Consider the following 144,179-nt stretch of genomic DNA (forward strand, 5'->3'; position numbering starts at 1 on the left):
TGTCACACTCTAGGCTTGAAAATAAAAGTTGAAACAAAAAAAAAGTTGTCGTCAGCATCCTTAACGTGCTTATCAGAGTTTTATAGACTCATGTCTGGTGAGATTTACTCCTACCATGTTATCTCTACATCTTAATGCCGTGTCACATTTTAATATCATTTGCCCTACAAACTTTGATATTGTTGTACTTCCAATGTTTACTAGAATGTCCTGTAATAATATTCATTGAAAAGTACTTGTATGCTATTTAGATTTTCATATATTGAGAGGTCCGATTCTTGATCACAGTCTGCGTCCAACGATAGCATTATACATCATGACTGTTTCTCCGCCAAGCTTCAAGCATGGCAAGTGAAATGCCTTCAGACGTGACCTTAAAATCGAAGGTCAAATTCTAGGATGAATGTCGGCGCGATAAAGACCTTTACTCTCGTAAGCTTGGTGCAAGGTCAAAATTTGTGGCACTTCATCTAATGCTGGTAACGTCTGTTGATGAGTGAAACATTCTCAAATTGGAGGTAGAAAAAATATGCCAAGAAATAAAACAAACCTTTTGTTATATTTCAGCATGATGATGGAGTACCACAAAACACTGTGGAACCACAGACCAGGAAACTGTCACAAAAATATGCCAAGAAATAAAACAAACCTTTTGTTATATTTCAGCATGATGATGGAGTACCACAAAACACTGTGGAACCACAGACCAGGAAACTGTCACATCGTGGAAGGAATAGGTAACAAGGCAGCTGATTGCCTTCCTGGATATTGTAAAGGCCCTTATTAGCACATTAATTACTGAAAGTGTTTTCCTAGCATACGTTGAAATATCGGAATGCTTATGTATGTGATTAGTATAGGTTATATTGCAGTATCAGGCATCACAATTATAGCTTTGTAATGATTTGTTGTACTTTTCTCATTTGTAGTATATTATGGCGGGTTTTTATTTCTTGCAGAATTTGGATCTGAAGACATGCAGACCACTACGTCTGGTTTGACCTTTATCACATCTGTAAGTTATACCAGCATTAAACCGGAAAACGTATAAAAATTATAGATATTACATGTAGTTGATGATAAAATTAAAACTTTTAACCCTCGAGAAACCATTGTCAACCGAAGCGTAGCGGAGGTTGACAATGGGTGTTACCCTCAACTACTGTCCATACAATATTTGTTTCATCATACTGAGTGTTATATAAACAACAATCTACGGCGAACTGCACGCGCAAAATTTGACGCATATTATATATTTTTTTTTAAATTATCACCCGTTGTTTGCTAATGTTACCCGTTGCTACATACTATTACCCTGAAGCGCGTGATTTCTATTCACAGAGGGAAATATTACGTTTTTTCAATTGTCTTTCAACCATCAGTTTTTACATGAAAGTATGAAAAAAGTTGATGTTACAGGGCTTTCACCATATCGTTTAAAGTCAGCATTTCGCAACTTCTACTAGTGGCGGATTTAAGGGGGCGCAGCCGGCACCCCCCCCCCCCCCCCCGGTAAATTTTTCAAATTTAAGATAAATCGTGGTATCTTGTTTAGAAAAATGTACTAAACGATAAAAGAAGCAATACTTTCTTCCACTACCGAAGAAATAAATAACAAATCTTTTGATTTCTTGAATTACTTCATTAGAACTTAATTTCTTTCAAAAACCCTTAAAATTTGCAGCATAATGATACAGTACGGCCAACGCGGATTCCGTATTTTCCGCGCTCCCCCCGCGGGATAGAGCTACCGCGGTATATCTCAGGTAACCCTGCATATCCCGCGCTCCCCCGCGGTCCCGCTGTCCTCGTCGCGGTCTCACCTGTAGATGATTAATGCCATCAACAAACGCGAGTTATCTCCCGTTAACGTAAAAAAATTATATACTGATCATAAACTGAAAACAGATCGTTTGTTCAGCAATACTATAAATAAATCATTAAATTGCCATATACATGTGCATGCATCGCTTGTAAAACACATTTTACAAAAACTTCTCATGTTACCTTTATTGAACCACACATTCAATATAAGGGTAGATTACCATATACCAATGTCGGAAGATGACCATATGCAAGTGCATATATATACGCTTTATCCGTAAAACGGCAAAAGTAACTTCACGAAAACTGATTATCCCTGTCAGTATCAATCACTTACTAATTGTTTTTCAGGAATTTAATTCTATACAATGCATTTGTACAAATATTTAAAAACAAAACATGGATAACATAAATTTATATTAAAGTAGGGAAAGGAAAACCTTGCATCAGCAAATTCTAACCTTTATAAAATTTGAGAGAGAGAGAGAGAGAGAGAGAGAGAGAGAGAGAGAGAGAGAGAGAGAGTACTATTTAACATAGCTGACTGGACTGTGAAGAAACGGTCATGGGTATGTGTATATCTGTTACATAACACGCCCTGTCTGCTCCGAATACCGTCTGCTCCAACACCCCAGACATCGATCGGCACACGCTTTACCCGTGAAACAGCAAAAGTAACTTCACGAAAACTGATTTTCCCTGTTAGTATCAATCACAGATTGGTGGTTTCATAACTTATTTTTCAGGAATATAAGACTATACATGTATTTGTACAAATATATATTGCGAAAAACATGTATCACGCAAATATTAAAGTAGGAAAACATCAAACTCTATATAAAATTTGAGAGGGGGGATAAAACGTGTAAAGTGAGGACAATTTTTAACCATTTGACAAAAATCTGCCCAAGTTACATCTCCATAAACGTGACCCGCAGCATACGAAAGATGTAGATACAAACTGTTAGATTAGAGGGGACAAGTGGTGTGAGGATATGTTCTAATTAATATTCTCTCCAAACCATTTTTCCCCAATTCGAAAGAGAGTATTATATAGGTGTCCCTATAGCTATACCTAACACAGTACATTTTGTGAAGACGTCCTAACTTAACAGGTTTCATTGTGTATAGAACGTCTAGGGTATGTGTATATCTGTTACATAACACTTCCTGTCTGCTTCTATTACGCCCCAGACCTCGATCAGCGCACGCTCTACCCGTGAAACTGCTAAGACAACATTAGACTAGCCACACAAACACCGCCTGGTAATCAATACAAATAAAGCATCAATCTAATCAAAATAAAATATTAATTGGATCCAAATTCTCAAATTTTAATTACATTTCTGGGGCTTTGAACATCTGAGAGAGAGGAGAAAAAAACGCAATGCATATTTTAAAGGAGGTAATATAATACCTAAAAGTAGATAACAAGTAAAACACAGTTTTGGGGTATACGCCACCCCTGTCGTATATGTGTGACCTTCCTCTACAGCGTATATTAAATTTTGATTTAACATGCAATTAGAGAGTAATTTTGATGATACTGACATTCATATGTACCGTAATAAAAGGAATTAGTAAGTTGTAAGCGAGGAAACCAGCACTTGACGAAGGAATTAAAAACAAACACCCTAGTTTAATTACTGGTAAAATTTGTTGGGTATACATGTAGGTAATTGTAAGCTGATAAGCTGATCGCATGCCCTGGAGTAGAGACATTACAATTTTGACATCCTGTATTCGACGCGTTGAACGTATACACACAGGGTCTTCTCCCCCGTGTGTTGTTTTAAGAACACGTGCAGCAGGGACCCAACAGGTGTACATTTAGTTCGATTGAAATGAGAAAACAAAAATCTTTCTTTTAGCATAATATAAAATTTACATTTTGTTATTCTTAAAACATACAAAATAATATTTTGTTACTAATAAATGATTGAACCAATTCTCGAAATCTACACAAACACCATTAAAACAGACAGAACATATTAATCTTGCACTCGTATACGGTCATTTGTAGATCTATTTGTATTATTTTTTCACTGTAAAAAATATTAGGACACAGCTCCTAATCCTTATCATTAATTGTAGCATAAAAATACTTTTAAAAAACAAAATTAAATGCCGGTTTTTTTTTTTTTTTTTTTTTTTTTTTTTTTAGAATAAAACAATTGGAGGTGTATTAAATATGCTAAATCCTAAGTATATCTGGTTTTAGTAGGTCCCTGATTTTATTTTTCATTTTTCTAAAATGATTTATTTAATATACCGGTATGTAATGCGAGATAGCTGTCCATAAGCAAGCCGTACTCATTTTTTTGCAGACGAATGAAATAGATCTATGAAATTGTCCTAACAGGTAAATAACGGTACTTCACACCGCGGCGGTGTAAATCTGCCCCGCGGAGGGATAGCGCGGGAAGGATTAACATACCGCGGGGGGAGCGCGGTCTAATACGGGATCCGCGATGGCCGTACTGTACCTTATGAAAAATAAAAGAAAATAGTACAAATCACTAAATAAGAGACATATTTCAAGTCCTATAAAATCTGTGAAATACAGGAGCTTCCGGGGGCTTCGCCCCCTGGACACCTACTAAGGCTTTGTCCTGGACCCACGGGGGTCTCACGGCGGCCCCCAGACCCACTGCCTCATAAAGTGGCGCCCCCTGTAACCGCAATTCCTGGATCCGCCCCTGTTTACGATCGTTATAATGATGTAATTTTTAAATACAACCTCCCGTTAGGTCTAATGCTGTCTGACATGTTCCATACCAATTGCTAGGCCTCTCTTTACATACGGATTTTGTCTGAACGATTATTCCTATTACCTGGAGTCAACAACAGATGGGCACTCCTCCTAGACACCTGGTCCCACCTCTGGCATGTCGACAGGTTTCTTTCAAAAGGTAGCGAGCCACCCGAATTAAATTATTACTTTATAACTTTTACAATTTGTAGAATAGATCTGGTCATTTTCACTTTATAGGGAATAAATGGAGTGTTTTTCGGACCAAGCTTTCAAGAGCAATACAATAAACAGAAGGCCAAAGGGCGGATCATGCTGTTTAACATGGAGAAACCAAAAGATGGAGTCAAAGAACTGAAGATTGTTGGAAACAATTTCAAATACAAAGATTTCTTTCCTCATGGTATCAGTGTTCTGGAGGACAAAGGTAGCTCTATAAAAGAATATTACATTTGTTTATACATATGCTATGATAGAATATTAAAACTGTTTTAGTTAGTTTCACTGGAAGGTCCCAGGTTTCATTCGTAAACCCAGAGCCACGCTTAACATAGGTGGTGACTGTTCCGTTGCCAATCGCCTGGCGTTAGAAGTGAAAGATCACGGGTCTTTCTGATAGAACGTACAACATGGGTTCGGTATCAATGTGAGCATGTGCAGGGCATATAACAATCGCTGCTTCATGTACAGCCTTGCGCACCTCCCATCGGTTATTTGTGATATGTTACTTATAAATGGTAACTATTTTTGTCAATAAAAACTTTTACGATAGGACTTGAATCAACATAAACAAACAAGGTATTTATTTATTATTTGTCATTGTACAAAACGTTACTCTAAGTCCCACAACGATTAGAAATAAAACGTATAGAAGAATTACGTAGTCGTTGAATGTCTAGAGCATGCATTATAATTGGTTAATATCGATATCATGCACGTCAATGTGATTTAAGCATCTCATGGAGGGCGCTGCTCTTTAACAACTAAACTGAGATTAAATCAGCCAACTGTGTAACATGTGATAGGCGGTTCGAAATTGATGCCTAGAGAAAAGAAATAAGACAAATATTAAAGTGGATTTTCTTTTTCATCAATGTGATACCTTTGTTGAATAGGTAAGGTGCTCTTGTTTGTTGTGGTACATCGAGCAGAAGAAGACACAGTGGAAAAGTTTGAGTTTCTGGAGAAGACCTTAGAATTAAAACATCTCAAAACCTATACAGGAAAACTAGCCCACATGTAATGTATTCACAGAAAGAATGGTTTCAATGTTAGGTTTCCTTCACTGCTTTTGATATCAATTCATAATTTGTTATCCGTTTAACCGGTACCTTGTTTCAGACTGAACGATGTCGCGGCCACAGGACCAGATACGTTTTACACAACTGATTTCGGCTATTATCGCAGTTTCTTAGGACATTTCATGGAAAACTTACTGGGACTTCACTTCGGGCATGTTTTATACTTCAATGGCTCGGATTTTATCATAGTGTCAGAGCCAACCATCATGGCTAACGGCATCGCTCTTGCAAAAAATGGAAAGTAAGTATTGATAAATTGAATAAATGAATTTTCCATCATGTTTATTCCTCAAATTGGAGATCAAACTTTATGCGATGTATTCGTAGATGCATTACAAAAGGCTGAAATTATATACCGCTTGGTTCAGTTGAAAAGCTATGTGGAATAGGATCTCGTTAAGAGTATGACTTTAAGATCACTTTGGAACTGAGCATAGTTGTCACAATGTTCAGAAAAAAATTATCGATAGCTGCATCTTTTGAGGTTTAAAAGACACGGTTGTGATATTTTACGCGTGCGTAGAAGTATAATTGACATATTAACCTTGATATTGAAACGTTGATGTTTTATTTGCGTATTATATTTATGATTGATTGATTGTATATTGTTTAACGTCCCTTTGAGAATCTTTCACTCATTTGGAGACGTCGCCATTACAATATCACATTTAACAACGCTCATCAATTGGATTGAGGTGTCCATGCCTTTAACTTTGGAAATGCAACTCCTATAACATTCATATCTGATATAAGTACTTAAAATCCTTGTGGAAATGTCTTCATTGGTACACATATTTATGAACTTGACCTTTAACCACCACTCACCATAAAAATTGATCATGCTTATGAAACTATATACATGCGCCATTTGTGTAAATTTTTGTATCAGATCAAATATACCAATATATGAGTTGATGGTCTCGAGATTAGGTGTTTGTTAATTAGTAGAGACGCATAGGAAATCCTCTCTATTTACAGATTAGTGTATGTGAACTCCAGCAGTAAGAGAAAGATGATGGTGTACAAAAGAGAGACAGATCACAGGCTTACCAAAGTAAATGTAAGTGAAGGTATTTAGATTGCTTACAGTAATCGGTTTCAGTTTTGTGTTTAATTGTATTTTCCTGATTCACAAAACAAGTGCAAGCATTGTAGCAACTACAACACATTGATCCTCTCTCAGTGGTGTTATAGAACTTGGATGTTGAAAGCGCCATAAACCTCATATTGTGCAGACTGTTTTCCCTCAGGTTGTAGATGTTTAGTTGTTTTTGTGGATAGGATTAGAGATTAATGTGTAAGGAGAGGCAGCATCACAGTAAATTTGAAATTATTTGTTAATGGTTTTACCTCATGTTAAGTGAAATCGTAGTATAGGGGACTCTAAATTTAAAATAGGTATATAAAAATCGTGTGAGGTCCTCCGTGACCGAGTGGTTAGAGCATCCCGCTTAAAATCACACTGCCTCTCACCTATGGTCGGCGCCGGTTCGAATCCTGCTCACACCTGTAAGTGAGAAAGTTTCCCAGTTTACTTTCGGAAGGTCGGTGGTCTCTTCCCAGGTAAATTGCATCTGGGTTCTCTCTTTCACCAATAAAAACTGGGCGCCACCAGATAACTGAAAAATTGTTGAGTGTGGCGGAAAACAGCAAAACAAACAAACAAATAAAAATAATGTGTGGTTCTTATTATTATAAGAAGTGATAGGTATCCAAGAGTTACCTCCACTTAAAGACGACGGATACAATTAGAAATTTCGCGCTTCTCCGCACAAAGAGATGCATATGCCATGAATCAAACTGTTTTACATCTGTAGAACGAAATACAATTTATATCAGGAGTAATTGTGATTATTGCTATTAATCATTTAGGAAATAATGATCGCATTTTCGTGTATGTTGTAGAATAACCTCCGAGGTCAAGAAATGTTGTTTTTAAATATAAAAACCGATGCGTTAGCTGAGGCTTTTATATTTCAAACAGTATTTTGAGATGGTTTTCAGATTTTGTGTATTAGACAAAAATATAGGCAATAATGTATGAAAAGAGACTACGTAAAACACCGATTTTGTTACTGACATTTTTGTTTGATTTCCTGAAAACATCTCAATTATTTTTTCTAAAACACATTCAATAGAATATTTTTATGGTCCCATGGGATGATGAATTACTGAAGCTGACTTCAATGTTGAATTAAGGAGAAGTTGAACTTTGTTCACTCTCATTACTATATCTGGCTTAAATTATCATATGTTGAGCATCACTGAAGATACCTTATTTGTCGAAATGCGCATCTGGTGCATCAAAATTGTACCGTATAAGTTTTACATATAGTACGTGATATCTTCAACGCATATCAATATTTAGATATTTCAAAGAAGTAAACAAATAATTTCATGAATATTTCATAACATTCAAAGGGCAATCGGTGGAGAAATTCGAGGAAATTGAAAAATTCCTAAAATCACACCTCGGTCATTTTCGAATTCGGTCGTTCGACACAACAATAAACTCAACACTTCAAAGACACAGCCAAAGTACTACAAGACATGATATAGTTGGATTGATTGATTGATTGAATATTGTTTAACGTCCCTCTCAAGAATATTTCACTATAACATAGTTATAAGGCTGTAATGTAATACGTAATATGTAATAGGAAGCGAGGAAACCAATGTCACTGATATGATATATTGCAATCACGTGATCAGTGTTCTGCTTATTGAAGTGTGGACAAATTTTTTATGCACTCAGATATTTACAAAATGTTTGTGTGTAAATGGAGAGCGTTCCAGATAGAACTCATGTTTTGTTAAATTGAAATATATTTGCTAAACACTTGTCTATCAATGCATAGGAAACGGTACACGATACTGTACATAGATTAGGATTGCTGCATGCTGCATTTTGTCACTAATACTCATGTTGATGGGTAGCAAAAATATCACTTTATTGAATACGAAGTGTAAATAAGCCTTACTCTGACTTCCAGAACATTCAGAAGACATCGATTCACAATGCACAACCTATGACTTTGTTTGATTGTTTGTTCGTTTTACATCTCATCGGCGATGTGTCACTCATATTGAGACGTTAACAGCTGTAGGCGAAGAACCCCAAATGTAGACGTATGCTTATCGACAATCACTATCTATATTTACGACTAAGGTTTGATGTGGCCATGGTACGAGCGGAGTTAGAACTCAAGACCTCCCGGTTACGATGCGAATGCTCTAACACAATCTTTACACAACAGGTACACGACGAAATGTACTTTTCTGTGGATAGATGATGTCTCACTTTATATTATTACTTCTGTATGTTCAGGAAATTGAGTTTGATACCATCCCAGACAACCCCGTGGTTGATCCCCAAACAGGAGATGTCTTGCAGGGCTGCCATCCAATAGGTTTCAAACTCATGCAACATCTAAATAACCCAATTGATCCAGGTGCATCACAGGTAATGTTTAGAAATAGTGAAATATAGTAACAGAAGAATTTACATGAATAACTGGGGATTTTAGTACTACTTCATGTCCATGTGCAATACTATATATACTAGCGGAAAAACGAAACTATGCATTATAAAATTTAGTATAATATTTCTATATTTATTGTTTATATCTATAAAATCTAAACAATCGATAAAGGAGATGTTTGTTTTTTTTAACAATATGGGATAGTACCCGACTCAGATGCACGGACTTTTTCATGGTTAGTGAACACATGTTGTTTATCGAAGGGCTCGTACGCACGAGTTTTACTGGCCAATACTGTTTGGAGTAAGAAGTGTAAAAGGTTTGTTTGGACACTATTCTTAAGGAAAGCATTTAGTTTTGACAAAATTTACCCTTCTGTCATGCCACGACTCAGCGAAAACCAATGTAATCATGCTGTTTGGATGCAAGGTGAAGATAACGAACAGTGATCAATCTCATGACTCCTATAAGCAATATAAAATAGATAGTTGGGCAAACACGGACCCCTGGACACACCAGAGGTGGGATCAGGTGCCTAGGAGGAGTAACATCCCCTGTCGACCGGTCACACCCGCCGTGAGCCCCATATCCTGATCAGGTAAAAGGAATTATCCGCAGTCAAAATCAGTGTGCCAAGAACGGCTTAACAATCGGTATGAAACACGTCAGACAGCATTTGACCCAATGCGAGGTTGTATTGACGAACTAGATCGTTATAACGACCATAAAATTTGCGAAATGCTGACTTCAATCGAGACTGTTGAAATCCCTGTACCATCAACTTGTTTGTCAGTAGCTTACCTCGATTTAAAAACTGACTATATCCAGAACAAGCTCTTGCATATCGAATCAGTTGAGATATATAAACACCATATGCAGGTGATAATGGAATATTGCTACACAAATATGGGAAGTTGACGATGGAGAAGCTGAAATCATGCCGTTTGTCACACAGTTGAGTTGTCAGTTTGCCGTTAATGTCTACTTTCAATGAAATATCTAAGTATGAAGCAGAAGTGGACGACTCTGTGGTGTCTTTTATTTCGAGCTCACAGGGATATATCAAATCGATATATGAATGAAAGCTATCATTGTTAATAGACAAAACGTCATCGATATATCTAAAAGTCGAATTGAAGGTCACAGCGAGATATTTTTTCTTCTCACGTAGAAGTGGATGCTTCAAGCTGGAATGGCACAAAACATCGTAGCAATACACTTTGGAGTTCATCGGAACACCATCCAGTCATCATGGAGACGTTTCCAACAATCTGGTAACACTCGGGATCGACCACGTTCTGGGCATCCTCGTGTGACGTCACATCGACAGGACAACCACATTAAACTTGTGCACCTGAGAAATCGTTTCCAGACAGCAAGTTTGACTGCTCGTAGCATTCCTGGACTTCGATTAATCAGTCCAAGAACTGTGCGTAATCGTCTGCACGAGCACAACATCAGACCAAGACGTCCAGCGGTGCGCTCAATACTACTTCAACGTCATCGTATCGCTAGACTAGCGTGGTGCAGACGACATATGCGATTCAGAATACAGGACTGGACCAATATTCTGCTCACTGATGAATCCAGATTTCATTTGGATTGCAGTGACGACCGTTGTAGAGTGTATCGTCGCGTTGGGTAGCGGTACCAGGACGCTTGTATTGTGCAACGTCGACAATTCGGTGGAGGTAGCGTTATGGTGTGGGGTGGAATAACAACAAGTGGAAGGACCCCTCTACAAATTGTCAATGGAAATCTCACCGACGTATGCTATCTAGACAAAATTAGTCAGCGCCATGTGATACCCTTCATACAGAGACAGCAAAATCACATCAATCTGCAGCAAGACAACGCAAGGCCACGTGTTGCATGTTCAAAAGAATGTCGATGTCTTGCCTTGGTCAGCTGTTTCCTCCGATTTATCGCCGATCGAGCACGTCTGGGATGAAATGGAACGACGTCTACGCCGATTACCAAATCAGCCAGTGACATTGGCTGATTTAGGCCAGGCTTTAACCAACATCTGGAACAACATCCCTCAAGCATTTCTGAACACTTTAGTGGCATCAATGAGGTGTCTTTGTCAAGCATGCGTGAATGCAAATGGTGGTTACACGCGTTATTAACTTTGTTAATTCAAGTTCGAATACCAGTGTCTTTCGAGTGTGTTGAAAGTGACTTATTCGACGTTAACATTAATCGATTATGAAATGCTGTAACGAATACATTTGTTAACAGTATTACAAAAAAGAAATCATTGTTATTTTATATTATTTTTTCATATATCAAATAATGCAGTTTCTTTTTTCCGCTAGTATACATGCTTGTCTCATGGAATGGTGTTTTTCTTTTTATGCTTATCAGATTCGAGATTTCGAAATGCTGATATATGTTAGTTACCGCATATTTGCGGCTTATGAAGCGTAAACTGTTCCAAATATACAATAAATTATACATTAATTTTGTAAAACCCATTCGATGTAGTTTGACTAATATGACACTATGCATCTTATACTATTCGTAACAATGAAATAGAAACAGAGACACGTAACATATTGTGACGCCCTTTCCTAGACGTCGTATGTTGCGACTTGACGTCAGTCAAGTTTAACAGAAGCTGACGGAAATAAAATGAACCAATCAAATAGCGTTTTACAAATGAAATCAAATCAAAGCGGCATCAAAATGTATCATGGGGAAAGAAATATCCAAGTGGTTGGTGACTTATTATGATTACGCTTGGCAATGTTTTGTCAAAAATAAAGATAGAGAAAGAGATAGAGAGAGACATTTTTAAAAAAAAAATTCTTAAAGAATTCCAATTCGATATAAAAATTTCCGAGGTCGAAATCTGAACATCGTTTTCGAACAAGTACGTATACCTGTACTAGTAATGCTTGGCTTCAAATGAAATCCCCAATGTGCTCGAGCAGGTTGGTCTATCAGAGATATTTGATAGTCTGCTTCAAAACTTAGCTCGTCAATTTATGTAGAAAGTATCAACTCCTTCAAAATTCAGTTTAGACAATACCATTAGACAAACTGAGTTTTGCCTGTTTGTGGTACGGTGGAAGTATTTGAATTCGTGGGATGATTTTCGTAGATTATCGATACAGTACAGTTCCTCTGGGATGCAATTTCGTGGAAATGATTTCTGTACATTGAAATATTGTATGTGTTGTGTATTTCATTCATGGGTTTTGACATTGAAGTGGTACCCAGTAATTCAGGGAAATTATTTCATCATGAAATTTATTTATTGCAATGTACATGTATTTGTCGTCACCTTTTGACACTCGCGGACTACGTCCCTCTTGACAAATTGTTACGCCATATATCGCAGACATGGCCCTATGTCATCTTACAACGACTGAGAGATCCAATCAAACGTATAAAAGGAGTCTGATTTATTTTCCATTTTAACATGATACAAACCACAAAAATACTTTGATATCTATTGTATTTGTAAAATGCGTATTATAAACATCTGCCTAAGTCTTACTTTCAGTTATCCAATTATTGTCAACCTGTTGTTCATGTAGGTCCTGATGGTACACATGGAAAAGAGTGGTGCTAATGTGACAGGCATCACAGAGCTGTTCTCAGATGACCTTGAACTCTATGGTTCCAGCGTAGCAACATTATACAAAAATCGAATGTTGATTGGTACAGTGTGTCACAAAATGATGTATTGTGAAGTTAAGGTGTTGTGATGCATATACTGTAATTATTTTTTTGCTTAGAAGATGGTAAATCTGTTCCCCTCTAAATTGCTTAGCGCTGTTTAGATGTATCTATTCTGTAATTGCTTTCATGTTTTATATCGATATTTTTTCATCTGTACAATCAAACGTTAATCGATATATGAGCCTATTATTCACATTTTACAAGTTTCATACAATTAATCATCCAAAGAAAAACATAGACGCTCTTTCTAAATGGATGTGACAAATGAATGCAAAACTGTATGTACATGTACACTTTTTATGACCCTTCAGTAGACCAGCTACAGAAGCAGTAAATCTATGGAGAAATAAACCATCGTCCTTAACTATTATTTATGTCAATTATGTCTACCATTCCCAGAAGGGGGACGTATTGTTTTAGTGTGATTTTTTCTTCGTCTTCCGTTTCTCATAAAAATTTGACATTGACGTTTTATATAAAGGTCAATTAAAGACCCCAAAATAATACCGTACGGTTTCTTCACGGACCACTGGATGTGGGCGGAGCTCATCTATGGTCATTGTTATTTACCTGGAATTTACCTGGCCAAAAGATCAGGGTGTTATGTATACTTTTGATATACACAGGACATGCCTCAGGACCGTCTGCAGAGTTTCAGTGATGATAGTGTTTGTATAATGGTTGTATCTCTAACAGTAGCAGACACACACACTACACCCCCCACCCACCCACCCCCCCCCCTCTCTCTCTCTCTCTCTCTCTCTCTCTCTCTCTCTTACTCTCATTCATTGGCTGAATGAATAATTTCTTTTATAAATATAGAGTTATCATAAATTGATAATATAAATTATTTCAGTAAGTTACAAGTGTTAGAAATTAACGTGCAAAGTATTGTTTGTTTTCTGATTGTGTAATTTATAATACATGTATATAGAGAAGAAATGAATACAATTATATTAAAATTACATTGTTAATAAATGCGAGAAAATAGCAGTTGTGGACAGTTCCATGCTATCAAAACTCTGGTATACTGGGCTTCCTCAAGATCTAAAGAATGTCTGTACTAATTGACTGTTATTGTTATCAAAACACCTCTCTGGGGTCCCTCCAGACCACAGTCTCTGCAGATGTCAATCCACCTGAGATATATTGTTAAATGTTTGAATGACAGGAGGCTTACCATTAGGGGATTTTAACTTAAAATTGGGTCTTTAATAGAATTTTCCGGACATTTTTTTGTCCGAACCATATTTGTTTTGTCGTTTGACATAGGCGTTTCTGGTTGTTGTTGTTGTACTGTAATTCAAAAGTGTTTGTTTAATCTGTGGAAAGGGAGATTTCAGTTGCAGTATACAAAAAGAATTCTTCTTAGCTTGTATTTAAATCATCCTCCCAATAGAACTGATCCTGAGGCTACCATTTGTGTTATATATATATATATATATATATATATATATATATATATATATATATATATTACTTTGTTAAACGCAACTCTGATTTCAGGCACAAGTACTCTAAAGTTGAATAAAACATATGTTGTAGGTCCTCATTGACAATATCTTCGTAGGCTTTGGTGATCAGGTCTTCCAACAGTCTGTTGGAATTCACAGGGGCACAAATTGTGCTGCTCCTTTGTTAGCTGACGTGTTGTTATATTCCTAGGAAGCAGAATTTACTCAAAAACTTCTACGTGAGAAGAAAAAATCTTCTACTGTGGCATTCAATTTGACATTTAGATAAATCGATGATGTATTATCTATTAACAATGATAATTTTCTTTCATATGTCGATTCAATATATCCTAATGAAATCGAAATAAAAGACAACACAGAGTCGTCCACTTCTGCTTCATACTTAGATATTTTATTGAAAGTAGAAATTAACGGCAAACTAACAACTCAACTGTATGACAAACGGGATGATTTCAACTTCTCTATCGTCAACTTCCCATATTTATATAGCAATATTCCATTATCTCCTGCATGTGGTGTTTACATCTCTCAACTGCTTCGATACGTAAGAGCCTGTTCTGTGTATGGTCAGTTTTTAAATCGTAGCAGGTTACCGACAAACAAGTTGATGGTGAAGGGGTTCCAACAATCTCGTCTAAAATCAGTTTTTCGCAAATTCTATGGTCGTTATAACGATCTAGTTTGCCAATACAACCTATCATTGGGTCAAATGCTGTCTGACATATTTCATATCGATTGTTAGGCTGTTCTTGGCACACTGATTTTGACTACCGATAATTCCGTTTACCTGATTGGGATATAGGGTTCACGGCGATTGTGACCGGTCGACAGGGGATGCTTACTCCTCCTAGGCACCTGATCCCACATCTGCTGTGTCCAGGGATCCGTGTTTGCCCAACTATCTATTTTGTATTGCTTATAGGATTTATGGGATTGATTGCTGTTCGTTGTCTTCACCTTTCATAACGCTCACGGCGTATGTGACCGGTCGACAGGGGATGCTTACTCCTCCGAAGCACCTTATCCCACCTCTGTTATATCCAGTGGTCCGTGTTTGTCCAACTCTCTATTTTGAGTTATGAGATTGATCACTGTTCGTTATCTCCACCTTTCACAATTCTCAGAGTTGGAAATATCAATACGGGTACCCTCAACATCTAACGCTTCTAATTTGAATTATTCATTTTGTGATTCTCAGGTGACTGTTATAATCAGCAAATTTAAGATAAGTAAAGAAGTTTTTATAGACTTAAACGTCTTTTGATTCGTTGTGCGAGGAACGTACCGCGATTTACACAGAACTGATACTGCCATGTACACTACCTTCTATACAACGATGTCACCTCAATTAGTATTATCTCATCCCTTGTAAGTGAGGACACCATTTCAGTGATGCTAGACTGAAATGTATTGATAGAATGATATTAACCAATGAATGAAAATTAGTTAAGAATATCCAAAAGTCTTTTTTATTTCCACAAATATGTATGTAACTGCAGCTTATATAACGTGATCCTGTATCTTGATAGCATAGTGATAATATCTGTTCCGAAGCAGCGAAAGCTAGTGATCTTTGATTTGCTCTGATGGCGTTCCCGACACAGAATGGTTTATTTAAAACATCAGATTGATGGGTATACAAGAGATTCCATGAATTAGTGAATAGTTTAGTAGGGAGGTTAACGGGTGCAGTCGTGGACATCATTCATACAAAAAACCAAATATATCATACATATGATACATTTGATTCACTTATACCTTGTGAAATCCAAACAGTTGCAACTATGTTTTCGTTGAAAACTTCACTCTCATCCTTTGAAAGTTTAAAAAACCAACACATGTCCATACTCAGATCTTTCAACACCAGAATGAAGATAATGGATGTTGTGCATCACAGGCTCTTTTAAGTACCGCAGGTTACTTATGATAATCCTTGCGAATTACACTGCGAGTTTCTAAAACTTGAATTTCTTAACAAAGGGATAAATACTGTCAACATAAGCAACAATCTTGATCATGAAAAACATCAATATTGTATTCATATTTCAAGTTCAAGTCTATATAATCCATCTCATACAAAATCCTCCTACATGTTCTTTTTTCATCACTGGTTATGTTGAAAAGGACGATCTGAAATCACTTATTTCAAAGGGTCCAAGGTTCAGAGAGCTTCGAATTTCTTAACACACTGATTTTGAGTACGGATAACTTCGCTTACCTGCTCAGGATAATAGGGCTCACGGCGGGTGTGACCGGTCGACAGGGAATGTTTACTCCTCCTAGGCAACTGATCTCATCTCTGGTGTGTCCAGAGGTCCGTGTTTGCCTAACTATCTATTTTGTATTGCTTATAGGATTTATAATATTGATCACTGGTCGTTATCTTCACCTTTCATTTTTCAATTGGCGACAGAAGTTCATCTTTGTTACGATTTCTGTCAACGATTATTCCAAATGGTGGGCTAAATATGAAAAGAATGAAGTCGACACTTTGTCAAAATATGTAATGTATATACGATGAATATCAAAATATCGTATTAGACACGTTAAGAAATGGATACATATTCCAATCTATCATTTTGTGGTTAGTATACTGGGGTGACGAAAGCATTCTATGGGTTGCAGGAAGTAAATGCATTGGTCTCATTTGACAAAACTTGTAGGAGCATTGTATTCAGTTATACGAAAGCCCAGAAGGCTCATTCGAGATTCGAAATTCAAAATACGACATTAGAAATTCAAAATACGAGATTCGAAATTCAAAATACGAGATTCAGTTTTCGAAATTAAAAATCAAATTAACCAATCAAAATGTAGGCCACAATAGATTAAAGGTTAGAGGGTACATGCATATAAACTTAAAACATTACAGAAAGCTTATTCTTCTCATATTTTTGCCAAACAACGAAATGTTTCTTTTAAAACTATAAATGTTATGATGTATGCTTCGCAGACAGGCCCGTAGAATGTGGGAAGGGAGGGGACAGAAAACTGGTTCCAGCTCCTACATATTTAACTCTGTATTGTATGTGATAACCAGGTCAAATAATGACGAATACACCTCATAACATACCTCAAATTGAAATCGGATATGAAACCTATTAACCGATGATACCCATCCAACAATTGATTCTAGTTTGATTTTTCTTTCGGTTAAGTGCTAATCAATAAGTTAAGTACTAGTACACATGTACTTCACCCGCTAGAGTTTCAAAGAGGACACTTTCATTATGTTTTCATATGGGTTTTTTCTTTTAATTTTATTACGTTTTATTTTCATCTTAATCCATTTTATTTTGTTTATCTATTTTCATTATGAGATCTACAAGGAATGTAGGGACGTTAACCGAGGCTGTGGGTGTATGGGTCAAGACAATTGTACTTATCTATATATAAACAATGGAGGAAATTCGAGCCATGAATAAATATTTCTCTCCTATCTATGTTGTATCTTTCTACATTTTTTTTAGGTTCCAGGAAGCTTAACTACATGTGTCATTACAACAGAATACTACTCTATCCACGTTTTAAAAACTATCTTATCTCACTGATTCATGAATATTATACCACAGGTACCGGTAATTTTGTCTGTAATATAATAATAATAGAGTTAAATATGTGGGAGCTGGAACAAGTTTTCTGCTCACTCCCTTCCCGCTTTCTACGGGCCTGTCTGCATGCTGAGCATACATCATAATATTTATAGTTTTAAAAGCAATGTTTCGTTGTTTGATAAACATATAAGCAGAGCATGCTTTCTGACATATTTTAAGTTTATATGCATGTACCCTCTAACCTTTAATCTATTGTGACCTACAGTTTGATTGGTTGATTTTGGTTTTGAATTTCAAAATTCGAATCTTGTGTTTTGAATGTCGAATCTTCTGGGCTTTCGTACAGTTGTAAGGTTTTTTATTACAATTGTATTTGAAACGAACTTGGTTTTAATTACACATTTGCTAATCCAACTTATACTTCAAGTTACCCTTCAAAAGATTAAATTCTTCAAAATCACATTTCAATTCTAAACGCATTTGATATCACAGTCAATGATACGTATGAATATAGTTTCCAATGGTGCATTACAAAACGTGACCAGAACTCTTACAAAGAAGATAAATTACTTTGCAGGATGTAGTAAATGTTCTACCAAGCCCTTATCTTTACTTCTAACAAAAATATGAATAATTTTGGAGTAAAAAAAAAAATCAAAAACACTGTTCCACAATATATAAAATATGGATATCAAAATATTCTAAAGCATTTTTAACACATTTTAAATCGCATAACTTTAACAGCATAAAACGTACAACTTTTTCCACATTCAACTTAAATTAATGAGTCGGTTTTTGATATCATAAGCACCTGCTTCATGAAAAGATGAAGATAACTAACAGCGATCAATCTCATAAATCCTAAAGAAATACAAATTGAAAGAGTAGGACAAAACACGGACCCCTGGGCATACCAGAGGTGGGATCAGGTGCCTAGGAAGAGTAAGCATCCCCTGTCGACCGATCACAACCGCTGTGTGCCCTATGTCGTCATCAGGTAAACGGAGTAATTCGTAGTCAAAATCAGTGGGTAACGTATGGCCTTACACTTGGTACGAAACACGTCGGAGAGCATTTTATACAATGAAAGGTTGTATTAGTAAATTAGATCGCTATAACGACCAAAAAGTTTGCAAAATGCTGTCTTTCAACGAGGCTGTTGAAACCCCTGCACCATCAACTTTTTTGTCAGTAGCCTGCCTCGATTTAAAAACTGACCAAACACAGAACAAGCTCTTGTGTATAGATTCAGTCGAGAGACCTAAACACCATATGCAGGTGATCATGGATAATGACTGGATAATGAATTTCAAACTATATCATGGGCAGCGAAACACGCATGTACAAAACATCGGCTTGAAAAAGAATACCAGTCTACGTTAGAAATTTCTCTCCGAAAATCAAGTAACCAGTCTTCTAATCTTAATAGCATAGCTATGTAGGTAACTCTTAAAGAGTGATGACGTGTGTCTTACATGATAAACAATAGACATTATTTGTCGAAATGCGCATCTGGTGCATCAAAATTGGTACCGTATAAGTTTTACATTATTACCCCTGGGGCGAGGCCTCTGTTGGTGGATTGTTAGTCCCCCAGGGTCTCTACAGCCCAGTAGCTAAGTACTTCGTTACTAGCTTGAAAATACGGATGTATATTTAATTGCTGTTATAAAATTTAGAAATTCATTTCAAAATTAAGGATTATCTCCCTCACGCATAGCTCTTATCCTTAGACGAATTTGACTCCACTTTTTGGCACACTGTTTTTCCCTATAATAGCTCTAAAACTTCATTGTTATATCGGATTTCAAACATTACGGTTGAGCATCACTGAAGAGACATTATTTATCGAAATGTGCATCTGGTGCATAAAAATTGGTACCGTAAGGTGAAGATAACGAACAGTGATCAATCTCATAACTCATACAAGCAATACAAAATAGATAGTTGGGCAAACACGAACCCCTGGACACACCAGAGGTGGGAGCAGGTGCCTAGGAGGAGTAAGCATCCCCTGTTGACCGGTCACACCCGCCGTGAGTGCCATATCCTGATCAGGTAAACGGGGTTATCTGCAGTCAAAATCAGTGTGCCAAGAACGGCTTAACAATCGGTATGAAACACGTCAGACAGCATTTTACCCAATGCGAGGTTGTATTGACGAACTAGATCGTTATAACGACCATAGAATTTGCGAAATGCTGACTTCAATCGATACTGTTGAAATCCCTGTACCATCAACTTGTTTGTCAGTAGCTTACCTCGATTTAAAAACTGACTATACCCAGAACAAGCTCTTGCATATCGAATCAGTTGAGATATATAAACACCATATGCAGGTGATAATGGAATATTGCTACATAAATGTGGGAAGTTGACGATGGAGAAGCTGAAATCATCCCGTTTGTCATACAGTTGAGTTGTTAGTTTGCCGTTAATGTCTACTTTCAATAAAATATCTAAGTATGAAGAAGAAGTGGACGACTCTTTGGTGTCCTTTATTTCGAGCTCACAGGGATATATCAAATCGACATATGAATGAAAGCTATCATTGTTAATAGACAAAACGTCATCGATATATCTAAAAGTCGAATTGAAGGTCACAGCGAGAGATTTTTTCTTCTCACGGAGAAGTTTTTGAATAAATTCTGCTTCATATGAACATAAAAACAGGTCAGCTAACAAAGGAGCACAATTTGTGCCCATGGGAATTCCAACAGACTGTTGGAAGACCTGATCACCAAAGACCACGAAGATATTGTCAATGAGGAACTCTAGCATATTTTTTATTTCAACTTCAGAGTACTTGTGCGTGGAATCAGAGTGGTGTTTAACAAAGTAAGTTTTTGAATGACTGATCACTAGATATGAATATTTCCGTTTTCCGTTTTTGTTGAAGAAGCAACTGTCTATGATGTCAAAAAGTCTAGTCTTTAATTTATCGTGAGGAATGTTCGTGTATAGTGTTGAAAAGTCATAGGTTTTAATGCTATTGATTTGGGAAAAATTCTGTGATTTCAAGTTTATTAAAAGTTCTTTAGAATTTTTTAGAATCCACATTTGATTAACACCACTTCTGGCATATGTAGTCGCACAGTAAGTTTGAAGTTTCTCCTTCACAGCTGTTAACATTTTTGTGAAGAGCAAAGATAGGGGCTTGGTAGAGCACTTACTGGATCCAGCAATGTATCTTTGTTTGTAAGGGTTTTTATGTAATTTAGGAATCCAGTATAGGTACGGTAACTCATATTTATTCGACCCATTGACTGGAATATTAAATGTGTCTAAAACTGAAGCATGGTTTTGAAGAATTTCGTCTTTTGAAAGGGCAGTTGGAGTATAAGTATGATTACCAAAAGTGGAATTAATGCCAAGTTCGTTTAAAATACAGTTGTAATAATGAGCCTTACAAACAAAGACAATGTTGTTACTAGCTTTGTCAGCTGGAACCAAAACATATTCCTCATGTAACCTATCTAATTCTTTTATCACTTCTGGTTTACTAAACACAGAAGGATAGATGGTACGTACTTTGGTTTTCATGTGTCTAATGCGGGATTTTAATATCCCTCTTATGTTTTTAACCCATTCTGACAATGTATCAAGTTCTTCTTTTTCATATTTAGCCCATCGTCTGGCATAATCTTCAACAGAACTCATAATAGAGATGAAGTTCTGTCGCCAATTAAAAGACCGAGGTTCTCTGTATTTAGGACCTTTATGAATAAGTGATTTGAGGTCCTCATTTTCAACTATATCAACATCACCAGTAATGACATGTCCAGCTGGACTGTAGTTGAAAGAAGATGAAGAACAAGAACATATTGGTGGATTACGTATAAGATGGTCTATATCTAAGCACTGCAAAGTTTGTTTATAATTAAAAAGTTTGGATGCAATAGTAGAAGTATAGCTGTAGGAAATACAGGGTGTAGAATTGAACTTGAAATAAGTTGGAATACATGACTGAACCCTTTTATGACGAAGAATGTTGCTTATGTTGACGGCATCTATTCCTTTGTTTGTAAATTTGAGCTTAAGGAACTGACGGCATGATTTGAAAGGAATATCATCCATGGTCCGTGCTGGTTTATAAAGCCTGTTGTAGGCAACATCCATAATCATAGAGTTAAGTCTATATTCAGGTGTTCAAAAATCCAAGTATAGACTAGCCATAGCTTCTTCAAATAACGTATGTAAAACCCTCAATGGAATAGAGTAAAGTTTTGTACGAATATGATGTGGACCCAATTGTCTGTTGACGTGAGGCAAAAGTGAATCAAACGTGACATCATTTATACTTGGTCTTTTATATGAACGATGTCCGTGACTGCGTTTTCGTCCTTCGGTATTGGGAAAGTATAAGTTTTACTTATATAGCAAAGGCAAACATAATCGCAATTTGAAAGAAATTGAAATAAAACTTTTATCTCATATTATATTTCAAACTCTGTAAATTAATGACTAAGGTGAAGTAAAGGAATTTATTTTCAATTAATGAATTTCCTGAAACTAAATATTAAAAAAAAAACACGTCTAAAATGAACACAGCTGTTAAACTTATTCTTTAAACAATCTGAACAAAGTACTGCAAACACTATTCATTTGAGATTTTGTTCGGGTACTTAACAGGAGACATTCACAAACATTATTCAAATCAAGTGATATCTTTTATTCAAGATAAGTAATAAGATATTTAAGTAACCACTTTTAGGGTAATGAATACACCAAAACGGCGCCTCATAAAAACAGTGTCTCGATCCCGACCTGATTAAACTCGATCCAACTCAGGATACATTCAGCTCTTCTTGGTCATAAAAAGGAATCATGATTTGGAAAACGCTCTTTGGGCTTTTAATGGCATTGTCATTCACATTTATTTTCAAAATGGTGTAAGTATAGCTTAATATAACTCCAAACTATGAGGTGTTTTCAGTCTATGTAAAAGTGACACAGTTTACAGTGACCTCAAAGTATTTAGACAGCATTTTCTGTTATGTCAATACATCCGTTTTGTCACAAAGAATGAGAATGTAAATGCACCAACCAACACTAGTGACTTAGATATGATGCAGGAATGTTTACGAAAAACAATGACAATTTTCAAAATGCATAGAGTAAAATATTGTTCGAGCGTGATATTGCCTACTTTCATTTTCTGTTACTTATTTCGCTTCATTTAACACTGACATACCCTCCGTTAATGTTTTAATGCCGTATAATAAGTACCTCTAGTGTAGAATGCATAACGAAAAATGGTTTCATCAAGAAATTGGAGCATTGTTTTGATGTTATTTTTATTTGTTAGAAGATAGCATTCAGATTAGCAGATCAACAGTTCAAATCTTTATTTGTACAAGCTTATGTGTTAAAAAAGATTAGAATGTTAGCGCCGCATCTTACTATGTAAGTAGAGATTGTGAGAAATGTTTAAAGCAACACAAGCTGTAACTAACGATATTTTACAACTATCCAAGTTTACACCAATTAACACACATCGGTAAAACTAATATAATCTCCTCAATACCATTTAAACATCAGCAAAATAAACAAGGGGGTATTGCTTGAGAGCAAACCAACAATGAACGTGTCGTATAATCGTCATAGCCTCGGATACAATCGTCATGGGAACGATGATTACCGAACTTCATCGAGTTGCTGAGACCGAGGTCATAGAAAAATGGAAACTGACGTTTCCTTTGTTTTAAGATATTACATCGTGTCATGGTTGACTTTAAAGTATTTTAAGTGTAACAAAGTAATAATTACGCAAGTGTGCCCCTAGAATAAATTTTGATACTGAATTTGTTATAAAATTGGCAAATTTAATTGTTTACAAATCTGACAATTGCGCAATGCTCCTCTTCCACATTTTTCCGAACTGGTGTCCTCCGCGGTCAAAGCACGACGGAGATTACAAAAGGAAATTACTGACAGGAAGACAAGACTTCACAAATCACATTTTCTGCTAATTTCACGAGTTTATTGCTTCAGATAGTGAGATCATAAATGATATTCGATTTCTTTTTTTATTTTCAAGTTATTTACTGTCATTTACTTCTTGTATTGATTTAATCAATTATAAAATTTCTATCATAGTGCTTTAAAAGTCATAGGAGAGGATTTTCGAAAAAAAAAATAATTTACATGAAAATATGTTCTACTTTAATGACTTAATTATATAAGAAATTTTAAAGTAACAGACGCTACGGATCGTCAAATGTGAAGTATCAAAATAGTATGATGAATTATCTCCCTTGCTTGATGACGTCAAACGAAAACAAAAACTGTAGGTTTTAGCCATCAAAATGGTTCAATGTGCTTGAATTCAATTTTTATGTCTCAATGTACTTTCTTCAAAGGATCCAACGTTCAGAAATAGTTGGGTGCGAAATCTATATTGGGATCATTTCAAAGTTACACAGAACTCGAAGTTATGTGACAATGGATTTATATGGGTTTCAAATAGACCGACATTGTCAAAATATATGGGTATGAAAACTTAAATCTTCGATCAGACGTTCTTACAACTATTTTCAACTACGGACCTAATGCATGTGTGACGAAGACGGAAAAAATCCTCCAAAATGTCAACTGCGTTATTCAAACGCGTAATGGCCGTAGTACATTATTGTTTAGTATTTACATGATTTACACTGTATGAAACAGTCACATAAAGCTCTTCTGATCAGAACATATTTGTCTAGATATATAACTAGACAAATTGAAGATGAATATATCTAGCGTTGCACATGTATTTTGAACGTTGCATGATCAGATCCCACGCACCCCATCCATCTTGTATGAGAGATAATGTTCCCTCAAAATGACGGAGCGATATTGATATTACAAGTTAGTATAAAATGTGAAATAAACCACGTTTTTATGTTCATGCATGAGTTGGTTGTACATTTTCTTATCATTAAACAAATTTGCACATCGGTTTTAATGAGAACATTTTTAAGACAAAAAAGAGATAGCATTTTATGGAGTAAAGTGATAGAAAATCATCCATCATATAGGCCATAATGTAGCAAATTTTCTTGTAAGGGAATGTTAAGTAGACACTTAAATAATTATATCCACCTGTTATACTAAAATAGCTGCACATGATATATGTAAAAGTCCAAAGAAAATGAATTCAAAATACAGCGCCTGCGATGTGTGCACAGGATTTCTCATCTGGCTAAATAATGTTTCGGAGTTGGAGTGGGATTTAGGCACGTAGAACCGGGGATAAGTGGGGATTGCCTCCTTTTTTGACACCGACAACTATCTTAAATTTTCATATGCAAATAAAAATATATTAGGTACCTGACACCTCCAGTTTTGGTAGTAGTCGAGAATGAGAAGAATGTAAGCTTGAAAGATGTGAATTGAACCCAAATAACAAATGATGAGTGCTTGCCCCTCCATGGAATGTTTCAGAAATTAAAGGATGAGGGGAAAATGAGACAGAGGCAATTTTAGGTTGAATCAGAAGCATTTAGAAATTATAGATCGATATTGAAAACGTTATGTTGTTGTATTGCCAAGCTTTATTCTAAAATATACATGCAAGACTTATTGATAGCGTAATTGATACAGAGTTTTGCCTCCTTTGTGGATCGAACCTTGGACATCTAGTGCTACATCGTTCTAATAGCTAGCAGAAATATTAAATATGAAAGAAAGCATCTATATGGGTCCACTTGTAAGTCAATCTATGGGGGTCAACCTTACGATTTCTAAACTGTACATCATGTTATTCGATATGTAAGCATGCGTTTCGGTAAAAAAAAAAAAAAAAAAAGCTGGGTTGTTTTAAACCCGTGTTCTGGAATTCTTATTGCTGCTCTGCTGGATAATGTAGAAGGGATCATGGGTTGTGAAAAGCTCGGTAATAATTATCAATTAAAATGTTCCATTTATACGTACTGACTACCCTTACAAGCAATAATTTTTAATATGTATGTATAGATCTAGCCTAGTGCTTACTACGTCTGCGAATGTTAGTCAGTTAATCTTCGATTAGTTTGTTATATCAAATTAGTATCAATATGTATTGAACTACTGTATGTACTTGTCCATTATTTTCCGTATATTTTCCAGCATTTTCTTTGACTATCACAAAACCCTGTGGAATCACAGACCAGGAAAATGTCACATCGTGAAAGGAATAGGTAATACGTCAGATGATTCGCTTCTCGTCTTTTTTCAGGGTACTATGGACATGGAACATCAAGGATAAACACCATTATTCACACGTTTTAATTTACACTCTCTATGTTCAATAAACTCCATTATTCACACGTTTTAATTTACATTCTCTATGTTCGATAAACTCCACTATTCACACGTTTTAATTTACACTCTCTATGTTCGATAAACTCCATTATTCACACGTTTTAATTTACGATCTCTATGTTCGTATATCAGATGTTCTTAATGATGTCTTTTGTCTGAGTCGGTAGAGAATTCAAATACACATTGTTAGATATCCAAATATGTCTTCCACTTACTCATTTGCAGAGCATGGATCTGAGGACATGCAGACCACCCAGTCTGGTTTAACTTTCATCACTTCTGTAAGTCTTGCAGGATATTTTTCTACCAATATATTATACTCAGAATTTACCTACAAAAATAAAAACGATGAATAAATTGAAGCACATAATCTCAGTAACGGCCACAACCGCCATAAGCCCTATATCGTGATCATGTAAACGGAGTTATCCGAAGTGAAATTAGTATGCCAAGAACAATCGGTATGAAACCAGTCAAACAGCATTTGAGCCAATGATAGGTTATATTGGCAAACTACAACGTTATAGCGACCATATAATTTGCCACAATGCTGACTTTAAACGAGACTGTTGAAACACCTGCACCATCAACTTGTTTGTCAGTAGCCTGTCTCGATTTAAAAACTGGTCATACGCAGAACAAGCTCTTGCGTATTGAATGTAATTACCATATATATCATTGAGTCAAATGCTGTCTGACGTGTTTAATACGTATTGCTAGGCCGTTCTTGATACACTGATTTTGACTATGGATTACTCCATTTACCTGATCAATACAGGGCTCACGACGGGTGCTACTGGTCGACAGAGGATATTTATTCCCCCTAGGCACCTAATCCCAACTCTGGTATTTCCTGGGATCCAGGTTTGCCCAACTTTTTATTTTGTGTCCTTGTAGAAGTTATGAGATGGATCACTGTTCGTTATCTCCACCTTTCATCGAAATGCTGAAATAATTGCTTCTGATTTTATTTCGTTGAATTATTTGACTATTTGAAATTACATTTGATTACTTTTGTATACCTATTTATGGTCATTATTCTGATACTTTTATCGATGAAGGGATTTAATGCCGTCTTCAGTGGACCAGGATTTCAAGAGTATTACAAGAAAAATAATGCCAAAGGGCGGATCATGCTGTTTAACATGGAGAAACCAGAATATGGGGTCAAAGAACTAAGGATTATTGGAGAGAATTTTAATCACAGAGATTTCTTTCCGCATGGTATCAGTGTTTTGGAAGACAAAGGTAATTGTACAACAGAATGTATACATGTACCTTGAATAACAGTAGTGCGTTGTCTATTCAGTCTCCCTTCAGACTCTAAATAGTATTTCAGCTGAGGTATATCTGGTTTGAAACTAGTTTTCCACTCTTGTAGTTTTATCCAAATCATTTTGATCTTCGAGCACCAAATAATCTGGTAATAAATGAACAATGATATCGTGTACCATTTACCTATTAATGACAGTACAGGTGGACGCTATGCTCTCATGATGTTGCTTTGAAAGCAATAGTGCCTGAGTGACATCGAGGTCAATATTTATTACACAGTGGGGTTAAGGTGTCCCGAGTAAAGTTAAAATAAGAATTATAGATGTACTAAAAGTGCAGTTCAAATTGTATGATGTCACAATATAAAAGTACGTCATGACTTACAAGTCTCTATTTTCATTATATACCCATCAATGTATTGTTCTTTGATACTGTGGATTTCACAGCGTGTGATCCGGCTTTCCGGATCACACACTGTTGTTTTCTGATTCCGTATCAGTATTCTTTGAAACTGATGTCGTCACAGTGACGTCACAATGCATCAACGCAACGTTTCTTGTGGAAAATATTGACCGCGTCACAAACAAAACTGCGTACACAAAACATAATTTCACTGTATGTCTGTATTTGTGATAATTTGGATTGCATATAGTATCTTATAAATGTGGATTTAAAATGCAAAAGGGGGTATATAATGAATTTATCATTACTACAGTAACTTGATCCGAAGAGTTGGATCACGTCTCGTTGACAGGCGCGGATCATCAGATCAAACTCGACGCTTCGCATCTCATGTGATCTGATGATCCGCGCTTGTCAACTCGACGTGATCCGACTCTTCGGATCAAGTTACTATAATAATAATATATATGTATCGCAGGAAAAATGTCATATTTTCTCGTTATTTACTACACCGTTATCCAGCTTTCAAGCTGTATAAATCTGTTTGTGAGATGATTTTTTCCCAGTTTTCTTCAATGATATATAAGTCATGTTTTTATACATAAATAATTTAGTTTATTATATGATTGAATAATTCCTAGCTCTCTAATTGGCTGAGATCCAACAATGTAGAAATCATACTACGTTATGTTTACCAGCACATGACCTTCCAGGTGAACATAAGGAATTATTTTTTCCACATAGGACCAAAAATAGACCTTCCAGGTGAACATAAGGAATTATTTTTTCCACATAGGACCAAAAATAGACCTTCCAGGTGAACATAAGGAACTAATTTTTCCACATAGGACCAAAAATAGGTCGTTGAAACTTACAATTAAAGCAAAGAAAATCTTGAAGGGTTTTTTAATCATTTAATCATATAATAAAAAAATTATTGCTGTTTTTGAGGTCAATACGATGATTTAGCCACCTTCGAAGTATAATATTCACCGAGCCCGAAGGGCTCGGTGAATATTGTACTCCTCAGGTGTCTAAATCATCGTATTGACCTCAAAAACAGCAATAATTATATAGTGCATGACAGTAATCTCAATATTACATTGTGACCTTGAAATCACCCCGATATGTATAGCCATTTAGAATAAAGAAAGCAAATCATGTGTACATGTACATATCGACTTGGCACAGGTGAAAGATGACGAAAGTTTATTTCAATCAAGGCATATTCCAAAAGATAACTACTTGCAGATTTAGGATTTTGATACAGAAGGTATGATTTTTTTGCCTCGTTTAGATAAAATTTGACAGTGAATGTTAGAAATGCCCAACATTTGAATCAAGATTATAGAAATTCCTAGATAAAAGAGGATATTTTACCTGTCCTGATCAATATTTAAATTTATCATATCATTGTCGACATATCATGCCCAAACTGCAAATCATGTAAGCACATCTTTCACCTGTGCTGTGGTGATATGCAGCTGAAAATCTAGCCGATCAAAAAGCTCTACGTCCTTTGTATGATGACGTATTACTTAAGCGAGGGATTTCCCCACGTGATACAATATTTGTTTATGTATTGGCAAATGAAATTTCGTATAGTTATTTGACGCTTGAAAGAATTTTACGTTAAGTTGAACATGAAAGGTGAAGATAACGAACAGAGATCAATCTCATAACTCCTACAAGCAATACAAAATAGATAGTTGGGCAAACACTGTTTGCTGTGATAAAATTTAAAAATTCATTTCAAAATTAAGGATTATCTCCCTCATGCATAGCTCTTATCCGTACAGGAATTTGACACCAGTCTTTGGCACTCTGTTTTCCTTTTAGTTCTTACAAGTTTATTGTTAGTTCGGATTTCAATAATTTCGGCTTGATCATCACTAAAGAGACATTATTTGTCGAAATGCGCATCTGGTGCATCAAAATTGGACCGTATAAGTTTTTCATATGATAGGAGTTATGAGATTGGTCACTGTTCGTTATCTTCACCTTTCATGATAAATCCAGTCACTATCAATTCTATATAATAGAACTTGTTTCCATGATTTTGTTTTCCTTAGGCATTAAATCTAGCCATAACAACAAGAACTCACTGTTTCATAAACACGAACATGATGTATACTAATAGTTTATTTGTTGTAAATATTAGCAACAGAGCTATTAAAGTTAAAGTTTGGTTTACCTGTGCTACTTCATTCGATACAATTAAAATTGACATTATTCATACAATAAGTAGGTGTATTTTGATTACATGTACTTACTTGATTTTGATTCATATTTTCTAAAAATTCTTAATGCCAATTTTGTTGCTTCTAACGTTATTTTATTTTCCTTAAACTCTTCTGGTAAATGAGAGTGAAGATAACGAACAGTGATCAATTTCATAACTCTGAAAAGCAATGCAGTTCGGTTAGGCTATTGGTGAATGTATAGATGTACCTCTGTGTCCTTCGCACCATATGGTGTTACAATGAAAAGGTACCTCACAACGTACTCTCCAAATGAAAAGTTTATAGTTCTGACACTCGGCATAATAATGACCAGTCACTAATATTATTTCATAGAATAGACGACGTCATCCAATGAAATTCCTAGGATTTATAATGTGATGCATTAATTCTAAAAAGAAAACAATGCCTACAATAATCAATATGAATTTTACATGATTGTCAAAACAAAACCCTATACTATTTTTTTTTAAATATAAAACATTGGATTTCCTTTAAGACTATCTACGAAGTAGGTATGTGTGATTTTCTAAAAACATTTTTGTTCACCACTGTAGGTACGGTGCTTCTTTTCGTTGTGGTACATCGAGCAGAAGAAGACACTGTGGAAAAGTTTGAGTTTCTGGAAAAGACCTTAGAATTAAAACATTTCAAAACTTATACAGGAACACTGGTTCACATGTAATGTTCTAATTTTGAAAATCAACCAATATTATTCATTGTTCATAGAAACGATTTCCATTGGAAGACGATACGTAACGTTAGGCTAATATCACAAATTGTATCAGGCGGAATACTATAGCGGCTAACACCACTCTCTGTTTCAGACTGAATGATGTAGTGGCAACAGGACCAGATACGTTTTATACAACAGACTACGCTTATTATCGCAATTCTTTAGGACATCTTTTGGAAGGCATGATAGGATTTCACTTCGGTCATATTCTATACTATGATGGCAAAGAATTCGAAATAGTTTCAGAAGCAACGTATTTTCCTAATGGGATTGCTGGCTCAAATGATGGAAAGTAAGTGTGATGTAGTAATTATTTTAATGGAAATGATCGCCATGGTAGCTCGGTAGAACTGTTTAGTATCTTATGGCTCAGATGCTGGAAATGATAGCCATCTTAAAAATATGTCTTTACATTTTTCAGCATATAAAACGATAATACAAGAAAAACAACCAATCATAAACCTCAGATTACTAATTCTCTTATCAAAACAAACCACGAAGTATATACACAAGCATTACAGTTATTTACTGCTTTCGATAAAATTTGCACTGTAAATCCAAACATTGACTTATCCCTTCTTTCTGATTATGCACTCGTCATTAATGTTTGAATGTTATTGGTCGATTGGACTGGACACAATAGAGACACAACCCTGTCTTAACCTGGGTCTGGACACAATAGAGAACCAAACCTGTCTTATACTGGGTCTGGACACAATAGAGATCCAACCTATCTAAGCCTGGGTCTGGACACAATAGAGAACCAAACCTGTCTTAGCCTGGGTCTGGACACAATAGAGAACCAACCCTGTCTTAGCCTGGGTCTGGACAAAATAGAGAACCAACCCTGTCTTAGCCTGGGTCTGGACACAATAGAGAACCAATCCTGTCTAAGCCTGGGTCTGGACACAATAGGAAATCAACCCTGTCTTAGTCTGAGTCTGGACACAATAGAGAACCAAACCTGTCTTAGTCTGGGTCTGGACACAATAGAGAACCAATCCTGTCTTAACCTGGATCTGGACACAATAGAGAACCAAACCTGTGTTAGCCTGGGTATGGACACAATAGACAACTAACCTTGTCTTAGATAGAGAACCAACCCTGTCTAAGCCTGGGACTGGACACAATAGAGAACCAACCAAGTTTTATACTGGGTCTGGACACAATAGAAAAACAACCCTGTCTTAGCCAGAGAACCAACCCTGCCTAAGCCTATGACTGGACACAATAGAGAAATAACCAAGTCTTATACTGGGTCTGGACACAATAGAGAATCAACAATGTTTAAGCCTGAGACTGGACACAATAGAGAACCAACCCAGTCTTATACTAGGTCGGAACACAATAGAGAACAAACTCTGTGTTAGTCTGAGTCTGTACACAACAGAGAACCAAACCTGTCTTAACCTGAGTCTGTACACAATAAAGAACTAACCCTATCTTAGCCTGGGTCTGGGCACAATAGAGAACAAACCCTCTGTTAGCCTGGGTCTGGACACAATAGAGAACCAAGCCTGTCTTAACCTGGGTCTGTACACAATAGAGAACTAACCCTGTCTTAGCCTGGGTCTGGACAAAATAGAGAACCAAACCTGTTTAAGCTTGGGTCTTGACACAATAGAGAACCAATCCTGTCTTAGCCTGGATCTGGGTACAATAGATAAGTAACCCTCTATTAGCCTGGGGCTGGACACAATAGAGAGCCAACCCTGTCTTAGTCTGGGTCTGGACACAATAGAGAACCAAACATGTCTCAACCTGGGTCTGGACACAATAGAGAACTAACCCTGTCTTAGCCTGGATCTGGACAAAATAGGGAACCAACCCTGTCTTAGCCTGGGTCCAGACACAATAGAGAACCAACCCTGTCTACGCCTGGGTCTTGACACAATAGAGAACCAACCCTGTCTTAGTCTGGGTCGAGACACAATAGAGAACCAACCCTGTCTTAGCCTGGGTCTGGACACAATAGAGAACCAACCCTGTCTTAGTCTTGGGCTGGACACAATAGAGAACCAAACCTGTGTTAGCATGAGTCTGGACAGAATAGAGAACTAACCTTGGCTTAGCTAGAGAACTAAACCTGTCTAAGCCTATGACTGGACACAATAAAAAACCAACCCAGTCTTATACTGGGTCTGGACACAATAGAGAATCAGCAATGTCTAAGCCTGGGACTGGGCACAATAGAGAATCAACCCTGACTTAACCTGAGACTGGACAAAATAGAGAACCAACCCAGTATTTGACTGGGTCTGGACACAATGGAGAACCAACCCAGTCTTATACTGGGTCTAGACACAATAGAAAACAAACCCTGTCTTAGCCAGGGTCTGGGCACAATAGAGAACCAAGCCCGTCATAACCTGGGTCTGGACACAATAGAGAACCAACCCTTAGACTATCTTAAAACACGACTTAACAGGGTAGTGGAGTTTAAAAATGTAGCTGACGTGTGAGGGAATGAATTTTGCGATAAGATTTCATTAAAATTATCAATTGTTTATGTCTAGAAAATATGATGTGTTTTCAAAGTCCGTCAGTACATAACGGTATTCTTTTAGACCAGTGACTCACTATTACTATGCCAGTGGCACACTATTACTATGCCAGTGACTCACTATTACTATGCCAATGACTCACTATTACTATGCCAGTGAAACTCATGTGATTATGTGTCTTTACAGACTTGTGTATGTAGTATCCAGTTTGGGTAAAATGTTGCTGGTGTACAAGAGAGAGGAAAACAACAGACTTACTAAAGTAAATGTAAGTGGGCTGTCCAACACTATCATAACAATATCGTGTCATGTATATGTTGGCAAACGTTTACACTTTAAGTGCCTGTTATTAAACATCTTTGACTAGAGGGTTTTTAAGTTTTACTTTTTATTACACATTCCTCCTTCTCTTTCAATGATAGACGTTTAGGCCTTTTTAAATAGGGGTGTATCCATTAGGTAAATATTGACACTACATTCACGTTTGTAAAAGATGATTGGGTTTAACATTAACCAATATGAAAAAACCTAGAAAGGATACACAATCAAGAATAGGGCAAACACGAATGCCTGATGTTAGGATCAGTCGTCTAGGAGGAATAAACATCCTCTGTTGACCAGTCTCATCTGCCATGAGCCCTCTATCTTGATCGGGCAAACGCAGCAATCCTCAGTCAAAATTAGGACAAAACGAACGACCTAAGGATGTATGTGGAACACATCAGACAATATTCAAACTATCAACAGGTGAATTTGCAAAATAAGATCATTATAACAACCATACAAGGTTTCCAAAAGCTGATTTTAAGCGAGACTGTTTTAAAGCCCATCACATCAATGTATTTATCAGTCGCCTACCCCAGTTTAAAAATTCAACATACATTTTGTACCCAGAATATGTCCTATCGTATCGAATCATTTAGGAGACATAAACATCATCTGCAGATAAAGCAGGAATATTGCTACATAAATATGGAAAGTTGACGATGGAGAAGCTGAGGTCGTTCCTTTATCACAAGGCTGAGGTCGTTCCTTTATCACAAAGGTGAGGTGTTAGTGTGCCACTTGCTATTCAGTAAAACATCCAAACATCAATAACGTTCTACGGATTTGGGATCGTGACGAAATAGCAGTGCAAAGTTTCCTTGAAATATTATTTTATTATACCTCTATAAGATCTAGGAAATCAGTAGAGACTGAGTTGGCTCTTCTGACATATTTATGGTGGATTTCAAATCCACAAATTTCTATAGCTGGGGAAAATGAAGGATGAACTTTTTAAAAATAAGAATAGACATTGAAATGAAGAGAGGCGAAAATTATTTTATTTAAAACATACCTTTATTCAAAACGTATAGCAAAGTGTTGGATATTTTAGAATTCGTTCGTCTCGAAGTGGACGCCATGTGAAAGTCCATTAAATTATCTCCATTTAAATCTACATTTCATTCTTACTCTTTTTCACTCATATATAGAAGTCACCTGGTTTAGGTGAAATAGCACGCATTTCGTCAGGGAGAAATATCTGTTGTCCCACAACATGGGACCTCCTTATCGGAAGAGCCGTGTCGTTCATTTTTAATATCAGGTAACTGACAAAAAAGGTTATTACCCATGATAAACGTCTTTAACCTAGCGCAGGGATCGAAACTTGAACCTGGTCTGCCGATTGCGAAGCAAGCGTCATAACCAAGTGGCGACCACGATGGTTTCTTCCGTCTTTTATAGGCATGCAAGGTGTTAATGCACATGTCCTTTATAGCATATACAAATGGTGAAATAAAACCGTAAAGCATCCCTTAATATATATACTTTTTATTTTATACTTGAGCAGAATATTGAGATTGATACCTTCCCAGACAATCCGATGGTCGATCCTACAACAGGAGATGTGCTCCTTGGATGTCAGCCCATAGGACATAAAGGCTTACAGCATGTCTCTAATCCAGTTAACCCAGGTGTGTCGCAGGTAATGCATGACTTTCATTAAATGCAGAGATGTTAATCTGACAGAAACGTCAATATCGAATATGAAATAATACTTTCATGAAATTTATTTGTTATCCCCCGTTTCAGTTTTTAAACAATTTGCTTAATATGTAGGTGTTGGTGGTACACATGGACAAGACTGGTGTTAATATGACAGGGGTCACGGAGCTGTTCTCAGATGACCTTGAACTTTATGGTTCCAGTTCAGCAACATTATATAAGAACCGTATGTTGATTGGTACAGTGTGTCACAAAACGATGTACTGTGAAGTTAACACATTGTGAGACGTACAATTGATATTCACCCATGTACGACATATAGAATGGTTATGAGTTCGACCCCTTTACAATGTTCTATATTGAGCTATCTCTGTTAGCTGTAACATGTGTAAATAAAATGCAGACAATCACATTGGTTAATATTTTACTTTTCACACAATTTTCTTCAACAATCCCCTCTATCTCATAAGATACTGGAAAAATACACTTACTATGGTATTGCGATTTTTCAAACTTTAGGATGACAACTTGATTACAAGCCGGGTCTATGAATGAAGTAGTGTTCTGTGCAATACGATTGTTGTGACTCGGTCAGAAGATGTGATAGAATATGTACACATATATTCTATTATTTCTCTTATAGACAAATACCGTACTTCCCATTAGAAATTCAAAATGCATCTAAGGAAAACATTGGGATGATTCGACTTGGCAATTGGCCAAATTTACCCTAAATATGGCATTTCTCAAACACTTTCAGGCATAAATTTTCTGACAACAAAAAAATTCTGCTCATATAATTTCTGATTTTATTTCATTTTTACAATAAGTCACGTAATAACTAAAATATTGAATAGTAAAAAATATACCAAATGAGGTTAAATCTGAAACTATGTCAAATTTTCTAACCCTACCCCGTCCCTTTGAGAAAAGAATTTTAAGAGTTACTGTCAGCAGAGATAAACTACTGACCGTACCATAACTTAACTGATTAAGCATTCCAAAGTTACCCCTTTGAGCATTCAACATCACAATACTAGAAGTTTCTATGGGCCATTTAAGAATGATCTATTGTGTGTGCTCTTGCAGTTGACCTTTTTGCACTCACAATGATTGCCTAATATTTAGTTATTTTTCATACAATTTCTTGTAATAACTGAACCCAATATATTACCTATATACATTTGTTTTATAGAAATTGATATCACTATACAGTATAATACACCAAATATGGTTAAATAAAATTTGCATGACTCAATAAATAATTAATATCAATGGAAAGAGAGCCATGGACTGTCCATGGATCACTAAGTCCATCTGAGCCATCTTTCCCTACACATAGGTATGTCTTTCATAAGTTTAAGAGCCCTAATTGCCAAAAACTCACTATTGGATAGCTGAGAATGCATGTATATTGCATTAACTAACTGTGATTTTCCCCAAGTGAAGGTCTGTGTTCACTGAATGTATAAGGGAGAGGGGCTGGGTAAATTAGTTCAGTTATGAAACTTTTCTATGAATTTGCTATACATTAATGTATCAATGATGTATGTTTCAATTAATTTTTGATTTACAAAGAAAATTCAAACACATTGATTGAAGTTATAAAATTGGTATTCTATCATGTACACATTTTTTACTAATACATGTATATCAAAGAGAGAATAATCAGCAGTGAAATTTCCCTTACATTTACCATTATGCAATATTATTGTCTTTCAAAAGGCATGTACATGTAATACACGAGTACATGTACTTGTTTCCCCTTAAATTCACAATTTAGTCTAAAGTATGTTGCACAACATCCACTGCTCTGAGCTCATAAGTGAATTAATGTTTTTCATCCAAGTCCCAAATTTTGCAGTACTTCTTTGATCTCCGGAACTTGATCAAATATTTTTAAATTTGTGGAATTGTGGGGGTCCAGGGGATATGTCATCACCAATGTAAATGGAGTACCTGTTCAAAATATAGATATACATTTAAATATTGCAAAAAAAAATGAATATCTGATATACTCAGTATTGTCTTTACAAATGTTGTCTGGTGTTAAAATCTAAAAAAAAAAAAAAAAAAAAAAAAAAAAAAATAATCTTTAAAAATGTGGTACCTTTTTTTCTGTTGAACTTGTTGACTCGAAACCCAATTCAACCTGCACTGGTCCTATCCAACCTCCATTGGTCCTCGGGCTGATGCCTAGAAAAAAAAGATCATCATAATGGATATTTGCACAGTTAGGTGTCGTCAACTTCCCACATTTATGTAGCAATATTCCATTATCACCTGCATATGGTGTTTATATATCTCAACTGATTCGATATGGAAGAGTTTGTTCTGGGTATAGTCAGTTTTTAAATCGAGGTAAGCTACTGACAAACAAGTTGATGGTACAGGGATTTCAACAGTCTCGATTGAAGTCAGCATTTCGGAAATTCTATGGTCGTTATAACGATCTAATTCGTCAATACAACCTCGCATTGGGTAAAATGCTGTCTGACGTGTTTCATACCGATTGTTAAGCCGTTCTTGGCACACTGATTTTGACTGCGGATAACTCCGTTTACCTGATCAGGATATGGGGCTAACGGCGGGTGTGAACGGTCAACAGGGGATGCTTACTCCTCCTAGGCACCTGATCCCACCTCTGGTGTGTCCAGGGGTCCGTGTTTGCCCAACTATCTATTTTGTATTGCTTGTAGGGGTTATGAGATTGATCACTGTTCGTTATCTTCGCCTTGCATCATACCATTGAGTAATTAGAGTGTGTCAGACAATGTGAATTTTGAAATTGTGTCTCAACACACATTCAGTGAAAATTTAAATACTGATGTTTTAAAATTATATATTGCAATATGAGATGACATATATGTTTTCATAAAAGCCATAGACTCATATATGTTTCATTATAGAATTAAACAATCTTTTTGAAAAATTTATCGATGTGTAAACTCCGGACATTTTACTCACAAACTGAATAAAAGTGCGAAACACGAAACCCCAGGTTTGATATATTTCTTAAATCTCTTAAATTTCATGTATACTATAGCCTAGAGAATTATAATTCAACACATGTCCCTCCCCCGTCCCCTTCCACTTTCTATCCGGTTCCCCCATACCCCTACATAGTAGATCTATACAGATATTTGTTTTTAATTACTTTGATGCATGTAGTTCAAGGTATGTTATTTTCATGACGGTTATTTTCATAACGATTTTTTCATAATAAAAGAGACAAACTTGTGAGAGCCCATGTTTACAAATGTAGTATACATATACAATTACGTGACCAGGTGGGAGTTATATTTTAAGCACACATGGAATACATAAATACATACAAATTAATACATCTACTGTATGTTGTATGTTTAAACTTACAAATGTTATTATAAATCGCGTTGTGAAATAGCAGAGGAAATGTGAGTTGAACTTTTGAATACAAATTTATGGCATTTTTTTTCACTCACCAAACGAAACTATAATTTCGTTGACCAAGTTGAATGAATCCATCAAATTCCTCTTCTTGGGAGAAACTTTGTTTAGCCTCTCAATGACTGCATAAACAATATTTAATCTCGCAGCATGCAGCACTCGGACATTACGATGCATCAATCAACAACTTTGTGTACGTTGCGCATCTATACATGGATTGGTGGTTTAACATTTCGTTTGGCAAAAAGTACCACACAGACGAAACATTTGATCTAGATGATCTACCATTATTACAGACATTGACGTAAACTTATGTGGTGTGTGCTGATTTTCTCTAGGCGAGTCAGTCACAGCAACAAAACACCTACGGAACACCTTTTTCTTTTTCAACTATTCTATATGACGGACTAAGGAATTCCGGAAAATAGATTCACGTGAAAATACACAATTTTTACTGATCACGTGGTTGCAATCCGTCGCTACCTTAACATCTCTCTCGAGAATATTTCACTCATATTGAGACATCACCAAGACCGCTGAAGGCCTTCAAAGAGCAAGGTACATTAAGGCCCAAATTTCGCCACAAAATTAGGATAAATTTAAAATGTGGTTTCACTTGGTTTAATCATTATGATTATGCACTAGGGCATTGGCCCTGATGATACATGTGGAAATTAGTGACGTAATATGTTCTGTGACGTCATTTTCCTTATCTCCGATTGACATGATTTACCGAAATCGCCGAAATTAGCCGTTTTTTATGCCTTTGAAACCATTTTAAAAATAGAGCACATGCAACAACCGCAAAGATGTTTTGTGTACAAATTAATCATGTTGAAAGTCAATAATGAGCAAAATTTCGACTTGGTTGTTAAATGAGCAGACTATTAAATTTAACGTTTAACCATTTCCCGCGTTCATCTGTAATACAAATTTTAACGTTGATGGTGTTCATATATACAAGCTTAATGAATAAATAATATGCATATGTACAACATATTAAATTTTATAAGATTCTACGTAGTTTGCATTGAAGAAGATAGTGTGTGATCAGAGAATTGGAATCTTCGACACTGATATTTCCGATTCCAATTTTATGTTTGATATAGATACGTAATGATATCAACGCAATTAATGTAACCCTGCTGAAAGAGTGAATGTTGGTAGTTGATAGATAAACGATGTAGTATCTAGATATCTAAATTAAAACTCATTTGTAAGCTACAAGATAAAGTATACGCATGTATTGTGTGTTCCAAGAGGACAAAACCCGGTGAACCCCGATCATTACATGTAAAAAAAAATAGATAAAAAACATTTCTTAAGAAAACATTTTTAGTAGAAAAGAACGACTTGACTGCATTTGCAATCAATGTCAACAGATCTACAACTCTAATCGTTTCATACTTATATTTTCGTAAGCATTCAGTATTACCATAAAGGGGGGTGGGATAAATCAAAATTCGCATGTAAAATTTATGGAAAAACTACATTCTCAAAACAAAAGAACGTGTGCCAAATTCCCCTGTTGCTACGTCGCTGTATTGATTATTTGTTTATAAAATCGCCTTACATTTATCGATAACTGACGCACGTGTTCTGTGATATAGTCTTATTTAAAAATACATGATAGCCAGTCATTGGTTACTATTTTCATCATTAAATCGTGGAACTGGTGTTGAAGTATTATAACGCGATTTTCACACATAAGGAGAACTTTCTTTTCCTTCATTTACACTCTAGCAATCCCACTCACCGTCGGTCACTTAGCATTTAGTGGCATGTGCACAAAACACCGCTTAATGACTATATCCGAATCATGCGCGGATCTAGAGCGGAGGTCCGGACACCCCCCTCCCCTCTGGAATTAGAGTTGCATGTAATTTGTGCACAAAGTAATGAGGACTAAAGCAGAGCACAATATTATCATTTGTATAAAACTGGAACGATTGTTTGATATCCTTTTCCCAATATATACTGTACATAATTACCGGTGATTATTGTAAACATTCTAACCAAGCAGTATTCTTGGCTTTTTTCAATTTAAATTTCACTAGAAATCTTCGTGGAAATAATGTAAGTTCTCAACAAAGCACAGGAATTTGAATACAGCGCGGTAATAATATATTAATTTTAGCAAATCATGATATTTTGTAGCATTAAAGCTTGAACACTCGGTTAGCCGACGTTTTAGAAATAAAATAAAAGTATTGAACAATTGTTCAATGTGTTGTAATCGTACACTACCATTATTTGGAGACGGTAGCGAAATGAAGAAATCAAACATAACTCTCCGAAATTTCGCTGCATTTAGATAAATGAAGTACGTCAGTCGCGTGTCATTTACTACAGAAGAAAATCACATATTCCCAGATCCATGGAAATCGTACAGCATGCAGAAAGTACCCTGAATATGTGTCTGACACAATCAAGTGAAGAAGTCCTTGTACACAACGATGGCTTCGAAAAACATGTGCCGGTCATGGTCACGGTCTGATGATATCGTGGCACTTTTGCACGATGATGAATATCTAATATGAATGTAAGATCGAATAAAACTTAATTGGCTGTTTTATAATAATTTAATTATATACATATTTTTAAGTATAATATTTTCTATAATTTTACGTTCTGTAGTCATTTTCTTGAGATCGATTAGGTGAACAACGTGAACAAGCATACGATATGAGCGCCGAGTTTATCTGAAACAAAAATATTTGGTAAACAATGCGCACCCCCTTTTTTTTTTACACCAAAAATCCTTGAAAAAAGTGCATATCATATTCGACAAAATATGGTTCTATGTTACACATCGACGTATTCTTCATGATATTCAAGCATACATGTGATGGTTTGATGAGAGACTCAGGAAAAAGAGGCTAGATTTGGTCATAAAATTTTCATTTATTTGTCTCAAATGAACAATTTGCATCTAGATTTTTCCCCCGGACTCCCATCCTCTTTAAGAGGGGACAACCCCTCTCAAACTCTTCCCCTCGTCGCATCGCGACTCGGCCGTCTACTTTCAGCAGCCGGACTAGTCACAAATCAGCAGGACTAGTAAATTATAGATTCTAGTAGTCCTTTTCACTAGTATAGTGAAAAAACTTAGTGTCAAAAACTGATTAGATCTTACACTTTTCATTATTTTGACAATTGCTGGAAAATATAAATATCTTTGACTGACGGCATTATATATGCTGATGCACTGTCATAGTGATTGACTTTGGTACTGTTAATAGACAGTCTCTGCTTCATTCACCATTAGAAACTGGCCGAAAGGGAATTGTTGAATGATTTATTAGATAGGGAAACCAAAGTTGTTTTCATATCTCCGACTAAATCGGCATGTATCAAAAGGTAGAAGGGGAGGGGGGGTCAAAAATATACGATCCTCTCCCATGCGGACTTCGGACGGGGTTTGAGACAATATGATTTATGATTCAAACTTTTTTCCTTTGCGTAAATACTAATGCATTGAAAGATTTGTTATATAAAGATAATTGTCAGGAGCCTGTATATATTTTTGTTCAAATAAAGAGTGTAATTAATAGATGCAAGTGTATATGCTAAACCATTGAATATAATACCGACAAGATTATTTTTTGTTAGGTTTATCATGGTGTCAGTGTCAACTCCTGTGTAGAACTTATCACATTGTTTGTAAATCTTATCACATCCTATAACGTTTATATTCGGTCGCATTGCCATGTGTTGAATTTAAAAAAAGTTCGTTTTATAATATTTCTTTTCACATATATTCTGAATGAATTTCATGTTCTTTTTACTACATATACAATCCAATGTAGCATTGGTTAGTGCGTGTTCCTTCGCTAAAAAACATTTAGTGCGATCGAAAAAAAAAAAAAAGAACAAAGTGTACATATACACACAAGAATAACTTAAGGTAACCACGCGCTACGTACATATATGATATTCATTTAATTTAGAATAAAACAATGCAAATTGGATCCAAATGTAAATACAATGTTAAAATTGAATGAATATATATGGGTTGCTCTACAATTCTTAGATACAGTTACACTAATCGTCCTTCAAATCACAGCATCCGCGGCATCGAATCATCTACAATTGATTAAAACTTTAGGAAAAAATCAATGAAACTTTTCAAATAAAAATCATAGTGCACATTTGTTTAATAAAACTTTGAGCATATGGCGACATAAATTGGATTATTTTCATATTGAGTTCATGACATAGCTTTCTTGTTCAAGACGTCGCATAAAGTAACGTCAAAATGGCACAACGTTATCGTAAACTATACTGCATTTACATATGTATTATACATAAGTAAAGCTTTTTACGAAGACACCATAACCATTTTATGGAAGTATACACCATATGAAAGAATTTTGGGGAATATCATTTAATTTGGACGCGGGGCCAAATTTGGCCCCAAACGTACCATGTCTTTAGACCTTTACTCGGCGCTTACAGCCATTGAGTAGTGATGATTCTTTAGCGTCCACACCTACTGTGACACGGGGCATCCGTTTTTTTTAAAGGTCATATCCGAGGACCCGTGACATTCACACGTGATGCCGAGCATTTGGCGATGGAACAGTCAATACCTGTTTTAACGACTTAGAAATATGGTTTAAGTCTTATCAATGTATAAAGTGATTACAGCACGTTTGCAAATTAATGAGCATTTATGTTTTTGGCTAAAACAAATTACATGTATTCGATTTGAATGCATTCAAGATTAGTAATTAATCGTGCTTCGCTATAGCGGACCCTGACACATATTGACAGCGGTTGCTTCTTTGGACGATGTTTGGCATTAGAAGTGGATGCCTTTTAAAATTAAATCCGCGATCCTGTGTCACGGTAAAGATGTAGCATTATTTTCGTTATTTTGTCTTCTTTTGGGGGGAATCTTTGAGTCATTTACCTTTCCAAATACTTTGATGTACAATTGTATTAGCTGATTTCCCCCGGACTCTTTTTTTGAAGATATCTTTCGTCATTTGGTAAGTAATAAATGACAATTTCCAATCTCAGTCAATTTTATGTTTTTGTTCAGATATTAGACGACAGCACAAACGAGCTACGGGGAGCAGAGAGTTGGGAAATAGAAGCTTATCAACATAAAACTGTGAGCTCGAAATAAAAGACACCACAGAGTCGTCCACTTCTGCTTCTTACTTAGATATTTTATTGAAAGAAGACATTAAAGGCCAACTGACAACCTAACAGTATATGACCAACGGGATGATTTCTGCTTCTCCATCGTCAACTTCCCATATTTATGTAGCAAAATTCCATTATCACCTGCATATGGTGTTTACATCTCTCTACTGATTCGATACGTAAGAGCTTGTTCTGCATATGGTCAGATTTAAAATCGAAAGAAGCTTCTCACAAAAAAAGGTGATGGTAAAGGGGTTTCAACAGTTTCGATTAAAGTCAGGATTTTGCAAATTGTATGGTTGTTAAAACGATCTAGTTTGCGAATACCACCTATCCTTGGGTCAAATGCTGTCTGACATGTTTCATACCGATTGTTAATCCGTTCTTGCCACACTGATTTTGACTACGGATAACTCCGTTTACCTGATCAAGATATAGGGCTCACGGCGGGTGTGACGAGTCAACAGGGGACGCTTACTCCTCCTAGGCACCTGATCCCACCTCTGGTGTTTCCAGGGATCCGTGTTTATCCACCTTTCTATTTTGTATTTCTTGTAGGATTTATGAGATTGATGACTGTTCGTTATCTTCAACTTTCATTGATTGAAATAAAACTTTATTCACATTGTATTTCAGACTTAAATTAATAAATGAAATGAAGTAAAGCAATTTATTTTCAATTGATGAAATTCTTGAAACAATATAATAAACAAGAGGCTCATGGGCCATATCGCTCACCTGAATCACCTTCGCTCATATTTAAAGATTTTCCTAAATATTCGCATGCAAAACTTTGATACCTATTGTAGACCCATCCTACCCCGGGGGCCATGATTTTAACAAACTTCAATCTGCACTATGTCAGGCAGCTTTTATGTAAATCTCAGCTTTTCTGGCTAAGTGGTTCTTGAGAAGAAGATTTTAAAAGATCTTTCCTATATATTTGTATATAAAACTTTGCTCCCCTATTGTGGCCCCATCCTGTCCCCGGGGCCATGATTTTAACAAACTTGAATCTGCACTACATCAGGAAGCTTTCATGTAAATTGCAACTTTCCTGGCCCAAATGTTTTTGAGAAGATTTTTAAAGATGTTCCCTATATATCTATATGTAAACTTTGATCCCCTATTCTGGCCCCATCCTAACCTCTGGGGCCATGATTTTAACAAACTTCAATCTGCACTATGTTAGGAAGCTGTCGTGTAAATTTCCACTTTCTTGGTCCAGTTGTTTTTGAGAACAAGATTTTAAAAGATTTTCCCGATATATTTCTATGTAAAACTTTGATCCCAACTTATGGCCCCATCCTTCCCCGGGGGACCATGATGTTCACAAACTTAAATCTGCACTATATCAGGAAGCTTTCATGTAAATTTCAAATTTCCTGGCTAAGTAGTTTTTGAGAAGAAGATTTTTAAATGTTTTCCCTATATATTTGTGTGCAAAACTTTGATCCCCCCTTGTGGCCCCATCCTACCCCTGGGAGCCATGATTTTAACAAACTTATATCTGCACTTTGTTAGGAAGCTTTCATATAAATTTCAGCTTTTCTGGCTCAATGGTTCTTGAGAAGAAGATTTTTAAAGATTTTTCCTATATCTTTGTATGTAAAACTTTGATCCCCTATCATGGTCCCATCCAACCCCCGGGAGCCATGATTTGAGCAAACTGGAATCTGCATTGTGTCAGAAAGCTGGTATATAAATTTCAGCTTTTCTGGCCCAGTTGTTCTTGAGAAGAAGATTTTTAAATGTCCCACCCTATTTTTGCATTTTTGTGATTATTTCCCCTTTGAAAGGTACATGGCCCTTTATTAGAACAAACCTGAACGTCCTTAAAAGTTTACCCTAGGATGCTTTTGGCCAAGTTTGGCTGAAATTGGTCCAGTGGTTCTGGAGAAGAGGTCGAAAATATAAAAACTTTACTGACGGACAGACCGACGACGGACAAAATTTGATGAGAAAACATTTAAAATGAACTCATCTGTTACTAATCTGAACAAAGTCTTGCAAACACCGTTAGGTATTGTTTGAGCACTCAATGATATACATTAACACATTTTCTTCAAATCACGTGATATTACATTTTTGAAATAAGTAATAAGATATTAGAGTAACCAATAAATGGTAATAAATATACCCAAACGGCGCCTCATAGAAAACAGGTCTCTATCCCGATCTGATTAAAGCCGATTCAATTCAGATTTGATTCATCTCGTCTTAGTGATAACAGGGAATTATGATATGGAAAACTCTCTTTGGGCTTATGGTTGCATTGTCCTTCACGTCTATTTTTAGAATGATGTAAGTATAGCATAATGCAACTCCTGAATATGAGGTGTTTTAGCGGTCTATGTAAAACTGACACACTTTTTAAAACCTACTTTGACCTCAAAGCATGTTGTCAGTATACTCTATTATTTCAGCGTATCCGTCTTGTCACAAAGAATGAGAATGTAAATGTACCAACCAAGTGACTTAAATCTGATGCTGAAGTATTTAGGCAAATGAATGACAAAGTTCAAAAGGCATAGAGTAAATTATTGTTCGAGCGTGATATTTTCTACTTTTATTTCCAGTTATTTGTGTCATATCATCCAACACTGACATGTCATCCGTTAATGTTTAAATACCGTCTAAAAATACTTCTTGTGTAGTAATGCATAAAGGAAAATGTTTTCATCTAGAAATTGGAGCATTATTTTGATGTTATTTTATTTAAAGTCAACATTTAGCAAATTGTTGTGGTCGTTATAAGAATCTAGTTTGCCATTACAACCTATCATTGGGTAAAATACTGTTTGACTTGTTTGATAGCGATTGTTAGGCCTTTCTTAGCACACTGATTTTGACTACGAATAAATATGTTTACCTGATCAAGATATAGGGCTCACGACTATGTTCATACAATGTTCACAAATCAAATATGAATAAATGCAATATATTTATGCCCCCTTCAAAGAAGAGGGGCATAATGCTTTGCACCTGTCGGTCGGTCGGTATGTCGGTCGGTCAGTCAGTAAACCACATGTTGTCCGCTCAATATCTTGAAAACCGTTCACTTGATCATAGTGATATTTCATATGTTGGCTGGTTATGAGTAGAAGAGGACCCCTATTGTTTTTCAGGTCAAAAGGTCAAGGGTCAATTTACTCTGGACATAGGAATATACTGCCAGCTTAATATGTTAAGAACCCCTTGCTTGACAGACATCAAACATGGTACATCCTAAGGAGTAGATGACCCCTATAGATTTTGAGGTCACCTGGTCGAAAGTCAAGGGTCAAACTGGACATAGGAATGTACTGACCACTCATTGTCTAGAGAACCCTTTGTTTTACAGACATCAAACTTGGTACACTGGTATATCTTTAGAAGAAGATGACCTCTATTGATATTGAGGTCACATGATCAAAGTTCAAGGATTAAAGTTGAGATTGGAATATACTGTCCGCTCAATATCTTGAGAACCCTTTGCTTGACAAATATCAAACTTGGTACACTAGTACATCTTCAGGAGATGACCCCTATTGATTTTGAGGTCACACGGTCAAAAGTCAAACTGGACATAGAAATATACTGTCCACTCAAGATCTTGAGATCCCCTTGCTTGACAGACATCAAACTTGGTACACTGGTAAATCTTCAGGAGACAATTACCCCTATTGATTTTGAGGTCACATGGTCAAAAGTCAAGGGTCAAACTGGACATAGTAATATACTGTCCGCTCAATATTTTGAGAACCTCTTGTTTGAAAAACATCAAACTAAGTACCCTGGTACACCTTCAGGAGAAGATGAACCCTATTGATTTTGAGGCCACATGGTCAAAGGTCAATGGTTGAACTGGACAGAGTAATATATTGTCTCATATATTTTAACAAATATTTGTTTGATTGACACCAAACTTGGTACACTGGTACAGCATAAGGAGTAGATGGCCCCTACTGATTTTAGGTCACAAGGTCAATCCACTCTTGACATAGAAAGATATTGTCTGCTAAATATTTTGAATTGGTGAAACTACTATCAATTAAATGATGCGTGTGTATAACCCTTTACCATTTTGCACCATGGGAGATATCTGTTTTACAAACATCTCTTGTTTACATCATATTATTTAGTTTAGAATTGTATGAGTCTTCGTTGCAAAGTAAGAATGTAAGTAGTAGGCATGTTACATGCATATTGGGGGGGGGGGGGGGTTGAAAGTCGCACGCATCCTTTTCTCTGACAAAGACCATATCCTCATTATATGGTATGAGAAATAAACATATCAGCTTGAAACCTCTCCCCATTTTTACTCATTAAAGCTCTAGGTAAGACTAAATGCTAACATTTACAGAGTATTGAGGAGAACTTGATGGTGCATAAACTAAACTTTATGAAATATATGCTGAAATTCTAATCCAGATTGTTTTTTAAATGTGCATTTCAATACTCTATAAACAAATTTTAACATTATTAAAACTCTTTGACAATTACACTTTGTATGAATAATCAAAATCAATTTTTGATGAAATAATTTAATTTTTCACAACTGATCAGAAACAAATTATCGTTCTAGTAGCCCGATAGAAACATATTTATACATGTATATAGTCAACAAAATTATCTTATCTTTTGTTTTAACTAATTCAGTTGTACACGAACGGCGCACCATAATTTTATAAATGGGAGAAACTTCTTTACCTTTTGAATTCTTTTTAATCAATTAAATTCGCTGTTTACGTCGGTGATTTTTAAAAACAATAATATAGATTACACTTTTTAATCAATATGATTCTTCGATAATAATACAATGAACATTAGGAGCGATATTCACTGATGGTGACCGAGTAGGCGATCAATTTGGGTACAGATCTATGCCTACTTAGTTTCTAGATTTTATTTTCATAAAAAAATGTCTTGCATATTGAAAAACTTACAAATTCATTCAATCCAGTAGCTAAGTACTTCGTTACTAGGTTGAAAATACGGATATGCAAGGTGAAGATAACGAACAGTGATCAATCTCATAACTCCTATAAGCAATACAAAATAGATATATATTTAATTGCTGTGATAAAATTTAGAAATTCATTTCAAAATTAAGGATGATCTTCCTCACGCATACATTTTTTTGTGTGTAGCTCTGATCCTTAGACGAATTTTGACTCCAGTCTTTGGCACTCTGTTTGTTTTACAAGGTTATTGCTACTTCAGATTTCCAATATTTCGGCTTGAGCATCACTGAAGAAACATTATTTGTCGAAATGCGCATTTGGTGCATCAAAATTGGTACCGTATTAGTTTTACATACTATATCGACAACCTCTGATTCAGGTACTATATGGTTAACACTCTTCCATTCTCCCCTCTCGTCGATCGTCTGACACTATGTACAGTGCTATGTGTGCTGTTCTGTATCTTTTCTTTGCCTGTCACTCACTTGTGAGAATATCGGATGCAGCTTGTTCTATAACTGCCCTTTTACATCATGAATGTCGTAAAGTGAGAGAAAATATAAGAAAAATTATGTTTTAATTAATTTTTGTTAGTTTATTTACATTAATAACAAATAAAAACACGTATTAATGTTCAACTTTGGGCAATCAAAATAAAACACGCATTTTCCCATACTTACGACTTTAAAAAGTATGGAGACTCACTCGCGGTAAAATTAACACGAGAGTACATCCTTAAGAAAATCGTTCTTGGCAAAGTAAACGTCTTGTACTTTAACACCCCATCCCATCTGATGTGAAATCAGTAATCTGCTATATTTTTAAACACATTTGTTTTTGTCACATTTCGATACAGATGTATTTGAGAAGCTTTTTAACCTTTAAACATGTACATGTGAAATGTGTGGTAGGAAATAAACACTTACTTTTAGGATGTTTATAACATACAGGGAATGTACACAAGAAAGCAAATAAACTCAACAAAGAAAGAAAACTATATCTATATCATCCATGAAAATTTAACTTATATAGTGGTATATAGCTTTGTACAAATTAAATTCATGTGTGAATAAACATGCTGTCGGTTTTGTCGCCACCACATTGCTGTGGTCATGTCTTGAGTAATCCATTTGAGCCTGGTGAGCCTGGCGACGCCTTGGTGTCAGCGGATTTTCAATAAATGTACGTTGTGAACGAACTCCAATTTTTTCGCAGTTTGTTGCACATAGTTTGGGAACTTATGTGTTTATTCCCTAATATCGGTTGAGATTCGGCTCGGCTGAATATTTGGACTGACGCCTTCACCGAATCTCGGGGCAGTTCTTCATCATTCATGTCTGGAAATTTACTTTCAGCTTCGACCGGTTCTAACAATTAATATGCACTTAGGTGACACTGCTGTTTGCTTCAAATCAGTTAGTTGACTATCAAACCAAATCTGTATCACTATCAATGTTGTATTACTTATCGTCTAAGTATGTAAATTCGATAAAATAAACCATCACTAATTTTTCCGTTCAAATGATGACTTCCTTGGCGCAATATTTTATCTCCCAAAATTTAAGAGTTCCTATAGTTTGCATTTTAGATTAGCGAAATGCAAATAGGTATGTAGAGATACAATGTATCAGTAGCTACATGAAGCAGACTATAGGAACTCTTCAATTCCAAGAGATAAAATATTGTGCTATGGAAGTTTTATTTGAACAGAAATTTTGGTGCCTATTTTCATTTTGGGATTTTTATACCTAGACGGTAAGCAATACAAAATTAATTAGTGATAGAGAGTTAGTTTGATAGTCAAATCACTTATTTGAAGCGAACAGCAATGTCACCTAAGTGCATATTAATTGCTAGAACTGGCCGAAGCTGAAAGTAAATTTCCAGATATGAATTATGAATGACTACTCCGAGATTCGGTGAAGGCTTCAGTCCAAATATTCAGCCAAGCCGAATATCAGCCGATATTGGTTTATTCCCCTTTCTGCAATTGTAGCAGCTGTTTTTACAGTAGTTTCGAAGCGGTTGCGCTGGTGCTTTAGACAAACTTGTCTGGAAGTGGTGACTCGGAGATGCCCAGTTCTTGGTCTGTCATCTGTGTTCCAGTCTGATGAACACGTGTTTTGAGTTGATTGGTGTATTCAACTGCAGTTGCAACTTTCTGTCGAGTAGTCCCTATTAGTAACATTGTTACAGCACAACCGCAATCATCATCGTTTAAGAGTGGCATTGCAGCGTCTTACATGACACTTTATATGTTGGTTTGGTTAGAGGGTTCTTTGTGTGTCTTTTCTTTACCTGAAACAAATTTTCAATGACAGCAGACCATTAGTTTATAAGAAATCATTCCAACCACTGTTTTCATGAACTTGATTAATCAAGCGTGATAGATTGATACTTGATTTTAAAATGCCTTTACTACTTTGTATGTAGTCATAGGTATTCAAAGAAAAAAGTTCGAATGATTGAATGAACTGTTTCTAGCTCTATTTGAAAAAAGAAAAATGCGGATTTTTTTTGTTTGTTTGCTGAGTACATATGTACTCTTAGATAAACACTACATTTTTAGTTTGAATTATTTCTTCTGTTAGGGTAGTCATTATTATTTAAGAGTTCATTACAATCTTTGTGCTTTATAGAATATTTCACATGCAGTGTGTATCTTATATGATCCTCTTAAATTTACGGCAAATAACTGTATTCCATTTCCATTCTTTAAAAAAATATACTGACTAGCCTTGGTTAGAGCATCAACGATTGTCCAAAAATACAACAACAGCTTCAAGCAATTGTTCTAACCTAGTGCTTACTACAAAAGCGAATGTTAATCAATCAAATCCTCAAATTAGTTTTGCTTTATTATATTATTCTCAAAATATAATATGTATTGAACTACCTGTTGAATATTTTTATTATATTTTTCAGCATGTTCCTGGGCTACCACAAAACCCTGTGGAACCACAGACCAGGAAAATGTCACATCTTGGAAGGAATAGGTAATACGTCAGATGATTTGTTTCTCTTGTCTTATCAGGTCACTCTGGCCATGGATAAGCTTCTCATTATGCACATGTCAAGATATATATGTAGGGCTCACAGTGGGTGTGATCGGTAGACAGTGGATGCGTACTCCTCCTAGGCTCCTGGTCCAATCTCTGGTATATCCAATGATTCATCTTTTCCCTAATTCATAACTTTGTATTCCTTGCAGGAGTTATGAGATAGATCACTGCTCGCTATCTTCACTTTTTTGCTTTAGTTTACACTCTCAATGCTCGTATATCAGATGTAATTTAATGATGTCTTTTGTTCGAGTCTCTAGAAAATCGAAATACACATTGTTATATATTCAAATATGTCTACCCTTACTCATTTGTAGAGCACGGATCTGAGGACATGCAGACCACCCAGTCTGGTTTAACATTCATCTCTTCTGTAAGTCTTGCAACATATTTTTTTCTGTCGACATATTGTAGTATGTACTCATAATTAACACATGAAAATGTAAAATATCAATGTCATAAAATAGATCGTCTCAGTAATGAACAATTCGAAAATATTCTACATCCATGGCTATTCTTTATTCATTTTGAAAATTAAAATCCAATTGAATGATATCAAATCACTTATTTTCTTGGGGACAAATTTAAGTGAACAAATTGAATATTTTGGGTCTGAAAAATTGTTCTTTATCCGTAGTTGTGTTCACTTCCGCTCGTTTGTAAACAATTCGAAATTGTACATCTTGGATATCCCACGCAATGATATATAAATACCACATGGAAATGCTGAAATTATCTCTAATTTTATTCTGTTGAATTATTGGACATTTTAAAATTTTCTACTATTACTTTCGTATACCTATTAACGGTCTTTATTCTGAGACTTCTTTACCAATGAAGGGACTAAATGCCGTGTTCGTTGGATCAGAATATCAAGAGTATTACAAGAAAAACAATGTCAGAGGGCGGATCATGCTGTTTAACATGGAGAAACCAGAATATGGAGTCAAAGAACTACCGATTATTGGAAACAATTTTCTTTCCAAAGATTTCTTTCCGCATGGTATCAGTGTTTTAGAGGACAAAGGTAAATGTACAGCAAAATGCATAACTTCAATACCCGTATTACATTGACTATTCAGTTTCCCTTCAGACTCTATTTCAGCTGAGCTATATCGATACTTTCCCTTCAGACTCTATTTCAGCTGAGCTATATCGATAGTTTCCCTTCAGACTCTATTTCAGCCGAGCTATATCGATAGTTTCCCTTCAATCTATTTCAGCTGAGCTATATCGATAGTTTCCCTTCAGAGTCTATTTCAGCTGAGCTATATCGATAGTTTCCCTTCAGACTCTATTTCAGCTGAGCTATATCTGATTTTCACTCTTGTAGTATGTCCTTTTTTACACACCGAGCATGAAATACTGTGGCAAAAATGAACACTGATAACGTACATCATTTCCAAAGAGAAAACAATAGCTTGAATACTTTTAGTATAGTTCTTGCACGATTGTCAAAACAAAACCGTATGTTATTTCTTTTAATATAAAACATGGGCTTTCCTTTATGAATATCTACTTAGTCCATGCACATCTATAAATGCCCAACTCTATATTTCGTATTGATTGTAGGAGTTATGAGATTGATCACTGTTCGTTATCTTCACTTTTCATCTAATACATTTTTTTTCAACACTGTAGGTAAAGTGCTCCTGTTTGTTGTGGTACATCGAGCAGAGGAAGACACAGTGGAAAAGTTTGAGTTTCTGGAGGAGACCTTAGAATTAAAACATCTCAAGACATATACAGGAGCACTAGTTCACATGTAATATTCTTACGTCAACTGTTATGGTCCATTTTGAAATTCATTACGAACGATTTCCATTGGAAGCCGATATGTGACGTTAGGCTAAAATCACATATTGTATCAGACAGAATGATATATTTACATTTACTATTTAATGCTTTGATAAAAAGCTTTAAAGAATTTTGAATGACATTTGCTTAAAACTGCAAAGACCGTATCACTATAAATCTGTTAGACATATGAACACTGTCGAACATGTCGTTGGCATCTTGGGCCACAGGAACGGTTCAGCCGGTGATTTTGTAATAATAATAGTAGGGGTCTTATACCATGCAACTTACTAATAGAATTATTATTATCCCTTATTAGGATGGTATGGTATAAGACCCTTATTATTATTATTAGACAAAATTACCATGCAGTGTGCCGAATGAAAACAAAGCCTTGTCGTCCATCTTCGTTTCATTCGATGCCAAATAAGTTGATCTTACCTCTAATATGTGGTTAATATCACCGAACAAACACAAGAAATTAATCCAAGTGCAAGATTTTTCAACAAGTCTTCTTTCAGTAATCACATTTTGCTTTAGAATGTAAATATAAGCAATGAATTATTATTGTTTTTTAAAGATGTAGTCTCATAACTGCAACGGTGTGTAAGCAAACTTTCATAACGGGCTAACGCGCGTTATTCAATTTGTATGCACACACCGTTTCAGTTAAGAGACTGCATTTTTCAAGAGATAATAATGTATTGCTTAAATAATGGCTAACATCACACTCTGTTTCAGACTGAATGATGTAGTGGCAACAGGACCAGATACATTTTATACAACAGATTGTGCTTATTATCGCAACCCTTTCGGACAATTTTTGGAAGGCATACTGGGATTGCACTTTGGTCATATTCTATACTGTGATGGCAAAGATTTTCGAATAGTTTCAGAACCAACATATTTTGCTAATGGGATTGCTCTCTCAAATGATGGAAAGTAAGTGTAATGTAGTTCAATGTAATCATTTCAAAGTAAATAATCGTAGTGGTAGCTTGGTATTACTCCTCGGTATCTTGAAACTCAATTCTGGAAATGAAAGTCATATCCCAACAAGAAAAACAACCATTTCAAAACCTCAGATTACTAATTTTCTTATCAAAACAATTCATGGTATGCATACACAAGCATTAAGATTTACTGCTTTTGCCAAACTCGAACTGTAATAATGACTTTTCCCTTTGTGCACATGCGCTCATCATTAAGGTTAAAAGTCATTGATCGATCGGAATGGACACAATAGAGAAACCAGTCCTGTCTTAGTCTAGGTCCACAATATGGGTCAAATGGCGTCTAAAAAGTGAAATATTCACGCCTTGTCGTTAGAATATCAATGCTGGAAAATTACGTAAGAAATACAACGAATTGAAAATCCTCGACAAATTTAATCTCGTAAACCTATTTGCAAGTGGCGTTGCCGTACAAACACCTCTTGATGCCTGTTGTCACAAATGCTCGATCAGGTCTTCAGCAATCATTGATGGACCCTGTATGGCGGTGACGTCGTATCAATTGGCTTATCGTACAAGGGTGCATGTTAAAACGTCTTACCACTTTAGCTGACTGACGCCTGTTTGCATCGTCCCGAGTGCTTGATTTCGCAAATCATTGCTTAAACGTGGTATTCTTTAATATTTTCCCTTTTTTTTCACTTGTAAATGCATTTGCCATTGACAACAGAAATGTCTCACGATGACAAAACTGGTTTTTACTTTTTGAATAGCGTCTGAGAAAATTCGTGCAATGCTACTTGCACCTTTTTAAAAATTAGCATGAATAACGCGGGCAGTGGAATTTAAACATCTGGTTAATGGACTGTGGAAGAAATTCTAAAATCATCAATTGCTTATATTTAGAAAAAAAAATCAGTGTTGCGTTTTCAAAATCCGTCAATATATAACAGTATATTTTGACACCTGTGACACACTATTTCTATACCAGTGAGAAACGCACGTAATTATGTCTCTTTACAGACTTGTGTATGCAGTATCCAGTATGGGTAAAAAGTTGATGGTGTATAAGAGAGAAGAAAACAACAGACTTATTAAAGTAAATGTAAGTTAACGGTCCAACACTATCATAACGATAACGTGTCATGTTATAAGTGCCAGACTTACTGGCCAGCTTTAAATACAGCCATACCATTGCGACCGATGCAGCATCTTTTCCCAGAAAAGCTCATTGACCAATCATTTATTTTCGTTCACTTATCTTTGCATCTGTGCGCAAAGTTTTAAACGTTCTCCAACTATAACTGGATGACATCAAACTACACCTGTCATTAACATCCTTGACTATAGGGATTTTAAGTTTTATTTTTCTACCAAAGGTCATCGTCCCTTTCATAGATACACTCTGAGGGATTTTTAAAACAGGGGTGTGTCTATTGACTAAAAGTGACACTACATTTAGATTTGTATGGAAAAGGGTAAAAGACAGGAATATTGACCAATACCTTAAATCCTATAAAGGCTACACAATCAAGAATATGCCACGCATGGATCTCTGATGTTGAGATCAGTTTCACAGAAGGAACAAGAATCCTCTGTTGACCAGTCACATCCAAGGGAAAAATAACTAACAGTGATCAATCTAACAACTCTCATGGTGAATACAAAATAGAGAGTTGGGCAAACACGGACCCCTGGGTATCTCGACGTGATTCTCTATCTTCATCAAACAATCAGAGCAATCCTCAGCCAAAGCAAGTTAAAAAAAAAAAAAGAACGACCTAACGATTCGTGTGGAACATATCAGACAATATTTAAACTATCAGAAGGTGAATCATATCAGACAATATTTAACCTATCAACAGGTGGAACATATCAGACAATATTTAAACTATCAGAAGGTGAATCATATCAGACAATATTTAAACTATCAGAAGGTGAAACATATCAGACAATATTTAAACTATCAGAAGGTGAATCATATCAGACAATATTTAAACTATCAGAAGGTGAAACATATCAGACAATATTTAAACTATCAGAAGGTGAATCATATCAGACAATATTTAAACTATCAGAAGGTGAAACATATCAGACAATATTTAAACTATCAGAAGGTGAATCATATCAGACAATATTTAAACTATCAGAAGGTGAATTTGCAAATGAGATCATTATAACAACCATACAAGGTTTCCAAAAGCTGATTTTAAGCGAGACTGTTTAAGCCCCGTCAGTAGCCTACCTCAGGTTAGAAATTCACCATACGCAGAATATGTTCTATCGTATCGAATCATTTAGGATACATAAACATCTTATGCAGGTAAATCAGGAATATTGGTACATAAAGATGGGAAGTTGATGGAGAAGCTAAGGTCGTTCCTTTGTCACAAAGTTGAATTGTTAGTTTGCCAGCAACGTCTATATTCACTAAAACATCCAAATATCAATACGGTCTACGGGTTTGGGATGGTTACGCAATAGCAGTACAACGTTGCCTTGAAATATTTTAAGCTATTATTATAGGATTAAACATTCTTTTTGAAGAATTTATCGATGTGTAAACTCCGGACATTTTACTCACAAACTGAATAAAAGTGCGAAGCACTTTTATGTTAAGTTTGTGAGTAAAATGTCCGGAGTTTACACATCGATAAATTCTTCAAAAAGAATGTTTGATTCTTATAATTCCAATTCGTTCACTTTATTAACAATTGCAAAAATTTGAATAGTTTCCCTGCACTATGTTATTTGTTTTCAGGCGTGTATGAATACATCGCGTTTTCGGATTTATTGATGTGTAAACTCTTGTTCAGCTTTATTTTTGTCCAATCAAAACAATTGTAATAAATGATATTGGAATTATACCTCTATAAGATCTAGAAGAGCCAGGTGAGTGTAAGTTGGCTCCTCTGACATATTTATGAGGGAGTTCAAATCCACAAATTTGTATAGCGTGGGGAAAACAAGTTAAGGATGTAAAAAAGTGTAAATAAGTAAGAATATATACATTGATTGAAATGAAGAGAGGCGAGAATGATATTTACTCAATTTTTCTTATAAATAATGAATTAAAACATACCTTTATTCAAAAGTTTATATATATATATATATATATATATATATATAGAGAGAGAGAGAGAGAGAGAGAGAGAGAGAGAGAGAGAGAGAGAGAGAGAGAAGAAAGGGTTTGATATTCTACATTTCGTTCCTTGTAATCTTCCATGTCTAACCATATGCTCTCTAAATTACCTCTCAGCTACAAATATAACGTTCAGGGTTTTATCGTATTTTATTTGTTTGCGTGTATTTCCGTTGGTTTATGTCCTATTAGAGAATTTTTCACTGATGTATAGAAGTCACCTGGTTTAGGTAAAGTGATCCAAATTTTGACAGAAAGGAATCAATTGTTCCATAGATTTCCACGACATGTCCCTGGAACCACCCTTATTGTTATTCATTTTTGATACTTGGTAATTAACAAAGGAATAGTCAATGCCTATGATAAACGCCTTTACCGTGGCACCGGGATCGAAACTTGAACCTGGGTCTGTCGATTGTGAAGCTAGCGATATAATCAAGTGGCGACCATGACGGTTTCTTTTCCGTCTTCTACAGACATGAATTGCTAATGCAAGTGTACTGTATAACATACTTCTCATTTCATGTTTGAGCAGGACATTGAACTTGATACCATCCCAGACAATCCGATAGTTGATCCTACAACCGGAGATGTGCTCCTTGGATGTCAACCCATAGGACATAAAGGCTTAGAGCAACTCTCTAATCCAGTTAAACCAAGCACATCGCAGGTAATGTATGACCCTCATTGAATACAGGGATGATAATCTGACAAAAACTTAACTTGAAATATGAAATAAATCATTCATGAATTTTATTTGCTAGCCACGTTTCCGTTTGTAATCAATCTACTGAATTTGTAGGTGTTGGTGGTACACATGGACAAGAGTGGTTTTAATATGACAGGGGTCACGGAGCTGTTCTCAGATGACCTTGAACTTTATGGTTCCAGTTCAGCAACATTATATAAGAACCGTATGTTGATTGGTACAGTGTGTCACAAAACGATGTACTGTGAAGTTAACACATTGTGAGACGTACAAATAATATTCACCCATGTACGATATTTTAGAGTGGTTATGAGTTCAATATCTTTACAATTTTGTATATTGAGCTTCTTCTATTAGCTATAACACACAAACACACACACACACACACACACACACACACACACACACACACACACATATATATATATATATATATATATATATATATATATATATATGTATATATATATATAATATTGTACTGCATAAAGTGTAGATAAACCACATCGGTTAAAATTTAATTTTTCATACAATCTTCTTAAACATTTGGCTTTCTACTTAGAAGATACTGGAAAAGTATATTTCTCGTAGTATTGTGTTTTTGGAAAACGTAGTTTTACAACTTGATTACAAGCTGGGTCTATGAATGAAGTAGTTTTTCTGTGCAATACGATTTTTTTGTTACTCTGTCAGAAGATATTATTGTATATGTACACATATATTCTATTATTTCTCTTATAGACAAATGCTGTATTTCCGATAGTAAGTGCCTTGAGTTCTTTGAACTTCCTAAAAGTAAACATTTTGAAATTGAGGAGTCACCATACTCTGTAAATGTTTTGAAAGAATTATTTTATATCATCTTCATTTCGGAGAAATATTGATGCGTATAATCGTTTTAGATGAGTACAAAATACTTTTCTCATTAAATACATGCACTACTGCATAAAAAAGTACTGAGTGTGTCAATATGTGCTGGTATTTGCTGATAATTATTAATATTGGGCTGTAGGTACTGCTAAGTTATTCTGACATTTTAGCTCACCTGAGTCGAAGGCTTAAATGAGCTTTTCTGATCAAAAGTTCTCCGTTGTCTGTCGTCGGTGTCGGCGTCGGTATAAACTTTTCACATTTTCATCTTCTCCAGAACCACTAGGCCAATTCCAGCCAAATTTATCACAAAGCATCCTTTGGTAAAGGGCTTTCAAGTTTGTAAGAATGAGGGGCCATGCCCACTTCAAAGGGGAGATAATCACAAAAATGCAAAAATAGGGTGTGGTCATTAAAAATCTTCTCAAGAATCACTGGATCAGAGGAGCTGAAATTTAGATGAAAGCTTCCTGACATAGTGCAATTCAAGTTTGTTAAAATCATAGCCCCTGGGGTTAAGTTGGGACCACAACAGAGGATCAATTTTTTACCTGCAAATATAAAGGGAAAATCTTTAAAATTCTTCCTCTCAAGAACCACTAGGCCAGGAAAGTAGAAATTTACGCGGAAGCGTCCTGACATTGTGCAGATTCACGATTATTAAATTCATGGCCCCCCGGGGATAGGATGGGGGCCATAATAGGGGATCAAAGTTTTACATACAAATATATAGATAATTAATCTTTAAAAATCAAGAACCACTGGACCTGGAAAGTACAAATTTATATGAAAGTTTCCTGTGCAGATTTAAGTTTCTTCAAATCATGGCCCCCAAGAGTAGAATCGGGCCACAATAGGGTATCAAAATTTTACATACAAATATATAGGGAAAATCATTGAAATCTTCTGAAGAATCACTGGGCCAGAAAAGTTTACATTTACATGAAAGCTTCCTGACATAGCGCAGATTCAAGTTTATTAAAAGGATGGCCCCCAAGGGCATGATGTGGCCACAATAGGTGATCAAAGATTACATACTAATATATAGAGAAAATCTTTAAAAATATTCTACTCAAGAACTATTGGGCCAAAGAAGTTTACATTTACATGCATATGGTGTTTATATATCTCAACTGATTCGATATGCAAGAGCTTGTTCTGGGTATAGTCAGTTTTTAAATCGAGGTAAGCTACTGACAAACAAGTTGATGGTACAGGGATTTCAACAGTCTCGATTGAAGTCAGCATTTCGCAAATTCTATGGTCGTTATAACGATCTAGTTCGTCAATACAACCTCGCATTGGGTCAAATGCTGTCTGACGTGTTTCATACCGATTGTCAAGCCGTTCTTGGCACACTGATTTTGACTGTGGATAAGTCCGTTTACCTGATCATGATATGGGGCTCACGGCGGGTGTGACCGGTCAACAGGGGATGCTTACTCCTCCTGGGCACCTGATCCCACCTCTGGTGTGTCCAGGGGTCCGTGTTTGCCCAACTATCTATTTTGTATTGCTTGTAGGAGTTATGAGATTGGTCACTGTTCGTTATCTTCACCTTGCATGAAAGCTTCCTAACCTTGTGCAGATTTAAGTTTCTTAAAATCGAGAGCAAAGTTTTACATGCAAATATATAGGAAAAATCTTTAGATATAAACCAAGGTAACTCAGGTGAGCCATGTCGCCCATGGACCTCTTGTTACCGTTGGTACTGATTACTTCTGTTGGTACTGAGAAAAATCAAGTAAAATTATCAATATCAACCGCATAATAGCAGTCATTATCAGTATTTATCAGCCAACAATTAAACTCATAGTACTGTATCCCTCCAGTAGTGATACCGATACTTCTCAATAATGTAGTACTCGCTGTGATAAACCATTTGTATGTAAAGTATAAAAGAGTAAGTGATTCGATAGATATCATTTTCAGAATAAAAATGTCTGGGGTGTAGGTACAACCTATATAGAAAATGTTGTTCTGATAAAGATCTGTGGATAATATACCAATTTCCTATCTCTAACTTATTGTCAGGATGTATGACCTCGTGGCTGTGAACTTACATAATATTTGTGCTCTTTACATAATCTATTATTAGTATTATTATTATCATTATTATTATCATTATTACTGTTATTATCATTCACTAGGTAGCGATATAAGTTAGCGGATCTCAGGATATGGTTTTAATCAGATTTATTATCATTATTACACATTTAGATAGCGCGTTACCTAATTACTACAATTACCCTAAGGCTCTTTACATGTAACGCAATAAAAATAAAGTAAAACAAAGAACAATGAATACATAGAAAAAGGCATAAAATAATACTTAAACTGGGTTGTTTTTTTTAAGTAGCTGTATCTATAAGTACCCAATTACAGATTAAATGCAAGTTCAAAAAGGTATGTTTTAAGTTTGTTTTTAAAAACAGCTAATGAACCCTTGACACGAAGATCCAACGGGAGGCAGTTCCATAGAGTTGATGAAGAAACAGCAAACCGTCTTTCGCCATACAGTTTAGTACGAGCGCGTGGCTTTAGAATGTATAATAAATTCGCAGAACGAAGTGTCCGTTTTGGTTGATAGCCTTGAACTAGTTCCTGGATGTATGCTGGAGCTAAATGAGATTTTGTCAGGCTTTTCTGCATTTTCTTATGCAACTATTATATTTCTTTTTTCTTTTTTTTTTAAAAAACAGAAATGCACTTAAACTTACATTAATGTATATAAAGTGAATAATGTTTTTGGCTAAAAAGAAATCATAAGATTGATTTGAATGTATCCAATATTAGGTAATCAACCGTGCTTAGAAGATGTTTTGCCTTAATTAAATCCGCGATCCTCTGTCACGGTAAGGGTTGACACTATAAACACTTATAACCGCTTAATGTCATACAATAAGTCTCAAGAGAACTAACACTCGAATCGATTGGCATTTCACCTAAACCTGGTGATGTCTAAATGATTGAAATATTTTCAAAGAGAACTAATATTTGAATCGGTCAATCAAACTTTTTCGTACCTGCCACATCGAGGGATGGTTTGATGTACACATACATCTAAGAGTGTGTATCGATGATTTCAACCATTTATTACAGGGTAATGGATTTCACAAGTTTGATACACCCTCCCTTGCTTATTTTTAACTTCTTTAAACGCGTTGAATCTGCTTGAGAATATATTCAATGATTGCACTATTTTTGGAGCTGTTCGTCCAACGACTAAAGTGCAAAGCCTTCATATTCACAATTCTATACCAAAAACTGATATGAAGAAGTATAAGAGGAATATCATTTTCTCTTACTAGACACGTTAAATTAACAATAAATGTTTCAGAAACATGCATGCCCCACGTGCTTCAAAATTTTAAAAAAAAAGTTATACATATGTATCATTTAATTAATCGTATTGCCAAAATAGTTTAACATATTTATCTTCCAAAGTCCTCAGTGAATTGACCTTTGAAAATGTGACCTCCAAAACAATATAGATCATTTACTCCTTAAGATGTTCCAGTGTACCAAGTTTTATTTCTGTCAATCGAAGGGTTCTCAAGATATTGAGCAGACAGTATCTTCCTGTGTCCATTTTTACCCTTGACACTTGACCATATGACCTTAAAATCAATAGGGCTCATCTACCCTTTACGGTGTACCAGTGTACTAAGTTTGATGTCTCTCAAAGGTTTGTCAAGATATTGAGCAGACAAGACTTGGTTTACAGACCGACCAACCGAAAGGTGCAAAAGCGTATGCCCCCTCTTTTTCAAAGAAGGACTTTAAAATGCGTATCGTGTATCCTTCTGTAGTTAGCAAGCTAGAAGTGCTGTAAGAATTAGATAGGTTATAGGAGGAATATATACTGGTTCCAGCTGACAAATCTTGTGACAACATTGTCTGTTATCCCACAGTTATACAAAGTGAAGATAACTAACGGTCTTTGGAAAAAGCACGTCGGTTTCGATCCTATTAGGCCCATAGAGTAAAGATGAACATTCTGAAACTACAGGACACCACCAATCATCTCCGAAAAGATGATTTGGCTACTGCATGAAATGTAGGAGGAGAATATGCCAAATGATGGGCTAAATATGAAGAACGAACCTGATTGATTGATTGTTTTAAGTCCCATCGAGAATTTTTCACTCAAATTCAGACCTATGCTTAGCGCTCGGGGTTGTAGCAGTGGATATTCTTTAATGTGCCAACATCTGTCGCGACACGAGACCTCCGTTTTCAAAGTCATATCAGAAAGGCCCGTGATTCTCACTTCTAAATGCCGAGCGTTTGTCGAAGGAGCAATCACTGCCTATCATAACGTCTTAGGTATATCGCGCCTATGGCACGAACAGGGCTCGAAATCATGACCTCCCCGTTTCGAAGCGAGTGATCCACCACTAAGCTAACTTGACCGGTGAACGAACTTGACACTTTGTCAAAATGGATAACAAGTATAACAGGAATATCAAGATATTGTACTAGACACGTTAAGAAATACGTACCATTTATCCTTCTGTGATTAGTAAATTAGATTGACGAAACAATTACACAGGTTACATGAATAAAATGCATTGATTTCAGCTGAAAAAGATCCCACCAACATTGACTTCATTTGTGAGACTCATTATTACAACAGTATTTTAAACGAACTTGGTTTTAATTCCACATTTGGTCATCCAACGTATTCTTCAAGTTCCCTTTCAAAAGATTAAATTCTTAAAAATCACGTTTCAGTTTTGAAAACATTTAATATCCCTGTCAATGGTACTAATGAATAGAGTTTCTCTATCTATGTTGAATCCAAAAATTTCACAAAAACTCGTACAACAAACATACATTGCAGGATCCAGTAAATCTTCTATCAAGCCCCTATTTTACTTGTCATAACAATATTGATAGTTGTGGAGTAACAACGTCAGAAGTAATGTACTACAATATATGCAACAAGTGATGTTAATCAAATGTGGATATTCAAAAATTCCACAGAACTTTTAGCATATTTGAAATCACACAAAATGTAGGACTTTTCGCCACTTTACTTTGCAATTCTACACGATACATTTTTGATGCCATAAACGCCTAAATTCATGAATAGGTGAAGACAAGGAACAGTGATAAATCTTATAACTCTTATAAAGAATGCAAAATTAAAGAGTAGGGCAAACATGGACACCGGGACATACCTGAAATGGGATCAAGTGCCTAGGAGAGTAAACATCCGTTTTCCACCGGTCACACACGTCACGTGTCCTATATCTTGATCAAGTAAACGGGAGTAATCCGTAGTCAAAATCAATGTACAGCCTAACCATTGGTATGAAACACGTCAGACAGCATTTGACCCACTGTAGATTGTATTGGTAAATTAGACAATTATAATAGCCATAAAATTTGCATAATGCTGACTTTAAAGGAGGCTGTTGAAACCCTTGTAAGATCACCGTTGTCGGTAGCCTTCCTCGATTAAAAAAACCAGAACAAGCTCTTGCGCATCGAATAAGTCGAGAGATATAAACACCATTTGCAGGTGATAATGGATAATGGCTAAATATTAAATTTCAAAATTTATCATGTGCATCATCACACGCATGTACAAAATATTAATAACATAGCTATGTAGGTAACTCCTAACGAGTGATCACTTGTAGCTTACGTGATAAACAATAAGCTTAAATAACAAAGGCATACACAATCGTAGTTTGAAATGGATTGAAAGAAATTGTATCTTCATATGTTGAAGTAAAGCGATTTATTTTCAATTAATGAAATCCCTGAAACCAAAATATAAAGATCCCATTTAAAATGAACTCAGCTGTTACGGTTATTCTTTAAAGAATCTAAACAAAGTATTGCAAACACCGGATGAAGGCATTGTTCGAGCACTCAATATTAAACATTCACTCATATTATTCAAATCAGGTGACATCACTTTTTAAAAATAAGTTATAAAATATTAAAGTAGCCAGGTAATGGTAATAAATATACCAGAACGGCGTTTCATATAAAACAGTATCTCGATCCCGATCTGATTAAAGCCGGTTAAACTCAGATTCCATTCCGCTCTTCTTGGTGATAGCAGGGAATTATGATATGGAAAATTCTCTTTGGACTTATGGTGGCATTGTCCTTCACGTCTATTTTTAAAATGATGTAAGTATAGCTTTATGCAACTCCTGAATTTAAGCTGTTATGGCGGTCTACGTAAAACTGACACCGTTTTTAAAACCTACTTTGACCTCAAAACATTTAGACAATATCCTCTGAACTGTCTACATCTCCGTCTTGTCACAAAGAATGTAAATGCAGTAACCAAATGGCTTAAATCTGATGCTGGAATATTTAGCAAAACACAATAGCAAGGTTCAAAAGGAATGAAATAATTTATTGTTCGAGCTTGATATTTCCTACTTTCATTTGAAGTTATTTGTGTCACTTTATCCAACATAGCTGCGCAACTGTAGCTCTCTGACAAAATATCGAGACAGATCAGAGACCCACAAATTCACCCCTTATAAAAACCTTTGATTTACAACGCAGAAAAAATGCGTAAGGTTAAGGACTTATATTGTTGTATTCTTGTATCGCCATCTCATGAATTTCATATAAAAAAATATTCTAAGCATATTTCCCTATTATATTTGTGTCCAAACATACCTTCAAATATTCATTAAAGTCCCATGCAAACCAAAATCTATCTAGGAGCTAAATTGCTATACATAATGAAATACACGGAAAGTACAAAACACATATTGAAAATCTATCAACTGAATTCATCGTTTAGAAATAAGAATAACAATGTCTCAGATCATGTATGTAAATAGTTTAATTTGATTTGAAATTGTTGTCAGTTTTATTAATATGACCAACATTTGATGACGTAAGTCAACATTTCTTGCCGGTTTTTTTATTTCGTTTATCGGACCACCAGAAATGTTGTTCTCAGCGACAACACACAACTGAAAGAGGCAATCTGGGCGTTCTGTAGATTACTGTTGAAAAGGAATTACATGTAGAACGGTGTGTACGAAAGCTGGTGCTGCTACTACGTGAACATTTTACTTTTCTAAATCCCAAATTCCAACCATCTTAAACTAATCAATAAAACTTGAATCGCAGCTAATTTGTTGGGTGATTTTTGACATATTTTTTTTCGAGATACGATCTGACTGTGACATATTTATTTCTAATGTTGGAATCTTTGTCTAGTTCACGTAATTATTGTTTAATAAGTAAAACAAATACTGCGACTTTATTTGCGGTAGATGAAAGGGGTGAATGAGCCTGTAAGTAATTGCTAAAAACACATCCGACCTCAGATGCCCAGTTGACACGCTTGGTTGAATCCGTCCGTCAGGGCCTAATCTTTTGTCTCATGTGATTTACAGGTTGTATGCTTTTCTATCTTCTCCAAATCAATTTGAATGGAGTTTGTTCAAAATTGGGTCTTTAATTGCTTAATACATGAGAGGTGAAGATAACAAACAGTGATCAATCTCATAACTCCCACTTGGAATACAAAATGAAGAGTAGGTCAAATACTGATCCCTGGACATACCAGAGGTGGTATCAAGTACCTAAAAGGAGTAAGCAACCCCTGTCCACCGGTATATGTAAATAATTTATTCATAAAAACTGCAAGGTAACAGACGCTACAATTCGTCAATGTTGTTCTGGTTTGAAGTATCAAAATAGTATGATGAATTATCTCCCTTGCTTGATGACTTCAAAAGAAACCAACAACTGTGAATTTTAGCCATCAATATGGTTCAATATTTATATTTTTCAGCATGTTCCTTGACTATCACAAAACCCAGTGGAACCACAGACCAGGAAAATGTCACATCGTGGAAGGAATAGGTAATACATGCAAGGGTTCGTTTCTCTTGTCTTATCAGGGTACTCTGGACACGGAATATCAAAGATAAGCTTCTCCATTACTCACAAGTTACCTTCTCAATGTTCGTATATCAGATGTTATTTACTGATGTTTTCTGTCTGAATCAGTAGATAATCTAAATACACATTGTTAAATATTCAAATATGTCCTCCCCTTACTCATTTGTAGAGCATGGATCTGAGGACATGCAAACCACCCAGTCTGGTTTAACTTTCATCACTTCTGTAAGTCTGGTAGCATGAATTTTTTCTATCAACATTTTCTATTTAGAATTTACACACACACACAATGTAAGAGATTCTAAATCAATTGTAATTGTTTCTTTTCTTGAAAAATAAAAACATAAAATGAAACAATTTTTTTTAAAAAACACTGGAATTTTTTCTTTGGTCATAAGAGAAGAATACATTTCTTATATACAGAAGATGATATTTTGGATCTTCAAAAATTGTTCTCTATACATTGTTGTGTTCACGCCCACTTGTTTCTGAACAGTAGGGCGACCCATTTTTATAGTATGTAATTACCATATGGAAATAGATCGGTAAAGTTGGCTACTAGTAACCAGCTACTAGTAACTGGCTACTTAAAACGAGAAAAGTTGGCTACTAGTAGCCAGCTACTTGAACCTGGAAAAGTTAGCTACTAGTAGCCAGCTACTAAAAGTAAGAAAAATTAGCTACTCGTAGCCAGCTACTACAAAATATAAAAAGTTATAATTACTGATAGCTAGATAAAGGTTAATGAGTTTGAAAAATATTATCTATCAGATTTATTTCTAAAGAGGACGAAGAGTCGTATGAAATTTCATGCTCAATTATCTCCAATTACATAACGTTGTAATGCAAAATATGAATAAACTTTTTCAACTGAGTGTTTACTGTGAAAATGATACGGATTGAATTCAGACCTTCATTCATTTGATATACCATACATTTTGAGATATTTGCTACTTTTACAATTTGATTCGAGTTACTCTGAAGTTTCAACATTGGTGTGAATACCGTAAGGAACTTTGTGTTTGTATTAGATATCTGACGAATTTACGGCTAAACATATGGCAAGAAGTGATAGAGGGTGTTTTGATACGCCACGAATTTTCAGATATCGCTCTTTAGGAAATCAGCTACTTATACATTTTGATTATCGGTACAATGAAATTTCAAGATCGGTGTGAATACCTTAAGGAACTCTATGTTTATATTATATATCTAACTAACTTACAACGATACGTATGTCGAGTAGTGATATTGGGGGTATCGTGATATGTCATGATTTTTCAGATATCACGCTTAAGGAAGTCAGCTACTTATACCTTTTGATGGCAGGTAACCTGAAATTTCAAGTTTTTCGCAAATATCGTTTAAGGCAATATATGTTTGTATTAGATATCTCATTAATTTACCAATATACATGTGAAGAGGAGTGGTATTAGATATCTTCATAAGCCATCAATTTTCAGATATCACCATTACGGAAGTCAGTTACTTATACCTTTTGATTCCTGGTAACCTGAAATTTCAAGATTTTCATAGATATCTTAAGGAAATTTGTGTTCATATTAGATATCTGACTTGTAAAAGTAAATGTAGCAGATATCATAAAATGTATGGTATATCAAATGAATGAAGGTTTGAATTCAATCCGTAGTTTAAAAAGTGTATTCGTATTTTGCATTACAACGTTATGTAATTGGGGATAATGAGCATGAAATTTCATACGACTCCTCGTCCTCTTTAGAAATAAATCTGATAGATAATAATTTTCAAACTCATTAACCTTTATCTGGTAGCTGGCTATCAGTAATTATAACTTTTATACTTTGTAGTAGCTGGCTACGAGTAGCTAACTTTTCTTACTTTTAGTAGCTGGCTACTAGTAACTGGTTACTAGTAGCTAACTTTTCCAGGTTCAAGTAGCTGGCAACTAGTAGCCAACTTTTCTTGTTTTAAGTAGACAGTTACTAGTAGCTGGTTACTAGTAGCCAACCTTACCGATCTTATGGAAATGCTGAAGTTATTTCGTCTGATTTTATTTCGTTGAATTAAAGGGGTTTTGAAATTTTCTTTGATTACTTTTGTATAACTATTTATTCTGATAGATTTTTTTTATTAATGATGGGAGTAAATGCCGTGTTCTTTGGATCAGTCTATCAGGAATATTACAAGAAAAACAATGTCAGAGGGTGGATCATGCTGTTTAACATGGAGAAACCAGAAGATGGGGTGAAGGAACTGAGGATCGTTGGAAACGATTTTAATCACCAAGATTTCGTTGTGCATGGTATCAGTGTTTTTGAGGAAAAAGGTAACAATACAACAGAATACATAGCTTCAATGTCCGTATTAAAAAACAATAAAACAGGAAAACAATAGATATAAAGTATTTTGGTGGGGTTTTTTTTAACGAAAGGTGAAGATAATGAACAGTGATCAGTCTCACAATTCCTATAAGCAATACAAAATATATAGTTGGGCAAACACGGACCCCTGGACACACCGGGGGGGGGGGGTTAGCTTCAGTATAGTTTTTATATGACTGCCAAAACAAATTTGTACGTTATTGCTTTTAAAACATGAAAGGTTGACTTGCATTTATAAATATACTGTACAGCAGAATGCATAGTTTCAATACTTCAATACCTATATTACATCGTCTACTGAGTTTCCTACAGATTATAAATAATATTTCAGCTGAGCTATGTCTCTTAAAACAAATTTTTCGCCCTTGTAGTACGAAACTATCTATCAAAACATAAAACAAGGGCTTTTCTTTATGACTATCTACGCAGTACATCTGTACATCTAAAGACATTTTTCTTCACCACTGTAGGTAAGGTGCTTCTTTTTGTTGTGGTACATCGAGCAAAGGAAGACACTGTGGAAAAATTTGAGTTTCTGGAAAAGACCTTAGAATTAAAACATCTCAAAACTTATACAGGAGCACTTGTTCACATGTAATGTTCTTATTTTAAAAATAAAGCAATATCATTCATTGTTTGTAGCTATAGAAATGAGCGATACGCGACATTAGACTAGCATCACAAATTGTATCAGGCGGAATACTATAGCTGCTAACATCACTCTCTGTTTCAGACTGAATGATGTAGTGGCAACAGGACCAGATACATTTTATACAACAGATTGTGCTTATTATCGCAATTCTTTAGGACATGTTTTGGAAGGCATGCTGGGATTGCACTTCGGTCATATTCTCTACTGTGATGGCAAAGAATTCGAAATAGTTTCAGAAGCAACGTATTTTCCTAATGGGATTGCTGGCTCAAATGATGGAAAGTAAGTGTGATGTAGTAATTATTTTAATGGAAATGATCGCCATGGTAGCTCGGTAGAACTGTTTGGTATGTTATGCCTTAGATGCTGGAAATGATAGTCATCTTAAAAATATACCTTTACATTTTTCAACATATAAAACGATAATACAAGAAAAACAACTAATCATAAACCTCAGATTACTAATTTTCTTATCAAAACAAACTACGAAGTATAAACACAAGTATTACAGTTAGTTACTGCCTTCGATAAAATTTGCACTATAAATCCAAACATTGACTTATCCCTTCTTTCTGATTATGCACTCGTCATTAAAGTTTGAATGTTATTGGTCGATTGGACTAGACACAATAGAGACACAACCCTGTCTTAGCCTGGGTCTGCACACAATAGAGAACCAACCCTGTCTTATACTGGGTCTGGACACAATAGAGAATCAACAATGTCTAAGCCTTGGACTGGCCACAATAGAGAATCAACCCTGTCTAAGCCTGGGACTGGACACAATAGAGAACCAACCCAGTATTTTATTGGGTCTGGACACAATAGAGAATAAACCCTGTGTTAGCCTGGGTCTGTACACAATAGAGAACCAAGCCTGTCATAACCTGGGTCTGTACACAATAGAGAACTAACCCTGTCTTAGCCTGGGTCTGGACACAATAGAGAACACACCCTGTCTTAGTCTGGGTCTGGACACAATAGAGAACACACCCTGTCTTAGTCTGGGTCTGGACACAATAGAGAACCAACCCTGTCTTAGCCTGGGTCTGGACACAATAGAGAACCAACCCTGTCTTAGCCTGGGTCTGGACACAATAGAGAACTAACCTTGTCTTAGCTAGAGAACTAAACCTCTCTAAGCCTGGGTCTGGTAACAATAGAGAACCAACCCTGTCTTAGCCAGAGAAACGACCCTGTATAAGCCTATGACTGGACACAATAGAGAACACACCCTGTCTTAGCCTGGGTCTGGACACAATAGAGAACCAACCCAGTCTTAGCCTGGGTCTGGACACAATAGAGAACCAAACCTCCTTAGCCTGGGTCTGGACACAATAGAGAACCAACCCTGTCTACGCCTGGGTCTGGACACAATAGAGAACCAACCCTGTCTTAGCCTGGATCTGGACACAATAGAGAACAAACTTGTCTTATCGTGGGTCCATAACGTGGCTCTAAATGACGTCTAAATACAAGTGAAATATTCATCCCATGTCGTTAGAAAATCAATGCTGGGTAATTACGTATGAAATGAATCGGTTTATCGTGCAAGTGTGAACTGTAAGACGTCTAGCTACTTTTCGCTTACTAACGCCTGTTTGCATCTTACTGAGTTTAAATTTCGCAAATCATTGCATAAACGAGGCATTGTGTAACTTCTTTATATTACACTTGTTAGTGTATTTCCCATCGACCAAAAAGTTCAATAACAATGCAAAAAATGGTTTTAGCTTTTGAATAACGTCTAGAATATTGTATTCACTACTACTTACGCCGCTTGGACTATCTTAAAACACGACTAAACAGGGTAGTGGAGTTTAAAAATGTAGCTGATGTGTTGTGAGGGAATGAATTTTGCGATAAGATTTCATTAAAATTATCAATTGTTTATGTCTAGAAAATATGATGTGTTTTCAAAGTCCGTCAGTACATAACGGCATTCTTTTAGACCAGTGACTCACTATTACTATGCCAGTGACTCACTATTACAATGCCAGTGAAACTCATGTGATTATGTTTCTTTACAGACTTGTGTATGTAGTATCCAGTTTGGGTAAAATGTTGCTGGTGTACAAGAGAGAGGAAAACAACAGACTTACTAAAGTAAATGTAAGTGGGCTGTCAAACACTATCATAACAATATCGTGTCATGTATATGTCGGCAAACGTTTACACTTTAAGTGCCTTTTATTAAACATATTTGACTAAAGGGTTTTTAAGTTTTACTTTTGAAACAAATTCCTCCTTCTCTTTCAATGATAGACGTTTAGGCCTTTTTAAATAGGGGTGTATCCATTAGGTAAAAATTGACACTACATTCACGTTTGTAAAAGATGATTGGCTTTAACATTAACCAGTATGAAAAAACCTAGAAAGGATACACAATCAAGAATAGGGCAAACACGAATACCTGATGTTAAGATCAGTCGTCTAGGAGGAATAAACATCCTCTGTTGACCAGTTTCACTTCCATGAGCCCTCTATCTTGATCGGGCAAACACAGCAATCCTCAGTCAAAATTAGGACAAAACGAACGACCTAACGATGTATGTGGAACACATCATACAATATTCAAATTATCAACAGGTGAATTTGCAAAATAAGATCATTATAACAACCATACAAGGTTTCCAAAAGCTGATTTTAAGCGAGACTGTTGAAAGCCCATCCCATCAATGTATTTATCAGTCGCCTACGTCAGTTTAAAAATTCAACATACATTTTGTACGCAGAATATGTCCTATCGTATCGAATCATTTAGGAGACATAAACATCATATGCAGATAAAGCAGGAATATTGCTACATAAATATGGAAAGTTGACGATGGAGAAGCTGAGGGCGTTCCTTTATCACAAGGCTGAGGTCGTTCCTTTATCACAAAGGTGAGGTGTTAGTGTGCCACTTGCTATTCAGTAAAACATCCAAACATCAATAACGTTCTACGGGTTTGGCATCGTGACAAATTAGCAGTGCAACGTTTCCTTGAAATATTTTAAGTTATTATACCTCTATAAGATCTAAAAAAAAAAATCATGTGAGAGTGAGTTGGCTCTTCTGACATATTTATGGTGGATTTCAAATCCACAAATTTCTATAACGGGGGAAAATGAAGGATGAACTTTTTAAAAATAAGAATAGACATTGAAATGAAGAGAGGCGAAAATTATTTTATTTAAAACATACCTTTATTCAAAACGTATAGCAAAGTGTTGGATATTTTAGAATTCATTCGTCTCGAAGTGGACGCCATGTAAAAGTCCATTAAATTATTTCCATTTAAATCTACATTTCATTTTTACTCTTTTTCACTCATATATAGAAGTCATCTGGTTTAGGTGAAATGGCACGCTTTTCGTCAGGGAGAAATATCTGTTGTCCCACAACATGGGACCTCCTTATCGGAAGAGCCGTGTCGTTCATTTTTAATATCAGGTAACTGACAAAAAAGGTTATTACCCATGATAAACGTCTTTAACCTAGTGCAGGGATCGAACCTTGAACCTGGTCTGCCGATTGCGAAGCAAGCGTCATAACCAAGTGGCGACCATGATGGTTTCTTCCGTCTTTTATAGGCATGCAAGGTGTTAATATACATGTTCTTTATAGCATATACAAATGGTGAAATAAAACCGTAGAACATCCCTTAATATATATACTTTTCATTTTATACTTGAGCAGAACATTGTGCTTGATACCTTCCCAGACAATCCGATGGTTGATCCTACAACAGGTGACGTGCTCCTTGGATGTCAGCCCATAGGACATAAAGGCTTACAGCATGTCTCTAATCCAGTTAACCCAGGTGTGTCGCAGGTAATGCATGACCTTCATTAAATGCAGAGATCTTAATCTGACAAAAACGTCAATATCGAATATGAAATAATACTTTCATGAAATTTATTTCCTATCCCCCGTTTCAGTTTTTAAACAATTTGCTTAATTTGTAGGTGTTGGTGGTACACATGGACAAGAGTGGTGTTAATATGACAGGGGTCACGGAGCTGTTCTCAGATGACCTTGAACTTTATGGTTCCAGTTCAGCAACATTATATAAGAACCGTATGTTGATTGGTACAGTGTGTCACAAAATGATGTACTGTGAAGTTAACACATTGTGAGAAGAACAATTGATATTCACCCATATACGACATATAGAATGGTTATGAGTTTGACCCCTTTACAATTTGCTATATTGAGCTCTCTCTGTTAGCTGTAACATGTGTAAATAAAATGCAGACAATCACATTGGTTAAGGTTTTACTTTTCACACCATCTTCTTCAACAATCCCCTTTATCTCATAAGATACTGGAAAAATACACTTACTATGGTATTGCGATTTTTCAAACCTTAGGATGACAACCTGATTACAAACCGGGTATATGAATAAGGTAGTGTTTTGTGCAATACGATTATTGTGACTCGGTCAGAAGATGTGATAGTACAGTGATCCCCTGTTATAACGCCAACATTTGTACCTCGGCAATTTTGGCATTATCACGGGGGTGGCATTATATCGGGGAAGGGTGTGTGTGTATGTGTACAGCTGTCATAAGAAATCAAACAAATCTTATCTACTACATCAATGTGCTATTAGATTTCGGTGTGTCCACCATACTCAGATTTGGAAAAAAAAATACTGCATATTTGAACTCAGATGCATATGATTATCGTTTACGTAACTTATTATCTGTACCAAACTTTGATACCTGGAGAACTAACGGCGGATAATTGGTTAAGCCTGCTCACTGAAATTTTCCTGCCGTTGATTGGCGATAATGAGCGGGGGTGATTATAACGGTAATTGACCAAATCGTACCTGTAAATAGGTTGACGGATGGCGGTATGCGGGGGATGGCGTTATAACAGGGTTTTACATAGCGAGGAAAACGGGACTTTGAACTTTTTTGGCGATATGCGAGGGTGGCATTATAACGGGGGGCAATATAGCGGGGGGATCACTGTATATGTACACATATATTCTATTATTTCTCTTATAGACAAATACCGTACTTCTCATAGTAGGTGCCTTGAGTTTATTTGGACTTCCTAAAACTAAACGTTTTGAAATGGAAGATTGAGCATACTCTGTAAACGTTTTGAATTGACGTTTACAAAGCTAAGACACAACTGTATACTTCATTACGGTCTTTATAAACGAAATATTACAAATTCATCGGTTTTTGTTTTTACATGTCAACATATCAACAAAGATGTATACACGTATATCATCTCTTTTTCGCTTGTAGAATTACCCTAGAGCTAGAAATAATCCTTTTCATCCTTGACTTGGCCAATATTGATATAAATTTGTTATTATGCGGTGATGTCAGTTTGCCTCTGGAAACTAATATGAATATGTTTTCAATATGTTTTCAGCTATTCATAAATTTATAGAAGAAACTTTTGGACTCGTTTAATCATTGTACATTGCACCTGTTAATTATTACCTTGCATGACATATTGTAATATTTTAGGAGAGGGACGTGTACGTTGTTAGAACTTGTTCCAAATCCTTTTGATTCGATCAATAAAATATGTTCAAAACAAAACGCTTCAAAGGATTCAGTGATAATACATTTATCTTCATTTCGGATAATTAATTATGCACGTAGCCGTTTTAGATAGGTACAAAATACTTTTCTTATCAAATCCATACACTTCTGGACGGAAAAAGTACTGTCAGTTTCAAGATTGGTACTGAGGGGAAAACAGTACAATTATTAGCATCTATTGGAAAGTTTTAGAACTAACAGAACAATAGCAGTGATTATCAGCATTTATCAGCCAAACATTACACTCACTATTTCAATAGTAATACAGATGAAAGGCGAAGATAACGAACAGTAACCAATCTCATAATTCCCATAAGCAATACAAAATAGATAGTCGGGCAAACACGGACCCCTGGACAAACCAGAGGTGGGACCATGTGCCAAGGAGGAACAAGCATCCCCTGTCGACCGGCCACACCAACCGTGAGTGCTATATCCTGATCAGATACACGGAGTTATCCGTAGTCAAAATCAGCGTACCAAGAACGGTCTAACAATCGGTATAAAACACGTTATCATTCCAATTTTCTTCCTCCAGTTTATTTCTAGGATATACATGTATGACCTCATGATCTTCTATTATATGACTGTGAACTTGCACAATATTAGTGTTCTTTACATAATCTGTTACCAAATGAGATTTTTCAGCCTTTCCTTTATTTTCGAATACATACGATATATATACGATTAAATTGATTGATTGTATCTTTTTAAGGTAGCTACTGATACCTAGCCCCTAAAAACCACGCATTGAATTTTTCTCAATTTTATTTATTATAATATATTGAGTTTATCCTAAAACATACAAAAAATCAACATAAGTAATCAGGTTAATTTTCGAGGAAAGCGAGATTGAAATCCCCTCTTTTGCAGCCCCCAAAGGCAAAATTTTATTGACACCAGTTTATCATATATCGTTATGTAAATTAAACACAAACAGATAAATAATCAACATTAATTAGAAATTTAAAATGCATCTAAGGAAAACATTGGGATGATTCGACTTGGCAATTGGCCAAATTTACCCTAAATATGGCATTTCTGAAACACTATCAGGCATACATTTTCTGACAACAAAACAATTCTGCTCATAAAATTTCTGATTTTATTTCATTTTTACAATAAGTCAAGTAATAGCTAAAATATTGAATAGAAAAAATATACCAAATGAGGTTAAATCTGAAACTATGTAAAATTTTCTAACCCTACCCCCTCCCTTTGAGAAATGAATTTTAAGAGATACTGTCAGCAGAGATAAACTACTGACCGTACCCTAACTTAACTGATTAAGCATTCCAAAGTTACCCCTTTGAGCATTCAACATCACAATACTAGAAGTTTCTATGAGCCATTTAAGAATGATCTATTGTATGTGCTTTTGCAGTTGACCTTTTTGCACTCACAATGATTGCCTAATATTTAGTCATTTTTCATACAATTTCTTGTAATAACTGAACCCAATATATTACCTATACATATTTGTTTTATAGAAATTGATATCACTATACAGTATAATACACCAAATATGATTAAATAAAATTTTCATGACTCAATAAATAATTAATATCAATGGAAAGAGAGCCATGGACTGTCCATGGATCACTAAGTCCATCTGAGCCATCTTTCCCTACACATAGGTATGTCTTTCATAAGTTTAAGAGCCCTAATTGTAGTTTCACAATGAACCAAAAACTCACTATTGGATAGCTGAGAATGCATGTATATTGCATTAACTAACTGTGATTTTCCCCAAGTGAAGGTCTGTGTTCACTGTATGTATAAGGGAGAGGGGCTGGGTGAATTAGTTCAATTATGAAACTTTTCTATGAATTTGCTATACATTAATGTATCAATGATGTATGTTTCAATTAATTTTTGATTTACAAAGAAAATTCAAACACATTAATTGAAGTTATAAAATTGGTATTCTATCATGTGCACATTTTTTACTAATACATGTATATCAAAGAGAGAATAATCAACAGGTGAAATTTCCCTTACATTTATCATTATGCAATATTATTGTCTTTCAAAAGGCATGTACATGTAATGTACGAGTACATGTACTTGTTTCCCCTTAAATTCACAATTTAGTCTAAAGTATGTTGCACAACATCCACTGCTTTGAGCTCATAAGTGAATTAATGTTTTTCATCCAAGTCCCAAATTTTGCAGTACTTCTTTAATCTCCGGAACTTGATCAAATATTTTTAAATTTGTGGAATTGTGGGGGTCCAGGGGATATGTCATCACCAATGTAAATGGAGTACCTGTTCAAAATATAGATATACATTTAAATATTGAAAAAAAATGAATATCTGATATACTCAGTATTGTCTTTACAAATGTTGTCTGGTGTTAAAATGTAAAAAAAAAAAATTATCTTTAAAATGTGGTACCTTTCTTTCTGTTGAACTTGTTAACTCGAAACCCACTTCAACCTGCACTGGTCCTATCCAACCTCCATTGGTCCTCAGGCTGATGCCTAGAAAAAAAGATCATCATAATGGATATTTGCACAGTTAGGCATCGTCAACTTCCCACATTTATGTAGCAATATTCCATTATCACCTGCATATGGTGTTTATATATCTCAACTGATTCGATATGCAAGAGTTTGTTCTGGGTATAGTCAGTTTTTAAATCGAGGTAAGCTACTGACAAACAAGTTGATGGTACAGGGATTTCAACAGTCTCGATTGAAGTCAGCATTTCGCAAATTCTATGGTCGTCATAACGATCTAGTTCGTCAATACAACCTCGCATTGGGTCAAATGCTGTCTGACGTGTTTCATACCGATTGTTAAGCCGTTCTTGGCACACTGATTTTGACTGCGGATAACTCCGTTTACCTGATCAGGATATGGGGCTCACGGCGGGTGTGAACGGTCAACAGGGGATGCTTACTCCTCCTAGGCACCTGATCCCACCTCTGGTGTGTCCAGGGGTCCGTGTTTGCCCAACTATCTATTTTGTATTGCTTGTAGGGGTTATGAGATTGATCACTGTTCGTTATCTTCGCCTTGCATCATACCATTGAGTAATTAGAGTGTGTCAGACAATGTGAATTTTAAAATTGTGTCTCAACACACATTCAGTGAAAATTTAAATACTGATGTTTTAAAATTATATATTGCAATATGAGATGACATATATGTTTTCATAAAAGCCAGAGACTCATATATGTTTCATTATAGAATTAAACAATCTTTTTGAAGAATTTATCGATGTGTAAACTCCGGACATTTTACTCACAAACTGAATAAAAGTGCGAAACACGAAACCCCAGGTTTGATATATTTCTTAAATCTCTTAAATTTCATGTATACTATAGCCTAGAGAATTATAATTCAACACATGCTCCCCCCCGTCTCCTTCCACTTTCTATCCGGTTCCCCCATACCCCTAAATAGTAGATATATACAGATATTTGTTTTTAATTACTTTGATGCATGTAGTTCAAGGTATGTTATTTTCATAACGGTTATTTTCATAACGATTTTTTCATAATAGAAGAGACATACTTGTGAGAGCCCATGTTTACAAATGTGGTATACATATACAATTACGTGACCAGGTGGGCTTTATATTTTAAGCACACATGGAATACATAAATACATACAAATTAATACAGTTTTGTGTTTAAACTTGCAGATGTTATTATAAATCGCGTTGTGAAATAGCAGAGGAAATGTGAATTGAACTTTTGAATACAAATTTATGGCATTTTTTTTCACTCACCAAACGAAACTATAATTTCGTTGCCCAAATTGAATGAATCCATCAAATTCCTCTTCTTGGAAGAAACTTTGTTTAGCTTCTCAATGACTGCATAAACAATATTTAATCTCGCAGCATGCAGCACTCGGACATTACGATGCATCAATCAACAACTTTGTTTACGTTGCGCATCTATACATGGATTGGTGGTTTAACATTTCGTTTGGCAAAAAGTACCACACAGACGGAACATTTGATCTAGATGATCTACCATTATTACAGACATTGACGTATACTTATGTGGTGTGTGCTGATTTTCTCTAGGCGAGTCAGTCACAGCAACAAAACACCTACGGAACACCTTTTTGTTTTTCAACTATTCTATATGACGGACTAAGGAATTCCGGAAAATAAATTCACGTGAAAATACACAATTTTTACTGATCATGTGGTTGCAATCCGTCGCTACCTTAACATCTCTCTCGAGAATATTTCACTCATATTAAGACATCACCAAGACCGCTGAAGGCCTTCAAAGAGCAAGGTACATTAAGGCCCAAATTTCGCCACAAAATTAGAATAAATTTGAAATGTGGTTTCACTTGGTTTAATCATTATGATGATGCACTAGGGCATTGGCCCTGATGATATATGTGGAAATTAATGACGTAATATGTTCTGCGACGTCATTTTCCTTATCTTCGATTGACATGATTTACCGAAATCGCCGAAATTAGCCGTTTTTTATGCCTTTGAAACCATTTTAAAAATAGAGCACATGCAACAACCACAAAGATGTTTTGTGTACAAATTAATCATGTTGAAAGTCAATAATGAGCAAAATTTCGACTTGGTTGTTAAATGAGCAGACTATTAAATTTAACGTGTAACCATTTCCCGCGTTCATCAGTAATACAAATTTCAACGTTGATGGTGTTCATATATACAAGCTTAATGAATAAATAATATGCATATGTACAACATATTAAATTTTATAAGACTCTACGTAGTTTGCATTGAAGAAGATAGTGTGTGATCAGAGAATTGGAATCTTCGACACTGATATTTCCGATTCCAATTTTATGTTTGATATAGATACGTAATGATATCAATGCAATTAATGTAGCCCTGCTGTAAGAGTGAATGTTGGTAGTTGATAGATAAACGATGTAGTATCTAGATATCTAAATTAAAACTCATTTGTAAGCTACAAGATAAAGTATACGCATGTATTGTGTGTTCCAAGAGGACAAAACCCGGTGAACCCCGATCATTACATGTAAAAAAAAATAGATAAAAAACATTTCTTAAGAAAACATTTTTAGTAGAAAAGAACGACTTGACTGCATTTGCAATCAATGTCAACAGATCTACAACTCTAATCGTTTCATATTTATATTTTCGCAAGCATTCAGTATTACCATAAAGGAGGGGGGTGGGATAAATCAAAATTCGCATGTAAAATTTATGGAAAAACTACATTCTCAAAACAAAAGAACGTGGGCCAAATTCCCCTGTTGCTACGTCGCTGTAATGATTATTTGTTTATAAAATCGCCTTACATTTATCGATAACTGACGCACGTGTTCTGTGATATAGTCTTATTTAAAAATACATGATAGCTAGTCATTGGTTACTATTTTCATCATTAAATCGTGGAACTGGTGTTGAAGTATTAGAACGCGATTTTCACACATAAGGAGAACTTTCTTTTCCTTCATTTACACTCTAGCAATCCCACTCACCGTCGGTCACTTACCATTTAGTGGCATGTGCACAAAACACCGCTTAATGACTATATCCGAATCATGCGCGGATCTAGAGCGGAGGTCCGGACACCCCCCTCCCCTCTGGAATTAGAGTTGCATGTAATTTGTGCACAAAGTAATGAGGACTAAAGCAGAGCACAATATTATCATTTGTATAAAACTGGAACGATTGTTTGATATCCTTTTCCCAATATACACTGTACATAATTACCGGTGATTATTGTAAACATTCTAACCAAGCAGTATTCTTGGCTTTTTTCAATTTAAATTTCACTAGAAATCTTTGTGGAAATAATGTAAGTTCTCAACAAAGCACAGGAATTTGAATACAGCGCGGTAATAATATATTAATTTTAGCAAAGCATGATATTTTGTAGCATTAAAGTTTGAACACTCGGTATTTTCTTTGTTTAAACTTCAAATAATTCAAATAGCCGACGTTTTAGAAATAAAATAAAAGTATTGAACAATTGTTCAATGTGTTGTAATCGTACACTACCATTATTTGGAGACGGTAGTGAAATGAAGAAATCAAACATAACTCTCCGAAATTTCGATGCATTTAGATAGATGAAGTACGTCAGTCGCGTGTCATTTACTACAGAAGAAAATCACATATTCCCAGATCCATGGAAATCGTGCAGCATGCAGAAAGTACCCTGAATATGTGTCTGACAAAATCAAGTGACGAAGTCCTTGTACACAACGATGGCTTCGAAAAACATGTGCCGGTCATGGTCACGGTCTGATGATATCGTGGCACTTTTGCACAATGATGAATATCTAATATGAATGTAAGATCGAAAAAAAACTTAATTGACTGTTTTATAATAATTTAATTATTTACACATTTTTAAGTATAATATTTTCTACAATTTTATGTTCTGTAGTAATTTTCTTGAGATCGATTAGGTGAACAACGTGAACAAGCATACGATATGACCGCCGAGTTTATCTGAAAAAAAAAAATATTTGGTAAACAATGCGCACCCCTTTTTTTTACACCAAAAATCCTTGAAAAAAGTGCATATCATATTCGACAAAATACGGTTCTATGTTACACATCGACGTATTCTTCATGATATTCAAGCATACATGTGATGGTTTGATGAGAGACTCAGGAAAAAGAGGCTAGATTTGGTCATAAAATTTTCATTTATTTGTCTCAAATGAACAATTTGCATCTAGATTTTTTTCCCAGACTCCCATCCTCTTTAAGAGGGGACAAACCCCTCTCAAACTCTTCCCCTCGTCGCATCGCGACTCGGCCGTCTACTTTCAGCAGCCGGACTAGTCACAAATCAGCAGGACTAGTAAATTATAGATTCTAGTAGTCCTTTTCACTAGTATAGTGAAAAAAGTTAATGTCAAAAACTGATTAGATCTTACACTTTTCATTATTTTGACAATTGCTGGAAAATATAAATATCTTTGACGACATTATATATGCTGATGCACTGTCATAGTGATTGACTTTGGTACTGTTAATAGACAGTCTCTGCTTCATTCACCATTAGAAACTGGCCGAAAAGGAATTGTTGAATGATTTATTAGATAGGGAAACCAAAGTTGTTTTCATATCTCCGACTAAATCGGCATGTATCAAAAGGTAGAATGGGAGGGGGGTCAAAAATATACGATCCTCTCCCATGCGGACTTCGGACGGGGTTTGAGACAATATGATTTATGATTCAAACTTTTTTCCTTTGCGTAAATACTAATGCATTGAAAGATTTGTTATATAAAGATAATTGTCAGGAGCCTGTATATATTTTTGTTCAAATAAAGAGTGTAATTAATAGATGCAAGTGTATATGCTAAACCATTGAATATAATACCGACAAGATTATGTTTTGTTAGGTTTATCACGGTGTCAGTGTCAACTCCTGTGTAGAACTTATCACATTGTTTGTAAATCTTATCACATCCTATAACGTTCATATTCGGTCGCATTGCCATGTGTTGAATTTAAAACAAGTTCGTTTTATAATATTTCTTTTCACATATATTCTGAATGAATTTCATGTTCTTTTTACTACATATACAATCCAATGTAGCATTGGTTAGTGCGTGTTCCTTCGCTGAAAACATTTAGTGCGCTCGAAAAAAAAAGAACAAAGTGTACATATACACACAAGAATAACTTAAGGTAACCACGCGCTACGTACATATATGATATTCATTTAATTTAGATTAAAACAATGCAAATTGGATCCAAATGTAAATACAATGTTAAAATTGAATGAATATATATGGGTTGCTCTACAATTCTTAGATACAATTACACTAATCGTCCTTCAAATCACAGTATCCGCGGCATCGAATCATTAAAACTTTCGGAAAAAATCAATTAAACTTTTCAAATAAAAATCATAGTGCACATTTGTTTAATAAAACTTTGAGCATATGGCGACATAAATTGGATTATTTTCATATTGAGTTCATGACATAGCTTTCTTGTTCAATACGTCGCATAAAGTAACGTCAAAATGGCACAACGTTATCGTAAACTATACTGCATTTACATATGTATTATACATAAGTAAAGCTTTTTACGAAGACATCATAACCATTTTATGGAAGTATACACCATATGAAAGAATTTTGGGGAATATCATTTAATTTGGACGCGGGGCCAAATTTGGCCCCAAACGTACCTTGTCTTTAGACCTTTACTCGGCGCTTACAGCCATTAAGCAGTGATGATTCTTTAGCGTCCACACCTACAGTGACACGGGGCATCCGGTTTTTTTAAGGTCATCTCCGAGGACCCGTGACATTCACACCTGATGCCGAGCATTTGGCGATGGAACAGTCAATACCTGTTTTAACGACTTAGAAACATGGTTTAAGTCTTATCAATGTATAAGGTGATTACAGCACGTTTGCAAATTAATGAGCATTTATGTTTTCGACTAAAACAAATTACATGTATTCGATTTGAATGCATTCAAGATTAGTAATTAATCGTGCTTCACTATAGCGGACCCTGACAGACATTGACAGCGGTTACTTCTTTGGACGACGTTTGGCATTAGAAGTGGATGCCTTAATTAAATCCGCGATCCTGTGTCACGGTAAAGATGTAGCATTGTTTTCGTTATTTTGTCTTCTTTTGGGGGGAATCTTTGAGTCATTTACCTTTCCAAATACTTTGAAGTACAATTGTATTAGCTGATTTCCCCCGGACTCTTTTTTTGAAGATATCTTTCGTCATTTGGTAAGTAATAAATGACAATTTCCAATCTCAGTCAATTTTATGTTTTTGTTCAGATATTAGACGACAGCACAAACGAGCTACGGGAAGCAGAGAGTTGGGAAATAGAAGCTTATCAACATAAAACTGTGAGCTCGAAATAAAAGACACCACAGAGTCGTCCACTTCTGCTTCTTACTTAGATATTTTATTGAAAGAAGACATTAAAGGCCAACTGACAACCTAACTGTATGACCAACGGGATGATTTCTGCTTCTCCATCGTCAACTTCCCATATTTATGTAGCAAAATTCCATTATCACCTGCATATGGTGTTTACATCTCTCTACTGATTCGATACGTAAGAGCTTGTTCTGCATATGGTCAGATTTAAAATCGAAAGAAGCTTCTCACAAAAAAAAGGTGATGGTAAAGGGGTTTCAACAGTTTCGATTAAAGTCAGGATTTTGCAAGTTGTATGGTTGTTAAAACGATCTAGTTTGCGAATACCACCTATCCTTGGGTCAAATGCTGTCTGATATGTTTCATACCGATTGTTAATCCGTTCTTGTCACACTGATTTTGACGACGGATAACTCCGTTTACCTGATCAAGATATAGGGCTCACGGCGGGTGTGACGAGTCAACAGGGGACGCTTACTCCTCCTAGGCACCTGATCCCACCTCTGGTGTGTCCAGGGGTCCGTGTTTATCCACCTTTCTATTTTGTATTTCTTGTAGGATTTATGAGATTGATGACTGTTCGTTATCTTCAACTTTCATTGATTGAAATAAAACTTTATTCACATTGTATTTCAGACTTAAATTAATAAATGAAATAAAGTAAAGCAATTTATTTTCAATTGATGAAATTCTTGAAACAATATAATAATAAACAAGAGGCTCATGGGCCATATCGCTCACCTGAATCACCTTCGCTCATATTTAAAGATTTTCCTAAATATTCGCATGCAAAACTTTGATACCTATTGTAGACCCATCCTACCCCGGGGGCCATGATTTTAACAAACTTGAATCTGCACTATGTCAGGCAGCTTTTATGTAAATCTCAGCTTTTCTGGCTAAGTGGTTCTTGAGAAGAAGATTTTAAAAGATCTTTCCTATATATTTGTATACAAAACTTTGCTCCCCTATTGTGGCCCCATCCTGTCCCCGGGGCCATGATTTTAACAAACTTGAATCTGCACTACATCAGGAAGCTTTCATGTAAATTGCAACTTTCCTGGTCCAAATGTTTTTGAGAAGATTTTTAAAGATGTTCCCTATATATCTATATGTAAACTTTGATCCCCTATTCTGGCCCCATCCTAACCTCTGGGGCCATGATTTTAACAAACTTCAATCTGCACTATGTTAGGAAGCTGTCGTGTAAATTTCCACTTTCTTGGTCCAGTACGTAGTTTTTGAGAACAAGATTTTAAAAGATTTTCCCGATATATTTCTATGTAAAACTTTGATCCCAACTTATGACCCCATCCTTCCCCCGGGGGCCATGATGTTCACAAACTTAGATCTGTACTATATCAGGAAGCTTTCATGTAAATTTCAAATTTCCTGGCTAAGTAGTTTTTGAGAAGAAGATTTTTAAATGTTTTCCCTATATATTTGTGTGCAAAACTTTGATCCCCCCTTGTGGCCCCATCCTACCCCTGAGAGCCATGATTTTAACAAACTTATATCTACACTTTGTCAGGAAGCTTTCATATAAATTTCAGCTTTTCTGGCTCAATGGTTCTTGAGAAGAATCTTTTTAAAGATTTTTCCTATATATTTTTATGTAAAACTTTGATCCCCTATTATGGTCCCATCCAACCCCCGGGAGCCATGATTTGAGCAAACTGGAATCTGCATTATGTTAGAAAGCTGGTATAGAAATTTCAGCTTTTCTGGCCCAGTTGTTCTTGAGAAGAAGATTTTTAAATGCATCACCCTATTTTTGCATTTTTGTGATTATTTCCCCTTTGAAAGGTACATGGCCCTTTATTAGAACAAACCTGAACGTCCTTAAAAGTTTACCCAAGGATGCTTTTGGCCAAGTTTGGCTGAAATTGGTCCAGTGGTTCTGGAGAAGAGGTCGAAAATATAAAAACTTTACTGACGGACAGAACGACGATGGACAAAATTTGATGAGAAAACATTTAAAATGAACTCATCTGTTACTAATCTAAACAAAGTCTTGCAAACACCGTTAGGTATTGTTTGAGCACTCAATGATATACATTAACACATTTTCTTCAAATCAGGTGATATTACTTTTTTGAAATAAGTAATAAGATATTAGAGTAACCAATAAATGGTAATAAATATACCCAAACGGCGCCTCATAGAAAACAGGTCTCTATCCCGATCTGATTAAAGCCGATTCATTTCAGATTTGATTCATCTCGTCTTAGTGATAACAGGGAATTATGATATGGAAAACTCTCTTTGGACTTATGGTTGCATTGTCCTTCACGTCTATTTTTAGAATGATGTAAGTATAGCATAATGCAACTCCTGAATATGAGGTGTTTTAGCGGTCTATGTAAAACTGACACACTTTTTAAAACCTACTTTGACCTCAAAGCATGTTGTCAGTATACTCTATTATTTCAGCGTATCCGTCTTGTCACAAATAATAAGAATGTAAATGTACCAACCAAGTGACTTAAATCTGATGCTGAAGTATTTAGGCAAATGAATGACAAAGTTCAAAAGGCATAGAGTAAACTATTGTTCGAGCGTGATATTTTCTACTTTTATTTCCAGTTATTTGTGTCATATCATCCAACACTGACATGTCATCCGTTAATGTTTAAATACCGTCTAAAAATACTTCTTGTGTAGTAATGCATAAAGGAAAATGTTTTCATCTAGAAATTGGAGCATTATTTTGATGTTATTTTATTTAAAGTCAACATTTAGCAAATTGTTGTGGTCGTTATAAGAATCTAGTTTGCCATTACAACCTATCATTGGGTAAAATACTGTTTGACTTGTTTGATAGCGATTGTTAGGCCTTTCTTAGCACACTTATTTTGACTACGAATAAATATGTTTACCTGATCAAGATACAGGGCTCACGACTATGTTCATACAATGTTCACAAATCAAATATGAATAAATGCAATATATTTATGCCCCCTTCAAAGAAGATGGGCATAATGCTTTGCACCTGTCGGTTGGTCGGTATGTCGGTCCGTCAGTCAGTAAACCACATGTTGTCCGCTCAATATCTTGAAAACCATTCACTTGATCATAGTGATATTTCATATGTTGGCTGGTTATGAGTAGAAGAGGACCCCTATTGTTTTTCAGGTCAAAAGGTCAAGGGACAATTTACTCTGGACATAGGAATATACTGCCAGCTTAATATGTTGAGAACCCTGTGCTTGACAGACATCAAACATGGTACATCCTAAGAAATAGATGACCCCTATAGATTTTGAGGTCACCTGGTCGAAAGTCAAGGGTCAAACTGGACATAGGAATATACTGACCACTCATTGTCTAGAGAACCCTTTGTTTTATAGACATCAAACTTGGTACACTGGTATATCTTTAGAAGAAGATGACCTCTATTGATATTGAGGTCACATGATCAAAGTTCAAGGGTTAAACTTGAGATTGGAATATACTGTCCGCTCAATATCTTGAGAACCCTTTACTTGACAAATATCAAACTTGGTACACTAGTACATCTTCAGGAGATGACCCCTATTGATTTTGAGGTCACACGGTCAAAAGTCAAACTGGACATAGAAATATACTGTTCACTCAAGATCTTGAGATCCCCTTGCTTGACAGACATCAAACTTGGTACACTGGTAAATCTTTAGGAGACAATTACCCCTATTGATTTTGAGGTCACATGGTCAAAAGTCAAGGGTCAAACTGGACATAGTAATATACTGTCCGCTCAATATTTTGAGAACCTCTTGCTTGAAAAACATCAAACTAAGTACTCTGGTACACCTTCAGGAAAAGATGAACCCTATTGATTTTGAGGCCACATGGTCAAAGGTCAATGGTTGAACTGGACAGAGTAATATATTGTCTCATATATTTTAACAAATATTTGTTTGATTGACACCAAACTTGGTACACTGGTACAGCATAAGGAGTAGATGGCCCCTACTGATTTTAGGTCACAAGGTCAATCCACTCTTGACATAGAAAGATATTGTCTGCTAAATATTTTGAATTGGTAAAACTACTATCAATTAAATGATACGTGTGTATAACCCTTTACCATTTTGCACCATGGGGAATATCTGTTTTACAAACATCTCTTGTTTACATCATATTATTTAGTTTAGAATTGTATGAGTCTTCGTTGCAAAGTAAGAATGTAAGTAGTAGGCATGTTACATGCATATTGGGGGGGGGGGGGGGGGTTGAAAGTCGCACGCATCCTTTTCTCTGACAAAAACCATATCCTCATTATATGGTATGAGAAATAAACATATCAGCTTGAAACCTCTCCCCATTTTTACTCATTAAAGCTCTAGGTAAGACTAAATGCTAACATTTACAGAGTATTGAGGAGAACTTGATGGTGCATAAACTAAACTTTATGAAATATATGCTGAAATTCTAATCCAGATTGTTTTTTAAATGTGCATTCCAATACTCTATAAACAAATTTTAACATTATTAAAACTCTTTGACAATTACACTTTGTATGAATAATCAAAATCAATTTTTGATGAAATAATTTAATTTTTCACAACTGATCAGATACAAATTATCGTTCTAATAACCCGATAGAAACATATTTATACATGTATATAGTCAACAAAATTATCTTATCTTTTGTTTTAACTAATTCAGTTGTACACGAACGGCGCACGATAATTTTATAAATGGGAGAAACTTCTTTACCTTTTGAATTCTTTTTAATCAATTAAATTCGCTGTTTACGTAGGTGATTTTTAAAAACAATAATATAGATTACACTTTTTAATCAAAATAATTCTTCGATAATAATACATTGAACATTAGGAGCGATATTTACTGATGGTGACCGAGTAGGCGATCAATTTGGGTACAGATCTATGCCTACTTAGTTTCTAGATTTTATTTTCATAAAAAAATGTCTTGCATATTGAAAAACTTACAAATTCATTCAATCCAGTAGCTAAGTACTTCGTTACTAGGTTGAAAATACGGATATGCAAGGTGAAGATAACGAACAGTGATCAATCTCATAACTCCTATAAGCAATACAAAATAGATATATATTTAATTGCTGTGATAAAATTTAGAAATTCATTTCAAAATTAAGTATGATCTTCCTCACGCATAGCTCTGATCCTTAGACGAATTTTGACTCCAGTCTTTGGCACTCTGTTTGTTTTACAAGGTTATTGCTACTTCAGATTTCCAATATTTCGGCTTGAGCATCACTGAAGAAACATTATTTGTCGAAATGCGCATCTGGTGCATCAAAATTGGTACCGTATTAGTTTTACATACTATATCGACAACCTCTGATTCAGGTACTACATGGTTAACACTCTTCCATTCTCCCCTCTCGTCGATCGTCTGACACTATGTACAGTGCTATGTGTGCGGTTCTGTATCTTTTCTTTGCCTGTCACTCACTTGTGAGAATATCGGATGCAACTTGTTCTATAACTGCCCTTTTACATCATGAATGTCGTAAAGTGAGAGAAAATATAAGAAAAATTATGTTTTAATTAATTTTTGTTAGTTTATTTACATTAATAACAAATAAAAACACGTATTAATGTTCAACTTTGGGCAATCAAAATAAAACACGCATTTTCCCATACTTACGACTTTAAAAAGTATGGAGACTCACTCACGGTAAAATTACCACGAGAGTACATCCTTAAGAAAATCGTTCTTGGCAAAGTAAACGTCTTGTACTTTAACACCCCATCCCATCTGATGTGAAATCAGTAATCTGCTATATTTTTAAACACATTTATTTTTGTCACATTTCGATACAGATGTATTTGAGAAGCTTTTTAACCTTTAAACTTTTAGGATGTTTATAACATACAGGGAATGTACACAAGAAAGCAAATAAACTCAACAAAGAAAGAAAACTATATCTATATCATCCATGAAAATTTAACTTATATAGTGGTATATAGCTTTGTACAAATTAAATTCATGTGTGAATAAACATGCTGTCGGGTTTGTCGCCACCACATTGCTGTGGTCATGTCTTGAGTAATCCATTTGAGCCTGGTGAGCCTGGCGACGCCTTGGTGTCAGCGGATTTTCAATAAATGTACGTTGTGAACGAATTCCAATTTTTTCGCAGTTTGTTGCACATAGTTTGGGAACTTATGCGTTTATTCCCTAATCTCGGTTGAGATTCGGCTCGGCTGAATATTTGGACTGACGCCTTCACCGAATCTCGGGGTAGTTCTTCATCATTCATGTCTGGAAATTTACTTTCAGCTTCGACCGGTTCTAGCAATTAATATGCACTTAGGTGACACTGCTGTTTGCTTCAAATCAGTTAGTTGACTATTAAACCAAATCTCTATCACTATCAATGTTGTATTACTTATCGTCTAAGTATGTAAATTCGATAAAATAAACCATCACTAATTTTTCCGTTCAAATGATGACTTCCTTGGCGCAATATTTTATCTCCCAAACTTTAAGAGTTCCTATAGTTTGCATTTTAGATTAGCGAAATGCAAGTAGGTATGTAGAGATACAATGTATCAGTAGATACATGAAACAGACTATAGGAACTCTTCAATTCCAAGAGATAAAATATTGTGCCATGGAAGTTTTATTTGAACGGAAATTTTGGTGCCTATTTTCATTCTGGGATTTTTATACCTAGACGGTAAGCAATACAAAATTAATTAGTGATAGAGAGTTAGTTTGATAGTCAAATCACTTATTTGAAGCGAACAGCAATGTCACCTAAGTGCATATTAATTGCTAGAACTGGCCGAAGCTGAAAGTAAATTTCCAGATATGAATTATGAATGACTACTCCGAGATTCGGTGAAGGCTTCAGTCCAAATATTCAGCCAAGCCGAATATCAGCCGATATTGGTTTATTCCCCTTTCTGCAATTGTAGCAGCTGTTTTTACAGTAGTTTCGAAGCGGTTGTGCTGGTGCTTTAGGCAAACTTGTCTGGAAGTGGTGACTCGGAGATGCCCAGTTCTTGGTCTGTCATCTGTGTTCCAGTCTGATGAACACGTGTGTTGAGATGATTGGTGTATTCAATTGCAGTTGCAACTTTCTGTCGAGTAGTCCCTATGAGTAACATTGTTACAGCACAACCGCAATCATCATCGTTTAAGAGTGGCATTGCAGCGTCTTAAATGACACTTTACATGTTGGTTTGGTTAGAGGGTTCTTTGTGTCTTTTCTTTACCTGAAACAAATTTTCAATGACAGCAGACCATTACTTTATAAGAAATCATTCCAACAACTGTTTTCATGAACTTGATTAATCAAGCGTGATAGATTGATACTTGATCTTAAAATGCCTTTACTACTTTGTATGTAGTCATAGGTATTCAAAGAAAAAAGTTCGAATGATTGAATGAAATGTTTCTAGCTCTATTTGAAAAAAGAAAAATGCGAGTTTTTTTGTTTGTTTGCTGAGTACATATGTACTCTTAGATAAACACTACATTTTTAGTTTGAATTATTTCTTCTGTTAGGGCAGTTATTATTATTTAAGAGTTCATTACAATCTTTGTGCTTTATAGAATATTTCACATGCAGTGTGTATCTTATATGATCCTCTTAAATTTACGGCAAATAACTGTATTCCATTTCCATTCTTTAAAAAAATATACTGACTAGCCTTGGTTAGAGCATCAACGATTGTACAAAAATACAACAACAGCTTCAAGCAATTGTTCTAGCCTAGTGCTTACTACAAAAGCGAATGTTAATCAATCAAATCCTCAAATTATTTTTGCTTTATTATATTATTCTCAAAATATAATATGTATTGAACTACCTGTTGAATATTTTTATTATATTTTTCAGCATGTTCCTGGGCTACCACAAAACCCTGTGGAACCACAGACCAGGAAAATGTCACATCTTGGAAGGAATAGGTAATACGTCAGATGATTTGTTTCTCTTGTCTTATCAGGTCACTCTGGCCATGGATAAGCTTCTCATTATGCACATGTCAAGATATATATGTAGGGCTCACAGTGGGTGTGATCGGTAGACAGTGGATGCGTACTCCTCCTAGGCTCCTGGTCCAATCTCTGGTATATCCAATGATTCATGTTTGCCCTAATTCATAACTTTGTATTCCTTACAGGAGTTATGAGATAGATCACTGCTCGCTATCTTCACTTTTTTGCTTTAGTTTACACTCTCAATGCTCGTATATCAGATGTAATTTAATGATGTCTTTTGTTCGAGTCTCTAGAAAATCGAAATACACATTGTTATATATTCAAATATGTCTTCCCCTTACTCATTTGTAGAGCACGGATCTGAGGACATGCAGACCACCCAGTCTGGTTTAACATTCATCTCTTCTGTAAGTCTTGCAGCATATTTTTTTCTGTCGACATATTATAGTATGTACTCATAATTAACACATGAAAATGTAAAATATCAATGTCATAAAATAGATCGTCTCAGTAATGAACAATTCGAAAATATTCTACATTCATGGCTATTCTTTATTCATTTTGAAAATTAAAATCCCATTGAATGATATCAAATCACTTATTTTCTTGGGGACAAATTTAAGTGAACAAATTGAATATTTTGGGTCTGAAAAATTGTTCTTTATCCGTAGTTGTGTTCACTTCCGCTCGTTTGTAAACAATTCGAAATTGTACATCTTGGATATCCCACGCAATGATATATAAATACCACGTGGAAATGCTGAAATTATCTCTAATTTTATTCTGTTGAATTATTGGACATTTTAAAATTTTCTACTATTACTTTCGTATACCTATTAACGGTCTTTATTCTGAGACTTCTTTGCCAATGAAGGGACTAAATGCCGTGTTCGTTGGATCAGAATATCAAGAGTATTACAAGAAAAACAATGTCAGAGGGCGGATCATGCTGTTTAACATGGAGAAACCAGAATATGGAGTCAAAGAACTACCGATTATTGGAAACAATTTTCTTTCCAAAGATTTCTTTCCACATGGTATCAGTGTTTTAGAGGACAAAGGTAAATGTACAGCAAAATGCATAACTTCAATACCCGTATTACATTGACTATTCAGTTTCCCTTCAGACTCTATTTCAGCTGAGCTATATCGATAGTTTCCCTTCAGACCCTATTTCAGCTGAGCTATATCGATAGTTTCCCTTCAAAATCTATTTCAGCTGAGCTATATCGATAGTTTCCCTTCAGACTCTATTTCAGCTGAGCTATATCGATAGTTTCCCTTCAGACTCTATTTCAGCTGAGCTATATCGATAGTTTCCCTTCAGACTCTATTTCAGCTGAGCTATATCGATGGTTTCCCTTCAATCTATTTCAGCTGAGCTATATCGATGGTTTCCCTTCAATCTATTTCAGCTGAGCTATATCGATAGTTTCCCTTCAGACTCTATTTCAGCTGAGCTATATCGATAGTTTCCCTTCAGACTCTATTTCAGCTGAGCTATATCGATAGTTTCCCTTCAGACTCTATTTCAGCTGAGCTATATCGATAGTTTCCCTTCAGACTCTATTTCAGCTGAGCTATATCGATGGTTTCCCTTCAATCTATTTCAGCTGAGCTATATCGATGGTTTCCCTTCAATCTATTTCAGCTGAGCTATATCGATAGTTTCCCTTCAGACTCAATTTCAGCTGAGCTATATCGATAGTTTCCCTTCAGACTCTATTTCAGCTGAGCTATATCGATAGTTTCCCTTCAGACTCTATTTCAGCTGAGCTATATCGATGGTTTCCCTTCAATCTATTTCAGCTGAGCTATATCGATGGTTTCCCTTCAATCTATTTCAGCTGAGCTATATCGATGGTTTCCCTTCAGACTCTATTTCAGCTGAGCTATATCGATAGTTTCCCTTCAGACTCTATTTCAGCTGAGCTATATCGATAGTTTCCCTTCAGACTCTATTTCAGCTGAGCTATATCGATAGTTTCCCTTCAGACTCTATTTCAGCTGAGCTATATCGATAGTTTCCCTTCAGACTCTATTTCAGCTGAGCTATATCGATGGTTTCCCTTCAATCTATTTCAGCTGAGCTATATCGATGGTTTCCCTTCAATCTATTTCAGCTGAGCTATATCGATAGTTTCCCTTCAGACTCAATTTCAGCTGAGCTATATCGATAGTTTCCCTTCAGACTCTATTTCAGCTGAGCTATATCGATAGTTTCCCTTCAGACTCTATTTCAGCTGAGCTATATCGATAGTTTCCCTTCAGACTCTATTTCAGCTGAGCTATATCGATAGTTTCCCTTCAGACTCTATTTCAGCTGAGCTATATCGATAGTTTCCCTTCAGACTCTATTTCAGCTGAGCTATATCGATAGTTTCCCTTCAGACTCTATTTCAGCTGAGCTATATCTGATTTTCACTCTTGTAGTATGTCCTTTTTTACACACCGAGCATGAAATACTGTGGGAAAAATGAACACTGATAACGTACATCATTTCCAAAGAGAAAACAATAGCTTGAATACTTTTAGTATAGTTCTTGCACGATTGTCAAAACAAAACCGTATGTTATTTCTTTTAATATAAAACATGGGCTTTTCTTTATGAATATCTACTTAGTCCATGCACATCTATAAATGCCCAACTCTATATTCGTATTGATTGTAGGAGTTATGAGATTGATCACTGTTCGTTATCTTCACTTTTCATCTAATACATTTTTTTTTCAACACTATAGGTAAAGTGCTCCTGTTTGTTGTGGTACATCGAGGAGAGGAAGACACAGTGGAAAAGTTTGAGTTTCTGGAGGAGACCTTAGAATTAAAACATCTCAAGACATATACAGGAGCACTAGTTCACTTGTAATATTCTTACGTCAACTGTTATGGTCCATTTTGAAATTCATTACGAACGATTTCCATTGGAAGCCGATATGTGACGTTAGGCTAAAATCACATATTGTATCAGACAGAATGATATATTTACATTTACTATTTAATGCTTTGATAAAAAGCTTTAGAGAATTTTGAATGATATTGGCTTAAAACTGCAAAGACCGTATCACTATAAATCTGTTAGGCATATGAACACTGTCGAACATGTTGTTGGCATCTTGGGCCACAGGAACGGTTCAGCCGGTGATTTTGTAATAATAATAGTAGGGGTCTTATGCCATACAACTTACTAATAGAATTATTATTATCCCTTATTAGGATGGTATGGTATAAGACCCTTATTATTATTATTAGACAAAATTACCATGCAGTGTGCCGAATGAAAACAAAGCCTTGTCGTCCATCTTCGTTTCATTCGATGCCAAATAAGTTGATCTTACCTCTAATATGTGGTTAATATCACCGAACAAACACAAGAAATTAATCCAAGTGCAAGATTTTTCAACAAGTCTTCTTTCAGTAATCACATTTTGCTTTCCACGGCTCTTCCGTTAATCGCTACTTATCCAAAAAATTAGGCGGAAGATTTGAGAAAAATTGCACACATTGAAAAAGGTTTTTAGAATGTAAATGTAAGCAATGAATTATTATTGTTTTTTAAAGATGTAGTCTCATAACTGCAACGGTGTGTAAGCAAACTTTCATAACGGGCTAACGCGCGTTATTCAATTTGTATGCACACACCGTTTCAGTTAAGAGACTGCATTTTTCAAGAGATAATAATGTATTGCTTAAATAATGGCTAACATCACACTCTGTTTCAGACTGAATGATGTAGTGGCAACAGGACCAGAAACATTTTATACAACAGATTGTGCTTATTATCGCAACCCTTTCGGACAATTTTTGGAAGGCATACTGGGATTGCACTTTGGTCATATTCTATACTGTGATGGCAAAGATTTTCGAATAGTTTCAGAACCAACATATTTTGCTAATGGGATTGCTCTCTCAAATGATGGAAAGTAAGTGTAATGTAGTTCAATGTAATCATTTCAAAGTAAATAATCGTAGTGGTAGCTTGGTGTTACTCCTCGGTATCTTGAAACTCAATTCTGGAAATGAAAGTCATATCCCAACAAGAAAAACAACCATTTCAAAACCTCATATTACTAATTTTCTTATCAAAACAATTCATGGTATGTATACACAAGCATTAAGATTTAATGCTTTTGCCAAACTCGAACTGTAATAATGACTTTTCCCTTTGTGCACATGCGCTCATCATTAAGGTTAAAAGTCATTGATCGATCCTAATGGACACAATAGAGAAACCAGTCCTGTCTTAGTCTAGGTCCACAATATGGGTCAAATGGCGTCTAAAAAGTGAAATATTCACGCCTTCTCGTTAGAATATCAATGCTGGAAAATTACGTAAGAAATACAATGAATTAAAAATCCTCGACAAATTTAATCTCGTAGCCCTATTTGCAAGTGGCGTTGCCGTACAAACGCCTGTTGATGCCTGTTGTCACAAATGCTCGATCAGGGCTTCAGCAATCATTGATGGACCCTGTATGGCGGTGACGTCGTATCAATTGGCTTATCGTGCAAGGGTGCATGTTAAAACGTCTTACTACTTTTAGCTGAATGATGCCTGTTTGCATCGTCCCGAGTTCTTGATTTCGCAAATCATTGCTTAAACGTGGTATTCTTTAATATTTTCCCTTTTTTCACTTGTAAATGCATTTGCCATTGACAACAGAAATGTCTCACGATGACAAAACTGGTTTTTACTTTTTGAATAGCGTCTGAGAAAATTCGTGCAATGCTACTTGCACCTTTTTAAAAATCAAAATGAATAACGCGGGCAGTGGAATTTAAACATCTGGTTAATGGACTGTGGAGGAAATTCTAAAATCATCAATTGCTTATATTTAGAAAAAAAAATCAGTGTTGCGTTTTCAAAATCCGTCAATATATAACAGTATATTTTGACACATGTGACACACTATTTCTATACCAGTGAGAAACGCACGTAATTATGTCTCTTTACAGACTTGTGTATGCAGTATCCAGTATGGGTAAAAAGTTGATGGTGTATAAGAGAGAAGAAAACAACAGACTTATTAAAGTAAATGTAAGTTAACTGTCCAACACTATCATAACGATAACGTGTCATGTTATAAGTGACAAACTTACTGGCCAGCTTTAAATACAGCCATACCATTGCGACCGATGCAGATTCTTTTCGCAGAAAAGCTCATTGGCCAATCATTTATTTTCGTTAACTTATCTTTGCATCTGTGCGCAAAGTTTTAAACGTTCTCCAACTATAACTGGATGACATTAAACTACAACTGTCATTAACATCCTTGACTATAGGGATTTTAAGTTTTCTTTTTCTACCAAAGGTCACCTTCCCTTTTATAGATACACTCTGAGGGATTTTTAAAAAAGGGGTGTGTCTATTGACTAAAAGTGACACTACAGTTAGATTTGTATGGAAAAGGGTAAAAGACAGGAATATTGACCAATACCTTAAATCCTATAAAGGCTACACAATCAAGAATATGCCACGCATGGATCTCTGATGTTGGGATCAGTTTCACAGAAGGAACAAGAATCCTCTGTTGACCAGTCACATCCAAGGGAAAAATAACTAACAGTGATCAATCTAACAACTCCCATGGTGAATACAAAATAGAGAGTTGGGCAAACACGGACCCCTGGGTATCTCGACGTGATTCTCTATCTTCATCAAACAATCAGAGTAATCCTCAGCCAAAGCAAGTTAAAAAAAAAAAAAGAACGACCTAACGATTCGTGTGGAACATATCAGACAATATTTAAACTATCAGAAGGTGAATCATATCAGACAATATTTAACCTATCAACAGGTGGAACATATCAGACAATATTTAAACTATCAGAAGGTGAATCATATCAGACAATATTTAAACTATCAGAAGGTGAAACATATCAGACAATATTTAAACTATCAGAAGGTGAAACATATCAGACAATATTTAAACTATCAGAAGGTGAAACATATCAGACAATATTTAAACTATCAGAAGGTGAAACATATCAGACAATATTTAAACTATCAGAAGGTGAATCATATCAGACAATATTTAAACTATCAGAAGGTGAATCATATCAGACAATATTTAAACTATCAGAAGGTGAATTTGCAAATAAGATCATTATAACAACCGTACAAGGTTTCCAAAAGCTGATTTTAAGCGAGACTGTTTAAGCCCCGTCAGTAGCCTACCTCAGTTTAGAAATTCACCATACGCAGAATATGTTCTATCGTATCGAATCATTTAGGATACATAAACATCTTATGCAGGTAAATCAGGAATATTGGTACATAAAGATGGGAAGTTGATGGAGAAGCTAAGGTCGTTCCTTTGTCACAAAGTTGAATTGTTAGTTTGCCAGCAACGTCTATATTCACTAAAACATCCAAATATCAATACGGTCTACTGGTTTGGGATGGTTACGCAATAGCAGTACAACGTTGCCTTGAAATATTTTAAGCTATTATTATAGGATTAAACATTCTTTTTGAAGAATTTATCGATGTGTAAACTCCGGACATTTTACTCACAAACTGAATAAAAGTGGAAGCACTTTTATGTTAAGTTTGTGAGTAAAATGTCCGGAGTTTACACATCGATAAATTCTTCAAAAAGAATGTTTGATTCTTATAATTCCAATTCGTTCACTTTATTAACAATTGCAAAAATTTGAATAGTTTCCCTGCACTATGTTATTTGTTTTCAGGCGTGTATGAATACATCGCGTTTTCGGATTTATTGATGTGTAAACTCTTGTTCAGCTTTATTTTTGTCCAATCAAAACAATTGTAATAAATGATATTGGAATTATACCTCTATAAGATCTAGAAGAGCCAGGTGAGTGTAAGTTCTCTGTCATATTTATGAGGGAGTTCAAATCCACAAATTTGTATAGCGTGGGGAAAACAAGTTAAGGATGTAAAAAAGTGTAAATAAGTAAAAATATATACATTGATTGAAATGAAGAGAGGCGAGAATGATATTTACTCAATTTTTCTTATAAATAATGAATTAAAACATACCTTTATTCAAAAGTTTATATATATATATATAGAGAGAGAGAGAGAGAGAGAGAGAGAGAGAGAGAGAGAGAGGGTTTGATATTCTACATTTCGTTCCTTGTAATCTTCCATGTATAACCATATGCTCTATAAATTACCTCTCAGCTACAAATATAACGTTCAGGGTTTTATCGTATTTTATTTGTTTGCGTGTTTTTCCGTTGGTTTATGTCCTATTAGAGAATTTTTCACTGATGTATAGAAGTCACCTGGTTTAGGTAAAGTGATCCAAATTTTGACAGAAAGGAATCAATTATTCCATAGATTTCCACGACATGTCCCCGGAACCCCCCTTATTGTTATTCATTTTTGATACTTGGTAATTAACAAAGGAATAGTCAATGCCTATGATAAACGTCTTTACCGTGGCACCGGGATCGAAACTTGAACCTGGGTCTGTCGATTGTGAAGCTAGCGATATAATCAAGTGGCGACCATGACGGTTTCTTTTCCGTCTTCTACAGACATGAATTGCTAATGCAAGTGTACTGTATAATATACTTCTCATTTCATGTTTGAGCAGGACATTGAACTTGATACCATCCCAGACAATCCGATAGTTGATCCTACAACCGGAGATGTGCTCCTTGGATGTCAACCCATAGGACATAAAGGCTTAGAGCAACTCTCTAATCCAGTTAACCCAAGCACATCGCAGGTAATGTATGACCCTCATTGAATACAGGGATGATAATCTGACAAAAACTTAACTTGAAATATGAAATAAATCATTCATGAATTTTATTTGCTAGCCACGTTTCCGTTTGTAATCAATCTACTGAATTTGTAGGTGTTGGTGGTACACATGGACAAGAGTGGTTTTAATATGACAGGGGTCACGGAGCTGTTCTCAGATGACCTTGAACTTTATGGTTCCAGTTCAGCAACATTATATAAGAACCGTATGTTGATTGGTACAGTGTGTCACAAAACGATGTACTGTGAAGTTAACACATTCTGAGACGTACAAATAATATTCACGCATGTACGATATTTTAGAGTGGTTATGAGTTCGATATCTTTACAATTTTGTATATTGAGCTTCTTCTATTAGCTATAACACACACACACACACACACACACACACACACACACACACACATATATATATATATATATATATATATATGTGTGTGTGTGTGTGTGTGTGTGTGTGTGTGTGTGTGTGTGTGTGTGTATATAATATTGTACTGCATAAAGTGTAGATAAACCACATCGGTTAAAATTTAATTTTTCATACAATCTTCTTAAACATTCGGCTTTCTACTTAGAATATACTGGAAAAGTATATTTCTCGTAGTATTGTGTTTTTGGAAAACGTAGTTTTACAACTTGATTACAAGCTGGGTCTATGAATGAAGTAGTTTTTCTGTGCAATACGATTTTTTTGTTACTCTGTCAGAAGATAGTATTGTATATGTACACATACATGTATATTCTATTATTTCTCTTATAGACAAATGCTGTATTTCCGATAGTAAGTGCCTTGAGTTCTTTGAACTTCCTAAAAGTAAACATTTTGAAATTGAGGAGTCACCATACTCTGTAAATGTTTTGAAAGAATTATTTTATATCATCTTCATTTCGGAGAAATATTGATGCGTATAATCGTTTTAGATGAGTACAAAATACTTTTTTCATTAAATACATGCACTACTGCATAAAAAAAGTACTGAGTGTGTCAATATGTGCTGGTATTTGCTGATAATTATTAATATTGGGCTGTAGGTACTGCTAAGTTATTCTGACATTTTAGCTCACCTGAGTCGAAGGCTTAAATGAGCTTTTCTGATCAAAAGTTCTCCGTTGTCTGTCGTCGGTGTCGGCGTCGGTATAAACTTTTCACATTTTCATCTTCTCCAGAACCACTAGGCCAATTCCAGCCAAATTTATCACAAAGCATCCTTTGGTAAAGGGCTTTCAAGTTTGTAAGAATGAGGGGCCATGCCCACTTCAAAGGGGAGATAATCACAAAAATGCAAAAATAGGGTGTGGTCATTAAAAATCTTCTCAAGAATCACTGGATCAGAGGAGCTGAAATTTACATGAAAGCTTCCTGACATAGTGCAATTCAAGTTTGTTAAAATCATAGCCCCTGGGGTTAAGTTGGGACCACAACAGAGGATCAATTTTTTACCTGCAAATATAAAGGGAAAATCTTTAAAATTCTTCCTCTCAAGAACCACTAGGCCAGGAAAGTAGAAATTTACGCGGAAGCGTCCTGACATTGTGCAGATTCACGATTATTAAATTCATGGCCCCCCGGGGATAGGATGGGGGCCATAATAGGGGATCAAAGTTTTACATACAAATATATAGATAATTAATCTTTAAAAATCAAGAACCACTGGACCTGGAAAGTACAAATTTATATGAAAGTTTCCTGACATAGTGCAGATTTAAGTTTCTTCAAATCATGGCCCCCAAGGGTAGAATGGGGCCACATTAGGGTATCAAAATTTTACATACAAATATGTAGGGAAAATCATTGAAATCTTCTGAAGAATCACTGGGCCAGAAAGGTTTACATTTACATGAAAGCTTCCTGACATAGCGCAGATTCAAGTTTATTAAAAAGATGGCCCCCAACGGCATGATGTGGTCACAATAGGGGATCAAAGATTACATACTAATATATAGAGAAAATCTTTAAAAATATTCTACTCAAGAACTATTGGGCCAAAGAAGTTTACATTTACATGCATATGGTGTTTATATATCTCAACTGATTCGATATGCAAGAGCTTGTTCTGGGTATAGTCAGTTTTTAAATCGAGGTAAGCTACTGACAAACAAGTTGATGGTACAGGGATTTCAACAGTCTCGATTGAAGTCAGCATTTCGCAAATTCTATGGTCGTTATAACGATCTAGTTCGTCAATACAACCTCGCATTGGGTCAAATGCTGTCTGACGTGTTTCATACCGATTGTTAAGCCGTTCTTGGCACACTGATTTTGACTGCGGATAAGTCCGTCTACCTGATCATGATATAGGGCTCACGGCGGGTGTGACCGGTCAACAGGGGATGCTTACTCCTCCTGGGCACCTGATCCCACCTCTGGTGTGTCCAGGGGTCCGTGTTTGCCCAACTATCTATTTTGTATTGCTTGTAGGAGTTATGAGATTGGTCACTGTTCGTTATCTTCACCTTGCATGAAAGCTTCCTAACCTTGTGCAGATTTAAGTTTCTTAAAATCGAGAGCAAAGTTTTACATGCAAATATATAGGAAAAATCTTTAGATATAAACCAAGGTAAATCAGGTGAGCCATGTCGCCCATGGACCTCTTGTTACCGTTGGTACTGATTACTTCTGTTGGTACTGAGAAAAATCAAGTAAAATTATCAATATCAACAGCATAATAGCAGTCATTATCAGTATTTATCAGCCAACAATTAAACTCATAGTACTGTATCCCTCCAGTAGTGATACCGATACTTCTCAATAATGTAGTACTCGCTGTGATAAACCATTTGTATGTAAAGTATAAAAGAGTAAGTGATTCGAGAGAAATCATTTTCAGAATAAAAATGTCTGGGGTGTAGGTACAACCTATATAGAAAATGTTGTTCTGATAAAGATCTGTGGATAACATACCAATTTCCTATCTCTAACTTATTGTCAGGATGTATGACCTCGTGGCTGTGAACTTACATAATCTTTGTGCTCTTTACATAATCTATTATTAGTATTATTATTATCATTATTATTATCATTATTACTGTTATTATCATTCCCTAGGTAGCGATATAAGTTAGCGGATCTCAGGATATGGTTTTAATCAGATTTATTATCATTATTACACATTTAGATAGCGCTTTACCTAATTACTACAATTACCCTAAGGCTTTTTACATGTAACGCAATAAAAATAAAGTAAAACAAAGAACAATGAATACATAGAAAAAGGCATAAAATAATACTTAAACTGGGGTGTTTTTTTAAGTAGCTGTATCTATAAGTACCCAATTACAGATGAAATGCAAGTTCAAAAAGGTATGTTTTAAGTTTGTTTTTAAAAACAGCTAATGAACCCTTGACACGAAGATCCAACGGGAGGCAGTTCCATAGAGTTGATGAAGAAACAGCAAACCGTCTTTCGCCATACAGTTTAGTACGATCGCGTGGCTCTAGAATGTATAATAAATTCGCAGAACGAAGTGTCCGTTTTGGTTGATAGCCTTGAACTAGTTCCTGGATGTATGCTGGAGCTAAATGAGATTTTGTCAGGCTTTTCTGCATTTTCTTATGCAACTATTATATTTCTTTTTTCTTTTTTTTTTAAAAAACAGAAATGCACTTAAACTTACATTAATGTATATAAAGTGAATAATGTTTTTGGCTAAAAAGGAATCATAAGATTTGAATGTATCCAATATTAGGTAATCAACCGTGCTTAGAAGATGTTTTGCCTTAATTAAATCTGCGATCCTCTGTCACGGTAAGGGTTGACACTATAAACACTTATAACCGCTTAATGTCATACAATAAGTCTCAAGAGAACTAACACTCGAATCGATTGGCATTTCACCTAAACCTGGTGATGTCTAAATGATTGAAATATTTTCAAAGAGAACTAATATTTGAATCGGTCAATCAAACTTTTTAGTACCTGCCACATCGAGGGATGGTTTGATGTACACATACATTTAAGAGTGTGTATCGATGATTTCAACCATTTGTTACAGGGTAATGGATTGCACAAGTTTGATACACCCTCCCTTGCTTATTTTTAACTTCTTTAAACGCGTTGAATCTGCCTGAGAATATATTCAATGATTGCACTATTTTTGGAGCTGCTCGTCCAACGACTAAAGTGCAAAGCCTTCATATTCACAATTCTATACCAAAAACTGATATGAAGAAGTATAAGAGGAATATCATCTTCTCTTACTAGACACGTTAAATTAACAATAAATGTTTCAGAAACATGCATGCCCCACGTGCTTCAAAATTTTTAAAAAAAAGTTATACATATGTATCATTTAATTAATCGTATTGCCAAAATAGTTTAACATATTTATCTTCCAAAGTCCTCAGTGAATTGACCTTTGAAAATGTGACCTCAAAAACAATATAGATCATTTACTCCTTAAGATGTTCCAGTGTACCAAGTTTTATTTCTGTCAATCGAAGGGTTCTCAAGATACTGAGCAGACAGTATCTTCCTGTGTCCATTTTTACCCTTGACATTTGACCATATGACTTTAAAATCAATAGGGCTCATCTACCCTTTACGGTGTACCAGTGTACTAAGTTTGATGTCTCTCAAAGGTTTGTCAAGATATTGAGCAGACAAGACTTGGTTTACAGACCGACCAACCGAAAGGTGCAAAAGCGTATGCCCCCTCTTTTTCAAAGAAGGACTTTAAAATGCGTATCGTGTATCCTTCTGTAGTTATCAAGCTAGAAGTGCTGTAAGAATTAGAGAGGTTACAGGAGGAATATATACTGGTTCCAGCTGACAAATCTTGTGACAACATTGTCTGTTATCCCACAGTTATACAAAGTGAAGATAACTAACGGTCTTTGGAAAAAGCACATCGGTTTCGATCCTATTAGGCCCATAGAGTAAAGATGAACATTCTGAAACTACAGGACACCACCAATCATCTCCGAAAAGATGATTTGGCTACTGCATGAAATGTAGGAGGAGAATATGCCAAATGATGGGCTAAATATGAAGAACGAACCTGATTGATTGATTGTTTTAAGTCCCATCGAGAATTTTTCACTCAAATTCAGACCTATGCTTAGCGCTCGGGGTTGTAGCAGTGGATATTCTTTAATGTGCCAACATCTGTCGCGACACGAGACCTCCGTTTTCAAAGTCATATCAGAAAGGCCCGTGATTCTCACTTCTAAATGCCGAGCGTTTGTCGAAGGAGCAATCACTGCCTATCATAACGTCTTAGGTATGTCGCGCCTATGGCACGAACAGGGCTCGAAATCATGACGTCCCCGTTACGAAGCGAGTGATCCACCACTAAGCTAACTTGACCGGTGAACGAACTTGACACTTTGTCAAAATGGATAACAAGTATAACAGGAATATCAAGATATTGTACTAGACACGTTAAGAAATACGTACCATTTATCCTTCTGTGATTAGTAAATTAGAGTGACGAAACAATTACACAGGTTACATGAATAAAATGCATTGATTTCAGCTGAAAAAGATCCCACCAACATTGACTTCATTTGTGAGACTCATTATTACAACAGTATTTTAAACGAACTTGGTTTTAATTCCACATTTGGTCATCCAACGTATTCTTCAAGTTCCCTTTCAAAAGATTAAATTCTTAAAAATCACGTTTCAGTTTTGAAAACATTTAATATCCCTGTCAATGGTACTAATGAATAGAGTTTCTCTATCTATGTTGAATCCAAAAATTTCACAAAAACTCGTACAACAAACATACATTGCAGGATCCAGTAAATCTTCTATCAAGCCCCTATTTTACTTGTCATAACAATATTGATAGTTGTGGAGTAACAACGTCAGAAGTAATGTACTACAATATATGCAACAAGTGATCTTAATCAAATGTGGATATTCAAAAATTCCACAGAACTTTTAGCATATTTGAAATCACACAAAATGTAGGACTTTTCGCCACTTTACTTTGCAATTCTACACGATACATTTTTGATGCCATAAACGCCTAAATTCATGAATAGGTGAAGACAAGGAACAGTGATAAATCTTATAACTCTTATAAAGAATGCTAAATTAAAGAGTAGGGCAAACATGGACACCGGGACATACCTGAAATGGGATCAAGTGCCTAGGAGAGTAAACATCCGTTTTCCACCGGTCACACACGTCACGTGTCCTATATCTTGATCAAGTAAACGAGAGTAATCCGTAGTCAAAATCAATGTACAGCCTAACCATTGGTATGAAACACGTCAGACAGCATTTGACCCACTGTAGATTGTATTGGTAAATTAGACAATTATAATAGCCATAAAATTTGCATAATGCTGACTTTAAAGGAGGCTGTTGAAACCCTTGTAAGATCACCGTTGTCGGTAGCCTTCCTCGATTAAAAAAACCAGAACAAGCTCTTGCGCATCGAATAAGTCGAGAGATATAAACACCATTTGCAGGTGATAATGGATAATGGCTAAATATTAAATTTCAAAATTTATCATGTGCATCATCACACGCATGTACAAAATTTTAATAACATAGCTATGTAGGTAACTCCTAACGAGTGATGACTTGTAGCTTACGTGATAAACAATAAGCTTAAATAACAAAGGCATACACAATCGTAGTTTGAAATGGATTGAAAGAAATTGTATCTTCATATGTTGAAGTAAAGCGATTTATTTTCAATTAATGAAATCCCTGAAACCAAAATATAAAGATCCCATTTAAAATGAACTCAGCTGTTACGGTTATTCTTTAAAGAATCTAAACAAAGTATTGCAAACACCGGATGAAGGTATTGTTCGAGCACTCAATATTAAACATTCACTCATATTATTCAAATCAGGTGACATCACTTTTTAAAAATAAGTTATAAAATATTAAAGTAGCCAGGTAATGGTAATAAATATACCAGAACGCCGTTTATACAAAACGGTATCTCGATCCCGATCTGATTAAAGCCGATTAAACTCAGATTCCATTCCGCTCTTCTTGGTGATAGCAGGGAATTATGATATGGAAAATTCTCTTTGGACTTATGGTGGCATTGTCCTTCACGTCTATTTTTAAAATGATGTAAGTATAGCTTAATGCAACTCCTGAATTTAAGCTGTTATGGCGGTCTACGTAAAACTGACACCGTTTTTAAAACCTACTTTGACCTCAAAACATTTAGGCAATATCCTCTGTACTGTCTACATCTCCGTCTTGTCACAAAGAATGTAAATGCAGTAACCAAATGGCTTAAATCTGATGCTGGAATATTTAGCAAAACACAATAGCAAGGTTCAAAAGGAATGAAATAATTTATTGTTCGAGCTTGATATTTCCTACTTTCATTTGAAGTTATTTGTGTCACTTTATCCAACATAGCTGCGCAACTGTAGCTCTCTGACAAAATATCGAGACAGATCAGAGACCCACAAATTCACCCCTTATAAAAACCTTTGATTTACAACGCAGAAAAAATGCGTAAGGTTAAGGACTTATATTGTTGTATTCTTGTATCGCCATCTCATGAATTTCATATAAAAAATATTCTAAGCATATTTCCCTATTATATTTGTGTCCAAACATACCTTCAAATATTCATTAAAGTCCCATGCAACCCAAAATCTATCTAGGAGCTAAATTGCTATACATAATGAAATGCACGGAAAGTACAAAACACATATTGAAAATCTATCAACTGAATTCATCGTTTAGAAATAAGAATAACAATGTTTCAGATCATGTATGTAAATAGTTTAATTTGATTTGAAATTGTTGTCAGTTTTATTAATATGACCAACATTTGATGACGTAAGCCAACATTTCTTGCCGGGGTTTTTTATTTTGTTTATCGGACCACCAGAAATGTTGTTCTCAGCGACAACACACAACTGAAAGAGCCAATCTGGGCGTTCTGTAGATTATTGTTGAAAAGGAATTACATGTAGAACGGTGTGTACGAAAGCTGGTGCTGCTACTATGTGAACATTTTACTTTTCTAAATCCCAAATTCCATCCATCTTAAGCTAATCAATAAAACTTGAATCGCAGCTAATTTGTTGGGTGATTTTTGACATTTTTTTTTCGAGATACGATCTGACTGTGACATATTTATTTCTAATGTTGGAATCTTTGTCTAGTTCACGTAATTATTGTTTAATAAGTAAAACAAATACTGCGACTTTATTTGCGGTAGATGAAAGGGGTGAATGAGCCTGTAAGTAATTGCTAAAAACACATCCGACCTCAGGTGCCCAGTTGACACGCTTGGTTGAATCCGTCCGTCAGGGCCTAATCTTTTGTCTCATGTGATTTACAGGTTGTATGCTTTTCTATCTTCTCCAAATCAATTTGAATGGAGTTTGTTCAAAATTGGGTCTTTAATTGCTTAATACATGAGAGGTGAAGATAACAAACAGTGATCAATCTCATAACTCCCACTTGGAATACAAAATAAAGAGTAGGTCAAATACTGATCCCTGGACATACCAGAGGTGGTATCAGGTACCTAAAAGGAGTAAGAAACCCCTGTCCACCGGTATATGTAAATAATTTATTCATAAAAACTGCAAGGTAACAGACGCTACAATTCGTCAATGTTGTTCTGGTTTGAAGTATCAAAATAGTATGATGAATTATCTCCCTTGCTTGATGACTTCAAAAGAAACCAACAACTGCGAATTTTAGCCATCAATATGGTTCAATATTTATATTTTTCAGCATGTTCCTTGACTATCACAAAACCCAGTGGAACCACAGACCAGGAAAATGTCACATCGTGGAAGGAATAGGTAATACATGCAAGGGTTCGTTTCTCTTGTCTTATCAGGGTACTCTGGACACGGAACACCAAAGATAAGCTTCTCCATTACTCACAAGTTACCCTCTCAATGTTCGTATATCAGATGTTATTTACTGATGTTTTCTGTCTGAATCAGTAGATAATCTAAATACACATTGTTAAATATTCAAATATGTCCTCCCCTTACTCATTTGTAGAGCATGGTTCTGAGGACATGCAAACCACCCAGTCTGGTTTAACTTTCATCACTTCTGTAAGTCTGGTAGCATGAATTTTTTCTATGAACATTTTCTATTTAGAATTTACACACACACACACAATGTAAGAGATTCTAAATCAATTGTAATTGTTTCTTTTCTTGAAAAATAAAAACATAAAAGGAAACAATTTTTTTTAAAAAACACTGGAATTTTTTCTTTGGTCATAAGAGAAGAATACATTTTTTATATACAGAAGATGATATTTTGGATCTTCAAAAATTGTTCTCTATACATTGTTGTGTTCACGCCCACTTGTTTCTGAACAGTAGGGCGACCCCTTTTTATAGTATGTAATTACCATATGGAAATAGATCGGTAAAGTTGGCTACTAGTAACCAGCTACTAGTAACTGGCTACTTAAAACGAGAAAAGTTGACTACTAGTAGCCAGCTACTTGAACCTGGAAAAGTTAGCTACTAGAAGCCAGTTACTTGTAGTCAGCTACTAAAAGTAAGAAAAATTAGCTACTCGTAGCCAGCTACTACAAAATATAAAAGTTATAATTACTGATAGCCAGATAAAGGTTAATGAGTTTGAAAAATATTATCTATCAGATTTATTTCTAAAGAGGACGAAGAGTCGTATGAAATTTCATGCTCAATTATCTCCAATTACATAACGTTGTAATGCAAAATATGAATAAACTTTTTCTACTGAGTGTTTACTTTGAAAATGATACGGATTGAATTCAGACCTTCATTCATTTGATATACCATACATTTTGAGATATTTGCTACTTTTACAATTTGATTCGAGTTACTCTGAAGTTTCAACATTGGTGTGAATACCGTAAGGAACTTTGTGTTTGTATTAGATATCTGACGAATTTACGGCTAAACATATGGCAAGAAGTGATAGAGGGTGTTTTGATACGCCACGAATTTTCAGATATCGCTCTTTAGGAAATCAGCTACTTATACATTTTGATTATCGGTACAATGAAATTTCAAGATCGGTGTGAATACCTTAAGGAACTCTATGTTTATATTATATATCTAACTAACTTACAACGATACGTATGTCGAGTAGTGATATTGGGGGTATCGTGATATGTCATGATTTTTCCGATATCACGCTTAAGGAAGTCAGCTACTTATACCTTTTGATGGCAGGTAACCTGAAATTTCAAGTTTTTCGCAAATATCGTTTAAGGCAATATATGTTTGTATTAGATATCTCATTAATTTACCAATATACATGTGAAGAGGAGTGGTATTAGATATCTTCATAAGCCATCAATTTTCAGATATCACCATTACGGAAGTCAGTTACTTATACCTTTTGATTCCTGGTAACCTGAAATTTCAAGATTTTCATAGATATCTTAAGGAAATTTGTGTTCATATTAGATATCTGACTTGTAAAAGTAAATGTAGCAGATATCTCAAAATGTATGGTATATCAAATGAATGAAGGTTTGAATTCAATCCGTATCATTTTTAAAGTAAACATGCACTCAGTTGAAAAAGTTTATTCGTATTTTGCATTACAACGTTATGTAATTGGGGATAATTGAGCATGAAATTTCATACGACTCCTCGTCCTCTTTAGAAATAAATCTGATAGATAATAATTTTCAAACTCATTAACCTTTATCTGGTAGCTGGCTATCAGTAATTATAACTTTTATACTTTGTAGTAGCTGGCTACGAGTAGCTAACTTTTCTTACTTTTAGTAGCTGGTTACTAGTAACTGGTTACTAGTAGCTAACTTTTCCAGGTTCAAGTAGCTGGCTACTAGTAGCCAACTTTTCTTGTTTTAAGTAGCCAGTTACTAGTAGCTGGTTACTAGTAGCCAACTTTACCGATCTTATGGAAATGCTGAAGTTATTTCGTCTGATTTTATTTCGTTGAATTAAAGGGGTTTTGAAATTTTCTTTTATTACTTTTGTATAACTATTTATTCTGATAGATTTTTTTATTAATGAAGGGAGTAAATGCCGTGTTCTTTGGATCAGTCTATCAGGAATATTACAAGAAAAACAATGTCAGAGGGCGGATCATGCTGTTTAACATGGAGAAACCAGAAGATGGGGTGAAGGAACTGAGGATCGTTGGAAACGATTTTAATCACCAAGATTTCGTTCCGCATGGTATCAGTGTTTTTGAGGACAAAGGTAACAATACAACAGAATACATAGCTTCAATGCCCGTATTAAAAAACAATAAAACAGGAAAACAATAGATATAAAGTATTTTTTTTGGGGGGGGGGGGTTTAACGAAAGGTGAAGATAATGAACAGTGATCAGTCTCACAATTCCTATAAGCAATACAAAATATATAGTTGGTCAAACACGGACCCCTGGGCACACCAGGGAGGGGGGGCAGCTTCAGTATAGTTTTTATATGACTGCCAAAACAAATTTGTACGTTATTGCTTTTAAAACATGAAAGGTTGACTTGCATTTATAAATATACTGTACAGCAGAATGCATAGTTTCAATACTTCAATACCTATATTACATCGTCTACTGAGTTTCCTACAGATTATAAATAGTATTTCAGCTGAGCTATGTCTCTTAAAACAAATTTTTCGCCCTTGTAGTACGAAACTATCTATCAAAAAATAAAACAAGGGCTTTTCTTTATTACTATCTACGCAGTACATCTGTACATCTAAATACATTTTCTTCACCACTGTAGGTAAGGTGCTTCTTTTCGTTGTGGTACATCGAGCAGAGGAAGACACTGTGGAAAAGTTTGAGTTTCTGGAAAAGACCTTAGAATTAAAACAGCTCAAAACTTATACAGGAGCACTTGTTCACATGTAATGTTCTTATTTTAAAAATAAAGCAATATCATTCATTGTTTGTAGCTATAGAAATGAGCGATACGCGACATTAGACTAGCATCACAAATTGTATCAGGTGGAATACTATAGCTGCTAACATGACTCTCTGTTTCAGACTGAATGATGTAGTGGCAACAGGACCAGATACATTTTATACAACAGATTGTGCTTATTATCGCAATTCTTTAGGACATGTTTTGGAAGGCATGCTGGGATTGCACTTCGGTCATATTCTCTACTGTGATGGCAAAGAATTCGAAATAGTTTCAGAAGCAACGTATTTTCCTAATGGGATTGCTGGCTCAAATGATGGAAAGTAAGTGTGATGTAGTAATTATTTTAATGGAAATGATCGCCATGGTAGCTCGGTAGAACTGTTTGGTATTTTATGCCTTAGATGCTGGAAATGATAGCCATCTTAAAAATATACCTTTACATTTTTCAACATATAAAACGATAATACAAGAAAAACAACTAATCATAAACCTCAGATTACTAATTTTCTTATCAAAACAAACTACGAAGTATAAACACAAGCATTACAGTTAGTTACTGCCTTCGATAAAATTTGCAATATAAATCCAAACATTGACTTATCCCTTCTTTCTGATTATGCACTCGTCATTAAAGTTTGAATGTTATTGGTCGATTGGACTAGACACAATAGAGACACAACCCTGTCTTAGCCTGGGTCTGCACACAATAGAGAATCAACAATGTCTAAGCCTTGGACTGGCCACAATAGAGAATCAACCCTGTCTAAGCCTGGGACTGGACACAATAGAGAACCAACCCAGTATTTTATTGGGTCTGGACACAATGGAGAACCAACCCTGTCTTATACTGGGTCTGGACACAATAGAGAATAAACCCTGTCTTAGCCTGGGTCTGTACACAATAGAGAACCAAGCCTGTCATAACCTGGGTCTGTACACAATAGAGAACTAACCCTGTCTTAGCCTGGGTCTGGACACAATAGAGAACACACCCTGTCTCAGTCTGGGTCTGGACACAATAGAGAACCAACCCTGTCTACGCCTGGGTCTGGACACAATAGAGAACCAACCCTGTCTACGCCTGGGTCTGGACACAATAGAGAACCAACCCTGTCTTAGCCTGGGTCTGGACACAATAGAGAACCAACCCTGTCTTAGCCTGGATCTGGACACAATAGAGAACAAACTTGTCTTATCGTGGGTCCATAACGTGGCTCTAAATGACGTCTAAATACAAGTGAAATATTCATCCCATGTCGTTAGAAAATCAATGCTGGGTAATTACGTATGAAATGAATCGGTTTATCGTGCAAGTGTGAACTGTAAGACGTCTAGCTACTTTTCGCTTACTAAAGCCTGTTTGCATCTTACTGAGTTTAAATTTCGCAAATCATTGCATAAACGAGGCATTGTGTAACTTCTTTATATTACACTTGTTAGTGTATTTCCCATCGACCACAAAGTTCAATAACAATGCAAAAAATTGTTTTAGCTTTTGAATAACGTCTAGAATATTGTATTCACTACTACTTACGCCGCTTGGACTATCTTAAAACACGACTTAACAGGGTAGTGGAGTTTAAAAATGTAGCTGATGTGTTGTGAGGGAATGAATTTTGCGATAAGATTTCATTAAAATTATCAATTGTTTATGTCTAGAAAATATGATGTGTTTTCAAAGTCCGTCAGTACATAACGGTATTCTTTTAGACCAGTGACTCACTATTACTATGCCAGTGACTCACTATTACAATGCCAGTGAAACTCATGTGATTATGTTTCTTTACAGACTTGTGTATGCAGTATCCAGTTTGGGTAAAATGTTGCTGGTGTACAAGAGAGAGGAAAACAACAGACTTACTAACACTAGTCAACACTGTCAAACACTATCATAACAATATCGTGTCATGTATATGTCGGCAAACGTTTACACTTTAAGTGCCTTTTATTAAACATATTTGACTAAAGGGTTTTTAAGTTTTACTTTTGAAACAAATTCCTCCTTCTCTTTCAATGATATACGTTTAGGCCTTTTTAAATAGGGGTGTATCCATTAGGTAAAAATTGACACTACATTCACGTTTGTAAAAGATGATTGGGTTTAACATTAACCAATATGAAAAAACCTAGAAAGGATACACAATCAAGAATAGGGCAAACACGAATACCTGATGTTAGGATCAGTCGTCTAGGAGGAATAAACATCCTCTGTTGACCAGTTTCACTTCCATGAGCCCTCTATCTTGATCGGGCAAACACAGCAATCCTCAGTCAAAATTAGGACAAAACGAACGACCTAACGATGTATGTGGAACACATCATACAATATTCAAATTATCAACAGGTGAATTTGCAAAATAGGATCATTATAACAACCATACAAGGTTTCCAAAAGCTGATTTTAAGCGAGACTGTTGAAAGCCCATCACATCAATGTATTTATCAGTCGCCTACCTCAGTTTAAAAATTCAACATATATTTTGTACCCAGAATATATCCTATCGTATCGAATCATTTAGGAGACATAAACATCATCTGCAGATAAGGCAGGAATATTGCTACATAAATATGGAAAGTTGACGATGGAGAAGCTGAGGTCGTTCCTTTATCACAAGGCTGAGGTCGTTCCTTTATCACAAAGGTGAGGTGTTAGTGTGCCACTTGCTATTCAGTAAAACATCCAAACATCAATAACGTTCTACGGGTTTGGGATCGTGACAAATTAGCAGTGCAACGTTTCCTTGAAATATTTTAAGTTATTATACCTCTATAAGATCTAGGAAAATCATGTGAGAGTGAGTTGGCTCTTCTGACATATTTATGGTGGATTTCAAATCCACAAATTTCTATAGTGGGGGAAAATGAAGGATGAACTTTTTAAAAATAAGAATAGACATTGAAATGAAGAGAGGCGAAAATTATTTTATTTAAAACATACCTTTATTCAAAACGTATAGCAAAGTGTTGGATATTTTAGAATTCAAGTGGACGCCATGTAAAAGTCCATTAAATTATTTCCATTTAAATCTACATTTCATTCTTACTCTTTTTCACTCATATATAGAAGTCATCTGGTTTAGGTGAAATGGCACACTTTTCGTCAGGGAGAAATATCTGTTGTCCCACAACATGGGACCTCCTTATAGGAAGAGCCGTGTCGTTCATTTTTAATATCAGGTAACTGACAAAAAAGGTTATTACCCATGATAAACGTCTTTAACCTAGTGCAGGGATCGAAACTTGAACCTGGTCTGCCGATTGCGAAGCAAGCGTCATAACCAAGTGGCGACCATGATGGTTTCTTCCGTCTTTTATAGGCATGCAAGGTGTTAATGTACATGTCCTTTATAGCATATACAAATGGTGAAATAAAACCGTAGAACATCCCTTAATATATATACTTTTCATTTTATACTTGAGCAGAACATTGTGCTTGATACCTTCCCAGACAATCCGATGGTTGATCCTACAACAGGTGACGTGCTCCTTGGATGTCAGCCCATAGGACATAAAGGTTTACAACATGTCTCTAATCCAATTAACCCAGGTGTGTCGCAGGTAATGCATGACCTTCATTAAATGCAGAGATCTTAATCTGACAGAAACGTCAATATCGAATATGAAATAATACTTTCATGAAATTTATTTCCTATTCCCCGTTTCAGTTTTTAAACAATTTGCTTAATTTGTAGGTGTTGGTGGTACACATGGACAAGAGTGGTGTTAATATGACTGTTCTCAGATGACCTTGAACTTTATGGTTCCAGTTCAGCAACATTATATAAGAACCGTATGTTGATTGGTACAGTGTGTCACAAAATGATGTACTGTGAAGTTAACACATTGTGAGAAGAACAATTGATATTCACCCGTGTACGACATATAGAATGGTTATGAGTTCGACCCCTTTACAATTTTCTATATTGAGCTCTCTCTGTTAGCTGTAACATGTGTAAATAAAATGCAGACAATCACATTGGTTAAGGTTTTACTTTTCACACCATCTTCTTCAACAATCCCCTTTATCTCATAAGATACTGGAAAAATACACTTACTATGGTATTGCGATTTTTCAAACCTTAGGATGACAACCTGATTACAAACCGGGTATATGAATAAGGTAGTGTTTTGTGCAATACGATTATTGTGACTCGGTCAGAAGATGTGATAGTACAGTGATTCCCTGTTATAACGCCAACATTTGTACCTCGGCAATTTTGGCATTATAACGGGGGTGGCATTATATCGGGGGAGGGTGTGTGTGTGTACAGCTGTCATAAGAAATCAAACAAATCTTATCTACTACATCAATGTGCTATTAGATTTCGGTGTGTCCGCCATACTCAGATTTGAAAAAAAAATACTGCATATTTGAACTCAGATGCATATGATTATCGTTTACGTAACTTATTATCTGCACCAAACTTTGATACCTGGAGAACTAACGGCGGATAATTGGTTAAGCCTGTTCACTGAAATTTTCCTGCCGTTGATTGGCGATAATGAGCGGGGGTGATTATAACGGTAATTGACCAAATCGTACCTGTAAATAGGTTGACGGATGGCGGTATGCGGGGGATGGCGTTATAACAGGGTTTTACATAGCGAGGAAAACGGGACTTTGAACTTTTTTGGCGATATGCGGGGGTGGCATTATAACGGGGGGCAATATAGCGGGGGATCACTGTATATGTACACATATATTCTATTATTTCTCTTATAGACAAATACCGTACTTCCCATAGTAGGTGCCTTGAGTTTATTTGGACTTCCTAAAACTAAACGTTTTGAAATGGAAGATTTAGCATACTCTGTAAACGTTTTGAATTGACGTTTACAAAGCTAAGACACAACTGTATACTTCATTACGGTCTTTATAAACGAAATATTACAAATTCACCGGTTTTTGTTTTTACATGTCAACATATCAACAAAGATGTATATCATCTCTTTTTCATTTGTAGAATTACCCTAGAGCTAGAAATAATCCTTTTCATCCTTGACTTGGGCAATATTGATATATATATTTTATTATGTGGTGATGTCAGTTTGCCTCTGGAAACTAATATGAATATGTTTTCAGCTGTTCATAAATTTATAGAAGAAACTTTTGGACTCGTTTAATCATTGTACATTGCACCTGTTAATTATTACCTTTCATGACATACTGTAATATTTTAGGAGAGGGACTTGCACGTTGTTAGAACTCCTGCCTAATCCTTTTCATTTGATCAATAAAATATGTTCAAAACAAAACGTTTTCAAAGGATTCAGTGATAATACATTTATCTTCATTATGCACATAGCCGTTTTAGATAGGTACAAAATACCTTTCTTATCAAATCCATACACTTCTGGACGGAAAAAATACTGACCGTTTCAATATTGGTACTGAGGGGGAAAACAGTACTATTATTAGCATTTATCAGAAAGTTTTAGTACCAACAGAACAATAGCAGTAATTATCAGCATTTATCAGAAGGTTTTAGTACCAACAGAACAATAGCAGTAATTATCAGCATTTATCAGCCAAACATTACTCTCAGTATTGCAGTAGTGATACAAATGAAAGACGAATATAACGAACAGTGACCAATCTCATAACTCCCATAAGCAAGACAAAATAGATAGTCGGGAAAACACGGACCCCTGGACAAACCAGAGGTGGGACCATGTGCCAAGGAGGAGCAAGCATCGCCTGTCGACCGGCCACACCCACCGTGAGTGCTATATCCTGATCAGGTAAACGGAGTTATCCGTAGTCAAAATTATCGTGCCAAGACGAAGAACAGCCTAACAATCTGTATAAAACACGTTATCATTCCAATTCTCTACCTCCAGTTTATTTCTAGGATATATGACCTCATGATCTTTTATTATGTGACTGTGAACTTGCACAATATTAGTGCTCTTTACATAAGCTGTTACTAAATGAGATTTTTTTAGCATTTCCTTTATTTTCTAATACATACGATATATATACGATTAGATTGATTGATTGTATCTTTTTAAGGTACATGTAGCTACTGATACCTAGCCCCTAAAAAACAACGCATTGAATTTTTTCAATTTTATTTATTATAATATATTGAGTTTATCCTAAAACATACAAAAAATCGACATAAGTAATCGGGTTAATTTTAGAGGAAAGCGAGATTGAAATCCCCTCTTTTGCAGCCCCCAAAGGGAAAATTTTATTGACACCAGATATATTGTTTATCATATATAGTTATGTAAATTAAACACAAACAGATAAAAAAAAAATCAACATTAATTAGAAATTCAAAATGCATCTAAGGAAAACATTAGGATGATTCGACTTGGCAATTGGCCAAATTTACCCTAAATATGGCGTTTCTCAAACACTATCAGGCATAAATTTTCTGACAACAAAAAAATTCTGCTCATAAAATTTCTGATTCTATTTCATTTTTACAATAAGTCAAGTAATAACTAAAATATTGAATAGAAAAAAAAATATACCAAATGAGGTTAAATCTGAAACTATGTCAAATTTTCTAACCCTACCCCCTCCCTTCGAGAAATGAATTTTAAGAGATACTGTCAGCAGAGATAAACTACTGACCTTACCATAACTTAACTGATTAAGCATTCCAAAGTTACCACTTTGAACATTCAACATCACAATACTAGAAGTTTCTATGAGTCATTCAACATCACAATACTAGAAGGTTCTATGAGTCATTCAACATCACAATACTAGAAGTTTCTATGAGTCATTCAACATCACAATACTAGAAGTTTCTATGAGTCATTTAAGAATGATCTACAGTGTGTGATCTTGCCGTTGACCTTTTTGCACTCACAATGATTGCCTAATATTTAGTTATTTTTCATACAATTTCTTGTAATAACTGAACCCAATATATTACCTATACACATTTGTTTTATCGAAATTGATATCACTATACAGTATAATACACCAAATATGTTTAAATAAAATTGTCATGATTCAGTAAATAATTAATATCAATGGAAAGAGAGTCATGGACTGTCCATGGATCACTAAGTCCATCTGAGCCATCTTGCCCTACACATAGGTATGTCTTTCATAAGTTTAAGAGTCCCAATCATAGTTTCACAATGAACCAAAAATTCACTATTGGAATACTGAGAATGCATGCCTATTGCATTAACTAACTGTGATTTTCCCCAGGTGAAGGTCTATGTTCACTGTATGTATAAGGGAGAGGGGCTGGGTGAATTAGTTCCATTATGAAACTTTTATAAAAATTTGCTATACATTGATGTATCGGTGATGTATGTTTCAATTAAATTTTGATTTACAAGGAAAATTCAAATACATTGATTGAAGTTATAGAATTGGTATTCTATCATGTGCACATTTTTTACTAATACATGTATATCAAGGAGAGAATAATCAGCAGTGAAATTTCCCTTACATTTATCATTATGCAATATCATTGTCTTTCAAAAGGCATGTACATGTAATGTACGAGTACATGTACTTGTTTCCCCTTAAATTCACAATTTAGTCTAAAGTATGTTGCACAACATCCACTGCTCTGAGCTCATAAGTGAATTAATGTTTTTCATCCAAGTCCCATATTTTGCAGTACTTCTTTAATCTCCGGAACTTGATCAAATATTTTTAAATTTGTGGAATTGTGGGGGTCCAGGGGATATGTCATCACCAATATAAACGGAGTACCTGTTCAAAATATAGATATACATTTAAATATTGAAAAAAAATGAATATCTTATATAATCAGAATTGTCTTTACAAATGTTGTCTGGTGTTAAAATGTAAAAAATTATCTTTAAAAATGTAGTAACTTTCTTTCTGTTGAACTTGTTGATTCGAAACCCACTTCAACCTGCACTGGTCCTATCCAACCTCCATTGATCCTCAGACTGATGCCTGGGATTTTTTTTTATCATAATAGATATTTGCACAGTTAGGCCTATATCATACCATTGAGTAATTAGACTGTGTCAGAAAATGTGAATTTTAAAACTGTGTCTCAACACATATTCAGTGAAAATTTAAATACTGATGTTTCAAAATTATATATTGCAATATGAGATGACATATATGTTTTCATAAACTGCCATAGACTCATATCTGTTTTATTATAGGATTAAACATTCTTTTTGAAGAATTTATCGATGTGTAAACTCCGGACATTTTACTTAGAAACTGAATAAAAGTGCGAAACACGAAACCCCAGGTTTGATATATTTCTTAAATCTCTTAAATTTCATGTATACTATAGCCTAGAGAATTATAATTCAACACATGTTCCCTCCGTCCCCTTCCACTTTCTATCCGGTTCCCCCATACCCCTACATAGTAGATCTATACAGATATTTGTTTTTAATTACTTTGATGCATGTAGTTCAAGGTATGTTATTTTCATAACGGTTATTTTCATAACGATTTTTTCATAATAAAAGAGACAAACTTGTGAGAGTCCATGTTTACAAATGTGGTATACATATACATGACATCCATTTACAATTACGTGACCAGGTGGGAGTTATATTTTAGGCACACATGGAATACATAAATACATACAAATTAATACATCTACTGTATGTTGTGTGTTTAAACTTACAGATGTTATTATAAATCGCGTTGTGAAATAGCAGAGGAAATGTGAGTTGAAGTTTTGAATACAAATTTATGGCATTTTTTTTTTCACTCACCAAACGAAACTATAATTTCGTTGTCCAAGTTGAATGAATCCATCAAATTCCTCTTCTTGGAAGAAACTTTGTTTAGCCTCTCAATGACTGCATAAACAGTATTTAATCTCGCAGCATGCAGCACTCGGACATTACGATGCATCAATCAACAACTTTGTTTACGTTGCGCATCTATACATGGATTGGTGGTTGTAATGAAGTTCTTTTGGATTTTGTGTAGGCAATAGAGAAAATGATAAATCGTAGAATAATTAAAAAGATTATTTATTTAGCAATAAGATAAACAAGATGTGTTTGTGAAACACAAATGCCCCCGATAATGGCCAATTCCAAAGATGGCCAAGGTCACAAGGGCACATATCTTGGTACCAGTAGAAAGATCTTGTCAAACGAAATGCTCATGTATAATATGAAAGCTCTAGTATTTACCATTTAGAAGTTATGACCAATGTAAAAAAAAAAATTAAAAGTAAGTTAAATGTCAAGGTCAAAAGGTTTAATACCAAAGGAAAGGTCTTGTCACATGGAACACTCATGTGAAATATCAAAGCTCTATCACTTATTGTTCAAAAGTTATTAGCAAGGTTAAAGTTTTCAAAAAGTAGGTCATACTCCAAGGTCAAGGTCACATGGTCAAAGATATTGGTACCCACGGAAAGTTCTTGTCACAAGGAATACTCATGTGAAATATCAAAGCTCTATCACTTACTGTTCAAAAGTTATTAGCAAGGTTAAAGTTTCAGACAAAATGACAGGATTACAGATTTACAGAATGACAGACAGGACAAAAAGAATATGCCCCACGATCTTCGATCTCGGGGGCATAAAAATATAAAGATGTTTGAAAAACAAAGAAATCAAACTTTCACATACACACACCCATACTCTCTCACCGAGAAAGAAAATATAAATGTTTATAATAAACCTGGCAATATTGACAATCAATATAACGTATAACTGTCAAGACAATTCAATAGTCAATACAACAGATATGTCATTCCAGGCTGAAAATATAACTGGTAATAAATGCATTACAAAATGTTTCAAATTGTAGCAACTTCCGCTAACTACAGAAAAAGTTAAACAGTAGTAAATTACGTTTTGTAAATACAAAACTTCTCAAATTCCTTTTTCATAAAATGTTAATTTACTGAAACTCAATATGAACGTTTGGCTACTCAGCACAATTCAATTTAACGCCACGTCACACTTGGCACATCCAGGCCTCCATACAGCGGGAACAACCCCTCTGCTTCCAGTCCCGGACTCACAGGTATCTCACGGAACAACGATACTGGGTAACGTCGACTTCAAACCAATGCCAACATTAGGCCCACAAAATAATTGCCGAGTCCACCACGTGGAACAACCATGTACAGCGTTGTCTCACGTGTTCTGATTCCCACGCCGCCTACCTACTGGAACGCTGAGAGTACTGCCTGATATGGCCCAGATAGCTTCTTAAATCCCCTCTGCACGGCTGGAGGAAACAAATGCCCACACAGTAAAATGTTTGTCTCTCTGGCTACCCATTACCCTGACTAACTTCTGGAATTCGCCAAGAAAAAAACCCTGCTGGACAGCATGAAAACTTTGCCGCACGCTTGACAAACAGCCGTTACTCTGACTGACCAAACCAGTATACTAAAAGTAGCTTTATCGACCAACACTCACACTACGGAAACACCTATTTACTGGGCAACACCACAAAAACTAACTAAATTGAAAATTAACTTCATAACAGTGGTATAACATTTCGTTTGGCAAAAAGTACCACACAGACGAAACATTTGATCTAGATGATCTACCATTATTAAAGACATTGACGTATACTTATGTGATGTGTGCTGATTTTCTCTAGGCGAGTCAGTCACAGCAACAAAACACCTACGGAACCCCTTTTTGTTTTTCAACTATTCTATGACGGAGTAAGGAATTCCAGAAAATAAATTCACGTGAAAATACACAATTTTTACTGATGACGTGTTTGCTATCCGTCGCTACCTTAACATCTCTCTCGAGAATTTTTCACTCACATTAAGACATCACCAAGATCGCTGAAGGGCTTCAAATTCAGACTTTTACTCGACACTTACGGCCATTAAGCAGTGATGATTCTTTAGCATCCACACCTACTGTGACACGGGACATCAGTTTTTAAGGTCATCTCCGAGAACCCGTGACATTCACACCTGATGCCGAGCCTTTGGCGATGGAACTGTCACTACCTGTTTTAACGACTTAGAAATATGGTTTAATTCTTATTAATGTATAAAGAGATTACAACACGTTTGCAAATTAATGAGCTTTTATGTTTTTGGCTAAAAAGAAATAACTTGTATTCGATTTGAATGCATTCAAGATTAGTAATTAATCCTGATTCGCTATAGCGGACCCTGACAGACATTGACAGCGGTTACTTCTTTGGACGACGTTTGGCATTAGAAGTGGATGCCTTTTAAAATTAAATCCGCGATCCTGTGTCACGGTAAAGATGTAGCATTATTTTCGTTATTTTGTCTTCTTTGGAGGGAATCTTTGAGTCATTTACCTTTCCAAATACTTTGATGTACAATTGTATTAGCTGATTTCGCCCCGGAATCTTTTTTGGTAAGTAATAAAATTTCCAATCTCAGTCAATTTTATGTTTTTCTTCAGATATTAGACGACAGCACAAACGAGCTACGGGGAGCAGAGAGTTGGGTAATAGAAGCTTATCAACATAAACATGTGAGCTCGAAATAAAAGACACCACAGAGTCGTCCACTTCTGCTTCTTACTTAGATATTTTATTGAAAGAAGACATTAAAGGCCAACTGACAACCTAACTGTTTGACCAACGGGATGATTTCTGCTCTCCATCGTCAACTTCCCATATTTATGTAGCAAAATTCCATTATCACCTGCATATGGTGTTTATATTTCTCTACTGATTCGATACGGAAGAGCTTGTACTGCATATGGGCAGATTTAAAATCAAAAGAAGCTTCTCACAAAAAAGTTGATGGTAAAGGGGTTTCAGCAGTTTCGATTAAAGTCAGGATTTTGCAAATTATATGGTTGTTAAAACGATGTAGTTTGCGAATTCCACCTATCATTGAGTCAAATGCTGTCTGACATGTTTCATACCGATTGTTAATCCGTTCTTGCCACACTGATTTTGACTACGGATAACTCGGTTTACCTGATCAAGATATAGGGCTCACGGCGGGTGTGACCAGTCGACAGGGGATGCTTACTCCTCCTAGGTACCTGATCCCACCTCTGGTGTGTCCAGGGGTCCGTGTTTATCCACCTTTCTATTTTGTATTTCTTGTAGGATTTATGAGATTTATCACTGTTCGTTATCTTCAACTTTCATTGATTGAAATAAAACTTTATTCACATTGTATTTCAAACTTAAAGTAATAAATGAAATGAAGTAAAGCAATTTATTTTCAATTGATGAAATTCTTGAAACAATATAATAAACAAGAGGCTCATGGGCCACATCGCTCACCTGAATCACCTTGGCTCATATTTAAACTTTGATACCTATTGTAGACCCATCCTACCCCCGGGGGCCATGATTTTAACAAACTTGAATCTGCACTGTGTCAGGCAGCTTTTATGTAAATCTCAGCTTTTCTGGCTCAGTGGTTCTTGAGAAGAGAGTTTTAAAGATATTTCATATATATTTGTACGTAAAACTTTGATCCCCTATTGTGACCCCATCCTGTCCCCGAGGCCATGATTTTAACAAACTTGAATTTGCACTATGTCAGGAAGCTTTCATGTAAATTGCAACGTTCCTGGCCCAATGGTTTTTGAGAAGATTTTTAAAGATGTTCCCTATATATCTATATGTAAACTTTGATCCCCTATTCTGGCCCCATCTTAACATCGGGGGCCATGATTTTTACAACCTTCAATCTGCACTATGTTAGGAAGCTGTCGTGTAAATTTCCACTTTCTTGGTCCAGTACGTAGTTTTTGAGAACAAGATTTTTAAAGATTCTCCCGATATAATTCTATGTAAAACTTTGATCCCAACTTATGGCCCCATCCTGCCCCCGGGGGCCATGATGTTCACAAACTTAAATTTGCACTATGTCAGGAAGCTTTCATGTAAATTTCAAATTTCCTGGCGAAGTAGTTTTTGAGAAGAAGATTTTTAAATGTTTTCCCTATATATTTGTGTGCAAAACTTTCATCCCCCTTGTGGCCCCATCCTACCCCCGGGGGCTATGATTTTAACAAACGTATATCTGCACTATGTCAGGAAGCTTTCATATAAATTTCAGCTTTTCTGGCTCAGTGGTTCTTGAAAAGAAGATTTTTAAAGATTTTTCCTATATATTTTTATGTAAAACTTTGATCCCCCCTTGTGGCCCCATCCTACCCCTGAGGGCTATGAATATAACAAACTTATATCTGCACTATGTCAGGAAACTTTCGTATAAATTTCAGCTTTTCTGGCTCAGTGGTTCTTGAGAAGAAGATTTTTTTTAAAAAATTCCTATATATTTATATGTAAAACTTTGACCCCCTATTGTGGCCCCATCCACCCCCCGAGAGCCATGATTTGAGCAAACTGGAATCTGCACTATGTCAGAAAGCTGGCATATAAATTTCAGCTTTTCTGGCCCAGTTGTTCTTGAGAAGATTTTTAAATGCCACACCCTATTTTTTGCATTTTTGTGATCATCTCCCCTTTGAAAGGTACATGGCCCTTTATTCGATCAAACCTGAACGTCCTTTACCCAAGGATGCTTTTGGCCAAGTTTGGCTGAAATTGGTCCAGTGGTTCTGGAGAAGAGGTCGAAAATATAAAAACTTTACTGACAGACAGACCGACGACGGACAAAGCTCACTTGAGCCTTCGACTCAGGTGAGCTAAAACATTTAAAATGAACTCATCTGTTACTAATCTGAACAAAGTCTTGCAAACACCGTTAGGTATTGTTTGAGCACTCAATGATATACATTAACACATTTTCTTCAAATCAGGTGATAACCCTTTTTTGAAATAAGGAATAAGATATTAGAGTAACTAATAAATGGCAATAAATATACCCAAACGGCGCCTCATAGAAAACAGGTCTCGATCCCGATCTGATTAAAGCCGATTCAATTCAGATTTAATTCATCTCGTCTTGGTGATAACAGGGAATTATGATATGGAAAACTCTCTTTGGGCTTATGGTTGCATTGTCCTTCACGTCTATTTTTAGAATGATGTAAGTATAGCATAATGCAACTCCTGAATATGAGGTGTTCTAGCGGTCTACGTAAAACTGACACACTTTTTAAAACCTACTTTGACCTCAAAGCATGTTGTCAGTATCCTCTATTATTTCAGCGTATCCGTCTTGTCACAAAGAATGAGAATGTAAATGTACCAACCAAGTGACTTAAATCTGATGCTGAAGTATTTAGGCAAATGAATGACAAAGTTCAAAAGGCATAGAGTAAATAATTGTTCGAGCGTGATATTGTCTACATTTATTTCCAGTTATTTGTGTCATATCATCCAACACTGACATGTCATCCGTTGATGTTTAAATACCGTCTAAAAATACTTCTTGTGTAGTGATGCATAAAGGAAAATGTTTTCATATAGAAATTGGAGCATTATTTTGATGTTATTTTATTTAAAGTCAACATTTAGCAAATTGTTGTGGTCGTTATCAGAATCTAGTTTGCCATTACAACCTATCATTGGGTAAAATACTGTTTGACTTGTTTGATAGCGTTTGTTAGGCCTTTCTTAGCACACTGATTTTGACTACGAATAAATATCTTTACCTGATCAAGATATAGGGCTCACGATTATGTTCATACAATGTTCACAAATTGTTATCAAATATGAATTAATGCAATATATTTATGCCCCCTTCAAAGAAGAGGGGCATATTGCTGTGCACCTGTTGGTCGGTCGGTACATCGGTCGGTCGGTCAGTAAACCACATGTTGTCCGCTCAATATCTTGAAAACCATTCACTTGATCATAATTATATTTCATATGTTGGCTGGTTATGAGTAGAAGAGGATCCCTATTGTTTTTCAGGTCAAAAGGTCAAGCGTCAATTTACTCTGGACATAGGAATATACTGCCAGCTTAATATGTTGAGAACCATGTGCTTGACAGACATCAAACATGGTACATCCTAAGGAGTAGATGACAACTATAGATTTTGAGGTCACATGGTCGAAAGTCAAGGGTCAAACTGGACATAGGAATATACTGACCACTCATTGTCTAGAGAACCCTTTGTTTTACAGACAGCAAACTTGATACACTGGTATATCTTTAGAAGAAGATGACCCCTATTGATTTTGAGGTCACAAGATCAAAGGTCAAGGGTTAAACTTGAAATTGGAATATACTGTCCGCTCAATATCTTGAGAATCCTTTGCTTGACAGATATCAAACTTGGTACACTAGTACATCTTCAGAAGAAGATGGCCCCTATTGATTTTGAGGTCACATGTTCAAAAGTCAAACTGGACATAGGAATATACTGTCCGCTCAAGATCTTGAGAACCCCTTACTTGACAGACATCAAACTTTGTACACTGATAAATCTTCAGGAGAAGATTACCCGTATTGATTTTGAGGTCACATGGTCATAAGTCAAGGGTCAAACTGGACATAGTAATATACTGTCCGCTCAATATCTTGAGAACCTCTTGCTTGACAGACATCAAACTAAGTACCCTGGTACATCTTCAAGAGAATATGAACCCTATTGATTTTGAGGCCACATGGTCAAAGGTCAATGGTTGAACTGGACAGAGTAATATATTGTCTCATATATTTTGACAAATATTTGTTTGATTGACACCAAACTTGGTACACTGGTACAGCACAAGGAGTAGATGGCCCCTATTGATTTTTAGGTCACAAGGTCAATCCACTCTTGACATAGAAAGATATTGTCTGCTCAATATTTTGAATTGGTGAAACTACTATCAATTAAATGATGCGTGTGTATAACCCTTTTCCATTTTGCACCATGGGGAATATGTGTTTTTATGTACACATGAAAACAGTGGTTGGCATGATTTCTTATAAACTAATGGTCTGCTGTCATTGAAAATTTATTTCAGGTAAACAAAAGACAAATAAAAAACCCTCTAACCACACCAAAATGTAAAGTGTCATATAAGACGCTGCAATGCCACTCTTAAACGAAGATGAGTGCGGTTGTGCTGTAACGATGTTACTCATAGGGATCTGCAGAAAGTTGCAACTGCAATTGAATACACCAATCAACTCAAAACACGTATTCATCAGACTTGAACACAGATGACAGACCACGAACTGGGCATCTCCGAGTCACCACTTCCAGACAAGTCTGCCTAAAGCACCAGTGCAACCGATTCGACACTACTGTAAAAACAGCTGCTACAATTGCATAAAGGGGAATAAACCAATCTCGGTTGAGATTCGGCTCGGCTGAATATTTGGACTGACGTCTTCACCGAATCTCGGAGCAGTCCTTCATAATTCATATCTGGAAATTTACTTTCAGCTTCGACAGGTTCTAGCAATTAATGTGCACTTAGGTGACACTGCTGTTCGCTTCAAATCAGTTAGGTGACTATTAAACCAAATCTGTATCACTATCAATGTTGTGTTACTTATCGTCTAAGTATGTAAATTCGATAAAATAAACCATCACTAATTTTTCCGTTCGAATGATGACTTCCATGGCGCAATATTTTATCTCCCAAAATTTAAGAGTTCCTATAGTTTGCATTTTAGATTAGCGAAATGCAAGTAGGTATGTAGAGATACAATGTATCAGTAGCTACATGAAGCAGACTATAGGAACTCTTTAATTCCAAGAGATAAAATATTGTGCTGTGGAAGTTTTATTTGAACGGAAATTTTGGTACCTATTTTCATTCTGGGATTTTTATACCTAGACGGTAAGCAATACAAAATTAATTAGTGATAGAGAGTTAGTTTGATAGTCAATAACTTATTTGAAGCGAACAGCAATGTCACCTAAGTGCACATTAATTACTAGAACTGGTCGAAGCTGAAAGTATATTTCCAGATATGAATTATGAAGGACTGCTCCGAGATTCGGTGAAGGCGTCAGTCCAAATATTCAGCTGAGGCGAATCTCAACCGAGATTGGTTTATTCCCCTTTCTGCGATTGTAGCAGCTGTTTTTACAGTAGTTTCGAATCGGTTGCGCTGGTGCTTTAGGCAGACTTGTCTGGGAGTGGTGACTCGAAGATGCCCAGTTCTTGGTCTGTCATATGTGTTCCAGTCTGATGAACACGTATTTTGAGTTGATTGGTGTATTCAATTGCAGTTGCAACTTTCTGTCGAGTAGTCCCTATGAGTAACATCGTTACAGCACAACCGCACTCATCTTCATTTTAGAGTGGCATTGCAGCGTCTTACATGACACTTTACATTTTGGTGTGGTTAGAGGGTTCTTTGTTTGTCTTTTGTTTACCTGAAACAAATTTTCAATGACAACAGACCATTAGTTTATAAGAAATCATGCCAACCACTGTTTTCATGAACTTGATTAATTAAGCCTGATAGATTGATATTTGATTTTAAAATGCCTTTATTACTTTTTATGTAGTCATAGGTATTCAAAGAAAAAAGTTAGAATAATTGAATGAACTGTTTCTAGCTCTATTTGAAAAAAGAAAAATGCGGGGTTTTTGTTTTTGTTGCGTACATATGTACTCTTAGATAAACACTACATTTTTAGTTTGAATTATTTCTTCTGTTAGGGCAGTTATTATTATTTAAGAGTTCATTGCAATCTTTGTGCTTTATAGAATATTTCACATGCAGTGTGTATCTTATATGATCCTCTTAAATTTACGGGAAATAATTGTATTCCATTTCCATTCTAAATAAAATATACTGACTAGCCTTGGTTAGAACATCAACGATTGTCCAAAAATACAGCAACAGCTTCAAGCGATTGTTCTAGACTAGTGCTTACTACGAAAGCGAATGTTAATCAATCAAATCCTCGAATTATTTTTGTTTTATTATTATTCTCAAAATATAATATGTATTGAACTACCTGTTGAAGGTTTTCATTATATTTTTAGCCTGTTCCTGGGCTACCACAAAACCCTGTGGAACCACAGACCAGGAAAATGTCACATCTTGGAAGGAATAGGTAATACGTCAGATGATTTGTTTCTCTTGTCTTATCAGGTTACTCTGGCCATGGATAACCTTCTCCTTGTACACATGTCAAGATATATATGTAGGGCTCACAGTGGGTGTGATCGGTAGACAGTGGATGCGTACTCCTCCTAGGCTCCTGGTCCAATCTCTGGTATATCCAATGATTCAGGTTTGCCCTAATTCATAACTTTGTATTCCTTACAGGAGTTATGAGATAGATCACTGCTCGCTATCTTCACTTTTTTGTTTTAGTTTACACTCTCAATGCTTGTATATCAGATGTTATTTAATGATGTCTTTTGTCTGAGTCGGTAGAAAATCGAAATACAGAATGTTAAATATTCAAATATGTCTTCCTCTTACTCATTTGTAGAGCATGGATCTGAGGACATGCAGACCACCCAGTCTGGTTTAACTTTCATCTCTTCTGTAAGTCTTGCAGCATATTGTTGTGGACATATTGTAGTATGTACTCATAATTAACACATAAAAATCTAAAATATCAATGTCATAAAATACATCGTCTCAGTAATGAACAATTGGAAAATATTCTACATCCATAGCAATTCTTTATTCATTTTGAAAATTTAAATCCCATTGAATGATATTAAATCACTTATTTTCTTGGGGACAAATTTAAGTGAACGAATTTAATATTTGGGGTCTGAAAAATTGTTCTTTATACATAGTTGTGTTCACTTCCGCTCGTTTGTAAACAATGAGAATTTTTTACAGTTTGGATATCCCACGCAATAATATATGAATACCTCGTGGAAATGCTGAAATTATATCTAATTTTATTTCATTGAATTATTGGACATTTTAAATCTTCTACTATTACTTTCGTATACCTATCAACGGTCTTTATTCTGAGACTTCTTTGCCAATGAAGGGAATAAACGCCGTGTTCGTTGGATCAGAATAGCAAGAGTATTACAAGAAAAACAATGTCAGGGGACGGATCATGCTGTTTAACATGGAGAAACCAGAATATGGAGTCAAAGAACTACAGATTGTTGGAAACAATTTTCTTTCCAAAGATTTCTTTCCGCATGGTATCAGTGTTCTAGAGGACAAAGGTAACTGAACAACAGAATGCATAACTTCAATACACCTATTACATTGGCTATTCAGTTTCCCTTCAGACTCTATTTCAGCTGAGCTATGTCGATAGCTTCCCTTCAGACTCTATTTCAGCTGAGCTATATCGATAGTTTCCCTTCAGACTCTATTTCAGCTGAGCTATATCTGATTTTCACTCTTGTAGTGTGTCCTTTTTTACACACCGAGCATAAAATACTGTGGCAAAACTTAACACTGATAACGTGTATCATCTCCAAAACAATAGCTAGAATACTTTTAGTATAGTTCTTGCACGATTGTCAAAACAAAACCGTATGTTATTCCTTTTAATATAAAACATGGGCTTTCCTTTATGACTATCTACTTAGTCCATGCACATCTATAAATGCCCAACTCTATATTTCGTATTGATTGTAGGAGTTATGAGATTGATCACTGTTCGTTATCTTCAACTTTCATCTAATACATTTTTGTTCAACACTGTAGGTAAAGTGCTCCTGTTTGTTGTGGTACATCGAGCAGAGGAAGACACTGTGGAAAAGTTTGAGTTTCTGGAGGAGACCTTAGAATTAAAACATCTCAAGACTTATACAGGAGCACTAGTTCACATGTAATATTCTTACGTCAACTGTTTATGGTCTATTTTGAAATTCATTACGAACGATTTCCATTGGAAGTCGATACCTGACGTTAGGCTAAAATCACATATTGTATTAGCCAGAATGATATATTTACATTTACTATTTAATCCTGTGATAAAATGCTTTAGACAATTTTGAATGATATTTGTTTAACACTGCAACGACTGAATCACTATAAATCTTTAAGGCGTATGAAGACTGTCGAACACGTCGTTTGCATCTTGGGCCACAGGAACGGTTCAACCGGTGATTTTGTAATAATAATAGTAGGGGTCTTATACCATAGAACTTACTAATAAAATTATTATTATCCCTTATTAGGATGGTATGGTATAAGACCCTTACTATTATTATTAGACAAAATTACCATGCAGTTCCTGTGCTCGGCCATGCGTGTGCCGAATGAGAACAAAGCCTTGTCGCCCATTCCCGTTTCATTCGATGCCAAATAAGTTGATCTTACCTCTAATATGTGGTTAGTATCACCGAACAAACACAAGAAATTAATCCAAGTGCAAGCTTTTTCAAGAAGTCTTCTTTCATTAATCACATTTTGCTTTCCACGGCTCTTCCGTTAATCGCTACTTACCCAAAGAATTAGGCGGAAGATTTGAGAAAATTTGCACACATTAAAAAAGGTTTTTAGAATGTAAATATAAGCAATGAATTATTATTTTTTTAAAGATGTAGTTTCATAACTGCAACGGTGTGTAAGCAAATTTTCATAACGCGCTAACGCGCGTTATTCAATTTGTATGCACACACCGTTGCAGTTATGAGACCACATTTTTCAAGAAATAATAATGATTGCTTAAATAATGGCTAACATCACACTTTGTTTCAGACTGAATGATGTTGTGGCAACCGGACCAGATACCTTTTATACAACAGACTGTGCTTATTATCGCACCGCGTTCGGACAGTTTTTGGAAGGCATGCTGGGATTGCACTTTGGTCATATTCTCTACTGTGATGGCAAAGATTTTAGAATCGTTTCAGAACCAACATATTTTCCTAATGGGATAGCTCTCTCAAATGATGGAAAGTAAGTGTAATGTAGTTCAATGTAATTAGTTTAAAGCAAATAATCGCCGTGGTATCTTGATGTTACTGCTCGATATCCTGAAACTCAATGCTGGAAATGAAAGTCATATCCTAATTATCGTTCTTGCATTTTTCAATATATAAAACAATGATACCAGAAAGACAACCATTTCAAAACCTCAGATTACTAATTTTCTTATCAAAACAAATCATGGTATGCATACACAAGCATTGACATTTACTGCTTTTGCCAAACTCGCACTGTAATATTGACTTTTCCCTTTGTGCCCATGCGCTCATCATTGAGGTTAAAAGTCATTGATATATCGGAATGGACACAATAGAGAAACCAGTCCTGTCTTAGTCTAGGTCCACAATATGGGTCAAATGGCGTCTACAAAGTGAAATATTCACGCCTTGTCGTTAGAATATCAATGCTGGAAAATTACATAAGAAATACAAAGAATTGAAAAACCTCGGCAATCTCGTAACAAAGGAAAGTTGTACTGTTATAGCAGTTTTCTGGTGATCAGAGGCACTCTACAATTTATTATTATACTGGTTTTTGGAAACATTTGGTAGGAAATCACTTTTACTGTGTTAGTATAACGAAAGACTTTAAAAACGCAACACTGGGTAATGTTTTGTCTTACATTTTATTTTCTGTCACGACAGCCGTCGCAACTGTTCAGTCAAACATAACGGAAGAACATTGATATTTACAATTTTATATAAGATAAAATACAATATACAATATGTACAAAATTTCACATAAACAAAGTTTTCAAATGTCCAAGTTACCCACCATGTCCATGACAGGAGGTAGAATCCGGTAAATCCACGTCACACAACAGACCCCCACGCTGTGTGGACTCTCGCATCGTTGCGTTGTCTTCTCTCTACTGCCGTATCAATGGTGCCAACACAGACTGCCAGAAGCTGTGGTTCTATTACATCTTTTAAATCAGCATATTTGCAGCATTATTTCTCAAATAAGTGATATATAGATATGATGTATATGTTTATTTTTCCCCGCAGTGATATCGTGTGTATATTTTATGTATATATTTTATATTATCTTATCTATTTTTCTATTCTCTCATTTATCTGTCTGTAAATGTTTTATACAGGACCACAATGTAAACTAGTCATTTGTACTAATTGTGCTATCCTGTCTAAATAAAAGAATTTATTATTATTATTACTGCAAAATGTCGTCTATAAAAGTTTCAGTTCAAAATGACGAACTGGGAGCGAAACTTTGTGCTAATCGCACCCCAAACCATTAAGCTACCTCCGCTAAATATATCTCGTTCAAACACGCAAGTGTTTACGTTATGATCATGCATATGTCGGTAAACTTGTATTCTGCCGTCCGCATTACTGACTTTGAATCCTGATTCGTCAGAAAACAAGACTCGTGTCCAATTCTGGATTTCATTTAACCCCTATCAGTCTCGTCGCACTCTGTAAGGTCGATGATTGAGTTTAAGTTGTGAACTTTTGTAAGATCTTCTGCTGAGAATCCTCTGACGTTTCACTATTTGAGAAACTGTTCTACGGTGAATTGTCCTACCATGGCGTCCAAATGTTGGCCTCTCCGTTGTCGCAGCAGCCATAAACCTATTTGCAAGTGGCGTTGCCGTACAAACGCATCTTGATGCCTGTTGTCACAAATGCTCGATCAGGGCTTCAGCAATCATTGATGGACCCTGTATGACGATGACGTCGTATCAATTGACTTATCGTGCAAGGGTGTATGTTAAAACGTCTAATTACTTTTAGCTGACTGACGCCTGTTTGCACCGTGCCGAGTGCTTGATTTCGCAAATCATTGCTTAAACGTGGTATTCTTTAACATTTCCCCTTTTGTTCACTTGTAAATGCACATGCCATTGACAACAGAATTGTCTCACGATGACAAAACTGGTTTTTACTTTTTGAATAGCGTCTGAGAAAATTCGTGCAATGCTACTTGCACCTTTTTAAAAATTAGCATGAATAACGCGGGCAGTGAAATTTAAACATCTGGCTAATGGGCTGTGGAGGAAATTATAAAATCATAAATTGCTTATATTTAGGAAAAAAATCAGTGTTGCATTTTCAAAGTCCGTCAATATATAACAGTATATTTTGACACCTGTGACACACTATTTCTATACCAGTGAGAAGCACACGTAATTATGTCTCTTTACAGACTTGTGTATGCAGTATCCAGTATGGGTAAAAAGTTGATGGTGTACAAGAGAGAAGAAAACAACAGACTTATTAAAGTAAATGTAAGTGAACTGTCCAACACTATCATAACGATAACGTGTAATGTCATAAGTGCCAAACTTACTGAGCAGCTTTAAATACAGCCATACCATTGCGACCGATGCAGCTTCGTTTCGCAGAAGAGCTCATTGGCTAATGATTTATTTTCGTTCAGTTATCTTTGCATCTGTGCGCAAACTCAATTGTTCTCTAACTATAATTGGATAAATTCAAACTTCACCTGTCATTAACATCCTTGACTATAAGGATTTTAAGTTTTATTTTTCTACCAAAGGTCATCTTCCTTTTCATAGATGCGCTCTGAAGGATTTTTAAAACAGGGGTGTGTCTATTGACTAAAAGTGACACTAAATTCTGATTTGTATGGAAAAGGGTAGAAGATAGGAACATTGATCAATACCTTAAATCCTATAAAGGATACACAACCAAGAATAGGACAAACACGGATCTCTGATGTTCACAGAAGGAACAAGAATCCTCTGTTGACCAGTCAAATGCAAAGTAAAAATAACGAACAGTGATTAATCTAACAACCATAGAGAGTTGGGCAAACACGAACCACTGGGTATTTCGACGTGATTCTCTATCTTCATCAAACAATCAGAGCAATCCTCAGCCAATGCAAGTAAAAAAAACCCGAACGACCTAACGATTCGTGTGGAACAAACCAAACAATATTTAACCTATCAACAGGTGAATTTGAAAAATAAGATCATTATAACAACCATACAAGGTTTCGAAAAGCTCACTTTAAGCGAGACTGTTTAAGCCCCGTAAGATTAATTTATTTGTCAGTAGCCTACCTCAGTTTAGAAATTCACCATACGCAGAATATGTTCTATCGTATCCAATCATTTAGGAGACATAAACATCTTATGCAGGTAAAGCAGGAATATTGGTACATAAAGATGGGAAGTTGATGATGGAGAATCTGAGGTCGTTCCTTTGTCACAAAGTTGAATTGTTAGTTTGCCAGCAACGTCTATATTCACTAAAATATATATAAGAAAGGGTTTGATATTCTACATTTCGTTCCTTACAATCTTCCATGTATAACCATATAATCTCTAAATTACCTCCCAGTTACAAATATAACGTTCAAGGTTTTATCGTATTTTATTTGTTTGCGTGTTTTTTTCCGTTGCTTTATGTCCTATTCCAGAATTTTTCACTGATGTATAGAAGTCACCTGGTTTAGGTAAAGTGATCCAAATTTTGATAGAAAGCAATCTATTGTTCCATAGATTACTACGACATGTCACCGGAACCCCCCTTATCGTTATTCATTTTTGACACTTGGTAATTAACAAAGGAATAGTCAATGCCTATGATAAACGTCTTTACCGTGGCATTGAGACTTGAACCTGGGTCTGTCGATTGCGAAGCTAACGATATAATCAAGTGAAGACCATGACGGTTTCTTTTCCGTCTTCTACAGACATGAATTGTTAGTGCACGTGTACTGTATAACATACTTTTCATTTCATGTTTGAGCAGGACATTGAGCTTGATACCATCCCAGATAATCCGATGGTTGATCCTACAACAGGAGATGTGCTGCTTGGATGTCAACCCATAGGACATAAATTGTTTCAGCATCTCTCTAATCCAGTTAACCCAGGTGTATCGCAGGTAATGTATGACCTTCATTAAATGCAGTGATGATAATCTGACAAAAACTTAACATGAAATATGAAATAAATCATTCATGAATTTTATTTGCTATCCACGTTTCTGTTTGTAATCAATCCACTGAATTTGTAGGTGCTGGCGGTACACATGGACAGCAGTGGTGCTAATATGACAGGGGTCACAGAGCTGTTTTCAGATGACCTTGAACTTTATGGTTCCAGTTCAGCAACATTATACAAGAACCGTATGTTGATTGGTACAGTGTGTCACAAAATGATGTACTGTGAAGTTAACACATTGTGAGACGTACAAATAATATTCATCCATTTACGATATTTTAGAGTGGTTATGAGTTCGATCTCTTTACAACTTTGTATATTGAGTTTCTCCTATTAGCTATAACATGTATATATAAAGTGTAAACAACCACATCGGTTAAAATTAAATTTTTCATGCAATCCTCTTCTTAAACAATCGGTTTTATACTTAAAAATACGGGAACAGTATATTTCTCGTAGTATTGTGTTTTTGCAAAACGTAGTCTTACAACTCGATTACAAGTCGGGTCTATGAATGAAGTAGTTTTCTGTGCAATGCGATTACTGTGTCTCAGTCAGAAGATGTTATAGTATATGTAAACATATGTTCTATTCTTTCTAAATGCCGTCTTTTCTATTGTAACCCCTTTGTGTTCTTTTGAATTCCTAAGTAAAAATTTTGAAATTGAAGAGTCACCATACTCTGTAAATGTTTTGAATTGTCTTATATCCTCTTCATTCCGGAGAAATAATGATGCGTATAATCGTTTTAAATGAGTACAAAATACTTTTTTTTATTAAATACATGCACTACTGCATGAAAAAAGTACTGAGAGTGTGAATATGTGCTGATATTTGCTGATAATTATCAATATTGTGCTGTAGGTACTGGTAAGTTATTCTGACATTTTAACTCACATGAGCCGAAGGCATTTCTGATCAAAAGTTCTCCGTTGTCTGTTGTCGGTGTCAGCGTCGGTATGAACTTTTCCCATTTTCATCTTCTCCAAAACCACTTGGCCAATTTCAGCCAAACTTATCACAAAGCATCCTTTGGTAAAGGGCTTTGTAAAAATGAGGTGTCATGCCCACTTCAAAGGGGATATAATCACAAAAATGCAAAAATAGGGTGCGGTCATTAAAAATATTCTCAAGAATCACTGGATCAGAGGAGCTGTTTACATGAAAGCTTCCTGACATAGTGAAAATTCAAGTTCGTTAAAATCATGGCCCCCGGGGTAAGTTGGGACCACAATAGAGGATCAAATTTTTACTTGTAAATATATAGGGAACATCTTTAAAATTCTTCCTTTCAAGAACAACTGGGCCAGGAAAGTAGAAATTTACATGAAAGCGTCCTGACATTGTGCAGATACATGATTATTAAAATCATGTCCCCCGGGGATAGGATGGGGCCATAATAGGGGATCAAAGTTTTACATACAAATATATAGGTAGAAAATCTTTAAAAATCAAGAACCACTGGACCTGGAAAGTACAAATTTACATGAAAGCTTCCTGACATAGTGTAGATTTAGGTTTCTTCAACTCATGGCCCCCGAGGGTAAGATGGGACCACAATATGATATCAAAATTTTACCTACAAATATCTAGGAAAAATCATTGAAAATCTTCTGAGGAATAACTGGGCCAGAAAAGTTTACATTTACATGAAAGCTTCCTGACATATTGCAGATTCAAGTTTATTAAAATAATGGCCCCCGGTGGTAGGATGTGACCACAATAGGGGATCAAAGTTTTATATACTAATATATAGAGAAAATTTTAAAAAATCTTCTTCTTAAGAACTAATGGGCCAAAGAAGTTTACATTTTCATGAAAGCTTCCTGACATTCTGCAGATTTAAAATCTTAAAACCGAGACCAAAGTTTTACATGCAAATATATAGGAAAAATCTTTAGATATAAACTTGACTCAGGTGAGCGATGTCGCCCATAGGCCTCTTGTTACCGTTGGTAATGATAACGTATGTCGGTACTGAAAAAAATCGAGTAAAATTATCAGTACCAACAGCAAAATAGCAGTCATTATCGGCATTTATCAGTCAACAATTACACTCTTAGTATTTTATCCCTCCAGTAGGGATACCGATACTTCTCAATAATGCGTTGACCGCATTGATAACCCATTTGCATGTAAAGTATAAAGGAGTAAGTGATTCGAGAGAAATCATTTTCAGATTTAAAATGTCTTTAAGCATTTCTGGGGAGCAGATACAACCTATATAGAAAATGCTGTTCTGATAAAGAACTGTGGATAATATACCAATTTCCTATTTCTAACTTATTGTCAGGGTGTAGGACTTCATGACTGTGACCTTGCAAAATCGTGGCGCTCTTTACATAATCGTTTATTATTATTATTACAGTTATTATCATTATTATAGCGCTTTACCTAATTACTACAATTACCCTAAAGCTCTTTACATGTAACGTAATAAAAACAAAGTCAAACAAAGAACAATGAACACATAGAAAAAGGCATGAAATAATACTTAAGCTGAGGTTGTTTTTTTAAGTAGCTGTATCCAAAAGTACCAAATTAAAGATTAAATGCAAGTTAAAAAAGATATGTTTTAAGTTTGTATTTAAAAACCGCTAATGAACCCTTGACACGAAGATCCAACGGGAGGCAGTTCCACAGAGTTGAGGAAGACCGTCTTTCGCCATACAGTTTAGTACGAGCGCGTGGCTTTATAAGGTATAACACATCCGCAGAATTAAATGGTCGCTGTGGTTGATAGACTTGAACTAGTTCCTGGATGTATGCTGGAGGTAAATGAGATTTTGTCAGGCTTTCCTGTATTTTCTTATGCAAGTATTATATATCTTTAAAAATAGATCAGAAATGCACTTTAACTTGCATTAATGTATATAGTGAATAATGTTTTTGGCTAAAAGGGAATCATAACATTTGAATGTATCCAATATTAGGTAATCAACCGTGCTTAGAAGATGTTTTGCCTTAATTAAATCCTCGATCCTCTTAATGGCACACAATAAGACTCTAGAGAAATAATCCTCGAATCGATTGGCATTTCACCTAACCCTGGTGATGTCTATATGATTGAAATATTTTCAAAGAGAACTAATATTTGAATCGGTCAATCAAACTTTTTCGTACCTGCCACGTCGAGGGATGGTGTGATGTACACATTCATATTAGAGTGCGCATCGATGGTTTCAACCATTGATTACAGCGTAATGGATTTCACAAGTTTGATACATCCTCCTTTGCTTATTTTTTACTTCTTTATACGCGTTGAATCTGCTTGGGAATATCTTTAATGACTGCACTGTTTTTGGAGCTTTTCTTCCAACCACTAGAGTGAAAAGCCTTGATATTCACAATTCTATACCAAAACTGATATAAAGAGGTATAAGAAATATCATCGTGTCTTACTAGACACGTTAAATTAACAATAAATGTTTCAGAAACATGCATGTCCCACGTGGTTCAAAATTTAAAAACAAAGGTTATACATATGTATTATTTAGTTATTAACTTTGTTAATTCAAGTTTGAATACCAATGTCTTTCGAGTGAGCTGAAATTGACGTTATTCGACGTTAACATAAATGGATTATGAAATTTTGTAACAAATACATTTGTTAACAGTATTACAAAAAATATAATTTGTTCATTGTTATTTTTTATTATTTTTCATATATTAAATAATACACAGTTCCTTTTTTCCGCTAGTATACATGCTTGTCTCATGGAATGGTGTTTTCTTTTTATGCTTATCAGATTCGAGCTTTCGAGATGCTGATATATGTCAGTTACCGCATATTTGCGGCTTATGAAGCGTAAACTGTTCCAAATATAAAATAAATTATACATTAATTTTGTAAAACTCATTCGATGTAGTTTGACTAATACGACACTATGAATCTTATACTATTCGTAGCAATAAAATAAAAACAGAGACACGTAATATAGTGTGACGCCCTCTCCAAGACTTCGTATGTTGCGACTTGACGTCAGTTAGGTTTAAAGGATGCTGACAGAAATCAAATGAACCAATCAAATAGCGTTTTACAAATGAAAACAAATCAAAGCGCGGCATCAAAATGTATCAAGGTCAAAGAAATATCCAAGTGGGTGGTGACTTACTATGATTACGCTTGGCAATGTTTTGTCAAAAATCAAGATAGAGAAAGAGATAGAGAGAGACGTATTTTTAAAAAAAATCTTACAGAATTCCAACTCGATATAAAAATTTCCGAGGTCGAAATCTGAACATCGTTTTAAAGCAAGTACGTATACCTGTACTAGTAATGCTTGACTTCAAATGAAATCCCCAATGTTGCAGGTTGGTCTATCAGAGATATTTGATAGTCTGCTTCAAAACTTAGCTCGTCAATTTGAGTAGGAAGAACCATCTCCCTCAAAATTCAGTTTAGACAATGCCATTAGACAAACTGGTTTTTGCCTGTTTGTGGTACGGTGGAAGCATTTGAATTCGTGGGATGATTTTCGTAGATTATCGATATAGTACAGTTCATCTGGAATGCAATTTTGTGGATATGATTTCTGTACATTGAAATATTGTATGTGTTGTCTATTTTATTCATATGATTTGACATTGATGGGGGAGTGGTACCTAGTAATCCAGGGAAATTATTTCCTCATGAAATTAATTATTTCAATGTACATATATTTGTCGTCACCTTTTGACACTCGCGTACTACGTCCCTCTTGACAATTTTTTTACGCCATATATCGCAGATATGGTCTGATGTCATCTTACAACGACAAAGAGATCCAATAAAACGTATAAAAGGAGTCTGATTTATTTTCCATTTTAACATGATACAAACAACGAAAATACTTTGATATCTATTGTATTTGTAAAATTCGTATTATAAACATCTGCCTAAGTCTTACTTTCAGTTATCCAATTATTATCAACCTGTTATACACGTAGGTACTGATGTTGCACATGGACAAGAGTGGTGCTAATGTGACAGGAATGACGGAGCTGTTCTCAGATGACCTTGAAATCTATGATTCCAGTGTAGCAACATTATACAAAAATCGAATGTTGATCGGTACAGTGTGTTACAAAATGATGTATTGTGAAGTTAAGGTGTTGTGATGAATATACTGTAATTATTTTTTTGCTTAGAAGATGGTAAATATGTTCCCCTCTAAATTGCTTAGCGCTGTTTAGATGGTTAGATGTATCTACATGTTCAACATGAATATATTCTGTAATTGCTTTCATGTTTTATATTGATATTTTTCATCTCTACAATCAAACGTTAATCGATATACGAGCCTATTATTCACATTTTACAAGTTTCATACAATTAATCATCCAAAGAAAAACATAGACACGCTTTCTAAATGGATGTGACAAATGAATGCAAAACTGTATGTACATGTACACTTTTTATGACCCTTCAGTAGACCAGCTACAGAAGCAGTAAATCTATGGAGAAATAAACCATCCTACTTAAATATCATTTATGTTAATTATGTCTTCCATTTCCAGAAGGGGGAGATATTCTTTTAGTGTGATTTTTTCTTCGTGTTCCGTTTCTCATACAAAGCTTGACATTGACGTTTTATGTAAAGGACAATTAATAGAATTTTCTAGACATTTTTTCTGTCCGAACCATATTTGTTTTGTCTTTTGACATGGACCTTTCTGGTTGTTGTGGTTGTACTGTAACTCTTAATTATTTCTAAAACTGTTTTTAAAAACTATGGAAAGGGAGACATCAGTCGCAGTTTACCAAAATAATTCTTCCTAGTTTGTATGTAATTTATCCTCCCAATATAACTGATCCTTGTGTTACTTTGTTAAACGGCACTCTGATTCCACGCACAAGTACTCTAAAGTTGAATTAAAAAAAACTCATTGACAATATCTTCGTAGTCTTTGGTGATCAGGTCTTCCAACAGTCTGTTGGAATCCAATCCCCATGGGCACGAATTCTGCTCGTTTGTTAGCTGACCTGTTTTTATATTCCTAGGAAGCAGAATTTATTCAAACATTTCTACGTGAGAATAAAAAATCTCCTACTGTGGCATTCAATTCGACACTTAGATATATTGATGATGTATTATCTATTAACAATGATAATTTTCTTTCATATGTCGATTCAATATATCCCAATGAAATCGAAATAAAATACACTACATAGTCGTCCAATTCATACTTAGATATTTTGTTGAAAATAGAAATGAACGGCAAACTAACAACTCAACTTTATGCCAAATGGCATGATTTCAACTTCTCTATCGTCAATGTCCCATACTTATGTAGCAATATTCCATTATCTCCTGCATTTGGTGTTTACATCTCTCAACTGATTCGATACACAAGAGCCTGTTCTGTGTATGGTCAGTTTTTAAATCGTAGCAAGCTACTGACAAACAAGTTGATGGTGCAGAGGTTCCAACAGTCTCATTTAAAATCAACATTTCGCAAATTATATGGTCGTTATAACGATCTAGTTTGCCAATGCAACCTATCATTGGGTCAAATGCTGTCTGACATGTTTCATATCGATTGTTAGGCCGTTCTTGGCACACTGATTTTGACTACGGATAACTCCGTTTACCTGATCGGGATATAGGGCTCACGGCGGTTGTGACCGGTCAACAGTGGATGCTTACTCCTCCTAGGCACCTGATCCCACCTCTGATGTGTCCAGGGGTCCGTGTTTGTCCAACTATCTGTTTTGTATTGCTTATAGGAGTTATGAGATTGATCACTGTTCGTTATCTTCACCTTTCATAGCACTGACGGTGGGTGTGACCGGTCGACAGGGGATGCCTACTTCTCCTAGGCACCTTATCCCACCTCTGTTATACCCAGTGGTCCGTGTTTGCCAAACTCTCTATTTTGAGTTATGAGATTGATCATTGTTCGTTATCTTCACCTTTCACATTTCACATTTCTCAGAGTTTGAAATATCAATACGGGTACCCTCAACCCTCAACATGTAAAACTTATACGGTACCAATTTTGATGCACCAGATGCGCATTTCGACAAATTATGTCTCTTCGGTGATGCTCAATCGAAATGTTTGAAATCCGAAATAACAATGAAGTTTTAGAGCTATTATAGGTAAAAACAGTGTGCCAAAAGAGTGGAGTCAAATTTGTTTAAGGATAAGAACTATGCGTGAGGGAGATAATCCTTAATTTTGAAATGAATTTCTAAATTTTATAACAGCAATTAAATAT

At 35.5% G+C, this 144,179-nt stretch overlaps 6 protein-coding genes and 1 pseudogene across 6 annotated transcripts in view; all 7 read left to right on the forward strand.

The window, feature by feature from the left end:
* The window catches only part of LOC125681294 (serum paraoxonase/arylesterase 1-like), a 15,171-nt gene extending 1,758 nt beyond the window's left edge, over positions 1-13,413 (forward strand). The window contains exons 2-9 of the mRNA XM_048921320.2: positions 667-737; positions 960-1,015; positions 4,817-5,003; positions 5,692-5,815; positions 5,918-6,118; positions 6,856-6,937; positions 9,206-9,340; positions 12,905-13,413. Coding sequence (XP_048777277.2) covers positions 667-737; positions 960-1,015; positions 4,817-5,003; positions 5,692-5,815; positions 5,918-6,118; positions 6,856-6,937; positions 9,206-9,340; positions 12,905-13,075 — 1,027 coding nt within the window. The 3' untranslated portion in view covers positions 13,076-13,413. The remainder of the gene's footprint in view (positions 1-666; positions 738-959; positions 1,016-4,816; positions 5,004-5,691; positions 5,816-5,917; positions 6,119-6,855; positions 6,938-9,205; positions 9,341-12,904) is intronic.
* Positions 13,414-22,845: 9,432 nt separating this feature from the next.
* LOC125681296 (serum paraoxonase/arylesterase 1-like) lies at positions 22,846-35,920 on the forward strand. Its single transcript, XM_048921322.2, has 9 exons — positions 22,846-22,970; positions 26,170-26,240; positions 26,590-26,645; positions 27,426-27,612; positions 30,839-30,962; positions 31,109-31,309; positions 33,708-33,789; positions 35,356-35,490; positions 35,625-35,920. The coding sequence occupies exons 1-9, from the start codon at positions 22,906-22,908 to the stop codon at positions 35,793-35,795; spliced, it is 1,092 nt and encodes a 363-aa protein (XP_048777279.2). The 5' UTR covers positions 22,846-22,905; the 3' UTR covers positions 35,796-35,920.
* Positions 35,921-46,247: 10,327 nt separating this feature from the next.
* LOC130052092 (serum paraoxonase/arylesterase 1-like) lies at positions 46,248-61,976 on the forward strand. Its single transcript, XM_056156134.1, has 9 exons — positions 46,248-46,397; positions 51,965-52,035; positions 52,419-52,474; positions 52,942-53,128; positions 53,743-53,866; positions 54,640-54,840; positions 55,875-55,956; positions 58,529-58,663; positions 58,796-61,976. Exons 1-9 carry the CDS (start codon positions 46,333-46,335, stop codon positions 58,964-58,966), a joined length of 1,092 nt encoding a protein of 363 aa, XP_056012109.1. The 5' UTR covers positions 46,248-46,332; the 3' UTR covers positions 58,967-61,976.
* A 3,684-nt stretch (positions 61,977-65,660) lies between these two features.
* LOC130052093 (serum paraoxonase/arylesterase 1-like) lies at positions 65,661-76,015 on the forward strand. The gene is made up of 9 exons (XM_056156135.1): positions 65,661-65,725; positions 67,362-67,432; positions 67,641-67,700; positions 69,597-69,779; positions 70,305-70,428; positions 70,568-70,768; positions 72,517-72,598; positions 74,169-74,303; positions 74,438-76,015. Exons 1-9 carry the CDS (start codon positions 65,661-65,663, stop codon positions 74,606-74,608), a joined length of 1,092 nt encoding a protein of 363 aa, XP_056012110.1. The 3' UTR covers positions 74,609-76,015.
* Positions 76,016-87,074: 11,059 nt separating this feature from the next.
* Positions 87,075-104,360, forward strand: LOC125681295 (serum paraoxonase/arylesterase 1-like). The gene is made up of 9 exons (XM_048921321.2): positions 87,075-87,222; positions 92,734-92,804; positions 93,189-93,244; positions 93,712-93,898; positions 95,579-95,702; positions 96,560-96,760; positions 97,794-97,875; positions 100,409-100,543; positions 100,676-104,360. Exons 1-9 carry the CDS (start codon positions 87,158-87,160, stop codon positions 100,844-100,846), a joined length of 1,092 nt encoding a protein of 363 aa, XP_048777278.2. The 5' UTR covers positions 87,075-87,157; the 3' UTR covers positions 100,847-104,360.
* A 3,199-nt stretch (positions 104,361-107,559) lies between these two features.
* On the forward strand, positions 107,560-116,135 carry LOC125681299 (serum paraoxonase/arylesterase 1-like). Its single transcript, XM_056157232.1, has 10 exons — positions 107,560-107,624; positions 109,260-109,330; positions 109,539-109,594; positions 111,532-111,718; positions 112,246-112,369; positions 112,509-112,709; positions 114,179-114,258; positions 115,707-115,723; positions 115,813-115,947; positions 116,082-116,135. The coding sequence occupies exons 1-10, from the start codon at positions 107,560-107,562 to the stop codon at positions 116,133-116,135; spliced, it is 990 nt and encodes a 329-aa protein (XP_056013207.1).
* Positions 116,136-126,149: 10,014 nt separating this feature from the next.
* LOC125681293 (serum paraoxonase/arylesterase 1-like) lies at positions 126,150-142,851 on the forward strand (annotated as a pseudogene).
* Positions 142,852-144,179: the final 1,328 nt, after the last annotated feature.

This window comes from Ostrea edulis, chromosome 2 (assembly GCF_947568905.1).
Source record: "Ostrea edulis chromosome 2, xbOstEdul1.1, whole genome shotgun sequence".
In the NCBI taxonomy this organism is placed as follows: Eukaryota; Metazoa; Mollusca; class Bivalvia; order Ostreida; family Ostreidae; genus Ostrea; species Ostrea edulis.

Excerpts from the sequence above, each read along its gene's own strand:
- LOC125681296 (XM_048921322.2), top strand. The coding sequence starts at position 22,906 with ATGATTTGGAAAACGCTCTTTGGGCTTTTAATGGCATTGTCATTCACA. Across the intron at positions 26,241-26,589 it reads TCACATCGTGAAAGGAATAG|AGCATGGATCTGAGGACATG; the intron begins GTAATACGTCAG and ends ACTCATTTGCAG. Across the intron at positions 31,310-33,707 it reads GCTGGCTCAAATGATGGAAA|ACTTGTGTATGTAGTATCCA; the intron begins GTAAGTGTGATG and ends GTGTCTTTACAG.
- LOC130052092 (XM_056156134.1), top strand. The coding sequence starts at position 46,333 with ATGATATGGAAAACTCTCTTTGGGCTTATGGTTGCATTGTCCTTCACG. Across the intron at positions 53,129-53,742 it reads CAGTGTTTTAGAGGACAAAG|GTAAAGTGCTCCTGTTTGTT; the intron begins GTAAATGTACAG and ends TCAACACTGTAG. Across the intron at positions 58,664-58,795 it reads TTAAACCAAGCACATCGCAG|GTGTTGGTGGTACACATGGA; the intron begins GTAATGTATGAC and ends CTGAATTTGTAG.
- LOC130052093 (XM_056156135.1), top strand. The coding sequence starts at position 65,661 with ATGATATGGAAAATTCTCTTTGGACTTATGGTGGCATTGTCCTTCACG. Across the intron at positions 70,429-70,567 it reads ACAGGAGCACTTGTTCACAT|ACTGAATGATGTAGTGGCAA; the intron begins GTAATGTTCTTA and ends TCTCTGTTTCAG. Across the intron at positions 70,769-72,516 it reads GCTGGCTCAAATGATGGAAA|ACTTGTGTATGTAGTATCCA; the intron begins GTAAGTGTGATG and ends GTTTCTTTACAG.
- LOC125681295 (XM_048921321.2), top strand. The coding sequence starts at position 87,158 with ATGATATGGAAAACTCTCTTTGGACTTATGGTTGCATTGTCCTTCACG. Across the intron at positions 93,245-93,711 it reads GTTTAACATTCATCTCTTCT|GGACTAAATGCCGTGTTCGT; the intron begins GTAAGTCTTGCA and ends TTGCCAATGAAG. Across the intron at positions 97,876-100,408 it reads ACAGACTTATTAAAGTAAAT|GACATTGAACTTGATACCAT; the intron begins GTAAGTTAACTG and ends ATGTTTGAGCAG.
- LOC125681299 (XM_056157232.1), top strand. The coding sequence starts at position 107,560 with ATGATATGGAAAATTCTCTTTGGACTTATGGTGGCATTGTCCTTCACG. Across the intron at positions 109,595-111,531 it reads GTTTAACTTTCATCACTTCT|GGAGTAAATGCCGTGTTCTT; the intron begins GTAAGTCTGGTA and ends TTATTAATGAAG. Across the intron at positions 111,719-112,245 it reads CAGTGTTTTTGAGGACAAAG|GTAAGGTGCTTCTTTTCGTT; the intron begins GTAACAATACAA and ends TCACCACTGTAG.